Raw genomic sequence first — 144,179 nt, forward strand, 5'->3', positions numbered from 1 at the left:
GAGAGTATAAATCAAAATTGGCCACTGGAGACGTTAACTCTTAAAATGAAGTTACGTTCTTCCGAAAAGTACGGGAAAATTTTCCGCCAGAACATTTATACTTTAACCAGTCATACATATTTCATGATATACTGTTTTTTTTTATGACGTAACAACAAATGTATTTGAACAGACCCATACTTAAAATAAACGTTACGTTAAAGCAAACTGAGTTGTTTTATTGAATAAGATGGATTAAGAATTTTTCGTCTCCATTTGTCTATTAAATTAGTTTAAGGAGTTATTGAGTTTTTACAACGGAAATACGAAATTATGAACGTTTAAGATTGTCAATCCATTGAAGTGGGTCTATTTAAGTGGTAGTTTTTTTAATTATGCAAATTCTGGAATATGTGTTACATCTCATTAAAGGCAGCACATTTTAATTTTTGCAAAAAGTTGTTGTGTGTGTCTATACGATGAAATGCGTACTCATTCCAATATGTCTGCACTTACAAGATAATTCATGTTGAAATTTCAATAGTTTCCATTGTGTTTCAGTGTCATTTACAGTGTTATTTCCCTTAATTTTGATTTTATAGTATATCATTTATAATGCATATCTCCTATGAACAGGGGTTATATGAAAAGGCATATGTTAATTTCTGTTCATTATAACATTTTAAGCAAAATATTAAAAATAAAAATGTGTAAGCTTTCCAATCATGAGTCTCATTTTGCATGATTCTTAAATGGAAAGGAAATATTTAATACACTTTACCCATTATTAGTAGCACTTGTTCTTGTAGGCCATTTGGATTTAAGAACCAGTCCACATAAAATCCAGACACTGCCAATAGTAATTAAGGATCCTCATTACCTTTTGACAAAATATGGGCTCAATTTCAAAATAATTTTACCGATGATGTATATCTAGACAAAATATTCAGGCTAAGCACGACATATATATAAGAAAGAATTACTTTTGTGTAAAATTAAATGAAACTTACATGACTTTTACTGTGCATTTTTTCCAACCTGCAGAAGATGTAAAAAAGGAAACTTTAACTCATTTACACTTTTTAAATCACCTAGTGTGTCTATCCTTTTACTGACAAGCACATTACTTTGTATAGATTTCATCTTTATTAAGTTGGAAACATCTCAAAATATTAACCTTAACTAAATTTTTTCGCACCCTTTAAAGAATTGATAAAAATTCACAGCAAAATTTTGTGAAGATTTTCATGTCTTAAAACAGAAAATGAATTTCAATTTCAACTATCTATGTCCTATCATGCTTTAAATTATTCCAAACAGGTTTATGTACATTCAGGGGGAAAGCTGTGGTAAATTAGAGCCCCTACTTGTTTAAAGGTGATAATAACCTTATGGAATGTCTCTGATTTGTGAACATCATACTATATCAAATTATCTGGTATGTAGCAGTTTACATTTATAATATTGTAAAGTATAAACCAGTCCAAACCAGTTTATTTCGAATAGTCTATTGATTTCTTTTCTCTCGAATTAAAGTCCAAAAGTGTTCATAACAGATTCTTCTGTTTTTGGATTATTGAATTGCTGAGTGCGGACCAATCGACGCTACTGACGTCACAGTACCAAAACAAGCCAGGCTTTACAATATAGCTTGGTTTGGTCAAGCAGAACAAAACAATCAGAAAGCTTGTTCCTCATCAAGTTAAGCTTTTGATTTTATTAAAAAGAAGCAAAAAATGGTAGAAAAAGAAAATAACTGTATATTGACTAGAAATAAAAACAATATACGGATGATGCTTGAAATCGGTGTATAACGCGAGGCTATCCGAGCGTTTTTTTCCCGATTCGTATATATTTTTTTTAAATTTCTAGTCGATATACAGTTATTTTCTTTATAATGCAATCCTTATCATTTTTAATCCAGTTATATTATTACATGATGTGTTTTTGACATTTCTTTCCTATTTGTGACCCACGATAGTGGCGCTACGATAAACACGTAGTTAATGCAAGTTTAGGAAATTAGTTATATGCTCACAGTGACCTTATATCACCAACAAATATACAGTCAACACATTTTGGCTGCTCAAATATAACGATTGCCGTATAAAAGCTTTCATAGCTCCCTTAACCACTCCCTGAACTCACAGTTAACAAAGTTGCAGTTGTTAGCAGTTGGAGTGTCTGGAGTGAATGGGATATGTGCAGTGTATCCTGCAGAAATGGAACCCGGAAAAGAAACAGGACATGCGAATGCGCTTTGATAGTAAATTGTAGTGACGTGGAAGAAAATTATTGCTTCGGATCAGAATGTGCAGGTATTTTATTATTCATGCACATATTTTAAAATTGCAGAAGAGCTCTGATTTTTCTGTAAATAAAAAAAATACATTTACTCTGCATTTCATTAAAATACGCTAATCTCATTGGATAATCGGCTTTACACGTGATGTTTCATGAGTTGAGGAAACAAATCTTCGAACTATTTATAAAGACCATGTCATCAATCAAGTGGGCTACTTTTATTGATCACTGTGTGTTGCCTATTTCTATGTATAACTAAAATATTAAAGACATATTAGAGATATATGTGAATTTAATGTTTCATTTTGATGTTTCATAGGCGTGTAAAAGCTTGCTTTATTGAAAATGTGTTACGTTAGGCGCTTTTCCACACTGTAGAAATATAAAAAAAATATGAAACATTCAATCCTTAATGGAATTTTATCCGAAAAAAGTGATACTTCAATATTTTTTGTAATAAGTCTACACACACCCACAAGGATTCATTCATCTAATTTGTATATTTTTGGTACTACTTAAGATATCATATTTTCGTGTTAATCATATCAAATATTTTTCACTCTATATCAAATCTAGTATTTGTTTCCAGTGGCATCAAAGTGCATAGAAAGCAGCATTTCCGCAGTAGCTATTGGATCAGTCATTGGAGTAATAGGAATCATATGCTTAATTGTTTCCGTAGCGATAACAATCGTTCAAAGGTAGAACAATAACCAAATCTTTTATTAATAATTAATCTTTTCGTTTAATGCTTCGACAATAGTCACAAAAATACAATTGTCTGGGTGTTTTGTCAAACAAAAAAAAGAAAGAAATATAAATGCATAATCAACTGAAACATGGAATTATTTCACATAAAGTGCATTTTGTGAATAATCAAATAAAATAAAAAAGTAAAGGACATAAAGTCATGCATATCATGACATATTACAGCCGCTCTTTTTATTTTTACATTTGAGAATATTCCATCAGTAATACAGGTATATTCATGTATTTTTATCGGTCACTTTACATTTAACTTCACAATGAAAGAGTAATCAAGGGAAACTAGGTTATAGCGGTAATGAAAAGAATGCAATCCAGGGACAAAGACCAGACATGGAAAACAGACATACACAACAAAGAACATAAAATCATACATACAAAGTAACAAAAGTAAATGAGCTACTCGGACTCCACTAAAAACTGGGAGCATGGACCGGGTTCACCGGTAGGGAAGTGTCCTCTGCTGTTCTAGAAACACCCGCCGAGTTGCTCATAAAAAGTCAAGTCCGGGGTAGACACACGAGGAAAGGAAAACTATGACCCGTTGAATAAATCAGTTTTCATGGTGCAGAAGCAACGCCAATCAGATTAATATTCACATAGCAATACATTTTGTAGGGCACATGTAGTTAAAAACAAAAAACAAAACCAAAGAAAACTCATATGAGCAAAATGTCTTCTCAGGAGGTATGTATTTTATTTACCATCTAAAGGTATCTACTTGTAGTCAAAGCTGTTTTTGTTCTTATATGTTTGTTTTAGTGGTCTTGTCTTTATTCCAAGATTTGATCGTTGTGTTATTATAATCGTGACCTTGATTTATATCAAGTTGATAAAAATGATCCTATAGACTAAAATTCTACATTCAACAACTGCAATAACCAAGAAAAAAAAACCCTTAGAATAAATCTCTGTTCTTTCTGACATCATAATGAGTTCAGCAATATATTCGATAACACAAGTTTACGAATTAATTTTATTCTTTGCAACCCATTTCATAGGATTTACCTGAATTCTACATGAACAGTATCCGAAATAAAATGATTTCGTCTTAAAATATTTCGTCTTTGTTATTATTCAAAGCCGTTTTAGAAAAATACAACTGTTACACGTGTGTGCTTTTTCTCAATAGAAGTTTGGTGCATTTTGACTTCCGGCAGTAATGTCACTTTCAGTTTCATTTCATTTTTAGCGACTTATCTTGGACAAACGCAACGTTTGTGACGTTTTTTACATTATTCCTCTATAAAACATAGACAGCATCAACTGACTTTTGCAAAACTTTCTGAGGGGTTGCAATGTAAAGAGGTCACATATTTCGAGGAAATCAGTTTAAAGAAAGAATTTAATACCTCATAAAATTTAAATATCGCTTCAATTCAACATTATATTACACTAGTCGAATCTCATTGTTGCTCATAACGCGTATTGTATCTATTTCTTGTGCTGTTAAGTTATCAAAATAACGGTACGATAGCTGATAGGGGGGAACATAAAATAGGAAAATGATTGTCGTTTTGAAATATAATCCATTGTAATGGATCTAGATAATGTCAATACACATTATTGATTTTATCTTTTTTTATTAACTGCATATTTCAACATATAATTTAAATTTACATGATTTAAGGTCGTCTTTCACTGTAAGTATTAACTTGCCTGAGCCAATTCTGAAGGCCTGTCTAATTCAATGTTTGGACGTGTCATCTTACCGTTGGTCGCGCATGAAATGTTCGTTTGTATAACTTTCTTTGCAAATTCACTTTGTTGATCGAGCAGTCTTTTTGTAGAACAACTAAGGATGGACATTTTGTTTGTTGTTTTTTTTTCTTTTATTTTATCAAAAAGGCAAAAAGAAGGGAGACACTTGCCATTATGACGCTCTAACAAATGGAGAAAATGTCAATGAAGTAGAAGAAGACATATATGGCAACGAAGTTCTACAATGGGGAAACACTTAATGACTGTAAGTTTCAGCAAATTCCAATCTTTACATATAAGCATGAAACTATTTATATTGAAACTGTATAAAAATGTACAGAATTCTGTACGTGCGTTTGATGGTTTATCTATAGCAGATTTATTGCATTGCAGAATGAATTAGCGATTAAAGATTAACACTTTTTTCTACATTAATACTTGATCCATATTTGTCACCTTAAATAAAGAAAACTAGTACTACATAATGATACTACATATTGGAGATCACTAGAGCATCACTGTATATATTTTACTATATATATGATAATGTCAGTGCTTTAAATGATACATTAATTAAAGTACCATACTGTGGAAGAATCAGCCAATGGATGGCACATTATTTTTCCCAATTTATTCATTTTTGCCTGAAATATATTCAGTACATCAAAAAACTATTTAAGTTTATCCTGAAGCATCTGTGATGTAGATATTTGTTGATTGCTTATATAAGGAAAGAGTGCAGGAAAATTTCCCCGCTATATTTCCGTAGTGCATTTCGACTTTGAGCGATTAATATCTTAATGAGACAAATTTCACAAGCACTTTGTTATTTCTGGTGGTTATCAGATATAATTAATTGGTTAATGCAATAAATTTTTTCTGCGCTTTTTTTCCTTCATGTGCCACACCTTATACAACTTTGCCCGATTCTTAGAAGGAGAAGTATTTAATTATTACACTCGCACTTTGGAAAAATGTGTTGTTAAGTGGTAGTCACTGTAATAATCAGACAGTAGGTGAAACATTGTAGGAACAAACCCATCATTTTGATAGTGAAATTTGACTATTTGCACCATTGGAATACCTCATACCCCAAGATTTTATTGAACATTTTCTGAGTAATCCAACGATGCAGAGATCAAATAAGTCTACCGATGCACCTGGTCCATGCTCCCAGTTTTTAGTGGAGTCCTAATTGTTCATATGCTTTTGTTACTTTGTATGTATGATTTTATTTACTTTATGATCTTTGTTCGGTATGTCGGTTTTCCATGTCTGGTCTTTGTCCCTGGATTACATTCTTTTGATTTCCGCTATAACCTTGGTTCCCTTGATTACTCATTCAAATACATAAAGCACCCTTGAGTGATATCTTATTGTCAGATTAGTGGGGTTTGACATGCATGTTTCTGATATTTCTCATTTCGCCTGATCTTACAAACACTTATACTACATCGTATCTTAAACAGATTAGCTATATCGTTTCAGAGAAGAACGTAACAGCTGTTACAGTGTTGATAACATTACATTTATATTTTGTAAACATTGAAATATTTATCCACATGATTCACACAACTTCATGAAAGTCGTTGCACGTATATAAAGAGTATTTATTTATTGTAGTATAAATTTTTGTTCATGCATATTTTAAAATAAAAAGAAAAACTACAAAAATGTAGGCTTTAATTGTTTATTATGTATGTATTTGATTTATTTAATCACATCAATTTTAGCAGCGTGCAATTTCATCTCTAATTAAGTCTTAAAAAAGACAACGTGCTATTTTGGGATTTCACTAATTAACTACTCGTTTAAACAACTGTATATCTAAAAATATGATGTTTAAAATAGTGATGCACATAAACAAATGTGTTTTTGTTCATATTTTCAATCAACGCCTTTATCGATGTTATCAGAAAATATATTTTTTAAAGACAGGAGAACTACCATCACTTCTGTTGTTCGTCTTGTTTATAACAGTGGTGAAAAATAATAAACAACGCTTTCTTTAAAAAAAATAAACGAGATAAAGCTATGCATCACATCGACAGATAACATGATCTAGAGTTTGGCTTGTTAGACTGCATTCAATCTGATTATTTCCGTTCATTAGAATCAACAGTGTATAATATTGAGCATTTCAATAAGAAGCTGAGGTTAATAAACATTTTTTTTCAACAAATAGCAAACATTTTAATATGGTATGCGAGTCTTGTCAAGTGACTCCGTAGTTTCACGAGAATGGGTCCTAATCTACCTTTCAAATACATGGAAACTTTGTCATCTACAGGGTGGTTAATTTAGTACTAAAGGTATAAACCATGTTAAATATATAGATAAAAAATGCAAAATATATATTTCTACATAATAACATATAAGATATAATGAGAGATCCTGAAAAAAAAACCAATAAAATACAGAGCAGTGTTCGGATTTCAATACAATCCACATAAAAAATTCCGGTAAGAAAAATGAAACCAGTACGAGACTTACAAACCCTTTTAACTTCGAACTAGAAGGAACGAAATTGATTATTAGAGCTATTTTGTAACTAAGCTGACTTTTTACCATTATTGTGCAGCAATAAACCAGCTGCAACAATTTCATAAAGTAGATCAAATAATATCAGAAATATTTTCACTACAGCTGTCGTTATAAGACAGAGTTGACCAATTTTAACAATTGTACACAACAGAAACCTACACCTGAAGTATGATGGTCACTATATAAGCCGGATGATTGGTCAGCCATACAATCGGGTTCTGAAATTCCTGTACTAAATCAAGAACATAATGGCCCATTTTTTTTGGTTTATTTTTTACTTTGTCATTTTATTTATTATATATATCCCTCTCCTTTGTGATCACAAACGGAAATTTTGTTATAAATTTTAACATATGCATTGACCTATAATGTACTTAATCTTGAAAAAACTCATCAATCACCATCTACATAATTATCGTTATAACGTTAATTCCTTAGCTGCCTAGGTCAACAAAATATCCATACTCGTCACCGACCAGAATTATTGTACAATTAAACTTTGATCATGCTTTTTATCTGTAGTTACGTTGTAGTTACACGGAGTGTGACATACTGTTTATCTTTACTCCGACATTAAAGTAAATCTTGTTATACAATCATTTCTTTTATGAGACCAGAAAGCGTCTAAATATATTACTTGGAAAGTTCAAGGATAACTGTCTTGACGACAGTTTAAGTAGCAGTCTTTATAAAAATCAGACAGAAGATGTTTCATCCATGTCAAAAACCCACCAAATTCACTTTTATTTCTTATTCAGAAACCGTTATAGATCACATTATTAGTCTTTGTTTTTTTTCAATTGTGGGTTGCACTTTTGAGATAAAATTCGTATGAATTGTACATGAAATTAGCACTCTGCAAGGGTTATCGCTCTTGATTTGGTTTAATTTGGTTGATTTTCGTGGGAGGTTACAGTGTAGTTTTCTCAAAAGTGCAGATCTTAATACAGGAAGAACTATTGTCATATAAAAACATATCATATGTTGACCACAAAAGCATCGTCTAACCTATGGGTATTTCTACAGCATGAATCGCCTTGCCACAGGCAGTGTCGGTCTTTTATATGGACTGGTACTTAAGTTCTATAGTATTTAATATCCATTTAAAGCTGATCGATAAAACTGGTATCTTTAATGAATTGCCTCTGTCCCGTTTGCCCATTTCATTTGTTTATAAGTGTGTGCTATTTTGGTAATTTCTCGTTATTTGTATTGTTTGTCTATTTTCATTGTCCTAGGATTGTGCTCTTTTCAATTACTTAGTTTCCTTTATTTTTTCCCACCAACTTAATCAAGATCCTTCCTTAAATGTGCAGTTATCATTTTTTTTTCTCAAAAATATACATGTATATATAATGAACTCATTCATTTCCCTAACAATTACAAATATGTTTTAAAGTAAAGACCAGAGCTGGAATTACTTCTTCTTTGGCACAACCCCCTCCCCCCAAAACACACACACACACACACACACACCCAAAAACAAAACAAAACAAAAAACAAACAAACAAAAACACAAAAAGAAAAACAAAACCAAAACCAAAAAAAACAAAATAACAACAAAAATTACATTTGTATAAGCAATAGTTACAGTTTGGAATACTGGCCAAAATAAGCAGTATGTAAGTAAAAGTTACACATCTGTATGTTTGTTAAAAATGACACAAAGCTAAAATTTAGGTTACTTTGTAAATATTGAGAAATGAAAATATTTGCTTGAAAAGATTAAAAAATGTTTCGTTGTCATCTTAAATTAATTTTTCTTCAAACGCATCGTACAGAAACGACAAATATTTTTTTACCAGATTTAGCCCCGCTATAATAAACAAAGCATGTCGGTTAACCTATTCCAGTTTTAACTGAAATAAGCACTGCTGAAATGTTCATTGTTTGTATATCTTGCAATTTTTTCGGGTAAAATGTGATTGCATTATTAATTTGCTCTGTCATCCTACATATCAAACTAGATAAACTATCGTTCATCGTGACCCAAGATAAAAACTACGAAGACGAATCACCCGGTCAGCAAAAAAACAAATCATATATATCTTTAAACATTTGTTATCCAGGTAGTCAAAAACTATTTTTGTCTTATAAGTGAATTTTTCTCAAAGCTTAGTTCAAAATTAAAGATGTCAAGAAACCTGTGTCATCATTAATTGACATTAATATATCTACACTTACAACTGTTTTTGTTTATCTATGAATGATATAAAGCTAGGATAGGTTAATCCTATAATGGATTACAAAAATAATGCAGAGTTAAATAAATCAGACAAATGTATTAATTATGTAATCGACTGGTTAATAATTTTAAATAACGATTATATATATTTTAGGTGACAGTCTATGTAAGAATCAGACAATGGGTGAAACATTGTATTTAAAAAATACATCATTTTAAAACTTTAAGTTGTGTATTCGCACATCAGAATCGAAGAAAAAACGTGAATTTTAAAATTATGATAAATTGAGTTAGGATTTCATTAAAATACACTTGAAATGAACAATTCAAGGGCAGACAACTCTTTCAAAACCTCATTTTTCTACTGAAAAAATTTTCAGCAAGTGATGCAGAGATTAGATAATAGACTTTTCAAATAGGGAAACATCATTGAGTGAAATTTATTGTCAGATCGACGGAGTTTTCAAATTCATGTTTTTGATTTTTCCCATTTTGCCTGATTCTTACAAAAACTTACACTTAAAGTGGTTATATCAGCTGTTAATGTACTGTGTAAGCAATGACCTTGTCGAAGGCCATTTACATGTTCGACTTGCAAAGTACTGCTTTCTTGGTATGATAGCGTGTAGAACAGACTAGAGTATAATGTTTATCACTGTAGGGGTTATCAAGTTCATGGCATGACGTAGCCAATACAATAAATAGCTCAGTCTAAAACCACACAGAAGCTTATAATAAAATATTCATGCATATTTTAATTTCTCTCCCCTGCCCCCTCAAAAAAAAAAAAAAAAAAAATTTTGATTTGAAATCCTTCAGTGAGTCTCTTAAAATTGTATTTGACAATAAGAACACACATGAAATATTGTTACTGAAGATATCAACAACCTATGTTTCGTAACGTTTTACCATAATAAAAGTAAGGGAAAATTCTCCTCAAAATATTTTCAACTATCAGTGAAAGAATGGTTTCGTTGATTACCTTGAGATGCAAATGCATAACGCACCATAAAATGCCTGTTTTAATACAGACTCATACTTAAGCTGAAGAACTGTTTTAGACTGATTACGTTTTTGTTTATTGTCGGAACAGAGAAGCTTCAGAATTCGAGCCCCTGACGAGAACAATCCTGAATTACACAGAAGAATTGTCTTAACGGAACCATGAATAATCCAGAACTTGTCTAAACGGGACATTATATACCCCCTTAATACTAATTTAAACACATTTTGTACCTTGAATCGAACACCTAAAACAGTTTTTTTTCCTTGTATGTGAATATGTGAATGTGATCCTACGATCTTGTCATACCAATCGTTATCCGACATTATTGTAGAATGAAAATGTTTTTTCTCGATGTTTAGATAGAGCAATTAACTGCAAGAATAATAAGGTTTATTCTAGCACGTATAAAGCGATTTAATAAAAGGGAACAAAGGTTGTATTCCGGACACTCTATTGTGTCACTTCCGGATGTGACTTTTAATTTATTCTCTTCACCTATCAGTTGCAAAACCGCTTTTCATTTGAGATTTAAAAAGATGTATCATGCTCAATCTACGGCGTTAAGTACAACAGAAAGAAAGAAAACCTGGAAAAAGAAATTGGAGCTCCAACCCCAAGCAGGCAGATGGTATAGTTTCATCCCCTTTCCCACGAGAAAGAGGAAGGAATATACATTACTGTCAAAACTGACCACAAAATTCCTAAGTAATCCGAAACCTCTTCTAAACCAAACACCTTTTTAAAGACCCTCAGTATTAGTTCAAATGTATTGTAAATCTTGTTTAACTAAACAACTATCTAAATCGAACAAATTGTAAAGTTTCTCCAAGGGGTTTGCTTGGACAGATTTCGCTGCACATGTGTACCTATAGATGAATAGCAAAGGCCTGTAAAACATTGAACAAAAAACAACCGATCTTTTCTCTGGAAATCCTTCATTAGGCCTCATAGTTACTGTATTCGACAATGAGAGTATAAATCAAAATTGGCCACTGGAGACGTTAACTCTTAAAATTAAGTTACGTTCTTCCGAAAAGTACGGGAAAATTTGCCGCCAGAAAATTTATACTTTAACCAGTCATACATATTTCATGATATAATGTTTTTTTATGACGTAACAAATGTATTTGAACAGACCCATACTTAAAATAAACGTTACGTTAAAGCAAACTGAGTTATTTTATTGAATAAGATGGATTAAGAATTTTTCGTCTCCATTTGTCTATTAAATTAGTTTAAGGAGTTTTTGAGTTTTCACAACGGAAATACGAAATTATGAAAGTTTAAGATTGTCAATCCATTGAAGTGGGTCTATTTAAGTGGTAGTTTTTTTAATTATGCAAATTCTGGAATATGTGTTACATCTCATTAAAGGCTGCACATTTTAATTTTTGCAAAAAGTTGTTGTGTGGGTCTATACGATGAAATGCGTACTCATTCCAATATGTCTGCACTTACAAGATAATTCATGTTGAAATTTTAATAGTTTCCATTGTGTTTCAGTGTCATTTACAGTGTTATTTCCCTTAATTTTGATTTTATAGTATATCATTTATAATGCATATCTCCTATGAACAGGGGTTATATGAAAAGGCATATGTTAATTTCTGTTCATTATAACATTTTAAGCAAAATATTAAAAATAAAAATGTGTAAGCTTTCCAATCATGAGTCTCATTTTGCATGATTCTTAAATGGAAAGGAAATATTTAATACACTTTACCCATTACTAGTAGCACTTGTTCTTGTAGGCCATTTGGATTTAAGAACCAGTCCACATAAAATCCAGACACTGCCAATAGTAAAGTGATTCATGAGGTAGAAAAACCCACTGAACAAACAACTCTTTTTCTATCTACATAAACAATATATTTATATAACAATAATTATTTCTATTTCTGCACTTTTGACAAAAATCTTACATTTATCTCCCCCTAAAATCAACCAAATCAAACAAAATCAAGAATGGTAACTCTTGCAATGTGCCAATTTCATGTACAATCTATATCTCAAAAACGCAACAAGCAAATGAAAAGATTAAGGCTGGTTATGTGATCAGGACCTGTTTATGAACAAGAAATAAAATTGAATTTGATGGGATTTGACATGCATGAATCACCTTCTGTCTAAATTCTATGACTGCTACTTAAAGTAGTAGACCTGAGGTAAGGGAGGTAATCCAAATTGAAAGGATTTAAGTCACTACAAATTTTGAATGACTCCTAATTTGCAAACTTCAGTGATACTGATGTAAAAGGGAAATAATTCTAAGCAAGGGTTCAACTTTTAGAACAAAGGTGTCTGATTCTGCTCTTTGTAAACAAGGCAATTGAAGTAATGATTAACAATTTCAAATGGGTACATTGAGGTAGATATCTTTAATAAGGTGGTGAAATGTTTTGAAATGAAAACATCGTTCCTTTCCTTTCGATTTTAGATAAAATATTCAAATTCAAATACGAAATATGCTCTGCAGTGCGACAGAAGGGCTAACCAAAAATATTGCCAGTTTTATAACTCATTAACCTTTTAGAATCATCAATACAAGCCATTACAATTTGAAATTTGGTAGCCTTATTGAATATTTACATAATTTTAGACATTAATTTGAATGATTGAATGAGAAAAAAATTAGTTGAACTTTCTGAAACTTTGTTTATAGATTTGTATTTGATTAGTTCACACAATATCGGTTTGGTATGGAAATTAGAGGTTTTGATTTTGGCAAATAGTTGAAAATTGCCCTTTCTTGTCAGTTTAATAATGTAAATCCTAAGTAACTGTTCAAAAAATAAATAGAATATAAAATTCATGTTAAAAATAATTCTTTTGTAGTGAATTGGGCTTGATATTCAGTTGCTTATTTAAATAATTTGTAAAAAGGACCCTTAAATGCCAAATGTGGTTCAGTTTGGCCAGTGACTCAAATTATGGGAAAATTTTGTGGGTACCCCAGGTCTACTACCTTGAAAAGTCAGACATTATCTTTTATTACTAGTAGTAAAATGAAGAATTCTCTACATGCATTATCTGAAATGATAAAGCAATTTCATATTTACTACTTGTAAAACCATCTTAATATATATATATCCTTATTGCCTGCGGAAGCAACATAATGTCGGTTTCCATTTAATGAATGTCCGTACTTAAAATGTTCAATTCATGACAGTTTTTTTTTTAAATGTTTGTCCTTCCCCTTCTACTTAAAATGTTTGGCATTTAAAGGATTTTTCCACAATTTTATGTTTTATTTTCAAACATTGCCTGTTACCTGAATCTACTTAACCAATATCGGACTTGAGAAATGCACTCAACTTTTTTATGTCAGTTGGTTTCGATTTGCTCAACCAGGTGCTACGTGTTAGTCCCTATAAGAATCAGGCAGTAGGTGAAACATCATTTTGATAGTGTAATTTGACTATTTAAACCATCAGAATCAAGAAAAACAGACAAGATTTCCCATATCATGCTGGACCATTGAGTTACAATTTCATTGAAATGCACTGAAAATGAACATTTCAATGGCAGATAACTCTGTTAAAAACATCATTTTTCAAAGATTCTATTTAACAATTTCTGCACAAATCCAATGAAGCAGAGTTAAAATAATGTTCTTTTCATGTAGAGAAAGTATCTTTGAGTAATATTACATTGCCAGATCGGTGGAGTTTTGACATAAACGTTTGAGATTTTTCTCATTTTGCCTGATACTTACAAGGACTGACACTTAACTATACAATGAAACCTGTCTAAAACAACCCCTTCTGGATTTTGAAGAGTTTTCTCGGTTTAGATATATGTTCGGTTCACCCAAGTTTGGAAAATATTGAATCTTAAAAAAGGTGTCTAGTGAAGACAGATTTCGATTTATTTGGGGTTTGTTTTGGACAGGTCTTATTGTCTTTTACCCAATTACTGATAAAATCATTTTCCGATAATTAACCAGTTTGTTTTTTTCAACTTACGACTAAATTCCATGAATTACGCCGAAATTACTTGTAAATTATATGTTAGTGAGAACACGTTATCGAGGGTAAATATGAAATCAATAATAGTATTACGATGATACCACGACAATATCGAATATTACTGAGGATAATACATAAAATACCATATGATAATAATCAGCAATCATTTTGTATACTGTGAAACCTGTGTATAGTGAGCCCTGAATATTACGCAACTGCATAAACAAGACAGATTGGGATAACCCTTATCAATATAGATGTTGTGTGAGACGATAGAAAACTTATGCTTTCAATCAAAATGCGTGTTACTTCTGAAATTTAATAATTTGCGAATAATGCCGACTAGGCAGGCATTTACAAGGTTATTATATTACCGGTAGATTTTCACTATATATTGGTCACTGTTAATTAGCTGCAGTATAATATGAAATGTATGAATCATACAAATATTGGACTCGGCTAATAAAAACTTTTTGTAAAGGCGTCAAATATATGAATCATATGAATTTACGTCTCAGATAATACAAATCGTACTGTATAACACGTCACGGAAGTTCCTTATTTCACTGTAGATCTGTAGGCGTTTTAACAAAAAACCGATAAACATACATTCCTGAGATGACTGCAGATGATAACTTGCAGATGTTCGTGATGAGAAAATTAAAAACAAGATGGTGACATATGGATAACTTTGAATTAGTAATTTCTCCACAGTATGGCATAAATGAATCACTTAGAAATAGGGAAGGTGTAACAAACACGTTATTTCACCATTTGTGAATTAACATGTGCTTGGGTGTGTATAAGAATTTTTTTTTCTCTTGTTTGTGCTTTTAAGAACACCGAGGGTTGTGACGTCACTTTTAGACAAGTAACGCCATATTTATGATAAATGTCTGTGCAAACGGCTAAAATATAATGGAATTAACTGTCAGGAAACAAATTTCCAAAACAAAAATGTATAAATAAATACTTTCGTAAAATCACAAAAAAGGAAAATTCAAAAACAGTATAAACAAACAAACAAAACAAAACAAATATATGAGGAACGACAGCTCATTTAAACTAAAATTAATTCACTTTTAAATCTTTATTATAACTACATTGAATTCATATCAATATGTATTAATATCACAATTCACACTTAATTTGTACATCAAGACCATATTTTAACAAAAGCTAATCATTTCCTCGTCAGGACGTGCCCTTTACAATGTATAAAGGTTACTGCGATAACATTGATTAAATGTTGTAGACTTCCTCCCAGCCGGTTGTGACTCATCGGCCTTGTAAGGTAATCACGCAGCTAGAGAATGCCGACAACGTGACGCATTGATCCGTGCAAAAATCAAGGAGTGTTTATCGTATCATGTTATTTAAATCCACATGCAAACAATAAATCAGAAACTTGGCGGCAAGCCGCGAGCATACGTAAACAATGGAATGTAAAATACGTATGTCCTTGTTTTATAGTAGGAGAAGGAGTTGGTTGTAAATTTTTAAATAAAAAATACCTGTTATATTGAATAATTTAGCTGTAATGGAAAATTACTTGCCAGATAAATGTTAGACATAATTATTGATTATATGTCGTTTCAAGTCCGGCACACATGTCACTGTACTTATGCAATAGTTAAAAATAAACTGAGCGGCTTCAGCCGGTTTCAACCAGATTTCGCCACTTCATTGCGCATGTCTACTGATACATTTACATAGAGTATTTGCGCTCTATTATAAAGAGAAGTTATTGTAGGTACGTACCATTTTTGATATATCATTATAACTTGTTGTGTATGACATGTTTTTTAATATTGGCTTGATTTGTTTTTTGTGAATGTTTTGATTAAGGAACGTCTGATTGGTTTTTGATATATGAATTAATGATGACGTCATAGGGATAATTACTGACGTCATCAAAGTATTCGTCTTACATTTTGAAATAAATGAGTCAATTATTTATGTAAAGTAAGATGCTTTGTAACATTTTACAGCAATCATTATTCTTCTCTAGTTTACATTCGTCTCGGCAACTGTGTTTAACTTGTGGTGCGTCAAAAATCTTTCTTAATGTAATGAGTTTAGCAAAATACACCGGCTGATAAGGAATCGTGAACAATGTTAATAATATTATAAATGGTAAAATGGGTGAATAGTATTGAAAATCCTTTTTTTTTTTCTGATGATGTTTTCATACATGTATGACTTTAAGCATCGTGTTTAAAACGTCTGCAATGTTAATCCATTTGGCGATGAACGACAAGTGTTAAGAAAACGTGCTGAGGGTTATATGGCAATATATGGACCATTTGGTTACCCCAAAAATTATCTAGATCGAACGATAGTTGATGTAAAGATTTTTTTGTTTTTGTTTTTGATAGGGGGTTAACCAACGGGTCTATATATTGCTATTTGAACTGAAGTGTAATGAACCAGGGACAGATCCATGATTTTAGATTAGAGGGGGGAGGGGTGCATGGTTAAATTTTTTTTAGGTTAAATGTTTGAAAAATTCTTCTAAGGTGGTGCAATGTAGATATTTTTCGTGGTAAAATTAGCGAGAAATTAAAGTTTCAACCTAAAACCGCCTACATCTGACAACCCATGCTTTGCAAATTTGGGGGGGGGCGCACGCCCGCCACGCCCCGCCTGAATCCTCACATGTGAACCATTTTGCTATTTGATAGTTTTCGTAGTTTATAAGTTTATATTTACAGGCAGATATATCGAAAAAGTAATCAAATGCAGATCTTACAGTTACATGTATAATATATATCAGTTGTTAGATAGTTTGATTCTTTTTTTGATTATTACGCTTACAATCGATTTATTTGTCAGTGCATGAAGGTGTTGTTCCAAATCAAAACAGCTCATGATTGTATAATCGTTTACAGCTTTGTGTGTATAGTTTGACCGACATTATTTGTAAGAAATTATGTCCAAGTCACGCATGCTTGGAAGTACAATAAGATACAAAATATGATAGGCAAGGTTGGCATTGGTTTACCCAACGTCTGTTTTTTACACAATTTATCAATTACTGATTGTAGAATTATTACTGCAATGGTATTTGATGAATTTCATTAGCTATATTAAGATGATGCAGGTATAACATGTAACTAGGACGAAATTAAATATATTGATATCTCTTTACAGATTTTCATCAATTAGGATTTATTTTTTTTCTTCATATTATCAAAACTTTAAAATGCGAGCCATAAACATTTAATGTTGTTAAAGTTACGAAATTTACCATCATTACATTACATTAGTACTTAGTATTACAAGTTAACTTTCTGTTATACTGAAATCAGGCTCTCAGTTCTTCTAAGGTCATAAGTTAAATTCGCATTGCCAATCATTATGAGGCCCTGATCCTCTATGAAATCAAGACGGATGAATATCAAACTAAAAGTCAAATTATAACTAACAACTTTCTGACATTATGAAGTTTTAGTCAACAGAAAAACAATACAAAACACAAATGATTAAGTAGCGCTCAAGCTAAGAATCACGCAAAATGTGATACATAGTTGGAAAGCCTACATATTTTTATTTTTGATATTTAATTTAAAACGCTTAACTACACTGAATATATTATGTGGCTTTTCAAAGAAATCGTGTTCTTAGGAGACAAAAATTATATAGAATGCACTATATAATTAAAAATTAAGGGATATAGCTTTGTAAATGACACTAAATTACAAAAGAAACTGTTTGATTTTCAACGTGGAGTATCTCCTAAGAGCAGATAGATTGGAATTAGTGATTATACATTTCATCATATAAACCTATAGAGCAACCTAATATAACAAAAATAAAAATATGTAGCTTTTTTGCTGTATCACATATTACCGAATTTGCATGATTTTTACAAAGACTGCTACTTAAATACAAATAAACAAACCATAGTGAAACCCATCTTAACCGAACATTGAATAAATCTATAACCTGAATAATCGAGACTACGTCCGAAGTACCTTATATCAGATGCAGTGCTTTTGAACCTTTCATTTTATTTTATTATATGAAACCTTTGTTAACCAGACACTCGCCTTATCCGGCAATATCGCCATCCAAAAGGGTTTTGATTTAGACTGGTTTCAATTGCAGATTGATATTAAAATTGATCGAGTGATAATTCAGTTCCCGTTGTGATCCAATTTAATGATTATATTAATATCAGAGCGAAAAGTTGAAAAGCCCGAATGCTCAGTTTAGATGTCCGACAGTTTTCTAATATATTTGCTAGATAATATTGCTAGAGACAGTAGTTGTTTGTAAGAGGGTGAATTCAAACATAAAAGCTTTAAAAATCATTAAAGAATTCAACAAGGTGCTATACTTCTAAAGGAGATTAGGTTTGTAACTGTGATAGAATTAGGGACTACAAAGTGGCAATGTCAATTCTGGTAAAATGTGTTCAAGATTAATATAACGTATGCGGTGAAACATTTTGTTAATTTTCTCAACTATCAAAATGTGAAACTTCTTACGAACTAACAGAGTTCGTATGACGTTGTTTTCGGCTCTTTACGTAACGTCTCTAGCTAACAGCTCTTTGCTAGAGGTCATCAGTCTAGCAGGTTTCTAGCTTTCCGCATTACCGGACTAGTCATTCCGCATATGTACAGAATATTTTGTTTTATGTCCTGTCAAAAAGTACTTAAAATTACCTAATATGGATTGCATCAGTTCAACTTTTTGTTGTCATACAATGTTTTGTATTTGGTCTATAGTTGAACGATAGGTAGAGATCATGACAGATCTTGCCTTTGCAAATTCATTCAATAATGCCACTCAGTAGACGAGTCATAGGTGGCTTACCACCTAACGTACGTCTAACCCGAAAAATTGGGAAACGATTTACATGAAATCGAGATTTTACTTACAAACTTAACCAAGTCTTCCTGCACGTTGTATTCCTTATTGAAGTCGGCTTAATAACATTGCAACGGTAGCTTTGTCGTATTATTTTAGGCGTGGCGTATTTATTGACCTTATTGCAAGTTAGCTGGTACAAGTACAAATATTATGTTTGTTTTACATCATGTCTTCCAATAAAAAGTACTCACCTCGGTCATAAAAATCTAGATTGGTAAACCAAAAAGTGTTTCTAGTTATATGACTTGCGGTCCATTCTATATGACCAAAGAAATATTTGCGGTCCGTAAATTAAATTTTCCTGTAAGCACTTAAATATTCAGTAGTTGAACTGTATTGTGATAGGATCTGTATGAAATTGAACAATTGGATTCCCCACCATTAAAGGATAATTTTGAAAATTGTTTTAGTGAATACCAATTTAAGTTTATGAAAAGTGGTGAAAAACGACAAAAAGCAGTAGTTTTATCAGTGGAAGGAACTTGCAATATTGTATAACAATAATGTCATAGTTAGTATTTAAGAAATCACATTAAAAATGATTGAATTGAGTATGAAATTTCCGCCATGCTTTGTTTTTAAGAAATCACATTAAAAAATGACTGAATCGATATGAAAGTTATGTCATTCTTAGTTTTAACATATTGTATTGCAACTGAATGTATTCCAAATTACATTTTTCATATTTATGAAAACTGTTCAGGGTCCGAAATCAGCAGACGTATCTTGTTGAATCCTGCGAACGCCTTATTTTATTGTGAAGATCAGTCGACTTTTTCGAAATGGCTCTATTTGTTATGATTGTTTCCTATATATCTCTCTTTCTTGCATTTGCGCTTAAACGTAACTCTCTAAAGAAGCTTGAAATTGCAACTTGTAAAATTCACCCAACTTTTTCGAACGTGCTGTTTCGTACTTCTTAATTTTTTCTACCTTTTCTGCATATTCTTCCATTAAATTTAACATTAGAAAATTTAATACAGTTTGAGTCAAATATCAGTTGAGTAATCAAGGTTATAGCGGTAATCAAAAGAATGTAATCCAGGGACAAAGACTTAATACAGTTTGAGTCAAATATCAGTTGAGTAATCAAGGTTATAGCGGTAATCAAAAGAATGTAATCCAGGGACAAAGACCAGACATGGAAAACAGACATACACAACAAAGCAACTAAATCACACATACAAAGCAACAAAAGCAAATGAGTTGCTTATAAAAAAAGTCAAGTCCGCGGCAGACGAAAGAGGAAAAGGAAAACTATGTTACGTTGAACAAATCAGTTTTCATGGCGCAGATGAATACACCGTAACGATCCACGAGTTCATGATGATGACCATAAAACTTCTGTAGTGATGAGTTCAATCTTGTAGCAACATAACCCTGTTCCAGAAGTCTATTTATTAGATTTCTAGCTCGATACAAAAAAGTCTGCGTAGTTTGGACAAGCTGTTCTGTTAAATTGATATTATTAGAGAAATTAAATGGTGGTATTTATCCACTATGAGTTACGAGTGTATTGAGTTATCATTTGTTTCAAACGTTCATGTATGAAATATTCATATCTGATTAAGAATCCTTCATTTACATGTATATTCCCCAGGAACATAATTAAACACGTCTCATCTTCGATGTGACCTTAATGTTTTATCGAGGCTAATTGCTTTTTAACATACATTAATTTGACAGTATGAATAATTTTTATGTTAATTTGAACTGATGATATAACTTTTAGAATATAGTTATAATTAATTAGATATGGCATTTGATTTTTTTTAATTGCTTACTTAGCCTTTTAGGGATGGGGCTATTTGTACTTAGATAACATGAAGTACCATTATGTTATAATGTCGCTGATGCTAAACGATTGATATACGAGACTTCTAATGAGAAATGATGTGCGTCTACGTTAAAAGTTTGAATAATCACATCCTAGCTGCATTACCACTTCCGACAGAAATATTTTGAGTCATCCGTGTTTTGAAAGAGGATATATACGCTCAATCCCTAATAACGAAAATATGACCACTCCGCTCGATAACACTTGTGGGTTCCACTCGTTAACTGACAAAACAAATTGGGCTAGATCAACACATTCTACTGCAGTCTTAGCCATGCTTTGGATATGTATTGTCCTTAATAAATTATTCAATGTGACAAAAATTGCATAAATTGGACATTAAAACAATAATATCAAGTTAGTTCAACAACATTACCATATATAGCAGGTGTATATCAAAATATGTACATAGTTAAGCCAAACAAATCGTTTTTGACGCTCACCGTACTTTCTAATGGGAATCAAACTATTAAATTGGTAATCAGTTGTCATGTCTAAAATATCCAACTCAAACTATATATACGTGAGGCGGCATTTTATGTCAGTAACTCATACTAAAACACACATTAAACTTGTGGAGTAAACAACGGACTTAATATTAACTAATTTAAGTTGCTCATTTGCTTTTGTTACTTTGTATGTATTATTTTAGTTACTTCATGTTCTTTGTTATGTATCTTTGTTTTCCATGTCTGGTCTTTGTCTCTGGGTTACATTTTATAATCACCGCTAGAACCTTGGTTCCCTTGATTACTCTTGAATACAAACGGTCTCAAACTTGTCTGGAGCTGGCATGTCAGATAACTTCTAGTAGGCCTTTGCTTGTGCCTTTGTGTGACGTTTCATCAGTTTCTTTATTTATGTTTTAATAAGGGATCCAGACCTTTCTGAACTGAATTTTAGGTATGTTTAACTGTGTAATACTTTTGTCACTGTCCAATTAAAATAAAACTGGGAGGGTTATGATTATGTACTTAAACCCTGTTGTATGTTTTGCGCCTGACCCAATATTAGGAATGCCTGACCTCTGTATGCTTTGTATCGTTTTCCTTTTCAGTTTTCTTTATATTGCTGAAGTATATAGAAGCAACCATTTCGGTGTACCTGTGTATACTGTTGTGTTGGGGCCATTTGCAGCCTGCCCGGTGGTGTGAGGGTGTTTTGTAGTTCATTGAAGACCAATGAGTAGCCCTCAGTTGACATTTGTCTTCCCGGTGGGATTGTTATCTCTTTGGCATATTCACCATATTCATTATTATTATATTTGATATTTAAAATATTGACTGAACTCTCTCATCGGAAATGGTGATTGTATTAAAAAATAAGACAATACTTTCTACTGAAGACCACAAATCGTTTTGCTAGCAAATTACATACTGGACTTAACAATACAAAAATGCAATCATTTTCTAGAAGACTTGTGTTGCAAAATCCAAACCTAGACCGATGTGGTATGTTTTAAAAGATTATTTACATGTACTATATAGTAGATACCACTAATCAAGCTTTCTAGAAAATTCAATACTTATTTCACAATATTCAATTGCTTCCATGAACTACGCGTTAACTTTGATCAATAGAAAAATAAATGTCTGCTTGGTTCTCCACATGTCAGCTCACAATCCTCAGGAAGGCATATGGGGTTTGCAGATTGGATTGTAGCACTAGTCACTGGCAGAGAAGGGTATATAAACACATGGGAAATCCAAGATATGCGTTTATATAGAAATCATTATGAACAATGCGCTTATAAAATGTACAGAAATGTTTTCCTTTCATAAACAGTTTTGATTTTTGAAATAAAATGAGAGCTTATTTCAGAGATCTTTCAGGAACAGGAGGTAATGTCTGTGTAGTATCATTTTTGCGTACGTACCAATGCCCATTGTTTAAATCAATTACATCAAGCAAAAAAGTTACACATAAGACGTGTTCCATCGTCATCTATTTTGTAAGTCTTTAAACGTTTGTTGCCTTATACGAATCGAGGATGCTTATAATTTGAAAGTTCCTTAATATTTGGACGCCTCAAAACGAAACTTGTTCATGAAGTACTACATGTTGTTTGTTTGTTGGGGTTTAACGTCCGAGCAGCAATATTTCAGCTATATATTCAGGCGAAGAAGTACTACATAAAAACAAAATTGTTTTCAGTTCGGTCCTGCTTTCATCATATTGCTCGTTTCCAAGAAATATATCAATCGTGTCAAGTTCATTTTTGTTTTGCGAAGACGAGATCTCTTTAGTGCATATAAATATTAAATATCGTATTTATTCAATGATAGGTATAAACTCAAAACGTGTTTTTAAATAAACAAATTATCTACGTCAATAAGGGTAACAATGAAATTTTACCAAACAATAATCCGATCCCAGTATCTTTGTAAAGGGTAAAATGTTAACGCTTAACAATTAATTAAAAAGGACGCTTTGTAATTTAAACATTAACGTTGTTTGATTTGTAATTTGATATTGATTTTTTGTTCAACGACATTCAGTATTTTTGTTTTATGACGTCATTGTTACGTGAATTAAAACGTCACTATTCATACTGTGAAATATAAGAAAATGAAGTTAACGGTTCACTTTAAACATATTGTCATACGACAGAATAGATATATTGAGAACACATCATCCTTTAAATTATGGTGATATATTGCATGAGATATCATACTTTATATTGCATATTTTATAATGATTTAGACGGAAGTCAACGGTTGTCGATATCTTCTATTGACTATGTACTAAATTGTATACTAAATAATATAACTATTTGGAAATAGTAACCTGTAAGAGGACGAAGTTGTATATACTGGCATTTTGAAGAATAGTTGTTCCTTCTACAGGTTTTTAAATTAACTATGGTATGTTTTTCTTCATAATATTATAAAACCATGAGGAGTGATCTATAAACATTTTGTTTTTGTTAAAGATACGAAACTAGTAATTTACTCCGTATTATACTAGTTGCCATCCGGGAACTTACTACATATATTAATGTTTTCCATTTAAGTTACCAGGTCACACGCTCAGGTTAATTACAACTTCCTGTAAGGCTGATTCCAGGTTTCCAGTGCTGTTTAGGTCAAAGGTTGACCTTGTATTTATTACCAGTATGAGCCTCTATTTCAGATGTATTAATGGAAGGTGTGACTTATTTCAATTTTGTATATTGGGCATTCTATTTCATTGTTTTTTTAAGGCTATGTATAATGAGGAGGATATATTGATGTGTTCGTACGTGATAATCTTTGATATCGAACTATATACCTTATCATCCTTTAAATATACAATTTGTGACAGATACTATATACTTATTGGTGATTTGCATATGCTTAATTTGTGTATGAGATAAATAGATTAGTATTATTATTGACGAAAACATATAATAGAAAAATATTTTAATTACTTTTCTTGTTTCTGAATATTAGCCGAAACTCAAGACAAAATGTGATTATCAATAAGAGTGTCCGCGTTTATTATTTAAACTTAATCAAGTAATTGCACAAATGTTATTGGCTAGCAATGAATTAACCATTCAAGTAAAGGTCAAAACTAATGTGATTACAATTTACTAACTTAATTGATTTTTATATGCAAATAATTAACCGAAACCGTAAAGCGTGTTCACTGGAAGTACCTGTACTAAGTCAGACTCGATATTTTAATCTGTGATATGGAAATTTCTTCTTGACTTTTCTTTTAAACTTGTTGGCAAGAGATGCTGTTACTACTCTAAAAATTATTTGAACATAGGGTTATTTCTACTTCGTCTAGCATTGAAATATAACAATATGACACAAATAATACCGAAGAAAATTATTCTCAACTTGCTCTTGCATGTAAAGTTAATACCGATGTAGGCTATAACCAACAACTTTCATAAGTTCACATTTCAAAGAAATATGTCTTTTACCGAAAAATAAAGTTACTTTGTAAGAGGTGAAATAAGTTTGCATACAAATTTTTCAGATATTTTTTTATTTGATAAACAATCTTTTTGAATGTGATCCCGTTCCTCTTGTGTTATTTTATATAACGGTAACTGTTTTGATGGTTTCAACAGACATCGAAGCTAGACCGAAAAAAGCATTAATGCTATGATGTGTAGTACTTTCTGTGAAACGATAAATCGCAACTTTTATTTTTTCGGTTTACGGTCGTTCATCTTACTCAGTGGATTATTATATATATATATATAAAGTCAGCAATTGCTTTTTTATCAAAATATTGTTCAAAATAGAATGAATATTCACATATCATAAAGTAAACAATACCTAAAAAAGTACATTGTGTCAGGAATTTGATTCTGCTTGTTCACCCACACCATCATAGCGAGAATGCACATACGTAAGAAATGCAATCTTTCAGCGGTATACCGCAAAATCCGCTCCTAAAGGAAGTCCATGGATCCCTCCCGTACGTTGAAACGGATACGGTTCGACCATATTCACGTTATCATAGTTTTACAATTGATACAAAAACTTCTGTTTTAATAACAATACTTGTATTTTAAAGTGCAACATTTGTTTGCTGATGTAAAGAAAAACAACTAAAAACAAACAAACACAAATAAAAGCAAAACAAAGAAATGTCAACAGTAGAAATAAAACAAGTATGTCACAGTCATTAAATCAAAAATTGCAGTCACTTCCGGCCGTTTTTAAGTATTTTTGGCTTCGCATTGATTTCGGATTGAACGATAATACATATTTGATTAACTTTAAATTTGCAATGTATGCTGCTATATGAAGAAGCCATTATGATTCAATTTGAAATGAAAGATTTAGGATAAAACAAAGAACTTATATAAACGCGCGTACTCCGTTATCACGTCATAACATAACGAACAGACAGTTACATTCATGTTTAATCAAGCATAACATACGATTTCAAGTTATCGTTGTATTTTTTTTTTGTATTTTTTTTTTGTATTTTTTGTTTTTTTGTTTTTTGTTTTTGTTTTTTTTGTTTTTGTATAAATTGTATGTATATCACATAGATTGCTCTGTTTTATATCAACATTCTTTTGTAATTCATGTTATAGCAGAACAATATATAAAGTAGACAAACAGCTAGGCTAATCGGAGATTATATTGTATACTTAAATAATGATGAATGATAGTACTTGATGCTTGACGCACTTTTAAATTGTAAACATTAACATAACCTTGACAATCAAAGCTTTACAGTGTGTTGTGCTCTCGACACATAAAGAAACCTAATATCTATTTTTATACATCGTGTGCGTTGTGTGTACATAAATATATACCTAGCTGTGACGTGGGAACGACTACTTTTTGCATTTATTTGAGTTAACTGTTCTGTTTTGAAATGCCGCAGTGTAAAGTTAAGTATTGTACCGTTACACGTGGACGTGGCTTTTCGACCTTTGCTATCCCTGACCCTAAGAAGGAGTACGAAAGATGTGCCTTATGGTTGAAAAATATTGGAAATCCAAAACTTGACATTCAAACGTATGAATATTCAAAAGAGAAAGTAGTTTGTGAGAAACATTTCGAAAGCCGATATTTCAAGGAAGATATTCGGGTAAATTGTTTTCATTTATTACTTAAATGTTTGATGCGACTAGTTCATATATACATGTATATAGAAATATTATTTGTGTTAACGGCGTCAATTGAAAGAATTATTTGGTGACATAATGGGGAAAATTATGGGTAATTCATGAACTTCATGAAATGAAAATGTTTAGGTGAATGTGTTTAATTAACTTTAAAAGATACATAATATGTAAATTTTGTAATACGTTAGGGGACGTTTGCAGTCTTCAGCTTAATTTATGCGTCATTTTTGCGATGATACTTATCAATCATATATTATATAACATGACTTTCAGTTTAATGGCAAAACACCGATTCCTTCCTCCAACTCCGTTTTTTACCCGGGTCACCTACCGTGAATTTGTCGGTCAGTCTGTCATACTTAGGGGCAACTACTTGCTGTATTCTGTAACTGAAAAATATTATTCAATCCTTGCACGTTGTTTATACATGTATATTGATGATATGTATCACCGATTATGGAGATTTGGATGTTTTTTTTTCTTATATCAAATTCTATCCACGAACTCTGATAAGCAAGGATTTTGCATGTAAGCATTCTTACTTTAATGCACATATATGATAAAAGTACACTACTAATTCTTTGTGTTAACATAAAATAAATGCTTGAAATAAGTGTAGTCGTTATTTTTTTACTTTTACTTTTTATCACTGTAATAAACAAATGTCTGATCCCTTCAATTATGACTTTATAGTATGTTTTTTCTATTATTTGCTATGATGTTCGATTTGGTTGTTAGGCAAAAGTTATGGGCTACAAACCTAAAAGGAAGGTCTTGACAGAAGATGCAGTTCCTACAATAATTCCAAGAAAGAAAACGAAGAAAAAATACCTCCCAAAGTTTAGGCAAAAACCACATCTAAAAAAGCTGGAGAGTAAAGCGAAGGTATATAGAATTAGAAGTAGTATTGTTTAAAAAAACATTGAATCATTGATTATTCTACTAATCATAGCCAATTACAATAATATTTTAACTAAAGTCGCCGAATACTTTAGTACCATTCTGTGAAAGAATCAGACAATTCTCAATTTGGTCTATTTTGCCTGAAATATATCAATACATCTAAAATACAACCATTTTTTTTAAATTATCCTAAAGAATCTGTGATGAAGATATTTTTTTACTGCTTATATAGGGAAAATTGGACCTATGTTAATATCTTAAAAAAGCAAATTACATTTGGTTGCATGAAAATCGAAGATTGAAAATGCCTTACAAGTTGCAATAGTCGGAATTGTTTATGATTGTTACTTTCTGTCATTGCAATCGCGGTATGCCTCTTTTGGATTAGTTGAATCTGTTACATATTAGGATCTTCAGAGGTTATATGCTTCATTTCTTTTCAATTCATTTAAGTAGCTGTCTTTGTAAGAATCATTTGAAATCTGAAAAAATGTGATACACCCCCAAAAAGGCTACATATTTTTATTTTTGTAATTAAGTTGTTTTATGGGTTTTTATTATGAAATGTGTAATTATTCATTCAAATCTGCCTGCTCTTAGGAGATAATCAACACTGAAAATCCAATAGATTGTATTGTATTTGAGTGTCATTTACAGATTTATATCCCTTAATTTTGAAATCTACAGTGCATTCTATATAATTTTAATTTCCTAAGAACACAGGTTATATGAAAAACTGAATGTTAATTTCTGTTTACTATGCCAATTCAAACAAAATATCAAAAATTAAAATATGTAGGCTTTTTACCCATGGATCACATTTTGCATGATTCTTAGCTGGAGTGCTACTTAAATGTTATATAAAACTCTTGATGTCTAAGCTACACGATACGATGCGACAAGGAATGAGCTGTCATTCTTATATCTCATGTGTTAGCCGGATGTAAACTTAATTGTTCCAGTCCGCTTATGGTTTTACGTCTAATCGTACCAGTCTAGAATCGTACCCACGTGTATTTTGACTACTTGTTGCAGTTGCTACACTTTTTTTTATTTCCCATTCGACTGAAGCTGATATACGAGAACATACTTAGATATTGAATATCTGTTGCTGTAAAATTTACGAAGGAATTTTAAAATAGTCAAACGTTAAATTTCAAATCATAAATTCTAATCGATCGGTAGTTTTATTGGAATAGAAAATGTACCATTTAAATTGCTGTTTAAAATGCTGTTGTGATTTTGTGCAAATGCAATAAAAGTTTTACGAGAATTATTTACACAGTAACTTGGTAATATTTAACTAGTTTGTATAGTCATCTTGCTTTGTAATATTTCATGTCAGTTTACAAGTACTATATCATGATATGGTTAGCTGTAATGAATGCTGTCTGTTTGTATTGCAATATAGCGGAAACAATTAACGGAAATAGAAACCGGAATTTACCATGCACCATTTCCATCGGAAATGTCTGTACCAAGTCTGGACCATTGCGGTTGTTTCCAACTTCTCTAATTTCTCTTAATTATTTATGATATGAACATAATGTCCTTCTTTTGCTTCTCCCCTCTGACTTTTGCCTAGAATTTTGGATTTCAGTTTGGTAATTTACTCTTACTCATAATTGGTCATTTCAAGTCACAGTATTGAGCATACATGAATTTGTAAATAAAATAAACTTATCATAAAATTATGATCCAATTCTAGATCCGAGAGCCGAGTCTGTCCTATATGGACTTACAGACTTCGCAATGAAGAATACATGTGGCAATCTATGTTTGGCAAATAAACGATTTTTTGTTGTCCTGATTTTTGTCTCAACCCATTGTAAACACTCGAGTTTATGTTCTGATATTTTGTAACTTTGCATTTTTGTAGCTTCTGCTATTAATGAATGAAGGAATGAAGCCTCGGTATTTTAGGGGTTCATTATCTTACAACTATGAAATTACTATAGAGGACTTAATTTATGTTTACTTGCTTTGTTTTGACGTCATCAATATTGTACCGATGTCAAACATCATTTTTCTGTTTGCTATCATGGGCCAATATTTGCACTATCCTATTTTACATGCTTCATTAACGGTAAGGCAACTCAACAGAACGCTTCTCATATCACTGAGAAAATTGATAAATTTTAATAATACGTATATAGGTATGGCACCGTCGTAGTCCGTTTTATCGTCGTGTCAGTGTTGTCGGCGGCGTTCGTAAACACTTGGTTTTATCATGATAAAATAGTTATTGGTTTAAATTTAAAAACAAATACCACGAGTTTTCTAAAATACTAAAGGAAGGTTGGTATTGAATTTGGGAATTATGACCCCATGCAATCATTTTGGAATTAACGGCAGAAAAGAGGCCAAGAAAATTAAGACAACTTAAGTAATAGCGTGTGAGTGTCTACGAGATACTTCTATACCACTTTGATCAAACTATGATTGAATCTGGAGAATGGAGTAAGATTTGAACCGTTTAATTATTAGGGACCTTAAAGAGGCCAGACTGATAATAGTGACAATAACGTGACTGTAAGTAAATAGATCTCTTTCAAAATGTGCTACACGCAAGATACCACAGAAAGAAGTATGGGATTGATTTTGAAGGTTGCTATTGGAGTCATTAAAGATTTAGAGGTCCGAAACAAGCCTTTTTTCTTATTTCTGGATGATAATTTGAGTAAAAGGGAACGATATCTTTGAAGTTGTCCTACAAAGTACTTCACTCACAAAGGAAGGTTAGGGTTAATTTCAAGGGATGTGACTGGAATCAGGGACCAAAAGGGCCTTTGATTCTATTAATACTCCTGTCTTGTGTCAAATATTTAATCGCAATCAAATTTTAAGCATCAAGTTTGAATGATGTGTCCCATACTTGCCCAAACTATTCAGGATTCGACTTTTGTGGTCGTATTAGGCTGTGTCATGCGTTGCATTTTTATTCTACATATTTAGCATATGTAGTACTTCTACTATGGATAAAGTTGGACAATTTATTTCCAAATTGTTTTTACCAGACGGAGACTGGGCAAGGTCAGTCATGTCCTTCTTTAAAGAACAATCCAAACCTGACATTTATCCAAAATGTAAATAGTGTAGCGTGTAAAAACTGTAATAAGGACGGAGTCGTCATAATGGTAATCAATGCGAATTTAAATTTGATCGTAGAAGCACGGAGAGTCTGATTTCAGTATGACAGGAAGTTAACCTGTAAAATCATGGGTAATACTATGCAACTGAAGGATCGTTTTTAGTTTCGTACCTTTAACAACATTAATTGTTTATAGCTCGCGTATTAAGGTATTGTTTACGAAGAAAATAAACCCTAGTTGTAAAACAGTAAAAGGCATTATGTATTTTTAAATATCAAAATAATTATTAAAGATTTGTTCACGTGCACCTTCATCAAGTTCCAGATTGTTGTTCAATACCTAGTACCGCTTTTGAATTTTTAAGAGCCCCCCCCCACCCCCCGAAAAAAAAAACGGTTCAATCTTACCGATGCCCGATGCGTGCTCTAGATCCTAGGTATTTAAGTAAACAATTTTGTCACCCCCGCTTTTTGAGACCCAACAGGGTAGTCAAAGACGTTAAAAACCCCCCTCACTCACTCACCCCCAAACTTTTCGATATCGATATATAATTTTTTTCCCCATGGAGTGATTAAGTGAGTTAAGATGTTTCTCAAGCCAGAACATCATCAATAATTTCAGAAAGTAGTTGAGTCTTTTTAAATTTGTTATACTGCAAATTTTGATCGATAAAAAAGTAAGATATCGTATATTTTAGGGTCAGACAAGTCTAACTACTCGGTTGGTAAATACCCTTGGGGACCTATGGTCCATCAGCAGTGGCATCGACCCAGTGGTTATAAATTTAAATACAAAAATACCAAATATATATGGCAAATTTAGATATGATATACACGTGTTTCAAGAAGATGCGTCTCATCTCCATCAATAGAATCAAATATTATAGAGTAATCAAGAGAATTAAGGTCATAGCGGTAAAAAAAAAAGAATGTAATCCAGGGACAAAGACCAGACATGGAAAACAGACATACACAACAAAGAACATAAAGTAACTAAAATTATACGTACAAAGTAACAAAAGCAAACGAGCAACTCGAACTCCACTGAAAACTGGGAGCATGGACCAGGTGCACCGGTAGGGTAAGCGTCCTCTGCTTTTCTAGAAACACACGCGGAGTTGTTCATAAAAAGTCATGTCCGGGGTAGACGAAAGAGGAAAAGAAAACTATGATACGTTGAACAAATCAGTTTTCATGGCGCAGATGGATACACCGTGGCGATCCACGAATTCATGATGACGACCGTAAAACTTCTGTAGTGATGACTTCAATCTTGTAGCAACATAACTCTGTTCCAGAAGCCTATTTGTTAGAAGTTTTGCGCGATACAAAAAGTCTGCGCAGTTTCGGCAGGCTCTGGCATAACGTAATACGTAATACATTATGCCAGAGCTTGTCGAAACTACGCAGACTATGAGTTGTGATATGAACACTCCATACGCAGGTGCTGAAGGGATGTTGCCACAGATGAAAGGAAAGTTGACAATTCTGAATGAAAAGTCATCATGTTTGTCGTAAAATTTGGTCAATAGTTTTCCTTTACCATCGATTTCTAAGTGTAGGTCAAGATATGAGGCTGACCTCACAGTGTCTGTAACTTACCTTTATCTCAAGTTCTTTGAGGTAGATTCGATGTATCAAATCCCCGAAGTTAGGATTCTTTAAAGATAATACGTCATCTATACAGCGGAAACTGAGATTAAAAGATCTAGCTAAACGATACTCTTTCTTTCGGATCAGATCAGCTATAAAGTCAGCCTCAATCCAAACATTAATTGTATACAAGTACTCAAAACAACAACAATCGATATAGAAAGACGAAATCCATACCTGAGAGGTTCTACCATATGCAATACAAGGAATGAAGCTTTGTGCAGTGTTTTGGGGTATTTTGAAATCTGTAATACTGCAGATTTTGATAAATATGATAAATATAATCTGATAAAGTTCGGGGTTAGACATTGAGTGGACAAAAATCTCCAAGAAATTCAATGTGAAACATTAACACGTATCATTGTTTTCAATACTATATTATAAACACGTGTAAATGTAAACATGCATGCCTTACAGTCTAATACACAACATATATACAACAGGTGTCCTAATACATATTTCTCCAAACAGTTTGTAACCAGCTGTTATGTAGCAGTCTTTGTAAGAATCATGCAAATTCTGTAAAATGTGATACCCCGAGAAAAAGGCTACATGTTTTTATTTTTTGTTATAAGTTGTTTTATGGGTCTATATGATGGAATGTATTTATACCATTCATTCCAATCTGTCTATCCTTAGGAGATAACTCGCATCCAATGTATTGAATAGTTTCTATTGTATTTCAGTGTCATTTACAGTGTTATCTCCTTAATTTTGAATTATATCGTACATTCTTTTAATTTATATCTCCTAAGAATAATAGGATTATTATTTGGAAAGAGTGAACATAACCGAAATATTATCACGAGTACCGAAGAACGCCTAGATTTAACGAGTGTGCGGAACTTGCTCCGCGAACGAGTTAGATCCTCCAGCGTTCTTGGCTCGAGTGATAATATTTTGGATATTCACGATAACCAATTGATTATCCTATTTATTATATAGAATGTCTTCATAATTTATCGATATTTTCAATATGAATTTGAAATTCTGTGATTGGCGGATTGATATCAAAGTTGTGACGTTTGGGCGGGACAATGCGCGAGAGTGAAATTACCGAATTTATTTCACAGTGTGAATTATCGAAATTTATTACACTGGGAACATTCGATTAAAAAAACTGCTATGTAATAACGTGGTTATTTGAAAAGTCACGTATTAATTTCTGTTTACTGTAACGTTTTAAACAAAATATTGAAAATAAGAATATGAAGGCTCACCAATCATGTATCACATTTTGCATGATTCTTAGCTAGACAGCTACTTAACAAGAATATCCAACATTGACAAAGTTGTCTCTAATATGAGGGTGAAGAAAACCTCCAAAATATCATGGCGCAAAAAAAAAACAAAACAAAACAAAAAAAAACACAATACAAGTGCAAGCTTATCTTATGGTACAGACCGTTAAAATTAACTATATAATACATTGTTTTTAGACACTTTAATGTAGGAAAAATGTTTCCAACTGTTCTGTCAGTTGCGTTTAAATTGGATTCTACAAGTAATGCTATTAATTCCATATTTAGATAGCTGTCCCAGTACAACGACGCAGGGAAAGGTACAAGGGTCAGAGTTCAAATAATAATGTTTGTTGTTAAGAATTCTGCTTAATGCGTATAGATGTTCGACAAGAATAAATAAACATCTGTAGTTTTATGGATTATAAGTTTTCGGAATATCAATCGTGCAATTTTCAAACTTATACAACCTTGGTTATGTGCACACAATATGATACAATTATTTGACTAAAAAGTAGAAGAGGTTAATATTTCTTTGTAAATGGAAACATAAATGTCTATTTTTTACCGGAGATATAAGGCTAGTACTGGCCTGTTGGAGAGGAAACTCATGGGCTTGAATTGATTGGCACCGTTAAATGTGAAACCTATTATTGAGGTGGAACTTGATATTCTTAAGACCAATGTAAGTCTGACTTTATGTATTTTCACATCCAAACTAATATTTATTGGATTGTGGACATAGCAGGAAATATCTATGCAAATAGTACAATTTAATCGGAATCATTTATGATCTAATTACATTGGCGATCACCGATGAATTGCAGTGTACGCCGATTGGTATTTTACTGTCTTGACTACCCTTACGGATCTCGCACGACCGCCTCTCACGGGTTTTGTGTTAGTAGATGTCTGTTAGTAGTTGGGGGTAGCGAAACACAGCCTTCGGGGTACCTGACCGAAGATCTCAATCAGAGTATGTCCTACTAGCGGCTGGGCTGCTCTGTTGACGCTCTGGACTACTCCCAGACCCCAGGGTCCGAGAGCGTTTCCCCATTCCAACTGTTTGGGAGTACGTCAACGTGAAGAGTGTACTATACACCGAATTATATCTTATTTTTATACTGTGATCGCTTAAAGAAAATTCCGCAAAAACAATTGCGGTCGGTCGTTAAAATGGTATCATGCTGCCGTAATTGTGGTATCAGATTTACAATTTCTAGTAAGTGTAAGTGAGTTTCAATGCATTAAGATAAAGAACCTGTCGACAATCTGCTGTATAGTGAATCGACGCGCGGTTGTATCAGTTTTTATATGAACACTCCATACGCAGGTGCTGAAGGGATGTTGCCACAGATGAAAGGAAAGTTGACAATTCTGAATGAAAAGTCATCACGTTTGTCGTAAAGTTTGGTCAATAGTTTTCCTTTCCCATCGATTTCTAAGTGTAAGTCAAGATATGAGGCTGACCTTGACAGTGTCTGCAGTATCCTTTATCTCAAGTTCTTTGAGGTAGATGCAAATCCAGAATTTTCTGGACATCAAATTTTGGTCGAATTAGGAGGATAAGTTTTCCAATAGACCATTAGAATAAAAATGCCAAGGATGAAACCAAAACTATCGAAGAAGGAAGCCAAATCTATCACCGAGAAGTTCTACAGTATGCACTACAAATAATGAAGCCTGTGTGTTTGAGGTATTTTGAAATTTGCAATACTACACATTTTGATAAATATGGTAAATATTGACCGATATGAAATTTCTATCACACATAAAAGACATTATACTGGATTGACAATAACCGAACTTACCGGGTTGGGTTTGCGGTCGTATTGTGGTATCTAGTTGTCATCGTCGTCCGTATATAATTTGATTTTCAGACATTAATTTGAGAGCGTGTATGGATCTTTACGAAATTATACCACAAGGTTTCACTCAATGGAATGAAAGCCTGTGACTTAGACCGTAAGGAATTAGTGACCAAAAGTGAGCCAGAAACAAGCATTTGCCGGAAGTTAAATTCGGACAATAATTTGTAAATGGTTCGCTTTACAAGGAGGCATGTATAGATATTTGGCTTGTGATTAGAACCATTCACAGTGGCGGATCCAGAGGGGGCGGGGGCGCCCCTTAGAAAATTGCTATATTTAAAAATTGTTGAAAAGTTGTTCAAGATACCCTCAGAATGCAGAATTTGAGGTTTAATATTTCAAAATTTTCTTTGGGGGGGGGGAGGGCATGCACCAAAACTCCTAGCAAATTCGGATTACCTCGTGATCCTCACCGGTTATCCTGTCAAAAAAAATGCTTTGCCCCCACCCCCTTACCTAAAACTCTGGATCCACAATTGATTCAGGATTTCGGAGCAAAAAGGCACCAGAAACAAACATTTATCTCATATCCATTATATTGATGAAAAATTGGATCTAAAAGCTGTTATGGATTTAGGAGAATATGATTTAACTGTTTAGGCATGGGGCCAATAATGAGCCAGAAACAAACACAAGAATTTACCTGATATTCGGACAAAATTTTGAGTACAAGTGAATTAAAACTATTAAAAGATACCATAAAAAGAAATGCCAGGATGTAAGGGGTTGTGACTTGAACCGGTTGAGAATAAGTGGTAAAAAAGGGTCAGAAACTAGCATTTTCCTAATGCCCGCACCACAAAACATCCGAACTATAACTTGAGAATAGTTGCATGCATGGATCTCTTTGAAATAATTGTACCACATAGTCATACGTATACGACAAAATGGAATTTAAACTAACTGTATTGATATTTGGGGGTTGTAGCTTTGAACCGTTAGGGAATTAGAGGCGAAGGGCCAGAAACAAGCATTGCTAGTGGTGAAGGTGTACAATGTTGGAATTTTAATTTAAAATTGGAATGCCATTTACATTTCCCCACGTTACACGAGGAAGTACATTTTAATCAAACCCTCAAACAAAATATGTTTTCATGTAATATGTAATCTCTCTTCCGGGTAGACAGAAGTGTAGCATGGGAGTCGGGGAAACATTTTAAAAGTATATTAAATAGTTACAATATATATATATATATCTATATATGTTTATGTCATACCGCGGGGATCAACATTAGTATAGTCGCTCAGTAGCCCATGGTTGCTAGATTTTTAACTGGGCTACCAACACTTGGGTAAAATGTACTTAAACATATAGAAAATATCAACCAAAAATATGATCAGGGCTATCATTTTTACCCTTGAGTTATCATGGACAAGTATTATACCAATAATTAATATCAGTACCGAAAAAAAACACGAATTTGCTCCTACACTGATTAAATAACAAATTGTCGATTGGCACTTCGACTTTCGTCGTAAAATGTTTACATGTATATCTTCCAGGAAGTTGTCAAAGTTTTCACGACAAATGTACCGAAACTTCCGTATGGAACGAGTGCACGATGGTGCAAAAACGGCATCAATTAACCATAAAGGCAACATATATTGTATATGAAAAAAAAAATTAAATTTATAAATTAAAGTATCTTTTAAGCTATCGACGATAACGTACAATCCCAAGTACAATGTTGTTTTCTGCGTCACAATCGGTGAAAGCAAGCCTAGTAGCTGCTCGACTGCGTCCGTCCGTCTGTCACGTTTATGGGTACCTTCTTGTGTAATCAGTGACTCAAAATTTAGTCAAACTTTGCAAAGTATTTATATGCACACTGAAGATGTGCCTATTATGGAGAATCTCAAATAGTTTTCATGTGGAACTAAGCCACTAAATTGTCACATTTTCTTGTTGGAGGTACTATCTATTATGTTGTGGACGGTACCAATTTTTGTGTAATATGTAACTCAAAAAGTGTGGAACAAATAATATTCACATACTTAATACATTGTTGATATACTTATTGAAGATGTGCACCTGCTGTTTTGGAGAATTTTTTAAAATGTTTTCCTACACCTGTAGCATCCTGAATACAACTATTTTTCCACACTTTATATTGTGGGCGGTACCAATAACATATACTTTCATAAAAAGTTTATTGTGATTATATATTATCTCTTGATTTTGACTATTTTAAAATTGTTAAATAGTATGTGTTATACTACGTACATACTTTAGGTAATTTGTAACCCTCTGTAGTTACATTAGTGATTATGTGTCAGTTTACGTATTTAGTTAAAGTTTTCGTAAGAATCAGGAAAAATCACCCTCCTAAATCAGGGTTTTGAGTTCTCTGTCGAAGGTGGACTCAAAACCCTGACTTGGGAGGATAGGCAAAAAGGAAAAATCAGAAACATCCATGACAAAATCCCACCAATATGACAATATAATATATATTATTATATATATTATATATATATATATAATATAATAATGCTTTCTCCATTAGAAAAGATCATTATTAAATGGTCATTATTAAATGCGTTGTGCATGATATTTTTAAGTACACCCATGGAAGTTCATGAGCTGCATGACTATCACTTCAGTATCATTATTATATGCTCTGTGTATTATATTTCACGGAAGTACAAATTCTACGTTAATGGTATAAGATACATTGTAGTGGTGGCATTGAAATTTTGGTTATTTCGCACAGAATTTGGGCAAATAGCCTAGAATCCCCGTTTCCGGAACCCCGCCACTTTTAAAAATTTATTAATCCGCCCCTGCATATGACATACATTTTTCTACTTACGATAAAAGTGGGAATTAAAGTTTATCTTATACTTCATCTTATAATGGATGACAGCTGAGTTGTTTCCCTAATACCCAGTCTATATACTGGTATAGACACGAAACAGCTTTGCTTAATACCAATCAGACCTCAGGATTTTTCGTTACACGAGATATTTAAAATTTAAGGTCTGCCGGTAAAGGCCTATAGATAAAGACAATCGTCCCATTTGATATTTACCAGGAATTACCTAGTCAAGTCTGACAGAATTCTAGTGAGACCATAGTCTCGTGTATTTCGAAGCATTTGATAGCTGTAGGTATAGGCTTCATCTTGGTCTATCGAGTTCTCTCCTGTGTATGATCACTACGACAGTCCGAGATACTCACAGTTGTTACGTCATGTATCTAAAACGTATTTTGACATTGCATTTAAAATCGATATTGTGGAACTGTTAAGTAGCTGTCCTTGTAAGTATCATGCAAAATCTGAAAAAAAAGTGACACATATCCCAAAAAAGGCTACAGCTTTTTTTTTTATTTTTGTAAGTAAGTTGTTTTATGGGTCTATATTATGAAATGTGTAATTATTGATTCAAATCAGTGTGCTCTTAGGAGTTAATCAACATTGAAAATCCAATAGATTCTGTTGTATTTGAGTGTCGTATACAGAGTTATCTCCCATAATTTTGAAATCTACAGTGCATTCTATATAATGTTTATCTCCTAAGAACACGGGTAATATGAAAAGCCATATGTTAATTTCTGTTAGCTATAATATTTTAAATAAAATATCAAAAATAAAAATATGTAGGCTTTCCCGTCAACCATGAATCGCATTGTGCATGATTCTTAGCTGAAGTGTTACTTAATGCTTCAGGAAAGGAAGGAGGTAAAACAACTGAAATCAATTTACAGTTATATGTAGACACAACTTTGACATATCATTTTTTGAATAACAAGTCTTAAGTTGTAATATACCAGAAAATAAATTTGCACAACTGTGAAAAAAAATAAAGAAATGAAATAATAATAATAATAATAATAATAATAATAATAAAAACCACACATACAATTTGTTATGGTCTTTAATTACTGTAAAACACTTAGTGTTGCTCTTCTAAAGTTATAAATTATAGGTCTCAGAATCATCTTAACCACATTTATGCAATTTGACTGCTGAAATGTTTTTTTTATTGAATCTCTCATAGGTAATACATTGTATTACCTCATAGACGATTTTAGACTAATCATAAAAAAAAACAAAACAAAAAAACAAAAACAAAAAAACATGCAGAGAGTTCTTCGCGATGTCATCACTTACCTATGATTTAGTTTTGGTTGGCAAAAAAATATTGAGTGGCATGGGGCATCAACTTAAAATCATCATAACTTTTTTGTTTTGTTTTTTTTTTTAAGATAAGTGAAAAATTCTTTGGGTTCCCTTTACTGCCAATAAAACTCATTCTATCTACAGAATTTTTTAAATAAATATTCAATAATTAGACTATATAAGCATAAAATTTTATAACAATTTTTATATGAAAATAAAGGTTTACACACAAATATCGTTTCAGATTTATTATTCAAGTAAATGTGACCCAGTTATAAATTCACATACAAAATTTGAATTCTTTTATCTAAATGAAACATTGTACAGAACCAAATTTGGATATAGAATAACAAAGTTATAAAGTTTTAGAAATTTTGATTCTAATCATGAAATTATTAATTGTTTTTTTCTTTCAGTTGTTTATTTGCCAACCAATTTGACACACAATGATATGCAAATCAGTGAATATAACATCACCATTGAGATTGGGGAACTCTCCTGTAAACTCGTTCATTAAGACAGATTTTGCGTTCCATATTGTGTGTGTTTCCGTGCTTGTACTAAAACCATGTATTCTTTTTTTAACATTTTATAAAATGAGTTAAACGACCCTTATCTATTCAATCTACAAGTGTAGAGGTACCAGTACCGTATTGCATATCCCTGAGCGGGTGTAAAACATGGATGCTTTAAAAATATAGTGCATTTTCTTTTTGTCTCTCTACAAATTAATGTTTTGTCAAAAGATATGAACAATGACTTATAAAATAGAGCAAAGATCACACTGTAAGATGAAGAACTTTTTAAAAGAAAATCTAACATAATATAAAAATGTTCCACTGAAAAGGTTGGTTTGGTGAGTGCAAAACGAAAGTGAAAGTAGGGAAAATGGCTATTTATAGTTCAAGACTATTTTTCTGTCCGATCTTCGTGGACTCACCCTATTTTCTTTGCGGGAAATTATTTTTTCACATGTCCTTAGAAATGCTACATAAGTGAAAGTTTTATTGAATCAATTTACATATTTTATTAAAAATCCTAAAAATATGCACTTCACTATAGAAGTCTATGGGAAAATTAATAGGTACCAGTATCGTATTGCATATCCCTGAGTGGGTGTACGTCAAAACATGGATGCTATAAAAATATAGTGCATTTTCTTTTTGCCTCTCTACAAACTAATATTTTGTCAAAAGATATGAACAATGACTTATAAAATAGAGCAAACATCACACTGTAAGATGAAGAACTTTTTTAAAAGAAAATCTAACATAATATCATAAAAATGTTCCACTGAAAAGGTTGGTTTGGTGAGTGCAAAACGAAAGTGAAAGTAGGGAAAATGGCTATTTATAGTTCGAGACTACTTTTCTGTCCGATCTTCGTGGACTCACCCTATTTTCTTTGCGGGAAATTATTTTTTCACATGTCCTTAGAAATGCTACATAAGTGAAAGTTTTATTGAATCAATTTACATATTTTTTAAAAAATCCTAAAAATATGCACTTCACTATAGAAGTCTATGGGAAAATTAATACGATACTGAGACCTAATACGATACTAAGACCTAGAGTAGTCACCCCTTTCCCGGACATAAACAATACTGGTTGACCCGGAAGTTGGTCAATAATTTAAACGAAGGTCATGGTAAAATGGCGGCGAAGCGTTCAAACTGAGTACTGAAATCCATGCTTTCCTGTTTTACAGGCGAAGTCCAGGACGAAAATGGCAGAAGAAACAGTTTCACTGAATGGAGATGACGAAGCAACTAGCCAGTTATCATTATGTGTATTGTGCACCACAGATTTGAAAGACAAATCACCGAAATTGCTTTCATGTTTACATTCATTGTGTGAAAACTGTCTCAATAGTTTATTTCAGCTGCAAGTGCAACAAACAAACGAATCAGAAAACGTAGAACAAAATAACGAGAAGAATGGTGAGATATAGCTTGCTATTAAATGAATTTTAGACAATTAGAATGACAAAAGGGGATACTTTACAGGTCCTTGCTCAGTGATTTTCCTAGTATTGTTTTTGGGAAGGGGCCTTGCCTTGGGCCCATGCAATTGGGAAAACAGCGTATAAAATCGCTAATTTGGGAAATGATAAATAAATGAGAAAGACTACAGTTCCCTCAGTATTGAATAATGCAGATCTCCTTTGGAAGACAATTTGGATACAACAGACTGAAGAAAAGCTTGTACATGTACATCTCTCATAAAAAATTCATCTTAATAATGCATTTTGTTTTCCTTTTTCATTAGTTTCAAACATTAATAAAACATTTGTCGTTTGAATCATTTAATAGTATATTGAAATGTAAGTTTTCTTTCATGTTGACTTATAAGCCAAATGAATCTAATTTCTGACATTTCGCGCTATCAGCTGAGCTCAGTTTGTTTAATAGAACTTGGAATTATGAGACATCGCCACGCCAGCAAATAAATTGCCCAGTCAGAAATATTCTATTGACGTATTGTATGGTTCATTTTTCGGCTTGTCTGTACTGTTTAACTTTTTTTAGTTCCCTTCAAGCGCAACGATGACATAGAATTGAATAGATTGCAATGCAATCATAATGGCATTGATAGTATAAGGAAAACTAATGAAACACCCTGAAAGACGATCCAAATGTAAATAAACAAAGTATGATACGGAAGAAAAAAAACAACGTAATCTCGAGGCGACCGGGCGTCTATTGACAATTGGGAATTTTACAACCAAGAATTGGGATTTTTAGAGCCTTTTTCTAATTGGGAATGGGGCTGAAATTCGAACCTAAAATAAGGGTTGGAAAATCACTGATACTACAATGCTAGGTAGCCAATACAGCAATAGGGCTTTTTGTACAACTGCTGAAATATGTTGCAGTATAGATATACACACGACTTGCCAAAGAAAAAATGTTGTTCTCTCGAATCTAGAGTTTAGAATGTCAGAAGGAAAATATTTTGTATGGACTGGTTTGATGATTACTTTTCTTTCTATGTAGCACACAGGATTTGTTGTGCAATGGTACGATTACATGTGCATGTATCATGCTGTTTTCTTCATATAGGTGTACACATGTATATCTATATGAATTTTTTAGGGTTGTGACTTGAACCATTTAGAAATAAGGAAAGAAAAACAAGCATTTTACTTACATCCGGGCAATACTTGACTATTTATATTGTATATGTGTAAGTATTAGTAAATGGATCTCTAAAGGTACATGTATTGTACCACAAGGCACCATACTGTGTAATTTTTCTAGGGCTCGTCATTTTCGCCAATGACGAAAATAATCTAGTCTCATTTCGTCATCTGAAATCTTTGAAAGTACTAAAAACATTAAGAACTGTAAGCCCAACATTGGTTCAAGTGGCAAAAGTGACAATTTTATTATCCCAACCTAATTACAACTCTCAACAGGTGTCAAAATTTTATGTAAACAAACACCTATATTTTATTTTTTTTCACAATTCATCAGTAACACTTATCAGACACGTGGAGTAGATGTCGATCTCTTGACCACTGAAGCGTGAAAGTTCAAATGCTGATAACTATTCATTACTGCTGGGAAAATTCCTTTACTTCTCATTTACTTTGTATCAGAGTGACATAAAATTTATTTATCATTTATTTTTGTATATCAGACTTGAGTGTAAACCAAATGTGGGTAATTTGGTCATGGACCCCGGTGTCAATACATTTTGTAGTTGCAGGTCAGTAATATTTACAATCTTGAAAATATATGCTATCAGTGAATTCCTCAGGACCAATACTAAATATAACTGAAAACTAATGACATAAATTTGTCATTAACTCGGTCTGGATCCCCAAAGCACAGTTGAAAATTGTGCTAAAAATAGAATCTCATGAGGCAACAATAGGGAAATTCTTATTTGAAAATATTTATATCTGGCCAATGTACATATGTAGCACTGTTGCATGTTAAGGCAATTGTATATCTACACTGTGCTAGATGTATTTTTGTGTTTCTACAAAGGGTGGCAATGTGGAAAACAGCATTTTTTTTTTACATTTAAATTATGCCAGGGATGTATGTCCCTGATTAATGTACAAGAGTCTAAAGGGATTTCTATTTTTGATTATTCTTATAAGCTGGGTAATTTCTTTTTTTAATTGAATCAAATTGCTATTTTGATTATCTGGAAAAAATGCTTGCATGGTAGTGGAAAAAATATGTGCTTTATTCATATGCAGTGTACTTATACATTTCCATTTAAGTTTTATTTCATTTCTTAAAACAGTGCTGTAAATGACAGATGATTCTGAAATATCTTATGTCAGATGCAAGTACAAAATGTACTACCATATTTTACTACCATTTTTCTCACACGATAGTGACTAAAGCTTTCAAAATCCTGGAAAAAAACCTGCACAACACAAACATAACCAAAGATGAAAAGGAAGGCTTGGATCAAATTCAATATTGGGGGCAGTGATATGATCCATTTGGAATTAAGGGTCAGAAATAAGGACTTTCTTGATGTTCTGACAATCTTTTGAGTAAAAGTGACCTTATATTGTACATTTGTTTATACAGTTCAGGGGTCAAGATTAACTTTTTGAAGCCAATAGCCTCCTGGGGTACTAAACTATAAAATCAATTAGCCCAAAAAAAAAGGTTGGTAGTCCATACTTTTTCTGACAAAATTTTGGTCTGTAAAAATACTTGTTTGAGGGTATGAACTATTTGTTCATTGTTGAAGACCCTCATAAAATTCAACATTTTACGAAATACTGGATGCGGAAACTAATTAGCAATTCTAAAGAAGAAACCAACATCGGTTGTGAAGGATTTCTGTATTATTAGAACTAATTACAGATAAAATTTAACTAGGGATGCTACATTTCCAATCAAATTGAAACCAGTTAAAACCCCGACTGCAACTTCTGTTTTTTTGCAATTTGCCAGCTGGGCTACTAAAATAGAAAATATGGTTGCCCAGGCACATTTCTGGTTGCCATTGGCGATTGTGCAACCGTTAATCTTTTCCCTTGCAGTACTCTAACTCACTCAGAGACATTTGGGCATCACTGGCCTCCAAAAATTCTTTAGGGCCCGGAAAATCACAACAGGGGAGTCCAGGGGACTAGTGAAAATTCCCAGTCCAATTGCCAAATCTAGTGATACGAGTCAAAAGTTAATTTGTCGAGCTTAAATCCAAGCCATTGGCACAAGAAAACTGTTGTTGAACTTGAGATGGTTAGCATGTGGTAATAACGATTGAATTATACAACGTGAAAATCGTAAATAAGATATTTATCTTTGATACATGTACATACTTCATAACTGTCCAGTATTGAATTATAATTAAGTGCAGTCCATTTGATGACCTGACACACAACATTTAAATTCTAAAAATAGACTACATGTACTACAGTACAACTCGCAGCATAGTCTGATAAATACCAGGCATCCAAGGCCAGGTATTTATTGTTTATTGTTCCTTAATTTACAGGACCCCATTCCACAGCATCACCTAAAATCTAAAATTCAGATTCAATCTTTTGATTGTAATTAACTCGTACATCCAGGGTTATGTAATTGATAATTTAGAGCCAGGTTGACAGAATGTGGAAAAGGTCATAGAAGGTGATCTTTAACACAGTCACTGATTACACAGAATGGATTCAAAGGCATGATAGGTGCTATTACTTATTAAATCTATAAATTGGTTTTACTTTGTAATGTATCCATTTGAAATTATTTTATAACATGGCATTTTAATTTTTTAAAAAAAATGAAAAAATGGCTTTAAGTCTTGACTCCTGAGAAGAAAATGACATTATAACATTTGTTACACTGACTGATTATAGAGTGTAACTTATTTTCAATTTTCAATAATTTTTGAAAAAAAATTTGAGTCAAAATTCTTTTTATTTCAAACCTTTTACTGATGTATGCCTATATGTGCATTTTATTTAGGTCTTTATTAATTTACTGCTCTATTATTTTCATTTCCATCTTGAGTACAAAATTGAAAACCACTTGAATTTGTAACTTTTAACTTTCCCCTTTTCAATTGAAAATGAAAGCATTTATCTACATTGGAAGAAAAGCCAAAAAATCCAACTTTTTGTGATTTTTAGTACATGTATTTTTAATGACTATCCAGTATCCAGTATCCTGATATGTTCTTAAAAGCCATAACAACAGGATTAACAAAGTCAATAATCTATTTCTTATCACTCTTTTTATGATAAACCATTGAAATAATTTCTTCACATGTTTTTGTGTTATAATATTTTAATTGTAACTTGATAAAATTTCATTAATCACCTATTTAATTTGGCTACTAGTGCCTGTTCAGGTGAACAGGTAAAAACTACCTTGCATACTACAACTATCTTTCAATTAATTGATGAGCTGTATATTAAAAATTACAGAGGTAAATTTCTAAGAGTTGTGTCAGTTGCGCCAGGTATTGGAGGTATACCATGCATTTATCAGACTATGCTGCGAGCTGTATTGTGCATGTATGTGCCAGGTTAGTCAAGGGATTATTTTTATATGTCGGTAGGCATCAATTAAATTTCAAACTTGTTTGACAAAACTTGTAATTAAAATAAAGATATATGTAGGTTATATTTGAAATGTACATTAAACAAGACATGTCTCAGAGTTAACTTGACACATTTTTAGTGGTCCTTTTCGACCAGCTGAGGTCACCGTCTTGTTCTCGGTTAGACAACATATTGTCACTTACAACTATTACTGACAATGTTCGCAGTTCTGATTTAAACAGCTTCTACTATGCAATTCTTACATGTATGTACACATTATCTACAAAAATGTAGATGGCTTGGGACCTGTAATCAGTTTCTTTTATTTATGAAAAAGTCGTTCAATTATTTAAACTAACAACAAACAAAAGGCTTCAGCAGACTGTTTTACAAGTTCACCACTCGAATTGCAACAATTAATATATTCAAAGTCTTCTATTTATAACTATTGTAGTAATTATTGATTTTAAAGTGCAAAATCAAAATATCAGAAGATTACATTATTACTTGATAAAGATAAGAAATAATATTTCTACATAGTATCTTTTTACTCAAAAATAACACATCAGTAAATGATAAAACATGTACAAAATAAGAAAATATTGAATGTATCAAATTTTCAGTGAATGACTGAATTACCTGAGAAACAGAAACATAATATACATCGAATCTTACAATGAATTTCCCAATATGCCTCATTTAATTTTTTGAATATTACAATATACAAACAATTGGTGTTGGCTTGCTGGAATCTGGGTGTTATACATTCAATATATCAGTGTAACACCAAGTGTTACTCAGGTCAGACTTAAGTGTTAGAGAACTGTTCAACCATTGCACTCTGAGTGTAGTGTACATGAGAATGGTTCAAATGTTCCACTTTGAGTGTAGTGTACATGAGAACAGTTCAGCCATTCCACTCAGAGTAGTGTAGTGTACATGAGTACGGTTCAACCATTCCACTCTGAGTGTATTGTACATGAGAAGGGTTCAGCCATTCCACTTTGAGTGTAGTGTACATAAGAACGGTTCAACCATTCCACTCTTGAGTGTAGTGTACATGACACATCTCATGAAATTTTACCACAGGTTGCCAAACCTCACAATGATGGCTGCAATTGATTTTTGAGATTGTGACTTTAACTTTTTGTGAAATAGGGGCAAAAAGAGAAAAACTTGTGTGGGAGTACTTGGTTCATAACATTTACATTGTAGATGAATCTAACTGTGTTTTTGGATTTTAGACCAGGTGTTTAAATCAATTATATAGAAAATAACAGTATACTGACATGGCATACATGTATATGTAAAACTGATATACGGATGAGGTTAAGAGCTGGGGAAAATAGGAGACTGTGCCAAGCATTATTACCAGTGCCAGCCGAAAAAATATATGTACAAATGTATACACTTATAATAAAGTTTTTGTCAAGTCCGTGTACTGTCAATGTCTTTATACTGCAACAAAATTTTATAGGAAAAATGTAAGCAAGACAAATAGCATGTTTTATTCAAAACTAACTTCAAAGCAATTTAATGTTTTTGATGTAACAACGGAAAATTATGTTCAGTCAGTGACCGAATGTCACTTGTAATTACACTGTTAATTCATTTTGACTGCTCAGTTAAAATGGTTGCTGTATGAATTATAATAACTTTCCATAAGATTGGATACAGTGAAATATTATTTGGTAGGAATTACACATCGCATAAAAATTACTACAGTAATCTACAAATGTATGTTTAGGTCTTATTCAGTAAAGTCACATAAATGTTCAATGGCTGAAAAATGTGTCCAAAAACAAACTGTTTATTTGTTGGGTTTTATGATTGATTGATTGTTGGGGTTTAACATCTGAGCAGCAATATTTCAGTCGATTGTTGGGTTTTAATTGGTACAATGAATCACCTCTACCATGTAGACAGTGTTTGATTTTTATATGGTTTGGTACTTTGGCTGTAATGTATTGAGTTTAAATGTGATATGTTGTCATAAAATGGTTAACTTATTCTTTTTTGTAGACCCAAAACCAAGTACCATTATATGTCCTGCCTGCAACTGTACAGTTGAAAAGTCTACAGTTATAGATAACCGTTTCATTGCCATAGAAACGCCAACTGTTATTGAAGAGGATGAGGAAGAAAAAGAGGAGATTGAGCAAATCTGCACCGGCTGCGAAGAAAGTCAAAATGCAAAGGCTACATCATTTTGCAACGATTGCCACGAATATCTGTGTGATGAATGTGTCTTTGCACATAAACGTGTTCGCATGACGAAAGATCATACAATTGTACCAAAAGATGATGTGAAAAAAGATGAAGACATTCCTGACACCTCCAAACAAAAAATGATGTATTGTACAACGCACAAGCAAGAAGCATTAAAACTTTTTTGTGAAACATGTGACAAGCTGACTTGTAGAGACTGCCAGCTTCTAGAACACAAGGATCACAAGTATCAATTCTTACAAGAAGCTATTAGCAAGCAACGAGAAAACTTACAAAATGCTGTTGTTGGACTGAAAAACAAATTAGGAAATTATAAACAAGCAAATGAAATTCTTAAAAATAAACATTCTGAGTTACGAAGAAGGATGACAGAGGAGAGTGACAAAATGTTACAAGCTTATGAAGGTATTGTAGCTCATTTTAAGAAATATATTGACTCTTTGGTGAGTCATTTAGAGAAGTATGTGACAAACAAAACAACAATTATATCAGAAAAACAGAGACTAGTAGCTGAGGCTTTGCTGAAAATGCAGCATTCTGTAGATTTTGTAGAAAATGCATTGACAGTTGGTGATGATGTGTCTCTCTTATATTCTAAAGGAAACATGATTAAGAACTTAAAATTGTTATCAGAAAGTGGAATTCCATTTCAACCTAGTTTCTTGAATTACAGTATAAGCTATGATAATGACATTGATTCTCTTATGAAGCATCATCATAAATTGGGATGTTTGAATATTGACGGATCTTCTTTCCCACCGAAGCCTGCAGGGTCTCCTAATCTTCCTCAGGTAATTCAGACCCCAACAGCTATACAGCATCAAAATAGAGCTAGGGTGCCAGTCAATTCACAGACACTTGATGCAATTAATGCACAGATTCGTGAAAGAATTCGACATCTTCCACCTGAGCAGCAACCTATCTATGAGGCTAAACTAAGGCAGCGGTATCAATTACAACAGCAGGCTCAGATAAAAGCACAGCAAGCTGCTCAGCAAAGTAGAAATCATAATAATCAAGTTCCACATATGCAAATGAACAACCATATGTCAAGTCGTCCAAGTATTCTTAATAGAAACCCACCTGTTCCACAACAGCTAATGAAGAACAATCAATATGCGATGAGTGCTGCCGGTAACCTGGCTGCATTAGCTCAGCAAAGACATGGTATTCCTCCACCGTATCGTAATATTGCTCCAGCCCCAGGTATGAAACCTAACATACCAAATCAACCACAATTCCACCATAATAGTATCCATACATCAATGGGAGGGGCCCAGAATGGGATTCCTAAAATCTCACTATGTGCTCAAAACAATGATAGAGCATGGACCCAATGTCGCTTGAGGTCATCAGAAACTACAAGTTCACCAGGTAAAATATGCTCTGGACCTCTGGTCAGCTGGTTGTGGTTGCATGACGTGTAACCTTTTTTAGTGTTCTCCATTTTAATTCTCATTGTAATCATTAAAATCTCCTACTTTCCTCATACATTTACATGTACATGTACAGTGTGTTTATTCTCAACTTTATTCTGTAATCCCTAAGTTTTAATCTTAACATATAAGGTGTACATGTACATGTATATGAAGTATTTGATGTTCCACATTGTATTTAGATTGTAGTAAACTTCTATACCACAGTTCTTCAGCAGAGCTAAAACAAAAATTACAGTTCAGTGATCATAGTTCATTCTTACAAAATTAGTTTCGAATTGCACAGTAGCATGTATTGACATTGTTGCAGTGTTTGTACATTGTACATGCCATCAGGGTTTTCCCTAATTTTTGCTGGAACTGGCCAAAAAACAGCTACATGTATGAACAGGTCAAAACTTAATGTTGCATACAGTTGGAAAGAAACTTAAGTTTCAACAGCCCAAAACTGTGCTTGAACCATGTTACTTCTTAGGGGAAACCCTGCCTGTCATGTACACCAGTAGGTCTGAAGGAGAACACTGCTATTACCTCACATTCCCTTTTCACTTTTTGTTCTAGTCGTGAACTTATTGGATCATTTTTCTGCATTTTTTTTTCACATGACTTTTACAGTATTCTCTTATCACCTAAAGCTAGGGACAGATTAATGGTGGCAATACATTGTACTTTTTGACAGATTCTATTTTATCCTTAAGCCAAAACATTTTTAATTTATTAATTGAATTTTGTAAATGGTGGATGGTTTATAATATATAAAATGCCATTGCTAACCTGATTAATATGCATCTAATGACTCAAAAATCATAATGTGAGTTAAATAATTCAAGTTGGTACATGTATGTTAGTTTTGTAACCATTATGAAATACTTTTTGATTTACAAACACAAATTCCTTTTAAATCTTGATTTGATGAGAATACTTTGACCTACAATGTACATTTTGTACAAATGCTTCAATATCATTGACTAAATCAAGTTTATTTCAAGTGTCCCTTGAACTTCAAGATATTATGTCATTCTGATGCCAGTATGGCAGTCATCAAGGTCATTATAAAATACCGTATGATTGACAGACATGTCTGACAAAAATTCAGTCGATCAGGCAGAAATTTTGGAAGTTTTTGACTGCTTTAAAGGAGAAAAAGGTTTCATTTGGGTATCAGTCGGAACTTTTTCGTAAAATGACTAATATGGTCCCACTTTCTGAAGAAAAACTTTTTTTGCCATTACATGTAAATGTTTTAAAAATTTTCATGGGATCAGGTTCATTGTGCTGTTTACTTAATGCCTAAACTTTCCTTCATTTTTTATGTACATGTATGTACAACATGGACATACATGTATACATGCATATTGTACTTTCTGTTGTTGGTTTCATTTTTCTGTCTATGTTTTAATTAATTTTTATATATACATTTGTATATGTACACACACACGCACACATATGTATGTACTTACTTTCCTTTCCCTAAATGAGGTACATGTAAACTATACATACAAAATGCACATCTGTACATACAGTATGCACAGAGCTCTTGAATTGTGAAAAAAAAATTATTTAAGTTTCATCAATGAAAACCTGTGCCAACCATGTTGTTTCATAAAAAATGTATTATCATGCCACTGTTTCTTAATCCAATTGCACTTCTGAACATCCTTATCTGCACAGTTTTTGAAATATGCATATTATTACAGGTCCACACCAAATTTTTGCACTAGATTTCATGAAAAAAATTCAGTACAGTGTTCTAGGGGTCCTATTTCCCGTTACTCGGGGCAAGTGAAATTTGGGTCAGGGAAAGTCAGGTACTTTCCCGTGGCAAGTTGAATAATTTACATGCTGTAAAGATTTGTTTTGTTAGGAAAGCAGTCATTGACTGTGGGAAGGTTGATCTTATATGGATTTTTCCCGAGGAAACCTCAATTTTGGAAAATTCCTAGAACACTGCAGTATATAAAATTTGTTGAAGTAGTGTTGTAACCGAAAATACAATTTACAAACTGTAGCATGATGATACATGTACCATGACCAGATGACATGTACATGTAGGTACATATCTAATGGGAGGGGTTCTACATCAGTAGGACTTGGAAATTAATGATCTGGCTGTATTTCTACATGTACATGTACATTAATATTTTGTACTGTGTACTGTGTATGGGATGTCATCTCATTTGAGAGGTGGCCATTTTCAGTAGCTCTGTTCATGCATGTACATGTATGTTTTGTATATAATACAAATCTTTATCAGACATTTCATAGAAATCAGTAGTTTTCAATCACCTCAACCAACCAGAAAATTGAACATTTTTGTAAAAGCATTTTAGAAAATTGAACTTTATATTGCTTTATATGACAAACATTTTCTCTGATTTTGAAATTATGGGCTATTTTCTAAATGTTGTGTTTTGTGTTTTTCTTTTGAGAATTGATGTTGAATATACAAACTATACATATATTTAGGATAATTATTGTAGTTTCGATATATTTAGTGTCTTCATGTTCAGGTGCCCAAGCAGCAGCCTATGCCAACAAGACACCCAGTCCTGCAGGAGCAGGCTTTGATCATCAATCAGCTGGAGCTGCCAGTCAACCAAGTAATGTGGACCAATTGCAGGCATGGGCCTCACAGACAGTCCAAAAGTAAGATTTACAGTACATCTCATTCATGTAGGTAGAGTTTGCAAAATTTATCTGACCTGACAAGTAACATTGGGACCAGTCCTGCTTCCTGAGGATTAGTGCAGTGCCCATGTCTATCAGAATTAAGATTTCTGTAACATTGCTGTAATATAATGGACTTACAAAATATTTTCTGCTTAGATGGAAATTTTATTACATGGTTGAAGTCAAATTATTGTAGGTTTTGATCATTTCCCATGCTTTTGCATTTGAAAAAGAAGTTATTAGACAAAAAAAAAGAAAGTCATGTTTCCTGCTTCCTGACCAACCCTACTATTTTGCTGTCAAACCTGAAGTTTTTCTCTGAATCGTTAAAAAATCTAATTTTCCAAACATCAATTTTCCTGATTTTTTTTTATGACAAAAAAAGTTTTTTTAGACCTCGATTGTGGTAGAATTTTGTAAAGCAAAATGTTGATATTTTGCTCTTGATCAGTCAATTTATTTACCTTGATGCAGTAGGACGCTACCCCTACTGGTGCACCTGGTTTATGCTCCCAGTTTTTAGTGGAGTCCGCATTGCTCATTTACTTTTGTTGCATTGTATGTACTGTTTTGGTTATTTTAAGTTCTTTGATGAGATTGTTTGTTTTCCATATCTGGTCTTTGTTCCTGGATTACATTCGCTAGAATCTTGGCTTCCTTGATTACTCTTTCCTACTAAAATGTGAAGGAAAGAAACTTTTATTCACACTGAAACATCATGTAGAGATCTGTAGCTACATAAATTTTATTTTCAAAACATGATAAAATTGCCACAGGATGTATGAAATGGCTGATAAAAAAGTTCATGCTGTTGGCTATTTGTCCAAGACCGACACTTTCATCAAGGGTCAAATAATCAGGATGTATTCAAACACATCTTGAAGATCTTTCCATGCGAAAAGCTGGGAAATAGTAAAGTACAAAAATGTATATTTATAACTAACGGCGCATATTTTGTGTTCCTGTATTTTATTTTGACGGAGGAACAGAACATAAGAACTTATCCTCGTTGGGCCAAGATTCTTGGTAATTTAATAAAATTAAAGTCTTAATCAAAAGGTCTGAAATTTTGATTTAAGGGCAGCAGTTATGAAAAATTATAAAAGCAATATTTATATTTCTATATATCTCTAAAGTTACGTGTTTATGAATGACAGTGTAGAAAATTAAATACTTTCGTGTATTATTAGTCATTCTTCTTATTGTCTACGCAAATAAGGCACGTTGTTTGTCCATTGATAATTGTTGCCGTGTCAACGAAATGTTAATTAACCTCATACCATGCTAAAAAAAAAGGGACACACCTATTGATGAAACATGAAAAGCTATTGATTGGACGACGATATTACAAAGGCCGTTATCAAATTTGCATAAGAAATTGATGAACTTGAAGCATTTTTGTTGTTGCTGATTTAAGTAGCGCTCCAGCTAAGAATCATGCAAAATGTGATTCATGGGTGAAATTCCTACATATTTTTATTTTTGATATTTTGTTTGAATTGCCATATTAAACAGAAATAAACATTTGGTTTTTCATTAAACCTGTGTTCTTTGGAGATAAAAATTATACAGAATGCACTGTAGATTTCAAAATTAAGGGAGATAACTCTGTAAATGACACTCAAATACAAGAGAATCTGTTACATTTTCAATGATGATTATCTCCTAAGAGCAGAGAGATTTGAATGAATAATTGTGCATTTCATCATATAGACCTATAAAGCAACTTAATATCAAAAATAAAAATATGTAGCCTTTTTTGTAGCCTTTTTTGAGGTGTATCATTTTTTGCATAATTGGCATGATTCTTACAAAGACTGCTACTTAAAATCGAAAGTATATAAAAACCACTGTAAGAATTATTAGGTAAGAAACCTGTCAGTAAAATAAATAGTTCGCAAATACTCAATTTTCTTTTATTGTAATATGTAATTGTTTTATATAATAACAGAACTAATTGTAGTCAAAATTGTTGAACTAAGTGAAGGGAAAAAAATGGAAGAAATAATTCGTTCAACTGTCTTTCATGCGCCAAATCTTAAAGAACTAACTGCATATTCAACTTAAGAAGGGAAATTTTCACCCATCACTATATTTTGCTACATGTGCTCGGATGATATGTGGTTAAATCCATTGCCATTTTAAAACTCATTGACTACGTGGTTCAGTATTTCTGGATCATATATTATCTTCCCACTTTAAAATTTTCTTGAAATGGTACGATACTGAAATTGGTTAATTATAGACCGTAAGTTAAAGTTGCACACATTTGCTTCAAACCCATTCTTTCACTAAGAAAATACAACTGCGTTAAATAGGTAGTCATTTAAAGAAGGAGGTCGCAAATACTCGATTTTCTTGAACATCATAATTTACAATTTGTAACATTCTGGTCAGATGTACCATATTACTACATGATACATGTAGCAGCTGGAAATGTTTAAAGCAAGGCCTTATGAATTTCTTTAAAAATTATCTCAACTTTGGTTTCCCATTAGTCCACGTTTACATTTCAATTATACCAAATAATGATAGACTTAAGTACGATGTCGACCTTAAAAAAAAAAAAAACTAAGAGTACAAAACATTTAATTCGTATAAAAACCTAATTATCTTAATTCCTAGGTAAACACCTGTTGGCCTCACAATTTTGGCTTGAGGCCAATTATACGTGAAAGAATATTGATTCACACGGTCAAGGTAATGATTGACACATTGTTCTTTTATTTGTCAACTGTTTGAACATTGTAATAAAATTGTCGATCATGGATTAAATCCAACCAACAGGTTATCACACATCCACTGGATTCCGTTGGCGTGGACACTATTCTTGTCCACCAGACACGGTGGGTACGTGGATGTCTGTCCACCAGGGGCATTAAGGGTGGGCAAAGCATGGACAACTTGATTTGTCTACGGTGAGGGAGTGGAATCGTCAAAATAGTCGTTAGCTCTAGTGTATGTGATATAGTTCTACATATGTGATAAAGGTCTAGGGGTGTGATATATGGTATGCGATAAAGGTCTAGGGGTGTGATATAAGGTATGCGATATAGGGTTTAAACAAACACTTATAATGAATTTACAAAAAAGTTATATTTTAATCTGAACCTATGATATATTTATATTTTCTTTTCTGTAGTGAGAACCAAAAATTCAAATTAGAAGAAAGATCATCTTGTGCATTCAGCAGTTCACAGGACAACAAAAAATCAACGCCTCCCCCTCTTATCCAGCCAAGCAAATCTCAATCTCCCATTGAAACGTCAAATCCACCCTCATCGTCTCCAGCTCAGGCAATGCCCATTCATCCTCCTTCTACAGGGAAGTCTATGCCACAGTCCAAAGAAGAAGACCCAAATGAAGATTGGTGTGCCGTCTGTCAGAATGGTGGAGATTTATTGTGTTGTGATAAATGTCCTAAAGTTTACCATCTGAAATGCCATGTTCCTGAACTTAGTCAGTTCCCATGGTAAGTTTAACTGTAAATAACAATTTTTTTATTACAAGGTTAAAATCTTTCTTGGTGCATTTTTAGGGTTTTTTTTGTGTTTTAATGGTGCATGTACAAATGCAGCTTAGAAATTAACGCTGACATACATTTGTATTTGAAATCAAAAGTATAGACTCTGACTAAATTATGGAAAAGTAGATTTTTGCATCAAAAATTCAAAATATGCTTACTGTAATTTTTGAGGTGATACACTTGTCACCTCTGAATCAAGATTATTTTTGGGCATAGGAGATAACCTTTTCTTCTGAAAATGGGCATTTTTTATTTAGGATGACCATCTAAGACATAGACAGACATTCTCATCTTTATTCATTGTACATGTATAATTCAATAAAAACCAACAGCTTTTCGATGTCACAGGTCATTTGCAACTTGACATCACAATGGGAGATAAGATGGATGTATTATCCATGACTATAGATAGATTGCCTTAAACTACAGCATTTTACTGATAAAATAGACACTTTAACTTATAAATCTAAAAAAAGTCCTAGATTTCTTACCCTCAATAGAGAAATGATCTTTTCACTCATTCTGCTGTACTTCTCTCTTGCAAAAGAGAGAATATATCATCTTTCAGGTTAGAAATTCCAGATCTTTAAATCTCTCTCATGTGTGAGATAAAACAGTGAATTTTAGTGATGTCACATTATGCTTTATGGGATGATAATCAAAGGAGCAGTGGCAAGCAAGGAATTCTGATTTGGGATATTTGTCATAAAACTTATTTTGAAAGTAAGAACCACCAGATTTTGTAGATTTCAAATGGAAAGTCCACCTGATGTAAATCAAATGTCCTCATTAGCAATTAATTGTAGTGTAATGAAGGTCTCGTGTTTATGAGATAAATGTGTAAAAAAGTCTTGGGTCAGAAATTTAGGACCTACACCAATTTGATCCCCTGCTACTTTTTTGTATAAACTGGTAATATAGACTATATGCATATTGACAATTAAAACAGTATATATATATGGCTTAGTTTCACAGTCTTTCTGAAGGTACGTTGGACCATCAGATATCACTGGTAAAAATGTGAAAGGACCGGTAAAAAAATCTGGAACGCCAGACCAGAAATGACTTCAAGTGTGGAAAATTTCCGATACAAGTCATTCTTGATTCAGGTCAAAATGGACAGTAAAACTTGGTTTGGTCCTGAAAATAGTATGTCATCACACGACTGAATGTCCTAGAAAAAAAAATGAACCTTTTGAAAGACTGGTATCTTGTCATTTTTTTGTGGAGTATGTTTTCTGATTTACGCCTAATTAGTTTATTGTTTATATTTCTGTTCATATACTGTTGTCTTTATGTTGCAATTATAATATTTTTTTTAATCAAGTTTAATTATGGTGTTGGTGTGGTGCAATTTCAATGAGCATACTCAAATGCTGCATTCAAACACAGCACTTGTAATTATATTTGTAGCAAGATAAAAATGATGAATGACTTGTATTCCAGTGGGGAGTGGCAGTGTACACTCTGTCGAGGAGAGGAGGAGATTGTACTGAAGGAAAGGGAAAGCAAAGAAGTTGGCTACATACCTGGAACTAAGAGAAAGGCGCCAACTGGTCTGACAGATCACGAGAAAAAGGTATTGTAGAGATCTGCATCTTAAGAAAAGCTTTAATTCTTAGATACTGTGGTCCTTTTCACAAATAATAGCAAGTATAAAATCAGTCGTTAGTTATGACGTCATAGTAGATCATAGTATAATGAGGTTATAACTTACGACTTATTTTACTCTAACAATTTTTGTGAAAAGGACTGCTAGTCTTTCCAGATGTCATACATTTAAAGAAAAAAAAACAATTTGAAAAGCTTTTGATAAAACTGACTTTGATTTATCACATAGACGAGAACTGTGTATCACTTTAAAGTAAAATCAATAAGAACAAATCTTAGTATCAGGGTAAAAATTTAGGCTTAAGCAGATATTTTATTATTTTTTTTCCAGTACATTTGTATACAAGTACATGTATGTGCAAAAAAAAAGAAAATCTCTCCATATCAATTTTAGTACTTTTTGAACCAATTTAAACTAAACATCTGCTTTAACCGGGGAACCATCCTTGTTTAAGTCTAACTAACTGCATTTTATATCAGTCCAAAAGCTGAGACAATTTTCACTGTATACATGTATGTATGTAACACCAATATGTAAGCACCCATTCTGTATTTTCTACAGAGTTTGACTGTAAATTACGCATTATGGATTGTGAATATCTACATAGTACTAAATAGTTAAAATTTCAAAAAGTTAAGGATTTTACGGATCATTTCCATAGAATGCTGTTTAAATTACCATTAAATAGTATAAACAGGTCTGCCATTCTTTGACTTTATTCCTTCCTTTTGTTTCCTTGGCCCTTGAAAGTTAAGTAGCACTCCAGCTAAGGATCATGCAAAATGTGATTCATGGGTAAAAAGCCTACATGTTTTTATTTTTGATATTTTGTTTGAAATGTCATAGTAAACAGAAATGAACATGTGGTTTTTCATATAACCCGTGCTCTTAGGATATAAAAAAATATATAGAATGCACTGTAGAGTTCAAAATCAAGGGAGATTACTCTGTAAATGACGCTCAAATACAATAAAATCTACTGGATTTTCATTGTTGATTATCTCCTAAGAGCAGGCAGATTTGAATGAATAATTACACATTATATAGTATGGACCCATAAAACAACTTAATTACAAAAATAAAAATATGTAGCCTTTGTTGGGGTGTATCACATTTTGCAGATTTTGCATGATTCTTACAAAGACAGCTACTTAATTTCTCTTTCTCACATCATTTTTCATGTCAGAGAACACATGAGGGAGTGAGGTGTTTCTTTTTATTTTTTTTATTGTCTCCAAAACAGTGATGAGGGTGGTTTTACTTTATTCAAATACAGAATAAAAATGATGAATTGGATGATTTTTTTTTAATTTTATTTTATTGATAAGGCTATGAATGAGAAATGAGGCACCCTAAAAAGAGACAAGGGAGGGCCTGAGATGCAAATAATTAACTTTGTGAGGCCCTAGTGATACTATTTTACTTGATAGTGATCTGATCTGCAATGAAGTTTGATAAAAGAATGAATAATGTAGTACTTCAATGTTCTAACATGTTTGAAAGATTTAGGTTTCAATGGGAAATGTCAAATGAAAATTAACTTTACCATGAATGAAGTCAAAATTAAAAAATAAATTGTTTTCTGAAATTCAAATTCTCTACTTAAGCATCATGTGATGAAAAAGTGGGATCATAGAGTATGTAAAACCCTGAATATATGACTTCAAATATAGTACTTGGACAAACATTTCACAGTTAGTCATACATGTACATGAATATTCTGTCAATATCAATTTTCCTTCTAATTATTTCCCTTCATTTTTCAGACTTGTGAAAGAATATTGTTAGAGTTGTATATTCATGAGAAGAGCACTGTCTTTCATGAGCCTGTCAGTAAAGCAGTAAGTATATAGTTTAAAAAGTATGTCCACTCACAGTGAATTACTTGGTTTTGCACACTAAAAGGGGAGAGGTGCTAGCTTTCTATTTTTTTCATTTATTTTATTTATAGATTCTCCTTCTTGAAGAAGTGATTTAAATAATTTTACAATGGAGGTGGTATAATTAAAATTTTCAACATGCAAGGTTTAGTGAGCATGTTAAAATTTCAATTTTTCCAAAGAGAGTAGAGATATAATTAAATCAAGGAGGATATGCTGCAGGAGAATCAGTTTCTTCTATGAAATTTGTAAAAAGTAAGAAAAAAGTTAAGTAGGGGGGGGGGGAGGGGGGTGGGGGGGAATTTGGTAGAAATTTAATCACTGTCAAGTAGTTAAAAAAGTCATGTGCATTTGTAATCATCAGCTGAAAATGAAAGAGAAAAGGTTACACAATTTACATTGATATAAAAACATATTTTTTTTTTAAGTTGACTGTTCAGCAGGATGCATTTAAAAGGAGAATTTGTTCTTTGTATTATCAGAACATTTAGATCTTGTTCAATTCTTTATTATGAATATGATACCCCCTGCAAAGCATTAGGTTTATAGTGATCGTGCTGTCTGTTTGTTTTTTTTTCCTTTGTTAGGGATGAAATGATACTCTGAGGTACTGAAAAACGATGGCTTTTCTTTTTTCATTTTTGGTACACATACAACTTGGCTGCATTTCCAATTTGGTACATGCTTGGGACCAGAAGTTTTTAATTTTTCAATTGGAAGTTAATATTAAGTTCATAAACAGAATGGTGGTGTCGGATGGAAGTTCTTTATTTGAAATAAATAAATTTTTAAGTTTCAATATGTAGGTAGTCTTCTCCAGAGAAATCTACAAAAAAAGCCTGAAATAATTCATTGAAAATCCATAAGTATAGTTAAAATCACAAAATGTAAAACTGTATCATATAGTATGAAAAGTAATAGGATCCTTTTGAAATAAACCGATATGAATCATATTGTGAGGTTACGTTTCAGCCCTACCTTTCATCCTTTGTTCATCTGTTGACAATTGTAATCTGCAGATATGTGAAACAACTGAATAAAATTTACAAAAATGTTCACAAATTCTTTATCACCAAAACTCATTGTACACCTCCTATTTTGTTTTTCCAGGGGTTTTCAGGGGGAGGGGAGCAGGGGTTATCTTATATTTTGATTTTCTCACAGTTTTTCTAGTTTAGATTTTTATGCCTTAGGATTCAGGCAGGCAGCCAAACAGGCCTTAAAAAGAGTATGTGTGTTTAGATTTTTTATCCATCGAAAAACATGGCCACCGTTACTAAAAATAGAACACATGTTATGCCATGTTGTTGTTGTTGTCCTTTTTCAACATTGTTTTGCTATTTTTAATGTTATTTCCAGGGGCTGCTCTGGCTTCCAAAATTCTGTCGCCAGAAAAATCGCCAGCTGCCATTTTTTGTTGCCAATTTTCAGAAATTAGAGCCAAAGGGTGCCAAAAATATGATAGTATTAAGTCTACTGATGAATTATCTTTTCCAATTCATCAAAATAACTTCTCAATATTCATAACATACATGCATGTATCAAGATTCACTCTTGATGCATGTATAAAGCAGATTTTTAGCTTAAGTCTATCACTTTCATATGCATAAAATAATAAAGTATTACTCCAGAAACAGGTATTTTATTTCTGTCAAGGACTTTATATAACTATTCTCATATAGTCCCTGATTTTATAACATGTTCACCTTTGTCCTTTATGGTCTAATTTATCTTACAATATAATTTGATTTTTTTTTATTTTTAACAAACTTGATTCTTTTTTTCCAATGATAAAATTTCTAGCAAACTGCATTTTGTACCATGGACCATTAATTGTGTCCCTTTTTAATTATTTTGATATCTGAGTTAGATTTTGGGAATCCCCATTCTATTTGTTTACAGATTTTCCCGCCAAAAAAGTCACATGGCATAAGTGTCAACAAATGTCATCCATTTTCCTTTATCAGTTCTTTCATTTCGAAGTATTTAGACACTTCCTGATGGGATAATCATTGTTAATTGGATTTTACTTATTCTGTTATTAGGTAAGTCTGTTTCTGAATGTATCACGGGGCTGTGAAGCTTGTACATATATGTAGCCATGTGTACATGGCCATAATTGTGTTTACCTTTGACCAGATGATGAGTTTTGATTGGCTCAATAATACATCTCCCATGAGGATATTGTCAGTCACAGTCGCCTGGTCTGATTATCTTTAATTGCCTTCAGACGTAAATTGGTCGTGGTCAATTAACTCTAACCAGGTGTCAACACAATTGTTTAATTATAGAGAATATCCGTTGCTGTTAAACTTCTTGTCAATTTTAATATACAAAACCTAGGCGCCAAGAAAATCGCCAACTGGTTATATTTGTCGCCAGATAAAATAAAAAATTGCGAATTGAGACATATATCTCCAAAACCGTTTAGGTTTAGCCAATTCTGACTGGGGTTAAAGTGTTCTGCATGATGAGATCTATCTGATCTAATTTTCATATTAATCTTTTAAGCCATGTTGGAGTTATTGCCCTTTTGCAATGTTTTGTTTTGCTATTTTTAATGTTATTTCTTTCAAAAATCTTCTCCTCTGACACTACTAGTCAGATTGGAACTTGATATGAATGATCCTTGGGTTGTCTGTCACAAATATGATGTATAGATTTTTGATCTGTTGAAAACATTGCTGCTGTTACTAAAAATAGAACATAGGGGTCAGATAGTAGTTGTTTGCACATTTCATCTCCAAAAATGTTTGGTTTAGCCAAATTCTTTCAGTTGCTGAAATGTTCCTTAAAATAAGTCCTACTTGAGTCAGAATTGTTAGACAACTTCTTAGTTTAATTTATTGCCATTGAAAGACAAAATTTAACAGGTGAGTAAATCAGGCTCCAGGGAGTCTCTTGTTTGTTAAAAAAAATCTTATGACAACAATATGACATTGTAAAATTGTATTTCAGGTACCTAACTACTATAAGATCATTACAAATCCTATAGATTTCTCAAAGATTAGAGCTAAACTTCAGAGAGTGAACTTTGATCATTACCGGACGGTAGAGGACTTTATTGCAGATGTCAAGCTTGTGTTCAAGAACTGTGCAATATATAACGCTGTAAGTTTAATTAAGTGACAGTTCCTTTAAGAGTCAGGCAGTAGTAGAGTAGGTGAAACATGGTATGAAAAAAGCCATCATTTTGTTAGTGTAATTTGACTATTTGCACCATCAGAATCAAGGGAAACAAGATTTTCTATATCATGCTGACCACTGAGTCACAATTCCATTGAAATGCACTGAAAATGAACATTTCAAGGGTGGATAACTCTGTCAAAAACCACATTTTTCTAATATTCTATTGAAAAGTATCTGAGCAAATCCAATTATGCTGAGGTCAAATAATGTTTTTTTTTCAAATAAAGAAAGCATCCTTGAGTGATTTTTTATTGTCAGATCAGTGGGTTTTGTCATGTATGTTTCTGATTTTTCCCATTTTGCCTGATTCTTACAAACACTTATACTGAAGCGTAATAGTTAAATTACTGGTCAAAAGGAATAGTCAAAAGAAAAGAATTCCATATAACAGGTGCCAATCAAGGCAGAACCTGAAAGTTTGAAATCACTGCAATTGTCCATCTTCGTACTGATGGAAATGGTTAGGAATAAACTCAGGATTTACAACTTGCTTTGCCTTCAGCTTCCATACAGTTGATCAGTTGTTCCTGTATAATGCAATACAAACAGGCAGCACAAAATTGCCATCAGGCAAAGTCTGTGAAATCAGTTGAAACATTACAGAAGATATATTGATGATATGAGTCTCCATCTTGTATAAATCTTCATAATTTTTTTGTAAAAAATATTGGAAACATTTTTTGTTTTATCTATTATGGTGTTAAATAATGCTTTGGTTTGTGTTTTAACAGTAAACAAATTGGTTGAAATTTTGAGATTTTTAAGATTTCTCTATTTTGTTTCGTTCTTTGGTCTACTAATTATCGATGAGTATCCTGGCATTAGAATTGTTTGCCATTTTTATAACTGATTTGAAAATTTTTCTTAATGCATCGTAAAATTTCTAGCCCTTGCATTAACTTTGGAATAGTAGTGATTCATAACAAAGATAACATTTCTCCTCGGATTTGTTTGTTGGGGGTATGTTCAGTAATGATCAACATCATCCTTCCCGTAATAAAGTTTTTTAGTTCAATTTAAAAATTAAATTGTTCACTGTGTAAACATATTAAAGAGTACTTCTTTTAAATGAAGTTCATACCTGTATTGCATGGGAAGAGAAGATGAAAATTATATTTAAACAAATTCAACTGATATTTTTTGTATTTTTATTACTTTTTCATAGCTGGAAATAAATAAAAAAGAAAAAAGAACAATGTTTAAATTATCTTAAAGTACAGCCTGTATATTTACTTTGAACTGGACATGTGAAATGCTAAGCAAAGTCTCACATTTTAATCCATCCTGAGGAATCATACACATCCAGGCTATATTTTTGACAGTACTATATCGATATGTATTGAAAACGCTCACTTAAATCTCCCAACTTCTATACAAACTCTTACAAAACTTAAAACATGTTAAAAGGGGAATGTGAATTATTTTTACAGAGTTTAGAAATGATTTTAACCTCATTAAAGATATGGCCTTTATTATGTAGGTTGTAATTTTCACAAATCAGTAGACCTGAAACCAGTGTTAATGAATGTATCCCTTTGAAAATTTGAATGATCATCTCAAAATGATAACCCAGAAAAACATTTTTTACAATATTTACAATTTGAATGTCACAAATATTTTCCCCTCATCACCTCAAAATATTCAAAACCCAGAAAACCATGCATCTTTTGGCAATATTTTAATCTGAATGTTGTCTCATTGACCTTTTCACCAGTAATTTATAGGAGTTTGAATTTGCAGAAAGTAGCCTTCAACATCAATTACATGGTGTCTGTAAGATAAAGAACAACAACAATGTACACATTTGAATATTGTCTCGCAAACATTCAATTTCATCTGTGTTAAAGTGCAAGACTTGTTGAAGAGTGCGCCAGTATGCAGTATTGAGTAAAATAAAAACAATAAAGAGTTAACAATATTATCGAATAACAATCAAATGTAACAATTATGTGTTTTTAAAGTTATAACTAGTTACTTTTGAACATTAAAATTAACTGTCGAATTGTTAATTGTTATGCCAGATGGAAATCCACCAAAATTACATGGCTGTGTGTTTGTAAAGTTTTGAAAGTTATTTTGAATTGGTAACTGATTATTATTTGCCTCGAAATTAGTTATATTATTCAAAGCGTTTACTAGCTCATAATCATCAAATAAAGGAGGCAAACCTTGCCGTTTGTGATTCAGTAGACAAAACGAGCAGAAGTGATAATTTCGGGGTTTTCATTAAGAGAGGGTGAAGTCCGAGCGTTCCGAATAAATATAAAACTTTTGTCCAATCCGGTGACGGAACTAAAAATCCGTGGAAGCTGTGACATTGCCGGTCAATAGTCTAAAAACTATGGACTGCTCAATAGTTAAACACTGAAAAAGGAGAAAAATAGCAATTTTACTGTAGAAAATTTTGTATTGATGTTTTTATACTGAGGTATAATAATATAGAATAAAGGCTTGACTTTTATGACGAATGTATTATCTCATAATAACTGGCAGTTTTTGTCATTTATTCAATTCACAGATGGGTGATAAATACAAGTATGACTTAAAAATTGATTATGTATGCTATTTTGGGATGAGCGAGGATAATTTTTAGGCTTTTTGATAGATCTGGTTAACAATGACTAATATTTGCATGAAAAAAAAATCACAAAAAAAATGTAAACTGTTTTAATTTGACTCATGAGGACTTATATTGTACTAAATGATTTTCTACAGGCAACATCGGAAATTGGTATAGCGGGGAAAACATTAGAGGAAGAGTTTGAAAGACTAGTTCAAAAATATTTACCTTGTTACATGGATTCCTATGATGAAATAGAGCATCGGCAAACCAGCCCTTCCAGTGACACAGATACTTCAAAAGCAAAGAAGTCAAAACATCATGAGCATGACATTCCAGTTACTGTGCATCTACATTAGTTATATCTATTGAGAAATTCAATGTTTTTTTTTTGTTTTTTTTATGTACTTGTAAATTTTGTGCCAATTTGAATATTGTAATTAGTTGTGTGCATTACCAAGAGTACAAACTAATGTATGCAGTAAATCCTGTCTAAATCAAACCCCTTTTGGACTGGAGAATTTGTTTGATTACTGAGGTTCAAATTACATTTAAACTGATTTAAAAGAACTACAAAATCTGTCCGATTTAGACTGGCTCTCAAAAATATCTGAAAGGGGTTCAAATTAGGACCTTCTTTTCCCTTAAAAATATCTGGTACTCCTGGACCTGCTATATTTTTGCTTATTCTTATTTGAGGACCTTTTGCTTTCTTTCAGGGGACCTTTGATTTAAGATGCAGAAAATCCAGGATTTGTCATTCTTTAGAGAAAGTTATAAGTCCTGTGTCAATTATTTAGGGTTCGGTTTAGACTGGTTTCAGTGTGTTTTGTATTCACACATGAAAATTAACTTATTACAAGAGTGTATAAATGAATTATTTTTTAAATTAATGAATAAGTAATAAGGTAATTAGTTGAGTGATCTAAAAATGATTTTGTTTTCTTGTTTTAAGTAGCAGTCTTTCTAAAAATCAGTCAGAAGGTGATTCATGCATGTAAAAAAAAACCCACCGAATTAAGTTTCATTTCTTTTTCAGAAACAGTTACTGATCACATCACAAGTCTCAGTTTTTCATTTAGTTGTTGCGCTTTTGAGATAAAAATTATGTAGATTGTACATGAAATTGACATTTTGCAAGAGTTATCGTTCTTGATTTGGTTTGATTTGGTTGATTTTAGTGGGAGATGAATGTATGGTTTTCTAAAAAGTGCAGATCTGAATGTAGAAATGTTTATTTTTAAGTGAAAGTATAGCATATGTAGCCTAAAAAAAACATTGTTTTGTTTTGTGGGATTTTATTCACCATGAATCACTTCACCATTGGCAATGTCTGAATTTTATGTGGATTGATATTTAATACAAAAAGCAGTTCAGACTCTTCATTCCAATGCCAAATTATTTTTCACAAAAGCATTCAAAATAGACAAAGATTTAGATTCTTGAAGATGCTTAATTGAAACACATTTGTGTGAATATAGGTATTATTTTCTGGATTATATGTGAGTTTTAAACCTTAAAATTGATGCTTGAAAATATGTTTTGTAGAATGTGTATTAAAAATAGGAAGTAGCAATTACTGGATTACCATGAATGAATTTCACTTAATCTCTTTTCTGTCTTCCGCGGAAGTTTTTGTGAAGATAATGGGAAAGATAAATTGTAATGTCATTTGAATAACAAAGACAAAAATATTTTGCCTGTTTTTCTTGTATTTGGTTCAGTTCATATTTCTGTCCAAATATGTGTATTTCATTGTTTAAAATTACTTTTACAGCCTTTTACTTAATCTAATATATATATAGATTCATCACTTAATATATTGCACAGTGTATTTTGTGGCATGGTAAGACACTTTTACCATGTCAAGTCTTTTATTTGTCTTTGCTCTCCCTTGTAGAAAAAAATTTCATAACATTAAAATCATTAAAAAAATAAATATTTGCAAGGTGGCACTGTAAGACACTTTTACCATGTCAAATCATATATCTGTCTGCTCTCCCTCATAGAAAAAAAAATCATAAGATTAAGGAGGTAGACCTAGGGTAAGGGACACAGCTCTTACAAATCATTGAAACGTTTGTATTCACCTTTTTACATCAATCTCATGTAAGCATCAAAGTAACATGGACTGATTTCATGCTGATTCAAAGGAAAGCTTGAAAGGCTTTGGTGAAATTGAATATGATACAAATATATCACTGATTTCAAGAGTGATGTCCCTTACCCTAGGTCTACCTTAAAATCATGAAAAAACTAATTGTAAGAGTTAGTCATGAGAATTGAATTGAAATGTCAGGTGTTAGTTGAGAAGGTTGTTTACACGGTCATTCCATTTTATATGGTTGTTCTCATTAATGATATTCATCTTAAAAAAAAAACAGCATTATTTTTCATAATGATTAATACATATATTTTATCAAATTACTTGTTTGAAGTCATCACTGACATATTTACCTCCATATAATACAAATTTGGTGCAAGATACATTGTTTGTAAAAATATTTCACAATGAGTTAATAATACATTTTCACTCAAATTTTGTACATAGAATGAAAATAAAATATTTTTATTGTGTTTTATTATGTATATTAATTCCTTTAATTTGTGGTGATATCAGGCATTATATGATGGTTTCATGCTGTAATCATTTTTGTTGTAATTATCTGGTGTCACAATGCACTTTGGTTTCCAGACAAGAACTTGTCAGAATATAAGTGTATTGATTTTTTTGTTATTATCCCACAACGTATCATACCACAAAAGAATGGCTTTGGTTGAATTTAGGTGTTGTGGCATGAACCAGTCGGGAGTAAGCGGCAGTTCAATCCTCGTGAAATACTTATTCTATGTCAAATATTTGATTTTGTTGAAAATTAAAACTTTTTCAAGCTTTGATGGTGTGTCAGTGCTTCCTCTGCTGGTTCAGGGCAAGACTTCAGCAGTCATTTCCTACTACACCTTCAAGCTCCACGAAGCGGGAGACATTTTTTTCCTCTTATAACTAACTGCTTGAGACTGACCTTTCGAAATTCTCCATTATATGTTGTATGGTAGAATAATCAAGGAAACCAAGATTTTAGTGATAGTGATACTTGAATATTAGTTGGTACTTCTAGACCCTTGAAGTTCAAGGTCCAAAAATGAATTGCAATAAGAAGTACTTAAGTGTCAGTCTCTGTAAGAATCAGGCAGTGGGTGAAACATTATATGAGAAAAAACATTTTCATAATGTAATTTTACTGTTTTTGAAACATCAAAGGGCAGATATCTGTCAAAAACCTCATTTTTTAGCATTCTATTGAACATTTAAAGGGCAGATATCTGTCAAAAACCTCATTTTTTAACATTCTTTTGAAAAATTTTTGAGCAAAGCTAGAGATGCAGAGATTACATAACCGTCTTTTTTAAAAAGAGAAAATATCCTTGAGTTATATTACCTTGTCAGATCGGTGGATTTTGACATGCATGCTTCTGATTTTTCCTATTTTGCCTTATTCTTACGAACATTTACACTTAAGTATGGTTCTGCCTAAAAACCAGGCGGGGGTGATTTATCAGATCTTAACATAGTCGATACATTTGTTAGGTCCTAAAAGCTAATTTTACTATGTTGATATCATTGAATATGCTACTAATCATGATATTTTTTTTTGTCTGGTTATAGTGTTAAATTTCTAGTGGGAAGTTTTCCTGTACTTTTCCTGTAGTAGCATTTTGAAATACGTTTTGAAAGTTGAAAAATAGTTGATTAGTGACAAAAACTTGTCTTAATTTACATACAGTTGACCTGAGCTGTTTTGACTATCATATCTTTGTTAATTTTAGCTACACCTCTTATTGGATTGCTTTAGAAATATATATGACTTGCTGAGAGATTTAAGGTTATAAAGACAGTTGAGAAATTAACTAAAAATCCGATATACAGCTCTTTCCTTGATTTGCATGATTTGTATAGGAATAAATATTAAGTTATAAAAATCAACTAAGATAATTTCGTGTGTCACAATGGCTAGTTTACTTTATTATTCACAACTGATCGTCAAAGGGCGAGCTACAGTATATGTCAGAAGCATGGATGGTTAGGTTGGACAGAAGCATATTTATGTTCGTTTAAATATCTTTACAGTTCTCACAAGCATATTTGATTTGTTTAAAAGCATTTAATATCATTAGAACCGTAAGGAATATTGTTTTGACTTATAGAGAATATCGACAAAATGTTAGCGAATTTCAAATTTATGCTTTCTTTAATTGTTGTCTGAATATTTAAGGAAAATGACCCTATTCCTTCAATGTATTTGACGTATGTCATTTACTTGACCTACATTTTTATAGCGCGTTCATTCACCACTAGAACGTTTCATATTTGATGATACCTGTTTTGCCGTAAGATGATTTGAGTCTAGATTTTTTTACTAGGTATCCATGCCGGTTTCTCTTTCTGCTTTCTATTATAAGACTGTTGCATTGCTTTAATTCACGCTCACAGAGACAACGCTATTGTTCAATAATTTATCTGTTTATTTGTCATTATCTAAGATTCAACCCACACTTTTTTCACATATGTAAGATTGTCCTTGATGATCACATGGTCTGTCGTTCCATCTATTCGACCACAAGAAGTGCGCACAGTCACCATCACCATTTGGTTCTCCAGGTACCCACCATGTAAACGACATGCTTGAACCGTTTGTCCATTTCCATTGACCCTCTCTGCTTTTGTCAGTGCCCCCTATAGAAGGATGTGTTAGACCCTTTGCTACAAAAAAGTATTAAGTGATAATATTTGTACTTCGTTTATAGCTCTTTCAACAGGAGTAATTTTAGTTTCAAAAACCGAACCTGAATTTTGCCAACACATTCAAAATAATTATTAGCGCAATTTGATATTAACTGCCTTAAAATCCAGTAGTTCTCCAACTTTCCTAGAAAAATGTATAACTGCACATGTGAGATTATTTTACCACCTTACACCAAAATAGGAGTAAACAAATGTATTTCACAATTACATTTCAAAGCAAGTATAACTTTAAATATGAATAAGAAAATAAACATAAAAACAAATTTCATGATAATGTTGTCGCACTGGAGCTGCCAGTTTTCATCTAGGTGGGGTTGATGTCTTTTTGACATACTAACCATATCCATTTTTTAATATTTGTACAAAATCATTTTTTAAATGGCATATAAATCAACTTATTTGCTATTTCACAACTTTACAGCAAAATTTGACTAATTACCTGTAAATCTTTTGATTAGCCACATATTTTCATCCTTGGTCTCGATAACAACGAGTTGCCCACCCTTCCTCTTGCATAGTGTCTATTTTCAAAGTAAGGTTGAGAAATTATTACGTTTTTATTCATTTCAAGCCAATAAATTGTCAATATCTATCAGACTTTATTTTCATTGTTTCTGCATTTTGGATCTGCAAAATGTACCACCAAACCTCTTTCAAAACTTAACTTCTATACTCACAACCGCCAAAGAGGGTCTGCAGTCCTACCACAACACTTGTTACTCCCATGGTGGTATTAATTCAATGTGGATCCTAAAACATTCAAAAGATCTTTTGGAGACAATCAGTTCAAGACTATTATCTGAATATAATAGCATTAAAACCTATGATTTTTCAACACTGTATACTTCTATTCCCCATACTCAGTTAAAATCCCGACTTAAAAACATTATACATCGTTGTTTTTCCAAAAAAGATGGTACACCTATATACAAATATATAGTTCTTGGTAGAGATTCCTCATACTTTGTAAGAAATAATTCCAAATCATCTTCCATATATACAGAAGATGTTTACAAAATGCTGAAATTTTTAATCGACAACATATTTGTCCAGTGTGGTGGACGTGTTTTTCAACAAACGGTCGGCATTCCAATGGGAACAAATTGTGCTCCTTTACTTGCTGACCTATTCCTTCACTCTTATGAGGCTGACTTTATAGCTGATCTGATCAGAAAGAAAGAATATAGTTTGGCTAGATCCTCCAATCTCAGTTTCCGCTATATAGATGAGGTGATATCTTTAAACAATCCTGATGTCGGGGATTTGATACATCGCATTTACCCAAAAGAACCTGAGATAAAGGATACTACAGACACTGTGAAGTCAGCCTCATATCTTGACCTACACTTAGAAATCGATGGTAATCGACACCAAAACTATTGACCAAACTTTACGACAAACGTGATGACTTTTCATTCAGAATTGTCAACTTTCCTTTCATCTGTAGCAACATCCCTTCAGCACATGCGTATGGAGTGTTCATATCACAACTCATACGTTATGCCAGAGCTTGCCGAAACTACGCAGACTTTTTGTATCGCGCTAGAATTCTAACAAATAGGTTTCTGGAACAGGGTTATGTTGCTACAAGATTGAAGTCATCACTACAGAAGTTTTATGGTCGGCATCATGAACTCGTGGATCGTTATGGTGTATCCATCTGCACCATGAAAACTGATTTATTCAACTGGTCATAGTTTTCCTTTCCTCTTTTGTCTACCCTGGACTTGACTTTTTATGAGCAATTCGGCGGCTGTTTCTAGAAAAGCAGATGACGCTTACCCTACCGGTGTACCTGGTCCATGCTCCCAGTTTTTAGTGGAGTCCGAGTTGCTCATTTGCTTTTGTTACTTTGTATGTATGATTATAGTTACTTTATTTTCTTTGTTGTGTATGTCAGTTTTCCATGTCTGGTCTTTGTCCCTGGATTACATTCTTTTGATTACCGCTATAACCTTGGTTTCCTTGATTACTCTTTCTATATTTTAAGTAATAATAAAATAAATCTGAAACTTTATACAAATTCTCAAAATTACATTCAGTACACTAGCTATGATATTTGTACTGAAAATACTCCGTAAAAAACAGCGATTCTCAAGATTTTCATGAAAAGTACAGTGTGTACATATATGTTCTGAGTGTAATATATTTTCTCTGTCAGAACTTTTCTTACGTACTTCTGCCGTGTTCCATGTGACAATTTCCTTGCCAAAATAATAACAGTGACCTTTAAATTTTTTCCCATCCGTCGCTGCAATCTTTTTGCACTGCCTTCTTGTGGTCTTGAATATAATAACATTTCCATAAAAATAAAAATGGAGGAAAGTTTATAAAGTAGGTTCTTTTAATCAATGTGAAATAGATCATTGACAAGAGATTCCGGAATACAACACAACGAATACAAAACGAGAAAACTTCAATTAGCAAATAAGTTTTATTTGAACAAATTTGTTTCAATTGAATTGGACATGCAGTATGATACTTAGTTAGAAATAAATGATTTTGTCCTAATGTCAGTGTTGGTCATTCAATTGTACTCGTGTCGTGGACTTATTACTTTTATTGCCAGGGCCTTTCAGGGTTTACTTGAAGGTGTGTTAACATTTATTGGAAACCCCTTTGTGATCTCTGTAAGTATTTACTATTTTAATACGGGTTATACGATGGCGCATTTGTTGCATTTCACCATATCTGTTCCCTTTTCAATTTAGCAAATATGATTCAACAATTAAAAAAAAATAATAACAAATCAAGTAGCTACTGTGTATATTGAAAATTCAGACACATTTTCATAAAGTTAACGACAAAATGACCTGCTAAGTTGTGAAGCAGTTATAATTGTTTTGAATAGTAGAGAACTAACAGTTCTCATTGGGTACAGTTAAAGCAATGGGCAAAATATTCACAGTTTGTTAGTTAAACACTTTATTTAGAACTTAATACACTTTAATTAACAATCCAATGCAATTTTTGTTTATTTCTGTCATTTTTCAATAAGTTAGTATTTTGAAAGTTTTGGGTTTGTATGAAAAAATAACAATGAATTCATATAAAATTAATTTTGGATTAAGATCTTTCTATACCGGTATATTTGATTCTAATGCTGCCAATGAGAGGTTTGCAACACAGGGCCGAATCCCGACACTTTGAAAAGGAGGGTCGCCAATCGAGATTTCTCAGTAAAAAGAGGTTGTTTGGGCATTATTTGCCATTTTTGGTCCATTGTACGCATGACAATTTTAAAAAATGGGAACCAACCACCTACACCCCTCTTGGTCGCCACTGTAGCATATCGAAAGTTGCAATATATATGAATGATATTGTTTGTATCTAGTCCTTATACCGACGAGATTGTTGCATTTTAAAAGTGAAGATCTGTGCTATTTCCTAAAGGGTATATCAAATACTTCTTGTTTTATATAATGTCTTCTGAAAGAATGGACTTATTTCCCGTTTAAATGTTAATTGATTTTTGTAACTGAAATTATTTAGTGCATTATTTGATGTATCGTGTAAGTATATTTGAAGCAACAATTCATACGTAATGTGAATCCAGTGCATCTAACATATTTTACTACAGTAAGTGGTGGCCTATATGACCACACCCTCCATGTTGTTTATGTAATATTAATTCAATCTCAAACACCATTAGGTTTTGAGTTATATGCATTTTAGAACTATTAAGAAGACAAATCTAATTTCTGATGTATAGAAAAATCTTAGATGTTTTAGATGCACCTTATTCATAAGAGAACTGTAGAATAAGCTTTTTATCCACTGACAATTCTAAGAAGTTTGCGATTGGGTATTTTTTAAAAAGGTATTCATTTAAATATGGTGAATATATACCAAAGACGCAAACATAGATCCATGAGCATTTACGACTTTATATAATACAAGATCAGGATATCATAATTTCCAAACACCTTTTGATTTTCTGTCGAAACATTTGTGCTTATAAAATACCAAAAAAAAAATCATATTCATTGCAAATCGATATGCTGTACACGTGTAATGTATAACGGGCATTAACATAATTGAAATATATTCAACACTGAAAGCCCATAATGACTTCGGCAATGAGGAAATAAATACATGTAAGTACTTACATTTCCTTATTGTCTGTGTGATGTTTGATATTTGTTTTGTAATTTTTAATATTTTGTCGTCATGCTTGTTTTGCTTAGAATTAATCCGATTCAACTGATGGTCTATTAATTTGATATGCTTAGCCAAAAACCACAGAAATGCATTATCCGATGTCCCACTGCTCCAACAAGTTGTTGTTGAAAACAAAATTGGTATGACTAATATTAATAGTTGCATGACTAACGAAAGCGCACAGCGAGCTGAAAGGAAAACTTGATATAGGAACGTGATATGAACAAACATTTTAAAATTTTGTAATGACAGCCTGGTCGAAATTGGATAATAACAATGAAGTCATTCATAGTTTTGAAAAATAGAAAAAAATATCTGAATTGCATTTTTATTATTGCATTAAAAATTAATCAATTAAAATTATATATATATTGAAATTATGTCAATCATTAATAGATTGTATGGAATTGAATTGAATAGAATTTTGGAATGAGTAGTTATTCTTAAATCGATTTTTTAATTCTGCCCGTTCCAAATCACCACATACCAAATCCCCATTTTTATCAGATTTTCATACTGTTTATTTAGAAAGTACAACAAAAATGGTAGCGACATATAGTTCCTAGAATAACCATCGGATACCCACTTAAATTATAACGCCTCTATTTCTTGTACTTTTAAATCATACATGTATAATTAGCCGCAAGCACAGAATTTAAATGAACGAAATAAAGAATATTCAGATGGATTAGATAAACACCTGCAAAATCCTACCAACCACACCCGTTAGTAAACAGAGGATGAGACTATGACGTACAACCGTCTCCATGGACTTATATCATTGCTTGCATTGTTCACAATGGGTTTTGAATGATCATTTATTCAGTTAAGTTGCTTAGTTTAAAATCATTCAAAAAATAAAACATAAGGGCATACTTTCGATACGAACTGTTAAACGGTTCTGTTGTCATTTGTACCATCGGATTGTCAATTGAATTAATTCCCTTAGACCGGAAGAATGATAAAGAATGCATTAATCCAAGAAATTAGAAGGTGTCTAAAAAGTATGTTCTGAACATGTGATATATTGAGCAAAAATATGTAACGCGTTAGAATGTACGTGTGCATACTCAGAAATTCATGTTTTATGCACAATTGATCTTGTTATAACATATTTGAATGAATAATCCGAAGAACACCCACCTAAACCAGACTGGTTGACATGTTCCCTTATATTAGTTTAAATATTTTGGAAACCGAAAAACCCGATTTATCCGACCCTATTCTAAAAGCGAAAAGGAGTTCGTTGTATTCAGGGTTCACTGTACCAAAATAAAAAAAAATCATTTTTTCGATTGTAGACAATTCCTAATATTTACGTTACAATATAACATATAGATAAAATAATGAAATATCTGAACTATTTAATTTTCGATTAGCTTTAAAATATAAACACACATCTTTATAAACCACAAGTTAAAATATTGGAAAATAAATTTTATCTGCTATGATATATAGAGTAATCCTTGAATTTACAATGGCAAATTCTGTTATGCATTTTTTTTCAAGTTCACACTAAATGAATATTAAAGCATAATAATACAACACCAACTTTATATAAAGTTAAATAACTGCTTGATTTAAACACAATTTGATATAAATATCATAAACAGACACAGCTTCAAATCGCTAGGAATAATTAAAAGCTAAATCTATCATTTATTTCTGGTTTGCGACTACTTTGAAACATGCAAATTGTCTCGTCTGTCCATTAGCATTTATGGTGTTTTAGAAATTAAAACAGAAACAAACAGCGGTTTTGATCAAAAGCAATTCAGAGGTAACGTATTGATTTGAACGGATTTGCAATTTTCGTTCTCGATTTATTTTTTTTATCCAGAATTCTCTCTGTTAAAAGCATTAAAACAGACAGATTTATATTTAGTTTGCCTCCCTATGTCACACACACACACATACACACACATATATATGTATGATGTATATGTCAAAGAGACAACAACCCCACCGAATGAAAATGTCAACCATATGATACATAGTTATCAGTATTTTGTATTTATTGTTATTACGAGAAATGTTAACTTATAAAACAGAAACCGCAAAGCGTCATATTTCTATCATCACACTTAAACACAGATCATTGCTGACAAGATTATAGGCTTTATTCTATACACAACCACATCTTATGATCTTGAATACGGAGCGAGAAACCCATTCCCGTGTATTGATAAAATTCAAATCAGTATTTAATAAGCGAACGTATCAAGTTATCAAGAAACTTTAATCTATTATGTAAACAATTTGGAACATTTGGAGAACAGAGAAATAATGGACATGATTACTTATAATTATTAATATTAAAGTATCATTTTTATAGAAAAACTAAACTAAAGTAAGTGCCAATTTGTCTAGAAAATAATATAAACTGTCTACGTTTCAGTATTAAAAGAAAATACCTCATACTTTCTCAAATTGTCTCGATCATATTAGAGACTTCCGTTCTACATCTGAATAAAGATACATTTTATTTCTATCATTTTTTTGTAATTCTACACGATTCCCGACTGGTGAAAGGTCACCTTATAAAAATGAATTCATCTAGATGTAACGTGTGCTTTAATGTCTTAGACTTAGACAAAAGTAACTAAAGAGAAATAAAAGGAACCATGAGTTTAGCAGAAATCAAAAGGATGTAATCAACAGATAAAGACCAGGCATGGAAAACAGACAACACAACAAAGGACATAAAATAACCAAAACAATACACACAATGCAACAAAAGCAAATGAGCTACGTGGACGCCATCAAAAACTGGGAGCTTGGACCAGGTGTACTAGTAGGGCGTCCTCTGCTTTTCTAGAAACATCCGCCGAGTTGCACATATAAAGTCAAGTCCGGGGTAGTCGAAAGAGTAAAGGAAAATTATGATAAGTTGAACAAATCAGTTGTCATGGTGCAGATGGGTACAAAGTAACTGTCCACGAGTTCATGATGACGACCTTAAAACTTCTGTAGTGTTGACTTCAATCTTGTAGCAACATAACTCCGTTCCAAAAGCCTAATTGTAAGAAGTCTGGCAAAGTACTAAACAATAGTTGCATGTATTTGTTGACTTGTAATGCAAGGTTGAAGTCTCATGGACATTACTGGTTCTGCCTGTCAGTATTGGGTAGTTATAATACTATAAATAAATGTATGAGCGTATACGTATTTATAAGAAGATAATGTCATTTAAGTTAATCTCAGAAAATGTCACATGACCCTTCACATGACAGGTGCGTCCACACTAATTATTTTACTTCTTTCTGTTACATATATATAATACATAGTAACAGAATTTTCCCTTTTTTTTATTACGAAACTTGCTATTAACTTATAATGAATAAACAAAGCGTCATATTTTTTATCATCGCACTTACACACAAGTTATCGTTGACAGGATTATAGGCTTTACTTTATTCACAAACACATCCTATGATCTTGAATACGGGGCTTAGAACCCATTCTCGTGCATTGATTAAAATACTAATCGACATATAATAAACGAAAGTATCAAGTTATCTAGAAACTTTTACCTGTTATGTATCCGATTTGGAACATTAACAGAACAGAGAAATAATGGATATGATTACTTATAATAGTATAGGTTATTTTTTGCAATTCTATATGATTTGTGACTATAGCACTGACTATTTTAATGATAGATACGAATGGAATTGTATGACGCTTATGTTTTATTAACAATTTGTTCACCATCTAATGTACTACTTAAACTATGTTTATAGAATAAAAATCTACATCTTATGCTTTCGTTCAATTTAACAACGAACTTGCAAGGATCACGACAGTTTTGTTTTATGTACCATTACATTATCACATCCCTTTTCGTGTTCAGTAGGGTATGAATTTAAAAAAAAAAAAAAACCATTCTGGTCACAAATCGATAGCTTTGTTTTGTTTTTATTTATGATTTTAATGTATTTACTTACTATCAATTCCTAAATCTAAGGACATAAATATAGGGTTCGACCAGGTAATAATTCCAGACATTTTTTATTATTCAAAGTCTCAAAGTCTTTTTTGTGTAAACTCATGTGTAAAATTACTTCATTCATATTATTGCAATAAAGGTAACCGAAAAAAATCTTATTTGAAAGGTCTTGAAAGAATAACATTTTCGAAGAACAGGAAGGGAAAAGTTATGAAAAAGTGTAGACATGAATGTTCTGATCGAATAGCAAGCATTGCCCAAAGAGAAGAATATTTCCATTATTGTTCTACGTTTTATCAAACTAATCAAATGTGTTTTTTAACTTTTTACCATTTTATAACTGAATATTATTGTAAAGTAATTTACTTTTTTGTAAAGGCCATTGGCCATGGCGGAAATTCCTGATCGAATTGTTATTACTTTAAAAGGTCCATTGTAAACCCAGACTTGATCCCTTCAGGTATCGTAATAATGACACGATTGTAGACTTTGTTTGTTATATCTCCCTTTGTATGATATCAAAGAGTCCTGTATTTGTAAGTTGCCGTTCGTATAATTAATTAAATTAATAAAATTAAAATTTAATAAAGGCGAAAAAAAGTGAACCAAGAATATGGCGGATATCATAAGAATGTAATCCAGGAACAAAGACCAGACATGGAAAACAGACAAACACAACAAAGAACATAAGATAACCACAAACATTACGCACAGAGCAACAAAAGCAAATGAGCAACTCGGACCCGGTAAATTGTCCTTTCGTTTTTTTACAAACACCCACCGAGCTGCTTATTAAAGGCGTTGACGAGAGTGGAAAGGAAAACTATGACACGTTGAACAAATCGGTTCTTATGGTGCAGATGGATCAAACGTAACGAACCACGAGTTCATGATGACGACCATAAAACCTCTGTAGTGATGACTTCAATCTTGTAACGACATATCTCTACTCCAAAAGCCTAATTGTAAGAAGTCTATCAAGGTGCTAAATAATAGTTATATGTGTTTGTTGACTTGAAATGTAAGGTAGAAGTCCCAAGGACATTGGAGTTCCGTCCTGCTATAATTGAGTACGTAATACAACATGTATAAGCGTATGCGTATATATAAGAAGAGAATGTCATATTTAAGTTGAATCTCTCAGAAATTAATATCTCAGAAAATGTTTTGAACCCTTCGCATGACATGTGGGTGCACAGTTATTATGTAGGTACACTGTTTAAAAGTGATACATCAATAAACGATTAAAAAAATATGTTTAGGCAAAAAAGGTCACCACCCACAAGAAAGTGGCATATAATGAATAGGGGTGTGTCCAAATCATCATCATTATTAGCAATCACGATTAGTCTTGATAGTTATTATCATTATCATTTTACATCATAAATGTCAATCATTGAATTTGAATGTTACTACAAAGCATTTCCAAAGTTCAGCCTTGAATCAAAATAAAATTCAATTTTACAAAAGCGATTTCCGTTACTTTTAAAACGATCATAAATACAAGATACAATTTCCATTTTTTTGTTCCATTTGATAAAATGTTTCTTTTTCAAGATCAGAGAGGACGCTTACACTACCGGTGCACCTGGTCCATGCTCCAAATCTTTAGTGGAGTCCGAGTTGCTCATTTGCTTGTTTTACTTTGAATGTATGATTTTAGTTACTTTATGTTATTTGATGTGTATGTCTGTTTTCCATGTCTGGTCTTTGTCCCTGGATTGCATTCTTTTGATTACCGCTATAACCTTGGTTCCCTTGATTACTCTTTCAAGTAAATGGATTTCTTGTCTTATACATATATTCTTTCGTATGTTTATATCACCCAGCTGATCTTTAAAACTCACGTCTTTAGCATTCTACATAGTCTTATTTAGTTCTAAAAATGTTTCCTTATGATATCCTCAATGTGAACTAAGCTTAGAATACAGGAAACAAGCAACCTTGGCTACAACAAACAAAGTGTTAACTGTAGCGTAGATCACAAGAACGTATTAATTTCTGGGATTCTGTCAGCATATTTTCGAGATTAAAAATTGACAAGTGTTATATGGTAATAAATTAATTTGAGGTAAATACTGTAATCTGATTGCTTAAAATAATTTTGTTATATCTTGATGGATAAGAAAATATTGACACACCCTTATTCAGTTAATGTCAGAGCTACTTTTCTCATGTTTAAAGATAAAAATATGTTTTAAAATTAATTTATAAGAATTGGTTATGATAACACTTTTGTCTATTGAAAAATAGCATAAATTTCCCATGTGCATATTGTTTTTTTGCGTGAAGTGCAATACACAAAATATGCACATGGAAATTTTTTTTTATCATAGCCAATTCTTAATTAAAGAATCAATCTTGCGGGTACTCTTATTCGCACTATTCAATCCACTGCGAAAATAGCAAAAATAAGTAGACAGCAAAAATATCGATATCTTCACAATGATTACATAACGAAGTACATGGTAGGAGGAAATATAATTGAAAGAAAATTATTTTCCACAGTATTAATGCTTAAAACCTTAAAAATACTGATGGCATGATCAAAATATACATAATATCATTAGGTAGTAGATACTTTAACCGTTTTTTCTTAAATGAACGGATAATTTTCCAATATTTCATTAATGAAAGGAAGTCTTAAGCAGTGATTCAATTCCAAATCTATATTAAGGAGGAGCGTCATTATCTAATGCAATCACTGTTACATGTATATAAGGATGGTACTGTAATGCGTAATTATCGATATCAATCATATCGTGTCCTTCAATGCACTTAAAAGGTTGCCCGTGCAAACACCAAGCAGTGGAAGGCACATTGTTTTCAAATATTTGTCACCTATTTCATATCCCAAATATATCCTTTCTGAATGTTGAATGCTGGTGTTTGACTAACTGCAACGGAACGGTTAAAGAGAAATAAATTACATAGAAAGAATTGAAGTTCATTTGAAAAAAGGAGATAACTCTTTAATTTATGCAAAAATTTAGTTGCTTTCTTAGGGAATTTCAAAATCATTTTCTTAGCCATTCATGATCGAGTTTAAAGAAAATATACTATTTGACATATAAACATACATATGATATAAACATGACATTTGCACAATTTAGCGGGATAAAATTTGCCATGTGTCACCCATATCATAGCAACTGCCTGATTTGTACACGGACAGCCTCTTTAATGACCATAGGGTAATGAACGCAGCTGTCTTTCAAATAAACCCATGTATTCTGTTCATATCATTGAATCCCCTGTGTCTTTTTATACTAACTCGAGTGGACTTCTCGCAATTCAACATGTTGTTTCTGTTATTGGTGTACCGATACAAACAAGCATCTTTTTTTTCAAATGTGCAATGACACAAACTAAAAGGGTATATTTAGAAATTTGATCGTACGACTGGGATGGAAATGTGAAACCATAACACCAAAAAATCACAATGACAATCATGTTTATTCACTTGCAACATGATAGGGCTGCTGGCGGGACAGGACATGCGTATCCAATGGTAGCCCCAGTCGTCAGTCCTGGTGTTTCATGGTATTTCATATTTAAAGTGCTTTAGTTGTTTTTGTTTAGTTATGTTTTGATATGTAATTATATTTCATTCCATTGTCTAGATTGTGTATGTAAATCTCTTGTTCGATTTTTCGATGTATCGGAATGCAATACTGATGTCTTTGAAAAGACCTTTTGTGAAGGTACGGCGTTTTTTTTTTTTTTTTTTGGCACCATATTATTCTTTGAATATAAAACAGGATGATTTTTCTTTCAATGTATATATCTTGTAATCGCATGATTTCAATTTTACATACATGTACATACCCTATACGTACCCTATTCAAACCACATACTGGGCCATTGAAAGACAATCGTGGCATATTAGATATATATATATATGTGAGAAAAATGCTTATAAAATAGATGACATATTTTACTCACAATCTTTAGATTGTAAAACAACTTACAGTTTATCTGTTTTTAAGTTATAAAGGACTGCACATTTAGAAATCAGGCAGTTCCTATGGTTGGGATGGCATATATTAACTTTTATTTCACAGATGGTTTTTGTTCTAATGTAATGTTTATATCATATATATGTCCAATAGCACAAGGACGTTCAAAAAATGACAATGGATGGCTAAGAAAATGATTTTAAAGTTACCTAAGAAATCAATCAAAGTTTGCACAAAATATGAAAGAGTTATTTCCCTTTTCAATGAATTTAAGTGTTTCCTATCTAATTTATTCCTCTTTGACCATTGCAGTTAAAAAAAATCAACATTTAACTTTGTGAAAAAATGTATTTGTGATATAAAATGGAGATTTGTTTTTAAATCAAAATGTGTCATGTGCCACTCACTGCTGGTTTTTGCATTGATGCAATGGAAATGCAAACCGCTTTGTGTTGACGTTTGAAAATATACATTTGATGCATGAAATTTATCATTTGCGTTACCGTCTTCCTTCCAGAAAGCAGGAGTATGCCTAAGGTTAAATATTCAAATTTTAGGCAAATATTTACGCAACACGGACTGATTTAATCAAATATATACAAAATGTTCAAGAATTTAAAGAGGTATGTGTAACATTTAGACATGCTAAAACAAGTGCTGGGAGTTTTACCTATATAATATAAATCATTTAAGAAGTAAGACAGGACCAAATGTTACAAAAAAAGATAGAAGTATGATATGCATAATAAATAAGGATAATACAAAATTACTGAACACTAACCCGATTGATAATCCAGTCAATTCCAAAATAAATCTGGCAAAATAGATATTGCACCACTGGAGCGGCTGGTACCGCAATGGTCCTGACTTGGTACAGACACCGAAGTGATGGGTTAAATCTTGGTTTTATAGCCCATAACATTATCTTGTAGGTTCTTTCTATTGAAAGAGTAATCAAGGGAACCAAGGTTATAGCGGTAATCAAAAGAATGTAATCCAGGGACAAAGACCAGACATGGAAAACAGACATACACAACAAAGAACATAAAGTAACTAAAATCATACATACAAAGTAACAAAAGTAAATGAGCAACTCGGACTCCACTAAAAACTGGGAGCATGGACCAAGTGTACCGGTAGGGTAAGCGTCCTCTGCTTTTATAGAAACACCCGCCGAGTTACTCATAAAAAGTCAAGTCCGGGGTAGACAAACATAGTACTGATGGATACACCATAACGATCCACGAGTTCATGATGACGACCATAAAACTTCTGTAGTGATGACTTCAATCTTGTAGCAACATAACCCTGTTCCAGGAGCCTATTTGTTAGAGTTCTAGCGCGATATAAAAAGTCTGCGTAGTTTCGGCAAGCTCTGGCATAACGTATGAGTGTGATATGAACACTCCATACGCAGGAGCCGAAGGGATGTTGCCACAGATGAAAGGAAAGTTGACAATTCTGAATGAAAAGTCATCACGTTTGTCGTAAAGTTTGGTCAATAGTTTTCCTTTACCATCGATTTCTAAGTGTAGGTCAAGATATGAGGCTGACTTACAGTGTCTGTAGTATCTTTTATCTCAAGTTCTTTTGGGTAGATGCGATGTATCAAATCCCCGAAATTAGGATTGTTTAAAGATAACACGTCATCTATAGAGAGGAAACTGAGATTGAAGGATCTAGCCAAACAATATTCTTTCTTTCTGATCAGATCAGCTATAAAGTCAGCCTCATAAGAGTGAAGGAATAGGTCAGCTAGTAAAGGAGCACAATTTGTTCCCATTGGAATGACGACCGTTTTGAAAGCATTTAACACGCGGTTTAATGAAGAAGTAGCATATATGAAAAAAGAACTGTTTCTGATGAAGTAATAAAATGATGAATATTGCATGTGGTTTCAAGGGTTTTTTTCACTCTTTTCCTGTCATGTGGCGGCATATCAAAAGGCATACCTTACATGGCGGGTGCACAAAATGACTATTGCAATACATATTCCAATTTTACAAATGATAATCAAAATAAAATTACTAATCTACGACCGTTGTAACTCCATGGACAAACTGATTTGTGTGGTCTCTGATTCCTTTCTCGGTGGTAAAACAGTATAGATCTATAACCACTTCGGAAGAACATTTACCCTAGCTGCAATTTCATTCATGCACCAACTCATGAGTTTGTCATTATTTTTATGTAAATAAGCAATAATTTTATAACATTAGAAAAAGAAGTAGGGTAATAATTTTTGGTCGGTCATTGAAATCTTTAATGTTTGTACGCCATAAATCGCTGTTTTATTTTGTACTCAGGTGACGAAAATCCATCAGTTATTATTTGTAAATTAGCAACATTGTAAATAAGTCAAACAAATGATAGTTGAATTCTTTAGACGACCATTATGCTTATATTGATATACAATGCACGAGATAGCTTTAAGAACAATGTTTAATTGTTTTCATATGTAAAACAGGAAAGGCAGATGAATATTGAATATTTAATATGAGTGCTTTCTAGATAGAGAAATGGAAATTGATAATTCTGTCTAACCGACTTGTTGATAACGTGCTGTAAAATATCAATTACTTCTTAGTGTAAATTTATTCTCTCTTAATAAATGGATTTCTTGGATTCCTTTTAGTCCAAGGGTAAAGGTCAGATTAGGGAAACAGACACGCACAACAAAGAACATTAAATACCCAAACAAGGGTAAAGGTCAGATTAGGGAAACAGACACGCACAACAAAAAACATTAAATACCCAAACAAGGGTAAAGGCCAGATTAGGGAAACAGACACGCACAACAAAGAACATTAAATAACCAAACTAGCACGTACAAGGAAACAAAACAAAAGCACACGAGCAACTCTGACAATTCCAAAAATTGGGACATTCCCATATGAACTCTAACAGGTTTCAACAGATTTTCTACCGCAAATTGTAGCATTTAATTCGAGAAGTTCCAAATGAGCTTGCTCAGATAAATAGAACGAAAAGTCTTTTGAAAAAAAAATAACGTATTTAGAGATCATAGGACTAATTCACATTTACAGACTTTTTTGGGGTACTTGCTATATTTTGAATTTAAGATCATCGCTGTAGGATAAATGGTGGGATTGTTTCTTGGAGCTTTCTAACACAAACCATGTGAAGTCTCAAATGGATGTAAGAGTTTTATTTGATTTCAATATTTAAGCAGCAGTCCCCTTAAAATCAGACAGGAGGTGAGTCATGCATGTCAAACTTTCATTTCTTATTCAGATTCTGTTAAAGATTACATAACCAGTACTAGTAATATTTTTTCGTTTGAGTGTTGCCCTTTTGAGATAAAATTGACATAAAGTTATGAGTTATCGTTCTTGATTTTGTTTGATTTGGTCGATTGTATTGGAAGATAAATGTATGATTTTCTTAAACATATAGAACTGAATATATAAAGGACAACTATTACCTAAAATTATAGCATATGTAAATGGAAAAAAACATTGTTTGTTCGCTGGGTGTTTTTTCAGCATCAATCACTATAATATGGGTAGTGTTTGTATTTTATCTGGATTGGTACTTCAGGTCTGATAGGATATGGAACACTGTCAGTGCATCACTAAGTAGATATATATCATGCACGGCAAGGACCAACATTTACTATTGATAAAAGTAAAACTATAAATATGAACATTTATCCAAAATATCCATATTTGCAATTCAAATATTGTTGCACCCTCAGTAGGATTCAAACCCTTTCTTTTCTCTAGTACATATGGCTACACCGCCCTTCCATTAACATTGCCCCTGAAAAAAAAACGGACACGCAAACGTCCTAAGATTATGTTTTAGTTCCTTATCAATATCCAAAAATACATTATTTATCTGCAAAATGATTGACAATTGTATCAAAATAATTTATTTTTTGTTATTTTGTTTGTCGCAATTTATTGTTGTACAGTTGTTCGTAAAATTTCATTTTTCATAAATTAGAAAAAATAACCAATGAACAAGCTATTCCTGCTTGAATTCACTCTGCCATTTTGACTCGTAATTTAAATCCGTAAGAAAAAAAATCGGTATGTGACTTTATTGAAATTACCATAAAAGGATGTATATACATTTGCATTTAATATATCTAATATTCAACTAAATGCACACAAAATACTTAATAAACAAATTTGATTTGATTATGTTCTGATATCGGGTCAGGCTTGTTTATGCAACTTTCATTTTAGTATTCTAACAAGGCTTGGAAGTGTGTCTAGAAGTAAATTATCTCCTTCATTAGTATTATAATTAAGTTAAAGGAAGAAAAATCAAACCAGAAAGAAATAAATGTTGAAAAATATAATTTTTAGTCACTTAAATTAGTAGGAAATTTATCAAATGGATGTTTCAAAAGTGTATTGTGCGTCGTTGTGATCATACTATTTCCATAAAAAAAACAAAAACAAAAAAAACAAAAAACAGAACTGCTACATTTGTAAAATAAACATTCATGCTTTTGAATGCAAGAAAAAAATATGATTGGCGTATAGGAATAAATGCATACCCATAATTCCTTCCAGAAAAACTCAAATACTCACTCTAGAAATCATATAATGTTTAATTCTATTTTGAGCTCACCTGGCCGAAGACCATGTGACCAATTGCCATCACTTGGCGTCCGTCGTCGTCCGTCGTCGTCGTCGTCGTTAACAATTTTTCGAAACCATTCTCCTCGATTATACTTTATTTCTTGTTTTTGATCTTACACTTCCTACGTGTTTAATAATTATGCTGCCGATGGCGAGAGGCTACGCATTGTAACATGCGTACAGCATACCAAATTTTTGCAATGATTTATCAATGATTTCATATCTAAAATGCTGTTTTTTAAATGTTTTCTGTTGAAACACCCGTACAGCATGACGACATATAGAACTGTGATACTTATATTAAGATGGTATACAACAGCCTTGATCGTACGTTTAATTTGACACTTAATATACTTAAGGCATTTAGTCTTTACAGCATCTTTATATCATAAAAGAATAAAAAAATAATAACAGAAATATGAACATGATATGAGATAATGATCGAGATACCTATACCTTAAGGTTTAAAGGTAATCGCTATGAAAGATTTCGCAGAATTTTACATACTAAATATATGCACTAAAATGTCAGGCCATGACTTAGATTTGAATTATTTTACAACGTAAACGGCATAAATATTACCTATTTGTATTCCCATGTCGATGAAGGCAGGAAATGATTTTACATTTAGCTTTGTTATATGAGCAACCCGTGGTTTTCGTTTCCGATGTCTGTCTAGCAAGTAAAAAATAGGGCCATCGAATTATTGGAACCTAAGGCATAATTTGACCTGATTTCTAGAAATGCTGTTTCAGTTTATTTCACATGATCGCTGTCGTTTACCATCGATTAAACCGACAATGTTGTATACCAAGGTACAGATAAACTAATTACAACCAATTTTTGAAGATTTCATGCAAGTCTCTTCATTTTGACGGGCTTGGAATTCACTTAATAAATGATTTACTCTGCCGAACGACAAACCTGGAATGTTAGCTTGTTGATTACATGCATGGATGAATATGGATATTATTATTGATAATTTGATTTAAGATATATATCATATAATATGATTAAATATATAGACGTTTCTAATTAAAATTGCATCAAAACTAGAAAAAAAATGTGAGCAAAGTTAATGTGGTCATATGACTGAAATTCATTTAAAAAGGAAAATGAATAAATAGGGTACAACAGTATCATGTGATAAATAATTTGTGCAGGTTTCATTATATTAAATTAAGTGGTTTCAGAGTAGTTGCCGATAAGATCTGGGGAAAGATGTATGACCGAACGGATAGCATGATCATTTTTAAGCAACACTTTTCAAGCTGGAATATAATATGGGTTTGTAGGTCCGTGCACAATTAAATCACATGATTAGAAAATCAAGTCGTGGACGATTGACACAAAAGAATTTAGAATACACACAGAAATAGCAAACAGGTACTGGGATACTCCAGGTGCTCTAGAATTGTAGGCACTTTCTGCATCTTGGAAATGCCCGTCCTCTTCACAATCATAATCAAAGGAAGGATATTTAAGACAGATGAATATCGTTTGTCATATACTTTCTTACGACTTAAATGTATGGCCAATGAATATTTCTTATGACCTAAGTTGAGAAACATAACACTTTTGGTAAAACAAAACAGTGAAAAATAAAGTCTAAATAAATTGCTGTATCAAGGTACTTCAGTAACTGCAATATTGAGCTCAATTAAATTGTTCTGTGCTCATTTTAGTGTAAGAGAAACTTAGAAATCCAATTACTTATTGTATAGATAATAGTGTTAAGCACTTGTAACATCCTACCGTAAGGCAGTTAAATTCATATGTATATCATACAATTGCCAAAATGTCACCAATAAACATGTAAAATAATGTATAATGTAATTATACACACTAAACAGATCACGGTGTCATTTACAATTAAGTACCAGTTCATCTAAATTTCAGACACTACCAATGGTGAAGTGATCCATGGTGTTGAAAAACCACCAAATAAACGAGGCTTTTTCAGTCTAAATATGCTATACATTCACATAACGATAATTACTTTTGCATTCAGATATGCACTTTTTAGAAAAACTTACATTTATCTCCCACTAAAATCAACCAAATCAAGCCAAATCAAGAACGATAAATCTTAGAAAATGCCCATTTCATGTACAATCTATATATTTTTTTATTTCAGAAGTGCAACGACCAAATATAAAACCTAAGGCTGGTTATGTTGTTACCAATGACTGTTTCTGAACCCCTCCAATAAAAAAAACAACAACAAACAAAAAACAAAAAGCAAAAAACAAACAAAACAAAAACAAAAACGAAAACAAAAACTTAAAATAAACATTGTCCTTCTTCAACTTGTTTTCATGTAACTGTATCAAGATAGAAATATGATATTCACCTTTAATTTGATGTTCAATGGCCCGTTCTACTTTCGATATACGAACACAATTGGTAAAAATTGTAACGGAAAAGAACAATATTTTGCACTTTCAAAATTATGTTCAGAAATAAGAAATACTTCTCAATCGCTGAATTTATGGCATTGACAACTTCAGAAAATTGGGGTTTTTTTTGTGACTAATTAAGTAAAAGATAAATCGTCAGTACATTGCATTGATCATTTCGTTTCTTTGAAATATAAATGAAAATGAACAACAATATATAATTAAATAGTAAACTTTGTGTTAACATAGTCCATTCACATTTTTTCGTTTTGAGTAAGTATTTAAGATCTATTTTGTGAAGTCAGTCATTGAAAACTTCAGAAAATTGTACTTGGAGACTAACTAAGTAAATATAAATCTTCAGTACGATGCATTAATCAATTAGTTTCTTTGAAATATAAAGTATAAATATAAATGCTAAAAACGAGGTAACAAATTTAATGATTTTTCTTCATTGCACAAAGAAAATGGCGTTAAATTATATCACATTATTTTGTTTTGAGTATTTAAAATCTATTTTGTGAAGTCAGCCTTCATTATTGCCTTATTCCTTTTTTCAATGATTATACAAATCGTTATATTTCAAAAGCACAATATGTACAATACGTAAAAAAAACAACAACATCAACACATTTTCTCAAAATATCACGAAAATCACACACGTCATAATGCGTCTAAAAACGTTTTTGCATATCAAGACAAATATTTCTACATAAAACAACAGAACAGCACTAAAACAAGTTGTTTTAACATTATTTCAAATGTTTTCTTTCACAAACAATGTTTTAGAACACAGAGAAAGTAGCTAAAACACATATCATACATGAAAATTGATATGGGATACTAAATACTTTATTCTATTTTTTTTCAGTACTGAATTACACATTATATGAATATAATATCAACTAAATGAAAAAAAAAAGACAAAACGTCAGCATGTAAAGAATGTTTATTTGCATTTTAATGTTTACTTTAAGCCGTCGTTTCATGGCTTTTTCGTGGTTACATTCTAACTTTCTACTTTCGTCGGGTAAAGGCTGCTTTTCCCGTACAAACTGTAATAGTTTTCAACCGAATTGTTACGGGAAAGTGTTTTACTTACCTCGTAAAAGTACCGAATGAGCTTGCTCCGAAAATTAGTACGACAGAGTCTATTTTATTTTTATTTAGATTGTTAAATATATTAATTGCGAGCTAGCTTCTCCTTAAATGCCACACACTCTTGAGTTCCAAGAAAAAAATTCAGAGATCAATGCCACTAGGAAATTTGTATATCATTACAAAACTGCTTCAATAAGGTTGCATTGAATTGACTTTAAATTAAAGATTCCCACGCATTTCATAGCTTAAAGCTTTAAAAGGTTTAATGCCCTGTTCTTCTGTAAGAATTCCTTTTGATTGCCATGAAGTTACTTTGACATTATGTCGTTACATTAAAATGTTTCACTACACCTTGAGATTGTAATGAATAGCAATATCAGGGAAATCTTAAACAGTTTTTGGATCATACAAAAAGTCGCAAAAACTTCAAAATTTCAGGAAGTTACATACTAATTATACAAAGAGGGCATCGAGAAATTGTATGCCCATCTGACGCGTACGCGTTATATTACCAGAAATATTATTTTTACTTCGAGTCGCAAACGAGTACTCCATCATGGTCGATGGCAATATCAAATTTGGTGAAGAATGGCTAAGCCATAGTTTCTACCCCTATATGATTCTAAATTGTAAGCTATATATTTTAAGTGCACATGATTGTAGTTGCCATTGTAATAAGTACAATGAATCTGACATTTCGCAGATAATAAAAATACCGAAGCGTCAGCAGTGAGATGATTCAAATTCGTCAAAAACCAAAACCAAGGCTTAAAGGTGAACACACGAAACAGAGACGATCCACGTACATAATGTATCGAAATCGGGAGTGCCATTAGATGCTCTGGGAGAATAAGCTTATCCCCTCTGCCTGCAGAGCCCGCCATATTGCAAGTTACTGTAATCCCATAAAAATCCTACAATAATGCAACTCCGCGACTCGTGTCAAAACTATTGACATTAGGGTTTAATTGTTCTTTTTTATATAAGTATCATATTGTAAGTGTAATAGAAAACTTAGAAAAGTGGAAACATTGAAAATGTTAGATTAAGGGTATGAAAAATCACCATAAGCATACACCATTATCAATTGGAAAATTTGATCTTGAATTTGGTTACACAAAGTAACAAATCATGCGATGAACATTAACACAGGGGCCAAAGTTGTTCTAAAAGTTGCGCTCTCGGGATTAATTGTGATAAAGGATCCTGGTGAATCCTATGACCCAGATACTTTGACTTAAGTCAAAGTAGCTACATTATTACGACTAGAAGGTGTCAAGTTATATGGTTAGTTCGAATCAGGGGCGGATCCAGGATTTCAGATGGGGGGAGGGGCGCAAAGTTAAAATTTCGGCGAGCCGAGCGAGGCGAAAAAAAAGTTTGAGGTTAATTTTTTTAAAAATTCTTCTAGAGTGGGTGCAATGTAGATATCTTTTGTGGTAAAATTAGCGAGAAATTAAAGTTTCCTAAAACTGCCTAAATCTAACCCTGACAACCCATGTTTCCACATTTTAGGGGGGGGGGCGAGACCCCGAACAAATATAAGCACCACGTGGTTAAACTGTTACATAGTACCGAGCTCAGTTTCCTTTCTATTCATATTGGCATTTCAATTTTGAGAAGAATTTTATTCATCAAATCTTTTTGAGTCTGCAGTAATTTACACTGCATATCTGACCGCTTGAAGCGTGATAAAATAACCGTTTGGATGGAACTACCGACAAACGTAATAATTAAATCAAAAGTGATAAAAGTTGACAATATGGGATGATCTTGAGCTCATGCTCATCGAATACCCCAACGTTAGCACAAAAGGATCTATTAAATTGACCCTTCGCTTACCTAGACAAACTTAAGCGATAAATCTGTCACCGGGCTTTAAGAAATACTTCGTTATATCCCTGATTTCGCTGATAACGAAATGCATTAGTTTTAAAACACTGGGACTGGAAATATGTTCTTATTCGTTATAAACCTGAATTCGTTATAAGCCTGTACGTTATAAGCGAACACTTTTGTATTTGGAAATCAAATTAATCACGTTTGTCATATAGTTTCGAACTTATCTTTTTTAAAGAAAAAGACAAATACAATGTTGCACAAAAAAGTACGAAGTCATAACACAATATTTTCATACTGAATGCATTAAATGATAATAATTACTTTTCTCGAGCGGCTTGGTGTATCAGATCAGAAACTGCAAATATATTTAGTGCGTTAACGTCCTAAACTTTTACATTTTAAATTACATTACGTTACACCTGAATCCATATCTTTTGTACATTTACTAATAACAGTGTCAAAGCTGGACTCAAGTAATAATATTCATGCTTAATTGGAACACGTTATACGGGGCTGCTGCTACTGGTGAGACGTAACCCATTGATTTACGTGAAGAGCGTATAGAAATGTGCAATATTTATATTACTGGTAGTTTATGTTTGTTTTTGTGTTGTTTTTCGTTGTTGTTTTGTTTTGTATGCTTTCAAAAGTCCGTGGATGCCTTTTTACTTGTAAAAAAGAAAGATAAGCATGTTGAGGAATATTTATAACTGAAAAATCCTCATATTTCAGGCTGTGAAATGTATTAAATAATTTCGTATTTTCTTTATCATCTATACTTCTCATTGCAATTCAAATTGTTTCTCTCAACCAACAAAGTCGCTATCTGTTAAAAGCTCGCCCTTTATGATGCTACAAAAGTTTTCTACATCAATGACACCACTGTTCCAAGTAATAATCAATCAAAAGTAAATTGATCACCATCTAATCTGACCGAAACTTGTATCAGATTTTATTTATCGTATAAATCAACATTTGCAATATTGCAAATTTCAAAATCCCTAAAACACTAAAATTTTATTATTTGTTTTGCACATGATAGAGCGTTTCGGTTATGAATTTGACTTCCTATTTCGATTATTTTCTGGTTGTAAGTACTTCTTGTATTCAATTAGTATTTGGATAAAGATTGTCCTATATATTTGATTCTGATGCTGCTGATCAAATGTTACTCCTTGAAACGCGTGTACTGCATATTGAAATTTACAACGTATATGATATTTTTTTATATTTGATATAGTTTCATTAAAACTGAAATATAGTATCCCAACATAACCACTCTTGTGTGTTATTTACTGGCCGTTGTGTTTTAAAATCCAAGCCAATGTATCTATTCAAGAATTGTGTTTAAGTACCATTCCGGGTAAGAACCGGGCAATGGGTGGCACGTCATTTTTCACAATTTGGTCCTTTGTATCTCAAACACATTCAAGACATCTAGAAAACAACCAAAAGCTATTTTTTATGACATAGACATTTTTTGACTGCTTATGTAGGGGAAAAGTGCTCGAAATTTCCCACCATTTTACCATAGTGCATTTCTACTAAATGTGACCAATCAATATTTTAATATGTTAATAAGGCATGCTTTACACATACTTTGTTGGTGATTTATGGAGGTTATGAGGTATAAAGACTTTGGATAATGCAATACAATATCTGCGTGTTTTCTTCATGCGCAACACAAATACACATTTTGCCTGATTCTTAGGAAGCGAGGTACTTTATATTGGTTGTACGTATAATTCCTGTACCATTTTACTTCCTGGATATGGTCAAGAAAGGGTTATTGCTTCTCTACTGTTAAATTGGACGATGGACTCGATTGCCGTAGTTAATGAGATTATTCCATAGAAAACATTAATCAAGAAGTCCCAATATATTTGATTACATACGTAAAACATTTAATTATAGTGCAGTCATAAAAGATCTGTGTCAAGTGTTCATGCATATACACATGTATTAATTTCTATGAAAAGCCGAATAGTTCAGTGTTATTGTGCAATATTGTCTATTTTTTAAATTTGATATTAGAATACACTTAAATATTTGGAAACATTTAAATTAAAGTTGGCTTTAATGCTCGTGCAATGATGTAGGTAATATTGATGCTTGCCTTGATTTTCTTGTTATTTCCTTAGTTTGTTGTTATGTTTTGTTTTGTGTTTTGCTTTTTTGTTTTTGTTTATTTTGTTTTGTTTTTGTTTTTGTTTTTTTTATAGCAAATTTCATTTGTCTTTAGACTGTTTGATACATGTATTAACTACATGGTGTCATATTGTGTTGTAAAGTGTTTCGGCCCAAAAAACATAAGTATCCAATATTTTACCAACATTTATATCAATCTTTAAAAGAAGAACATTTAAAGTCATTGCAATGTTCTGGAAATACGATGTATGTTAAGGGTCTAACCGACAATCGAAAGAGCTAGGGTAATTCTAGTTTATTTCGTTTAATTTTTCATTGGAAAAGGTATGTCTACTCACCTAATATAAAGATATTGAACGGATATGAGTTAATAATAACTTTTTCCAGAATAGCGAAAATGTAAGCAAGTCGTATCAAACCATTATGTTGATCATGATTACGGCATGCTGTTATTTAAGTTGAAAAAGTGAAGTTCTATTCATTTCTGATTTTATTCAAGATATGATAAACTGTGATCGAAGAAATTGAAAAAAAATCTTTTATGTTTGTTCTAAAAACTTAGATGACATATACACTATTTGAATATGACTGCTTACGTAATAATGGCTAATTTATAAATCACTATTCACTGATACATGTACCATTATTTTAGATACTCTAATGAATGGGTCGAATCAACGAAATAGACAAACCATTCTATGTTTTAATATTTTACTACAGGAGTTCTTTGATGATTGAAATCTTTTAAGACACAGTTCTTTCATATAAGTATGTTATATCATCATCAACAAACTTGGAACACAAGGGTAATTGTTTTTTTTATCTGTTAATTTTTTTATTTTTTTATTTATTTTTTTTTTGATATTTACTCTTGTTTGTATGGCGTTCATAAACAGTGTTAAAAGGGATTTCTACAATCATATGCTTTTTAATTTTGTTGACTTTTTTCCATCTTGTCTGTAAATTTTTGAATGGAGTAATTTCGTTGCGTCCTGTTTTTGAAAAATGGTGTACATTGATTGTTTCGTTTCCGTTGTCACGATTTCGCAATGTGCGATAGGACAGTGGTTAGACATTGTTGATTAAAATCATTAGTTTAGAGAAAGGAAAGAACGTGTTATAATTATTAATAGCACCCTCTTACTTGTATAAAAACCTGTACAACTCACATTTTCCTCATTTACCCTTTTCATCTTAATGTTTGTATTCTTATTTATGTATACAGGTATCTCATATGTACATGTAGCATCTTTTGGATTTGTACACGTATGTGGTTGTATTTGTTCTATTATCTGTTGTCCCCATTGAAATTTTAATATGTATTGGTAGTTATTTTATACCTGTTCTCATGTTTTTGTATAGTTGTTTTACTCCTTACAAATATTAATTTAATCAATAGTTTATATGATTAAATATCGGTTATAAAGTCTCAAAATGTACGTACACTTTTCTCCCCTTCTCAAAGAATAACATTATTTAATCAAGAATGTATAAGCACAGTCTTATCACATACGTCTTTTGATTCCAATGTATCTGCATTGTCATTCTGTTTAAGGCTTCGTGTTCTTTTTGCCGATATTAACATGAAAATCCACTTTGTGGTATTGAAGATTGTATCTGTTGTCATTGGAAACAAATAGTAATTATTGCTTTGAAAACTACAAGCAAAGAAAAAAAGCGGAAAAATAAAACACCTCTTGAATACATATTGTAGAGAATAGAATACAGAGAATGGCCTTTCAGAACGAAAATCAACTCCGTACAATAAGGTTATAAAGTAGCATTGTTTCATGTAATATAGTATGCCTATTTTTTAATGATCACATTCTATGGTCTGATTTGTGAACTTATAATATCGTGTTTAAAACATACAGAGAGCGAAACCATAAATTTTAAGTTCTGGAATATCTAATTTTATTCAAGGAAATTTTAGTTTAAATCGTGGGTATATATACGCTATAGTACTTAAGTGCAAGTTTTTGTAAGAATCAGGCAAAATGGGAAGAATCGGAAACATGCATATCAAAAACCCACCAACCTGACGATATAATTGCAATCATGGGTGATATTTCTATTTGATCTCTGAATCACTTGATTGGCTCAAATATTTGTTAATAGAATAATAGAAAAAAATGAGGTTTTCAACAGAGATATTTACCCTTGAAATGCTAATTTCCAATTATAATTAATTTACTAAAGTAATATTTAAAATCTTATTTTTTTTCTTGATTCTGATGGTGTAAATAGTCAAAATACATCTTCAAAATGGTGTTTATTATGTCATGTTTCACCCACTACCTGTTTTATACAGAGACTGACTCTTGAATTTAAAATTTTAGACATTTTAAACACCCTACAAATATATAAGTCTAATCAAATCTTTAAGCTTTAAATGTGTATCGGTGTAAAATTATTTATTTTGGATATTATTGTTTTAATCTGAAAAAAATTTAATTTCAAAAGTAACATGTCATTTGATTGGCTATGATTATCACATCATGGATAAAATTATTCTATGAGATTGTAACGATTTCATTGTTTTTGATGAATTATTAGTTGTAGTTTGATACTAGTATTAACTCATAAAAATAACCGATATTTTTTCTTCCTTTTTGAAGTAACCTCAATACTTTTGGTGCACTCGTGAAAAATTCTATGCTAAGGAGGTTATTTAGTGTGCACCACGTGATTGATGCTTATTAATGCAGACATTGAAACAGTATGAGTCATTCATTTAATCATATCATTGTGAATATGACGCGTGCACAATACTCTGGGAATTTAACTTTTTTGACTTTATCATTTAAGTAATTTTTAAACTTTTATTTGCCCTATAAAATCACAATTATACTTTAAATAGAAACTATCATGCGATAAAAACAATACAGTATATACAATTCACAGCCAACTTTAGAAATTATACAACCAGTCAGACAATTGCAGGCGAAATTGTGATTGCCATCAAGAAATGACAACGAATAAATTGGCATCGTTAATCCTTATCCTGTCATTGTCCTAGTCTGGATGTCTGTAACAGGATGACACGGGGCAATTCATTGTCGAATATTGAAAGCTCTGATGAGTATGATGGAAGTAGGAGGTTGAAAGGGGACTACGATTAATTTGTTTACGTGGTAAGGAATATAGCAATAGCAAAAGCAAAAACCAATCAACGATATTTATATATATAGGAACAGCTCTTTTATTTTTGAACGCAATTAAAATACAGTATTTCATGCAGTTCTTTTCACCGTTAATTGCTGTATGTAATGGTCAGTCAATGATTATTAAAAACCCCATTTGTAATTTTAGGGTTGATATAAGGGATGGAAGAACTGTTTTATGTTTTATGTGCCTATGTTAAGTATGAATCATGCACTTTAAAACTTCCATTTTTCTGTTTTGTCGCAATATTCTTAGCTCAAGATTCGCGTTTTGGTGCTGCTAAGATACATTTGTTTTCTGCAATTTCAGCAACCTAAATGATTGGGAGTTTTAACGTCAAAATCTGTTAGAATAGTGTCTGTTTTTTTTTTTTTTTGAAGGGGGGGGGGGTTTGGGAAGGGGAGGTATGAAATTGCTTTGTATGGAGATGTTGTTTTCTCCTCTGACACAACATATATTAAACCGTCTTGTCTATTCTGTGAAATATTTTTTTGAAAACAATAAGTATTAATCTGGTCGTTATCTCTGACTAGTACACATCGGTTTTAACATTTACTGTGAAAGTACTTTTATTCGTGGATAACAAATTTCGTTGCCAAACCTAAAAAAACCTAGAAAATTTATACCCCACGAACAATAATACTTCCACAGTATACTGATAAGTAATTAATGTATCACATTTCTTTAACTGATTTATTCTGCTTCTCAATAATTAATCATATATATTGAACATCCTTGGGGAGGTTTTTAATTTTTCATTTATCATTTCATTACAAAACAACTGTAGTATATTTCTGACCAGAACTAGTGATGCAGAGATCGAAAAATGGTCTTTTAAAATAGTGAACGCATACTTTCGTAAATTTGTATTTTCAGATCGTCGGGGTTTTTACCCTCATGTTTCTTATTCTACTCTGGACTTCACTTTTCATGAGCAACCCGGAGTTTTCATATTACAACTCATACGTTATGCCAGAGCTTGTTGTAACTACGCAGACTTTTTGTATCGCGCTAGACTTCTTACATTTAGGCTTCTGGAACAGGGTTTTATTGTTACAAGTTTGAAGTCATCACTACAGAAGTTTTATAGTCATCATCATGAACTCGTGGTTCAATTACCCCCCTCCCCACCCCATGTTTTATAACAACCTTACACTTCGTTTAAAACTAATTTGAAACTGATACACAAATAGTACAAACAGTATGATACAATCCCTCTGTTTTTGTGTTCCCAAATTAAAAAAAAGTTCAAAATAAAATTTGTCAAGGGAGATTGACTAACACCAATAAGTGTTTCCAACTCCCTATATCAAGTAATACAATATCATCTCAATTGACGAAACCATTACTTCTGATTTATAATACCGTCATAACTGCGTTCAAAACGGTGTAGTATTAATTTCTTTGTCAAGATGCATGTTATTAATGTGTTATATGATCATAATTCCATGTATTAACTGACATGTGATGAATATCAATACGTCTTAGGTTGCACGCTTTTAAACTTTAAATTATATTGAAGGTTTCAATACTAAGTGAACAATACACGAAATTCCATAATGACAATATCTGTTATAATTCCAAACAGTATGATTAGTGCATTAACTCTTTTTGAGGCATTCGCTGAAACTTTCTTGTATCAAATATCATACAATGCATCAACATGCTATTGAGAGTTTATATCTATTTAAACATAAGCGACAGCATTTCAACAACCGAGTGGGTGCCTAGGAAAAACTCGTCACCTCTCGGGAAACGCGAGTTTATTTTAGTCCGTTTGTCTACGTGGCCTGTTTAAGTTTTTGTTTATGGTGTGCAATTTTAGTTTGACAGGTTTGTTCCTTTTGTATTCCCAGTAATTTGTGTCCATAGATTTTCAACGTTATCAATTTCAATATTGCTTTTTCGACGTTAGACGTTGATATCTCACCTGACCGAAGATCATTTGAGCTATTGCCATCATTTGGCGTCCGTCGTCGTTAACAATTTTTCAAAACTCTTCTCTTCTGACACTACTTGACCAATTGGAACCAAACTTGGTGTGAATGTTTCGTTGCATAGAACAGAAGTGTGAATTGTTGATCTGTCGAAAAACATGGCCGTCGTTACTAAAAATAGAACATAGGGGTGAGATAGTAGTTTTTCGCATATATCTCCAAATCCGTTAGATTTAGCTAAATTCTGTCATGTATAAAAGTATTCATTATGAGTTATTGCTTTTCTTTCAACATTCTTTTTTGCTATTATTAATGTTATTTCTTTCCGAAACCTTCTTCTCCGACACTTCTTTAACAATTGGAACCAAACTTGGTATGAATATTCCTAGGGGTATCCTTCATAGAACTGATGTGGGTATTTTTGACATGGCTGCCATTACTAAAGCATAGGGGTCAGACTGTAGTTTTTCGCATATATCTCCAGAATCGTTACGTTCAGCCAAATTATTTCAATAGCTGAAATGATCTTTATTATTATGGCTACAAAAATATTCAGTGACAGAAGTTGTCAGACGACTCCTTGTAAGAGATATTACCCTTGAAAAGGAAAAAATGATTTTTTACAGTTTGCAACCAATATCTTGAAAACTATGATAGAAATAAATAAAATTATTTCAATTGCTGAAATGAATATTATGATATGTCCTACTAAAGTCTTCTTGAGTCAAAATTATTGCACTAATTCTTTTTAAATTTATTGCCCTTGAAAGGCGAAATTCAACCAGTTGAGCGGTTCCGGCTCATGGGAGGCTCTTATTAAGGGTAAAGATATATGTGTGGTTCTAAAAAAGAGAAAGATTTATCGGGTTTTATGTACACAACAAAACTCGTGATTCGTCTGATGGTGTATTTCTGTCTTACTAAATAAAATGAGAACAAGTTTTAAACTATTTGTCGAATATATGAGGGCACATTTTGCAAAAATGTATTTTTTTCCTTGTCTTTTGTTTTATTTAATTCCGTAATATTGTTCTGTTTTCCAATTTCATATTTATTGGCAAATCTTTTGTAAATTGTACGTCTCCTGGTTTGATCTTTGATCTTCCAGACTTCAATGGACAATTCTTAAATACTTTCTTTCAAAATCAAACCTGACTCAAATTAAACTGGTACGCTAATGTTTCCGGAATTAGTCGAAAGTGTAATAGTAAAAAAAATTACCCTCAGAGATATGTGATGGAGCGATTTTCACCATCGTATTTATCCAATTAAAATTCAGCGAATTGATATGAAGTCTAATAAATTATGGTATTCATCATTGCCTTTTTATAATACACCTCAGTTATCATTTGAAAGTTGTCTACTATCTTTAAAAAGAATAGCCGACGCATTCTCTGCATTGTTCACTCAACAAATAAGCTATTTCGAACTATTCAATATGTAATAAGATGACAGTGAAACCTTTTAACCTCCGGAAGAAACGTTAATAAAAACAAATGTTTTTGTCAGCTCTTATTTGATATGTTATACCTTCAAGTATGGTAAATTTTGCAATGATATATAGTTGCCCTAAAGCATGATATTAATTGTCATGGTCTGATGTGTCTATTGGCCGAAATGTCCGGCATTCATAAAGAATTATTGGTTTTCGTGGTCCGTCCGAAATGTCTTTGGGTTGAATTGTCCGGCACAGGTTAACAATATCGTTCTTAAAATTTGTGAAACGTCTTAAAAGATTTCTTTTATTGTATTTAGTTTCGCTGCATTCTGTTTCATTTAGTATAGATTAATTATGTTTTTATTACGATTTGATTCATTTTATCGAATTGTTTCGTTTCAATTCTTTCTTTTATCGATTATTTTCGTTTCGTTATGGTTCTTTTTCGTTCTGCAGTTTTGATGACCCGCAAATTATGGGTAATATTGATGACGTATTTTCGTAAACACCTGGGAGCCATACTGCAGACTATAAGGCCAACCCTATCATGGACAAAAACTATGATTCGATTTGTATTTAATTATCGAAACTAGCAAATATTTTCCGAGACTGGTTTGGCGCTCAATCGCACGTAAACAAGTATACGCAAATAAAGCTGTCATTATGCTGTTTTTCAGCTCCTGAAAATGCAGGTACAAACAAATATTGATGCTTTTTCTTGCCATTAGTATACAGAACCTAGTTTATAATACAACCATAAACTCTCCCTCTGGGAGCGTAAAAATGAATTCATAATAGGGTTCTGAATACTATTTAGTCGCCTTAAGCTTATCGCTGCTGCAGGCCTATTCTTTTGACAACCGGGCGTGCACGGGGCTCAAAAGAATGTAATCCAGGGACAAAGACCAGATATGGAAGAGTAATAAAGGGAACCAAAGTCATAGCGGTAATCGAAAGAATGTAATCCAGGGACAAAGACCAGACATGGAAAACAGACATACATAACAAAGAACATAAAGTAACTAAAAGCATACATACAAAGAAACAAAAGCAAATGAGAGCATGGACCAGGTGAACCGTTAGGGAAAACGTCCTCTGCTTTTCAAGAAACACCCGCAGAGTTGCTCATAAAAAAGTCAAGTCTGGGGAAGACGAAAGAGAAAAGGAAAACTATGACACGTTGAACCAATCAGTTTTCATCGCAGATGAATACACCGTAACGGTCCACGAGTTCATGATGACGACCATAAAACTTATGTAGTGATGGCTTCAATCTTGTAGCAACATCACCCTGTTTCAGAAGCCTAAAGGTTAGAATTCTAGCGCGATACAAAAAGTCTGCGTAGTTTCGGCAAGCTCTGGCATAATGTATGAGTTGTGATATGAAAACTCCATACGCAGATATTACGTCATATACATAGCGAAAACTGAGATTAAAAGATCCAGCTAAACGATATTTTTTTCCGGATCAAATCAGCTATAAAGTCAGCCTCATTAGTGTGAAGGATTAGTTCAGCAAGTAGTGGAACACAATTTATTCCCATTGGAACGCCAACCGTTTGTTGAAAAACGCGCTCACCACACTGGACAAATATGTTGTCGATGAAAAATTCTAGCATTGTGCTGCATAATTTGATGAAGATGATATGGAATTATTTTTTTACAAAGCATGAGGAATCAATACCAAGAACTATATATTTGTATATAGATGTACCATCTTTTTTGGAAAATCTACGATGTATAATGTTTTTAAGTCGGGATATTAACGAGTATGGGGAATAGAAGTATTAAGTGTTGAAATATCATAGGTTTTAATGCTATTATATTCTGATATTAATCTTATATTGAGTGTCACCAAAACATCGTTCGAATTTCGTAGGATCCACATTGAATTAATACCACTATGGGAGTAACAATTGTTGTGGTAACCCTCTTTGATAGCTGTGAGTATAGAAGTTAAAAGTTTTGAAAGAGGTTTTGTGGTACATTCTACAGATCTAGCTATGTATATTTGTATGGATTCTTGAGGAGTTTAGGAATCCAGCACATATACGGTAAAGAAAAGTATATTCACTTTTTTTCTCACTTAAAAAAATGTTTCAAATTGGCTCAATTCAGGATCACTGCTCATTGTTTATACACGGAAATTTGTGACCCATATGTTGTTTTAAGTATGACTCCATGAAAAAATACACTGCCAATGGTAGAAATGATTCATGAAACAAGACAACCAACTGAATAATAAATGATCAATTTGGTAACTAAGTAAATCATTTTTATTGACGTTAGGACTCTCCATATGCATATATGTATTTTGGAGAAACCATACACTAAACTCCCAAAAGATCAACCCAAAACAAGAACGATACAAAGATCAACAGATTTCATATGCAAATTATATAAGTATTGTGTCTCTAAAGGGGAACAACAGAATGGCAAATTAAGACTGGTTACTTGACATCAACTGTCTGTTAAAGATAACAACAACAAAAATGGTGATGTTTTGCATGAATTACCTTCTGTCTTTTATAATGTTTCATTAGTGTAGAATTAAGTTCCTGTCTTTATAAAAATCAGACAGGAGGTGATTCATATATGTCAAAAACCTGCCAAACGTAGTTTTATTTCTTGTTCAGAAACCGTTATTTAACCAGTCTTATTTTTTTATAGATAAAATTTATAAAGATTGTACATGAAATTAGCACTTTGCAAGAGTTATCGTTCTTCATTGGGTTTGATTTGGTTGATTTCAGTGAGAAGTTAAAGTGTAGTTTTCTCAAAAGTACAGATATAAATATAGACTATTGTCACAAAAATATAGCATATGTAGACCAAAAAGCATCGTCTGATCCATGGGCTTTCTACTCATTAACTTTACCATAGGAGGTGTCTGAATTTGATACGGGCTGGTACTTAAAACAAATGTTTTGTTTTTGAGGCATATCATTACCATTCATTACCATTACCATACCTGTTCGCTTTTTCATGTTTAACGTGAATGTCTAATGAATTTTGTTACGGTTTACCGCTTATTGTATTCAACATTATCCCACCGTTATCAAAAATCGAAAATATATTCGAAAAAACGAACACACTTAGTCATTCTCTGTTAAACATCGAAGTAGAACTGAAACCATTATACTTTAACCTCCAATATCCAATTCCACAAGCGGGTACAACTGTACGAGAACAAAATTACACTTATATTAATTGTATTGAAAATCCAGTAAAGCAACAGCCTTTGGTAAATAAATTTAATTCATCTAATATGTACCTAATTTCCTTTCAATTCCAATATATCGCAATACTCTAATCAAATTGAATTTGTGCTGATTACAAACATTTTAACTGTGGTATTTCCTTGTTCTCTTGACTAGTAGGGATTTTAGCTATGGACTTAATGAAAGCTATTTAGTTATTTTTATTTATCACGCGGTCTATCGTTTAGTTGAGAGTTGGTTGAAAAACAAGGAAATAATTGATTTTGGGAGAGTAACACGACTTTTGGGTACAAAATACTCGATTTAAATTTATATTTTATAAAGCAATGCTAAATAAAATGACCCCATTCGGAGACCATATATATATGTCATTCACATTCTACTGCACATAGCTAAATTTAGGTAGGTAATTATTGAGTTTTCCTTGTGTAACCATTACAGAAATATATTTTGCGGACTTGGAACGAAATTACGAGGATTATAAAAAGAAAAGAAAGATCATATGCATGTAAGAAATGAAGAACACTGCATATAACATGGTTAGCAAATAATGAGTCGTGTCAGTTCCATGAATGACCACAGAACATATGCTTTGCAATTCATATTCCAAAAAAAGAATTAAAAGGACAAATACATTGTGCATGTACCAACAGTTTGCATCTTTCTTAACTTTATTTGTACGATTGCACAACTTCCAAATTAGAAGTGTACCAAATAATATTGGCGAGAGGTTTATGTACATTAAGAACTTAATATATTTTTAAAAATCAAAGGCCAACAAGCATATAATAATCAGGGGAATCAGTAGCAATTGTGTTAAAGTATCGTCATAACCGTTCACCTAGTGCTTGACCATTTCAATTTTTACAGCTATGCAAGCTGTTCAAGAGGACGGAAACAGCTGATATCATGCCACAAACAAAAAAGCATTTCTCTTCCGAATAAACATATTGTTTACAATAACAAAAAATACACATATAAGAATCTTGCTTACTTTTTCCCATCAAATTTCCATTGTTTACGTTCAGATGTGACCGTCTCAACCAAAACAATTCATTATAATTTTGTAACTCAACCGAATATATATGTAAGACTGCATGATTATTACGCCTTACACGCTCAAGTACTAGTATCAAGACAATTTATTTTCATTAAAAACCAAGGTCCCCATTTGTTTTGGTCATTTGGTTCAAATAAAATCATTCACCACTCATGGAAGGAAAAAACGTTGCAAAAAATATTACAAAATGAAGAAAATTTTCAGTTTATATTCGGCAACAAACTGAAAATGGATTAAGGTACCTGAAAGTCACATTGGAGTATATGAATGATGGTGATGAACGTGTGTTATCTCAGTCCGCGTACTAAATACTATATTTTCAAACCGAGTTCATTTAACTATGCTTTGTCATTGTCAAATTAAAGGTTTCCCCCCCAAAAAAAGACAAAATAAATAAATAAATAATTAAAGAACGTGAAAAGCATTAACTGAAAAACAAAACAAAACAAAAGAAAAACAAAAATTAAAAAAAAAAAAATATCATCAGAAGTTTCCGTATCTCTTATTTTCGATTATATCAGAAGAACGTAGTTCCGGTTATATCAAGCCGTTACATTGTCAAGCAAGAGATATAGAATACCCCGTAACAATATCAAAAGGAGACAGAATGTGGAAAATTGTTACTTGTCCAGCCAGAAGAATATAACACACCGTCACATAACGATAGGTGGGGTATAAAATCCTTGACATTGTCAACCGATATGGATACATATTGACAAACGAAAGCAATAAAACACATTCACATTGTACTTCGAGAGTGGTTTCGTTGAGGATTCATCTTTTTCTTTATGCCTGACCAAAATACATGTTAATTGTTTTATTACATTCTAATTTTAAAACTTCATAAAAGTACTTGCTGTTTATTTGTTTATCATTGTTTTGTTGTGCGTTGAATCTGCCATGGAATATCATATCATTTCCAAATTGGAGCGCTATTTTTTTAGGGTAAACAATATCATATTCAAATTCAGCTTTATGCAATTAAATTTGGTATGTATGTAAATGGTCTGCGTCATTTGTCATAATAAATAATGTTGCATTTATATTACTATATTTAAGTTTAATGATGTTCTTTTCACATTATGTTTGTGTGATTATCATTTTTTTTTCATGACTTTCCTTATTCATTTTTTTCGGAATACACTTTTCCCTCATTATTATTTACACAAAATACGTGACAATAAAAATAATATACATGTATTTATTGTGAGAACATATAATTATCCAAGATCTGTTACGTTTAGTGACATAGTCTTTAGATAGATACATACTTTGTAATTCCTATTGTGCCTCTGTGTCATTTCCGATATGATATAATAACTGTGAATTCTGCTTTTCGCTTCTTTGGTATGAAATGATTTATCAGTTGAAGGCAGAACATCATCCTCTTTAAAACCCGACCAATCATCCCAGGATTCAGTGAATTAGTAATAAATAAGTATTTCCGTTGAAGACCTGTTTAGAAGGAAATCTTTATAATATTCCAATTTGGTAAAAATTTCAATATCAAGTTCCTTGTTGAGTTCAATTTTTTTTTCAAATTATAGAGGTCTTTTTGTCTACTAAAATAAAACAAAAGCACTGAATGCACTGAATGACGAAATATTTTCACGACAATATCTGTGCACATTCGCCATAAAGATAGACGATTTGTATAATTGCGATGTATGTGAACAAATGTGGATAAACTCATACGGAAGTACATCAAAGACAGTGGAGAGCAGAAAAGAAATCGTCACACAACCGAAATTATGCACAGAATAGAACAACACAAACCTGACTAAAACTGACAAAACATGAAGCGGTTACATGGCAGGTGCAAACGACTGGACACTATTAGACTGGAAAGACCGTCACACCAAAATAGTACTTCATGAAGAACAAACCACACAAGACAAAGGTAACACAACAGTACATATTGAAAATAAAAACAGGATTATTACAAAATTCTTAAACTTAAAAACAAAAGTCAAAAGTCCAAAGGAATAGTCAAGCGAATAAAAGATAAAGTAACAAATGGCATTTTCAAGGCAAAAACCAGAAAGTTGGAAACATATGCAATGGTCTTAATTTTATGCTTTCTATTTTTAACAGAACTAATTTCACTTAGTCTTTATTCTAACAAAATTTTATATTTCATTTGAATATCCTAACAAAGTTTTGAACACCTACAGCACATATAGAAAAAATGCAAAGCTTATATAGAGAATAAGTAAACCAATTACCGTTTAATGAAATGTGATGGATTGTTACATTTGTTAGAACCTTAAAGTCTATCAGTGGATTATAAAACTTCAGTGATAAAATACTTCTGATAAAAGGTGTCGTTTTTTTGACCTGCAGAATAGTAAAAAAGAATGCAGTATTGTAATAACACTTGGCTTCATACATGAATCTGTAATAATGGCTAAATGTCTAAATGTCAAAATACTCTATTTTACCGATAACAGTCGCTTGCTGATAGGGAAGAAAGTGAAATGTACTATTTCTATCAAATGTTTACTCTCTTTTTTTGTCCTGTGTTAACCGTTCTGATCTACTTCAGTTTACAACAACACAATGTATAGACGGCAATGTGAGCGTTTTAAGTGGAGGTTTACGACTTCAATGGCATCTTTCACCCTAATGCTGTCAATATTGTAGACTGCTTGACTCCAATGAAATTTTGTTTGGCATCAAATGTGCTAGATATCGATAATCTGAACATCGCCTTTAAAATTGGAGACAAACAGGTACCATTAAACTGTATATACCTGCACTAACACCCCCCCCCCAAAAAAAAAAAAAAAAAAACAAAAAACAAAAAACAAAAAAAAAAAAAACAAACAAACAAAACAAAAAAAACAAAAAAACAAAAAAACAAAAAACCAAACAAACCAAACCAAAAAAACAAAAAAACAAAAACATATCTGCATCAGGTCGAATTTAATTATCGAAAGAAATTCTTCCCTGTCTCGGGAAACATATACATATATACGTACGTTATATTCTTATCGATTTTGTCACGTACTTTTAAATTCTATTGGCATGCATAGTATGCACGTATGTTCTAGGGTGAATCTTGTCTTAACTGAACCGTGAATAATCCGTTCACCTTTCTTTACCAGACACGTTTGAATGTCCCGTTATATCAATTCAAATTTTCTAAACTGAACCATTTTTTAAGACCAAAGGGAATTCGGTTTACACATGTATAATGTTATGTTTGATAAGATGATACTCAGTTTCACAGAAAGAAATACTTCGAAGACAAGTGTCATTCAAGGCGCCAAGGACCATGTTTATACTAATCATTTCGTCTGCGGGTATTTACTAATTGTTTAACTAAACGTGAGATAATGGGTTATTACGCGTTCTTTGAACCCGTTATCATTATTGTCTTAATGGATTATTCGATTGTATGTAGTTTATTTTTGTTTTTTAAGTTTACAATTTGATAAACCCTGATAGTGTTCATTTGTTTTGAGACATTGTAACACATACTGTAAATGGCGATAATCCGTTAGAACAAAAGAACGTAGACAAGTTCATATGTACGCAAATGGCATTTGATTTATGCACTACAAAGTGTTATTTTTTTTAATCTATCAAGGCAAAATGATACAAATTCAACATTTTGAAATGGTTTTCCGTGTAAAAATGTTTTTTCCTTTCTTGTTATTTGTTCGTTGATTGAATGAATTATTCATGGCATATGCTGCCAGTATAAGAGATCTATTTACCGTGACGAAATTACTATGACAACATAATAGAGTATTTCTCAAAACAATAATAAAATAAACTATAAAAAGATGGAAATTGGGAAATAAGGTTGAAAGTTTCTTTGTTCATAATCACTTTCTAACAAATGCTTATGATGACAATGTTGCTAACAAAAGAAGGTGCTCATCGAACGGTTTTCAATGTGATGACGGCATGGGTTCCATTTATTAAATATTTCTGTCTATATATTCTTCTTTCAAAATTATCTGCAGCACTGTTCACAAAAATTCATAAGAGTAAAATTAGTCGTAAGTTGTGACGCAACAATACTTAACCCAGTTATGACATCATACATATGACAATGCTGAAGAAGGTTAAACGTGACAATGGCTTGTCAATGTAAATCAAATGATGTGTATAATTCAATTTACATATTAAGTAAATATCAAGAGCAATGCCAGTTCTGGAAAGTGATGACCTTAGTCACTCCAATTCTTAATGCATTTCCATAAGAAAGAAATAAATACTAAGACTTGTTCCTATCGAACCTCTGAGATTGATCCTCTCTGCTGCTGTCCATACGTGCAAAAGATTAATATCTCAATGCAACCTACGTAAAACATTTTTATTGGGACTTTAAGTACATCTTGTAGATAAGATTAGATTATGAAATTTTCGTAACTATGAACTTTTATTTTTACTTACCAAACAATCATTTTTAATTAACTGCAAAAAAGAAAAAAAGTACATTTTGGTGTACTTCTAACGCAAAAAATGATTTTACATGTTGATCATTGGCTTTACCGAAAATAATTGTAATAAGATATTTAGTAAAGAAGTAAAGAGTAATCAAGGGAACCAAGATTATAGCGGTAATCAAAAGAATGTAATCCAGGGACAAAGACCAGACATGGAAAACAGACACACACAACAAAGAACACAAAGCAACCAAAATCATACATACAAAGTAACGAAAGCAAATGAGCAACTCGGACTCCACTAAAAACTAGGGCTAGGTTTTGCCTGGATTACTGGATACACTGAAATAGACACCATTGCCCAACGGTTTCTAAGTGGACTACAAAATCATTTATCATCTCATAGACAATTTTGGTGCAATGACTGTGATTATTAAACTTTTTTTAACGATTTACTCTAATTAAATGATATGGAATAACTTTTATATTTTTTTTTTGTTATTTCAAATAACTTTAATGCCAGTGGTGCACACTTTAAAGTAACATGTTACGCACGTTATTTAGTGTGACCACGTGATTGAGATTATTTCATCACAGACCGAAAAAAAATTAGAACAGTCATTCCTTAAATATATATAAATGATATCACAGTCTAAGATGATAGTCTCTTTATGTCTCATTTAATTGTTTTTACATTTGCAATTGCTTCACTTCATGATTAAAAAAATATAAATGTGCATCATGATTAGGATTATATTTCAGAAAGAAAGGTTTTATTATATGTTCAGTTAATTGAATACTTCACTGACGTAATAACCATAAAACAGTTGCCTGTTGTATAATAGCAGCATTTATTCTTCTTCCCTAACGTTTTATGTATGTCTCAAATCTGCTCTTGTTTGTTGTGCAATATGATATATACGAAATATTTATAACTACTTAAAAGCACATTCTCCCACAAAGTTTATGTATCAAATACAAGTGTCTTGTAAGTCTTTGATGTATTTTTAGGGGAAATTAAAAATTAGAAAATTCGGTTCCTGCTTTCTTGTTTACTATTATATTCAAGGTCTTTAATGAGGATGATGGGAACGGTGTAATGGAAAGTTAGCACCATTCAAAAGCTTTCTAAGAATATTTAAGTGCAAATTCTTACAACTCTTACATGTACATTCATCCGTTCGCCTTACATTGATACCGAATACAACACTCTTTTCCATTTTTAATCTTTCAAAATCTAACATATTCATTAGAGTCTTAGCACTTTCTACCTTTCAAAAGACCATCATCAGCACAATCTTCTATTTGACACACATACTTTAAAGGCAATAAGATACAATGGAAATAATCCCTAAGTGCATTATATTACATTTGACATTCCTGTGCTGAGCAAATGTGTGGGATTCCAGACATATGAAATCGTGCTTGGACTAAGCTGATTTAAAGTTTCTTTCAGCATTCGTTATACGATTACTTAGGTACATAATGGAATAGTGATGTAAGAGTATGGAAGCCACAGGATACTTAGTACCAGGAATGAATAAGAGTATCTATACGTATGCGTTTTTTATATAGAATTCTTTGATTTGACGATTTTGTTACGTATTTGAATTTTCCCTATGCTCATATGTATCAACACGACGTCATATATTACATATTAAGATATCAATTGCAATTATGTAAATATTGCAAATTCGGTATACTGTACAAGGAGTAACCTCTAATTAGCAGTATTAGAACTAAACACTTAGAATTTGAAGATTTCAGAAAAAAATGTATACAAGAAGAAAACTCCGGAATTGCCGTGTTGGCTTGTCTTACGACCAATAATATGGTATTTATAATTTACAGGAACCCAAAGCTGTTTCTTTGAAGGTCTTCGAAAATATTAAATTCTTCAAAATATGTCACAGTTCAGTAGACAATAATGAATTGCAGATCAACGCAGGATACCCAGTCCTCTACTATATTATTCGTTCTAAACTTTGAAAGTTTGAGGAGTATTCATTTTCTTCTTTTTTGGTATGTTTATGACTAAATTATGGCATACTATGGACAACAATTGTTTAAACAAAAGGCGGTAATTACAGGCCTTGAATGATATACACTACTTATTTACACCATATACCGACATAACGAAGTTAAAACTATTGTGTTAAGGAGGTAGACCTAGGGACATACCTCTTGATACATTCCATTGATTTGTAAGAGTTGTGTCTCTTACCCTATATCTACCTCCTTAAATCAAATATAAAAATATACAGATAAAACAATATTGCCAGCAATCTCCATATTCTCCCCATTCAAAGTCCCAATCTGCCATAGAAAATTCCAATTCTCCAACGTCTTGCCTATCCTCATTTAATCCTCCATATTCCATAGAATGGGACGTTTATCTCATACAAGTACTGTACATGATTCTATGGACATTCCCTTACTTTTTATTACTCGCGTGAGGAATTCGTCATTTTTTTTTTAAATTTACTCTTCCGTTCGCAAAAAGAAAAAAAAATGCATTAAGAATTCCAAGGCATCTAAATTGAGCAAGGTAGGATATTTTAATTAAATTTACAATTATGAACATAAAAATGAATAAATTGTTGTCACAGGCAGGATACATTATTAGCAATATGAAAGTGACCTCAAACTTTTTATTGCAGAACAGTGATAAAATAGTTAGCCATTCGACTTAATACCAATATAACTTAATTTAATTTATTGAGTTTTGAATTGAGATTAACCTGCCTACTTTAATGGGAAATATAGCATGATAACGATTGGGTAACATCCTGACAGACATAACTATTATTCTGTATAACAAGATCGTCGTGTGAAAGAGTAATCAAGGGAACCAAGATTCTAGTGGCAATCAACAGAATGTATTCAACGGACAAATACCAGGCATGGAAAACAGATTAACACAACAAAGACCATAATATAAACCAAAATAATATATACTAAGTAACAAACGTAAATGAGCAACCCGGACTCCAATAAAATTAGGAGCATGAATCAGGTGCACCGTAGGGTAAGCGTCCTCTGCTTTCTAGAAACACCAGCCGAATTGCTCATGAAAGGTCACATCCGGGATAGAAGAAAGAGAAGAGGAGTTCAGTTTTCATGGTGAAAAATTACCCCATTCCAGAAGCCTTATTGTAAGATGTTTAGCGCGAAACAAAAGGTCTGCGTATTTACGGCAAGCTCTGGCATAACGCATGAGTTGTAATATGAAAACTTCATGCGCAGATGCTGAAGGGATTTTGCCACAAATGAGATGAACTTATCAATAGCCTAATAGTTGACTTATTAATCAGACTGTCAGGTGTTAATTTAGTCACAGTTGTACATACAATCGTGCAGATTAATCTCAATTAAAAGAAATGTATAAATGACTTCCTGCTATTGGAGTTGCGTTTCAATAACTTCGGTGATATGTATCGGCCATAGGGATGTCTCATAAATAAAAGATAAAAAAAGTAACGCCATTCCATATATCTGTCATTCTAATATATGCTTCTTTACCATCATTATCATTGTATCAGTTATACGATATTATGATGTTGCTTGAACAAAATGGTCGTTAGTGTAAAGTTGATCGTAAGTAATGACGTCACAACCTAAAATAGCATTGTGATGTCATAATTTACGATCAATTTTACACTTACGACTTTTTGTTAAACCGACGCTAAGAATACTTAGTTAGGTAGTTGGTTGCACAAATTAGTATACTATAACATTATTTATTTTGGTCGGCCGATTTTCCTGATCAGTATCATAAATTGTAAGTTGACTTTTATTTTTTTCGCTCTAGATTTTTGTTTTAGCTCATTTTAAAGAACAAGATTTCTGAAATAGTTAACCTGTAAACAAAGATAAACGTAATATAAACCGATTTTCTATTAAGGATGAAGGCACTTTATTTCTGATTACCTTGCGAACATTAACTCGGAATGAAGAAGTTTATTTTTTATCCATCTTCCTTGTTTTTGTTGGACCTATCAAATACATGTTCACAATTACAATTTGTATTTACTTTCATCTCGTTCTAGACATTAGATTATTTGTCGGATTTCATAACCTATTGAAATAATATCTTGTTGAATAAATCGTTTTCATTATTTCAATTTGAGGACTGAGAGATTTCATTCAGTCTATTGTTAAAAAGTTGGATATCTTCAAGCGAGTTTTTGATCCTACTTTTTGAAAGAGTAATCAAGGGAAAGAGGGAGTAAGAGAAATAATTGGTGTTTACGATTGATTGTCTTAGTTGTTTAGACATCTTCATGTACTCTTAAAAGTGTAAAGTACTTATTTCCCGTTTATTCACACGTGAAATTTATTTCCTTACTCACGCTTAGGGCGCCTACCCTACCGGTGCACCTGGTCCATGTTCCCAGATTTTAGTGGAGTCCGACTTGCTCATTTGCTTTTGTTACTATTTATGTATGATTTTAGTTACTTTGTGTTATTTGTTGTATGTGTCTGTCGTCCATGTCTTGTCTTTGTCCCTGGATTACATTCTTTTGATTACGCTATAACCTTGGTTCCTTAAATTACTCTTTCAAATTATTCCTTGCACCCAGTACATTGGTAGCAGTTTTATATACTCGTATATATTCAAAAGTCTGACACCTTCAAGCTATTTTTGGGTCATGCTTTTTTTTTACATAATCTGTGTTAGCGATCGTTTATCTTATTTTCTTAGCCATCTAAAAGCATGTGTACTCTCAAAAGTTTAAAGTACTTTTGCATCTGTTTCTCCATCCGTTAAAATCAATTTCTTTATCAAAATTACACCTTGTACCCAAATTCATGAACATCTTAACAGTATGTAAGAATCATAAAGTTGCTTTATAAGTCTCCATGATGGAATGTATATTTTTTTTCATTTCATACTTATAACTATTTTCACTCATCTTTTTATTCTGCTATTGATAATGTAATAATTTTACTGCATTTGGTTAAAAAAACAATAAATGTGCGAAGTGAATTTTACTCATGCCTCAGCTTTATTTATTTCTTAAGTAACACTGCTTGTCCAGTTAATCTTTAGTGAATAAAAGGAACTAGAGTGAGAGCCCATTAAGTTTCAATGTAAATAATTTACAACTATAACAACTTTCCAAAATACTTGTTTATTAAGACCTTCTTTTTTCGAGGTATGTAACTATCATTTGTTTTCAATCGTAGTCCAAAAGATCTTACTCTAATTTGCAACATGTATCCATTTTAAATGGTATTAGTACATTACGCTATCTTTATTTATTTTTCTACTTGCACCAAAATTGTACTTTGTAAGAAAGAGAAAAAAAAAAGTGCGTAAATAATTTAGTTTGTTTTTTTACCTGGCCAAAATGCGTGAAATCTCCTCTGTTAATTTTCATGATAACTTTAATTGCCTTTTCCAATTAACCTTCAAATCTTTTCAGCTCAGGTATTCAAAAATCAAAATTAACATGAAAACTAACGAAGACAGGTCAAACATTCAATTATGTTAAATTCTTTTTGTAAATGATCATGAATATGTATGTCATTAAATGTTTAATTGTTGAAATAATGTCATTATCTTTTTTCATAATATGATAATTTACTCCTTAGACCTGTATTCATGTTTCTTAGAAATAGGCTAGACTTTCGAGCTTTGTCCTCCTTTGTTTGTGAGTGTGTTTGAAAGTATTACTAATTATCTCCTCGAATGTCGTGTAGTAAACCCGCAGTTAGGTACATGCAATTACGACAAAAGACGTGAAAATATACAACACAGGAGAAATCTAAATGAACAGCGTTGGCAAGACTCAATGTATGAACAACCTGTAAATCAGAATAATGAATTAGTGAGTAATAGCCACGTTTAAAAGGTAAAAAGGAACTAAATACAAACAAAATATGAATACAAAGTAAACCTGTAAATCATTGCGTCGATATCTGAAGCACTCAATTGGAGAAGAAATGCCACATACACGTCGTCTTAATATCAGACTTGACTTTAAAATGATAAGGCTAGCAGAATAAAAATAATGACAGATTATTGACTAGGAACGATGTACAAATGTATCCCGATTCTTAGCCTCATCCGTTTTTATTTCAAGTCAATGCCCCGTTATTGTCTATGTAATTTACGCTGTAGGTGTCTTCACATAACCAGTATTTGTCTAGCATGTTTTGTTCTTATATGATTATATTTTATAAAATGATGACCACCAACGGTAAATAACATTGACATTCGGATTTTTTTTGTTAGGAATCTACTTCCTTAAATATCTGAACCAACCGTGCTTATCAGATTGGAACTGTCATGTTTACAAACTTTCTAACAGTGGTTTTTCCTGGTTCGATTTGCTTTAGGGAGAATAGCTATTAGTTTTGTAAGTGCCAACAAGTGTCTTTAGTTAAAAGCTTTTTTTTCCTTTTGTCTTTTTGTTTTTTTTAAAATCCTTTTGTGTACTGGTTTCTATGCTTAACATATCAACACTTCCTTGTTTTACGTTGTTTTAGTTTTATTTTATTTTAATAGACATAAAATAGACACTTTATAATTGGTTAGAAGAAAAAGAGTTAAAACTGATCGGGCATTGAAATTTTGACTCCTGTTCACAAATTCAGTTTCACACTAATGTGAGTACCTGTTATTATTGGTTCGAGGAAAATAATTACTGAGGGCAATTTATGAATCAGATATCGCTATGTAAACAAAATAAAAATATATATATATAATTTGTTTATTTTTTACTGTTTTCTCAGATTGAAGTCATCACCACAGAAGTTTTATGGTCGTCATCATGAAACTCGTGGATCATTATGGCGTATCCATCTGCACCATGAAAACTGATTTATTCAACGGGTCAAAATTTTCCTTTCCTCGTTTGTCTACCCCGGACTTGACTTTTTATGAGCTACTCGGTGGGTGTTTCTGGAAAGGCAGACGACGCCTACCCTACATTTGCACCTGGTCCATGCTCCCAGTTTTTAGTGGACTCCGTGTTGCTCATTTGCTTTTGTTACTTTGTATGTATGATTTTATTTTCCTTATGTTCTTTGTTGTGTATGTCTGTTTTCCATGTCTGGTTTTTGTCCCTGGATTAATATATACAAAGGCACAAAATTAAATGAACAACCCGGACTCCACTAACAACTTGGAGCATGGACCTGGTGCACCGGAAGTGTAAGCGTCATACTTAATAACAAAATAAAATAAAAATATCAACCAATTGACTAAATATCATTGATTGACACACGAAATGAAATAACGCAAAACTTTAGCAATCTAATTTTGGTTTTTGTCCTATTTAAGTCAAGAAATAAAAAAAAAACAAGGCTTTTTCATATCATTTTATTAAAATTAGTATAACGTTCAGTACAACTCAATGGAAATGAACATTTTTACAGGGAAATATAAATTTGTTTAAAATCAATGGTCTAACATTATAATAATACTTACCGTGATATATAAAGTTATCATAAATATAAATATAAATATAAAATAGTAGCCACGTTAATTAGGAAAGACTCCCTTGAGTGAAAGCATAATTTACCTCGGTAAGATTTATACATACATGGTATAAACCTTTCACATTTTTGCCTGACTCTTACATTGACTTAAATATCATATACGATAAATCAAGCTTTAATGTTTATTTGATAACTTAGTTATTTGATATATTTCAAATGGTGTCGTTTCTCTATTCTAAGCATATTATCGAATAAAGGGTATGAAAGGTAAAGCTTGTTCCCATGTAAATACCAAGCAAGTTGCTTTCAAATATACTCCGATTCAGTCAATCACGCATTTATGTAAAACTGTCTCATTTTAGGTACTCTGATAGTTTAGAGACGATAACCAGTTGTTCTTTTATCTTTCAGCCTCAACACATCAAAGTTGATTATTTGTAATTTTTTTCAAACAGAGCAATGGCATTTGTTTGTTTAATTGCTTCTATTATTAAAGAATTGAATGTCACATTTATGATGTATCTTCGGCGTGTAAAAGCTTAGACCGTAACATGTTTTCAGTGAAGCGCGCTAGCGCTTCATGTGTCAAAAATGTGCTACTGATCAACGCTTTACACCCTGATAAAACATAAAAACAATAAAACATTCAATTGCTTTACTATATTACATTTGGTTTGTTTTCTTATTGGAATTCTATTTCATTTAAATATATACAAAAGAAAATAGGCGATACACAGTGATCATTAACATTTGTCCAGTTAAATGTAGAGGTGGCCTTTATAAGATGAAAATGTGATTCGTCGACTCCTGACACATTATTTCTAAAACAGATTATTCAACTGAATATTTTAATGATATCTGTTATGAAAGGTTATTATAATGATGCAGTCCATCTAAAATTCAGACATCACCAGTGGTCAATCAATTTATGGTCAAGAAAAATACCATCGAACCAGCAATGCTGTTTAAGTCTCCATTTGCTATATTTTACATGATAATACCCCACTCTGTATTCAGATCATTATCATTGAAAAAAATCATACAGTCACCTCCCACACTAAAATTGACAAAATCAAACATAATGAAGAACAATATCACCCTTGCTAAGTACCCATTTTATGTCTATATGACTTTTTCTCCACAGTGCAACAATCAAAATGAAAAACTCAGATTGATCATTTACTGCTTCTAAATAAATTCTATTTAATATACACCTGGAAGGACAAACGTTAGTAGATATCATATATCTTCAATACATGACTACATCTATTATTTTTCTAAATACTTAATTGTATTTTTTGCACTTATAATATGGTAATTTAACTAACTATAAGTTGATTAGAATGTTAGTACCAATTCATATATAATTTTAAACATTGCCAATGATAGATGTTGGGCAGAAAATTCAAATGAACAAGTGTTTTATGTCTACATATGCTATATCTTTACTAAAAGGAGGTAGACCTAGGGTAAGGGACAAAACTTTTACAAATCATTAGAACATTTGTGTAAACTATTTGAAATCAATCTCATCTAAGCATCAGAGTAACTTGGATTGATTTCATTCTACTTAAAATGAAAGCTTGATAGGCTTGATGAAAATGAGTATGATGCAAACACATCACTGAGTTTAAGAGTTATGTCCCTTGCCTCAGGTCTACCTCCTAAACGTTAGTCCTATCTGTAATCAGATATGTAATATTTAAAAGAAACATACATCAATATGACTATTATCAAATGAATCATGATTAATAACTCTTGCAAAGTATCTTTTTAATTTTATCACATAATTTCAAAAACCGAATGAACAAGTGCTTATGTGGTCCTTCAGAGTTTATAAAATGAAAAAAAAAAAAAGAAATAAATTTAGTGGTTCCCGACATGCATGCATGATCATCTTTTGTTTGATATTTGAAGACAGCTTCCTCATGCGATAACATTTCCAAATCTAATTAGGTGAAACATCTTCATAAAAATGGAAAATCGTAAATGAGATTTTGATTATTGAAAAAATAACACGTTTCATAAGTCGTAAGTGTGTAATTGACCGTAAATTATGACGTCACAATGCTATTTTAGGTTGTGACGTCATTACTTACGATTAATTTTACACTCACGATATTTTGTGAAATCGACGCCTGGTCCCCTAACGAATTGAATCTCGAGAGTAAGTTCGATGACATCAGTTTCTTCCGGAAACATTGATGTCTATTTCTGTTGTGTTCGTAGATCAGATACTTCGCTTCGACTTTATTGTTACTGAAGTCAGCGAAACTTTTTCTCTGACTTAAAAGTATATGTTTTAAAATAAATGTCAACAAATTAATATACATTCGTAAAGACTTCTATGAGAAAAATATATTGTCAGATCAGTTTTATTTCATAATTCCTGATTGTCATGTTTTCTTAAATTACAAGGATCGACGCTTCAAAATGAAACCTATTACTTGCTACTGAATGAAAACGGACATTCAACAATTTATTGCAAACGTGCTTTTTTTTCTCTCCACCGTACATTGCTGATATGTTCGACTCTTATCGATTTGGACACTAGGAAGTATAAAAAAAAACACCAAAATGAATTACACTTAATGAGATTGCTTGAAGAGTTATGACGACAGCTGAACGTTCATTCAACCGGTGAATTGAAATTTGCATGAATTGATAATGTTAAGTTTTGTTACATTTGTATTCTATTATGTTGTTTAGGATTACTAGTGATCGCTACTACGTTTACTTAAATTTATACTATTTGTTCTCAAAATACAGATTTATTATTCCTGACACAACATTTAATTCACTTGCAAGAGTAATCAAGGGAACCAAGGTTATAGCGGTAATCAAAATAATGTAATCCATGGACAAATACCAAACATGGAAAACAGACATACACAACAAAAACATAAAGTAACTAAAATTATACATACAAAGTAACAAAAGTAAATGAGCAACTCGGACTCCACTAAAAACTGGGAGCATGGACCAGGTGCAACGGTAGGGTAAGCGTCCTCTGCTTTTCTAGAAACACCCGCCGAGTTGCTCATAAAAAGTCAATATTAGAAATGACGATGCTATTTTTTACATATTTTTAAAGAATGATTGAACCAGTTGGGATAATGAAATTGATTGATCACTTGTCGACATGTGATTAACCCGGTGCTGCTATTTAAACGTATAAAACAGTGATTGTAAAAACAAACCTGATGGCGTCTTAAACATTATTGAATATGAGTTTATTTTGTAAAGCTGTATATAAAAGCAACATTTCAAAATAGATACATTTATACATTATTAATGTTTACACTGCGGAAGATACAAACAAAATGGCCTCTGGAACATCTGAAACTCTGTATTTAATGTATTCTACGAAATAAATATTCTTTTTGTCTTTGCATTGACCATATAAGTAATAAACACACTTTTTTTTAAATCTATTTAATCATACAATCGTCCGTTTTTACTAGTACGTTTTTCGTAAATTCGATATTGCTTGTTCTCGCATATAAAGGGAGTGCGGTTCATCGAAATGTCCATATTCTTCATCTTTATTGTTTATATTAAATATTGTTGTAAAGTATGTTCTGAATAATTCAATTTAGATGAAACATCTCTTTTGATTGACATTCTTTTTTTTATTTTCATCTCACAGACATAATTTTACTAAGTGATTGTGACGTTTCATGACGATGTCCGTTGACTTTACTTGTTAAATGTACGTTATGAATGAAAAATAAAATTATAAGAAATAGTTGTTAGATTAACTTGATACATTTGAAATAGCCTAATGCCTAAGTTGTACATCTGAAAATAACTTTCCATGCGAGTAATGAGTGTGAAACTTTTTTCGATAGTATGTCAAAATAAACAAAAAATGTTACATTAATTCTTTAAAATACAATAATATTGACACTGACATCATTAATACATAATATGTTTAATTATAACATAAACCGATAAATGGAAAAGTATATTTGTCAAAGAGTCAAAAAACGCACCGGAATGAAAATCAGCCCAAGGCCACCAATTGGTCTTCAATGAACGCCGAGGAAATCCTCATACCACAGGGAAGGCTGCAGCTGGCACTAAAACATAATTATAATATACATAAGCAGATCGAAAAGGTTGCCCACATATACTGAAGTAGTAAAAGAATTAAATGAAGATGAAAAAACGAAAAAAGACAAACAGAGGCCTCAACTTCCTGACTTGAAACAGGCGTAAACATTACGATGGGTTACAGAACTTTGGCGTGATGACACCCCCTTTACAGAATGAAACACACTTAAAAATCAGTTCGAAAAGATCTGAGTTCTTTGTTACAACCGAAACAAAGAAACTAAAAACTCAATCCCAATTCATCCCATGCGGGGTTGAGAATCACGGTATCATACGTCACTAGAATCTTGATTCCCTTCATTACTCTTTCATATAATAAGGACACAACCCATTTAGTGTTTTAATTTCTATGTAAAGACCATATGAGCGAATCAATGGTAATGCCAAGAAAAAAATGCTATTCTTAAAGATTTGACAACAAAATAACTATATCGCCTTCGATTGAGCCTTTTCAACGGTTTAGTTAACTCATTGGGTGAATGTCGAGGCTTCCGTGCTTTGTGTAGAATATGACAATAAAAGAAAGGATGAGAGATACCCAATCTTTTACTAGTACATCTGTATTTGAGAGAGGATTCCTTGTATCGGTTAAAAAATGTGGGCGTTTTTACGAGCTTATGATATCCTAAACATTCATGTAATAATTTCTCGGTTATATAAAGGTTCCTTTCGTTAAAATCTGAAATATTGTTACAAATACGAGCAAATCAAACCAGTTGTGATATACAAACACCATATGATAATGACAATGGGACGTCACCATTTCAAAAACGGATTGTAGGCAATAATGAATGTAAATTTTTCCCTTTTATCGTACATTTGAGTATTAAATTTAGCATTATCGATATCAATACTAAGAGATCAAGAAATGGTTTTATTACAAATGTAAATAATTAAAATAGATACAAAAAAAGTAGGCAGGTACTAAGGGTTACCAAACTAGAAGGATATCAGGCTATTTTCTCATAGCTAAGACTATATTGGATCCAAGGTCAAAACAAAAAAAAAGGGAAGGAAAACAACTACAGGGTAGATATTTTCAACATCTCACGTTTTCAACAAAAAGAACAACATTTCTACCTTAAAGAGGTAGACCACGGAAAAGGGACATAACTCTTGAAATCAGTGATATGTTAGTATCATATTCAATTTCACCAAAGCCTTTCAAGCTTTTCATTGAAACAGAATAAAATCAGTCCAAGTAATTTAGATTCTTACATGAGATTGAAGTAAAATGGTGAATGCAAACGTTCCAATAATTTGTAAGAGTTGTGTCCCTTACCCTAGGTCTACCTCCTTAATGGACCATTTCCTAAATTCATATTTAAACTATTTTGTAAATACTTCAATGATTACCTCTCACATTTTAGAAACGTTAAGCTTCGACTTTCTCGGAGCTATTTTTAAACCAAGGCGGGTTAGTTCAAGAAGAAACGGTGGGCCAACAGAAAAGTTACGGAAGTACATCCATTTGTATCTCGAAAGTTTAAAAACACGGCTGTTCTATGGTGAATTGTATGAAAGAGCAGAAAAAATGGAAAGTTTAAGACAAGTTCATATGTTCAATGATCCAATGACGCTTGTCATATCTTTTGTTGATCCCGAAAAGCATCAATTAGATTTTGTCTTGCAGCGGATCTAAAATGTTATTGATGATCAAAAAACCGCATAATGAAAACTCAATAGGAACTCCTCAGCCTTTTTAGTTACACCGAAGAAAAACCTCGGAGGCACTAGGCGGAAGAATCTGTCCGGAATTTTGACCGATAAAACTATAATTTTAGATCCGATTCTAAAATTATAGTTTTACTGGTTGAAATTTTTACCATTTCTCTTTTTACTAGCTCCTCGATCGCTTCGCGCCAAAATTCTTGACTGAGTTATTGTTCTTTTTTTTTCGTGGAATATCCAACTAATTTTTTTAGCGCCAACCGATGGATAGAACTATTTTGAGTCGCGTATGACTACAAGTTCTGCAAATTTTTCAAGAAGAAATTCTCCTTTCTGCAGCCGATGTTATTGTCTAGTGTGGCGGAAATTGCCGAGTAGTCCCGATTGATAACTTTTGCTTGGGACTTTAAAAGATTGTCTCAATTGCTTGCTATTATATTTCTTACATACTAAACAAAATAAATTCAATAAAAGCAGTAGTAAACGATGTGTGTTTTAACAAAACATCGACAAGCGACAATGTACGAAGAATTGAACACGGTGCATGTAAAATCCTTCATTTACAAGATAGCATAGAAATTATTGCTGACATATGGGAAATACTATCTATCATAATTTAATATTGAGAGTTTATTAACTTGAACTTGGCCACAATGCCAATAAATTTTGCCGATAAATATGCACGGATTTAATTTAATTGATTCAAATATACCTCAATTAAGTACAGCAATATCGTCAGCAAAATGTCGTATATATTTTCTCTTTCACCATTTTTCCACATTATTTGATTCCGAATTGCAACATAATTTAATTATAGAGGCTTAATTTGAAAGCACAAAGTTTATCAACTTAACTTGTCTCTATGGTTACAAGAACAACATTGACTTATAGAATGTTGTATTTATGAAGACTTATGACCATATTTCGAACTTCAATTCTAATTTGACGTAGAATCTTCTATGATGTTATTGATTTTATCCGTATTAAATTTCGATTCACCAATGCCGGATTTTTTTCACCATTTGCTACACAACTTAGAATTAAAATGGTTAAGAATTTCAGCAGTGTCCTTTTGGGGGGAAGTGATATAATAAAGTATCATCAATGGAACCAAGATTCTAACGGGATACGAGAATGTAACCAAGAGACAAAGACCAGATATGGAAAACAGACAAACACAACATGAAACATTGAATAACCAATATTTATACGTACAAAGAAACAAAATTAAATGAGCAACGCTGACTCCACTCAAAACTAGGAGCATACACCAGGTGCACTGCTTTTCTAGAAAGATCCGCCGAGTTCGTCATAAAAAGCTAAATCCGAAACGTGAAAGGAATACTATGACACGTTGATTTATCTCATAAATGATTCACAAGGCAGTAAATCCATCCTGTTCAAGAGACTGTATATGTGCCTGCTATATGATGATTTTCCTTTTACCTGCTTAACTGCATACTAGTGTAGGAATTGTACACAGTGATTCTCAGATTGCACTTTAACTGACCGTAGACCACCCTTATCGTGTTGATCCTCAGAAACTTTTCAAGTTACGCACATATAAACAAAGAATTTTGTGCCGATATTATGTGAAAATGACATTTTTTAGATAATGAAATGTATGAACTATTTTCCAGTGTGTACGCTATCATCATTTCTGATACTCTGTACTGACATTTCATGGTTTGTTAATCGTATTTACAAGTGACAATGTATCAACCTTTGAAAAGAGATACCATACTAATAAACTGGATACGCATTAATTGTCGTCGTATCATTTTATGGCACGTACATGCATGCACCCTCTTATCAAATGAAATACATTTCTAAATTATATTTCCTGACAACAAATCTCCACGTATGAGATTGAAATTTACATCAGCCTAATCAAAAAGGATTAAGTATGTCTGAAACCCCACTCAAAACTCCAAGGTGCAGTATTGGTATAAAATGCACTACATAATAATTTTTTGATTTTTGATTGATTATGTACTAAAATGTACTAAGTAGTGATGGATACACATATGTGTTTACTTCTAAGGGGTAATTACAATGTCTGCATAGGGTAAACTACCAATTTCACGGGGAAATGAGGCATGATACAAGGGAGATGATGAATCGGTTTTTACAAGACACACAATAATAATACAATAATGTATTCTATTGAATTGAATGCATATTAATAATGAATAAACTCTTAGAGTATAATCTGTATTTATTACGTGTTGGGCGATGTTTCATATGAATGTTGGTGAGACGTGGGGTAAAAAGCACGACAAAGGGGCGATGGGGGATTGAGAATGCACTTCATTTCTGAGAGTAATCGAGGGAACTAAGGTTATAGCGGTAATCAAAAGAATGCAATCCATGGACAAAGACCAAGAATGGAAAACCGACATACACATCAAGAACGCAAAGTGACTAAAGTCATACACACAAACAACAAAAGCAAACGAGCAACTCGGACTGCACAATGTTTTTAAGTCGGGGTTTTATCTGATTATGGGGACTAGAGCATACAGTATACAGTGTTAAAAAATCATAGGTTTTAGTGCTATCATATTCAGATAATAGTCTTGAGCTGATTGTCTCAAAAAGATCTTTCAGGATCCACATTGAATTCATACCTCTACGGGAGTAACAAATGTTATAGTAAGACTGCAGACCCTCTTTGACAGCTGTGAGTATAGAAGTTGAAAGTTTCGAAAGAGGATATAATTCATTTTTTTTTTTTAATTTCACCCAAACCAAAAACAAAAGAAATGAATGCATATAAAAATCTAATCAATAGGTAAACTTGTTATAATTTTTGTTAATCTTTCTTTTTCTTTTTTCCTTTTTTTTTTTTTTTTTTGGTTTTGACTGGTAGTGCAAAATATTTTTGTAATGTTGTTTTTGTTTTGTTTCGTTTCGTTTTGTTTTGTTTTTTGTATTATGTTCCGAGTTATGTTTATTCCAATTTTATGACAAGCAGCAGTCGAAAGAAGCTATTACCAAAAGAATTATACTACATATCTGGCATTTTGATGGTCTAAATTATTAGTGAAAACTACGAAATATGGTTTGTACTCAAAGTGTTTTAAACGATGATAAAACTGATAAAACTACTGCCAATCAGGATTCAAATTTCAGGATAAATTTAGATACATTTTTAGTTGTTTTCTTGATGTACTGAATGTATTTAAGGCATTAAGAAAAATGATGTGCCACTCATTGTCTGAACAGACAAAGAATGGTACTCAATGTGTAATGTATCAAAGTACTTAAAATCAAATATATCGAAAAAGTGTGGAAATTCGTACGTTTAGAACTTCAACCAAGTGTAATATAAGGAATGAAGCCTCCGTTTTTGAGGCCTTTTGTATTATGTAATTCTGCAAAGACCATTAAAAATAATACATGTCATAAATCAAGTCTCATCAACCTGACTACTGGACTGTTGAATACCCCCAGTGACCTTTACTTTACAAGTAGTGCATCAAACAAGTGGTTGCAAAATAAAAACATACCACTCAAATAAATATTGACAATTGCGGTGTGCTGTACATGTGTTTCAAACAGTAACCTGTCATCATCAGCTTCAGGACCAAATACATATGCTGACATAAACATTTTTGTAAATCTGGTTAAGATTTATTTTGAACTAAATATCTAAAACTGAATTCTTCATCTGCTGTATACCACCTAAATAAATGCCATAAATCTCAACACAATTTGCTCCCTAATCTATTCAAATCCTAAGCTAAATTAGGTGTATGTGATTTGAATAATCAGTATAGGAATTTAAAGGTTGGAGAATTAAATATTTTCTTTCTACTTCCTTCTACTTTCTACTACTTTGTAATTAATTAATTTCTCTTATTTTTTTTATTTTTGTTTTATTTTTTTTTGTTTATGAGGTATGAAACCTAATCATATTTCATAAACCAAGAAAAACATATTTGTACAGACTTGCATTTTCACTGTATTCAATTCTACTTTAAGATTTCGTAACCGTGGGTGTACAGTGTGAAAGGTAAAATACGGAAGTACAGTCTAGGGTGAAAATACCCCATTTGTTTAGTTGATGGTGTAAAACTCAAAGTCAAATAAAATGGAAATGCATTATAGATTGTGTTCCTTATGTTTTGCTTCAAATTAAATATGTAAACATTTCTTGGCGTATAAATACGCATGTGACGTAATGGCTAGAATAGTAATTATAAATATTATTTTAGATATCCGACATTTGCTCTGAATTAATGTTACCAGTCACACCCGTGAATTTGTTATATTAAGAAGAATAGTTTAAAGGTATAACTTGGTTTTGAAGTTTATACAACACCTTTTGAACTGCATTGCGGCACAATAAGAACGAATTAAGATAAAACATAAGGCGGAAAATATAAACTTTGAGATCAAAAATACACATGGTATTAAATACGTTCGTTGTTTTCTTTTAAATAAAATTAGTCTATAACATATTATGTTTCTCAAATTGTGTCAGTCTCAGTAGGAATCCGGCAGTCTGTGAAACATGGTATGAAAAAATCTATCATTGTGATAGTGTAATTTGATTATTTGCAACAAGACAAAAAGACAATATTTTCCATATCATTTTGACCAATTGAGTTATAACTGCATTGAAATGCACTGAAAATGAAAATTTCAAGGGCAAATTTACATTCTATGGAAAATGTTCTGAGAAATCCAATAATGCAGAGATCAAATAATAATAGGGAAAGTATCCTTGAGGATATATGCATGTTTCTGATTTTTTTAGAGGATCAAATTAATAATGCATGTCACAACAAATCAATATTATACAAACGTCTCACAATGTGACGACTCTATTCGCTACACTGCTCCATTGGATCAAATTGATACAGGGAAGATATCGTAAACTTATAGAAGGGTCTGAAAAATTTCCAACAATGTTAGAAGTGTCAAATTTGCGAATTTAGGATATTTCCTCTATCCTACATAATAACACCTAGATGAACTGTCCCGTACTGCAATACGTCGTGTACTATGTTACAGCCCGAGAATAATCCTACGAGGAAGAATGACCCGGCCAGCGAAAGCTATATTTTTATAGCCTAGCTGGCGGAGTGGTCTAGGGCAGGCGGTGTTGCCATAGATGTCACAGCGGTACGAGTTACAGTGCATTTACAGAAATATTTCCCTTAATTTTGAACGCTACAATGTTTTTGCATAATTTATATCTCCTAAGACAATTTTTAAGAGAATCAAAGACTGAAGTCTTCGAAATCGCTAATTGTCACTGACTTTGGTTGCTTTCAAAATCCGAAATGGAACAAACTCAAGCGAAGTTACGATAAGCTATAAAATCGACTAAACCACCTGAATTTTCTTGATAAAAATCTCCATTCAAATATGGTCCTTACGATCACGTCGTTACGGTATATTTATCCATCATCGAAAACGAATATCTGCGTTATATTCTTTCTAAAGGTCCCAAGTACTATGAACCACGCTCCATAAATTGGAATTATAACTCTAAAATTCTCATGGGTGCCGTGGAGGACTACGCAAGAAAAAGGGTAAAACGAGTACAAGAAGACATTGATTCTCTGTCAGAGTGGTTAAAGGACGTAAGGTCTTTAAAATTGAAAGTAATGAAAGTTTTAAGTAAGTCAATGAGTGCCAATGCTACATCAGTTTTCAAAGTCCCCGCTGTAGCAAAAACAATGAATACTATACATGACAAATATGTTGTCGTACCAGCAGACAAAACCCAAAACAACATTGTTTTTGTCTTCAGAACGTTTTACATCCAATGTTAATTATCAGAAGTAGACGTAGAAAACAATAGCAGTGATAAGACCTATACCGCTACCACACTCTTCAAAACAAAGAGACTGTGGAAAACCATAAATAACTGCTATCATCTTTTGGTTTCTCTACCAAGGACGATGATTGTGATTTACCGTCTGTGTACTCCACAAGGATCCATATTTGAATGGAGAGTTTTTGCAAGAACAGTCAGATGGTTTAGCCTTGAAGTCCTCAATTTCGAGGTTCTGCAATAGCCTTTTTGTAATTGAAAATTTCGATGCAATGGGTGAAGTATAGGAATATGAAATAATTGGTATGGATTTGTATTTGAAATATGGGGGAATTTTGTTGGTAACGTTTTTGTGATGGAGGATGTTAGCTAAATTAATTGCATCTATACCTTTGCTGACAAACGGTAGTGGAAGAAATGATCGTTTTTCTTCATCTTGACTTCACACAAACTGGTTTAAAGAGTCTGTGGAAACCTACATTCAAAATGATGGCAACAAGTCTGTATAATGATGAGGTGGGGTCAGAAACAGGAGCGTCAAGACTTGTTTTGTAAAGGGAGTGTAGTAAAGTGAGAGGTATAGAATAAAGTTTGGTTCTAATGTGAATAAGTCCAAGAGGTTTTTGTATGAAAGGAAGGAGACCATCTATGGAGACATCATGTAACTTAGGTAATGTATAGTGGCGATGGCCATGACTACGTTCCCGTCTTGGATTTTTGTCAAATAAATTCATCACATTTATGCTATTGTTATATTGGCTTGAAAGGTTTCCTATACTTTTGATGTTGTCATTGCATCCGTAAGGTATTGCAGCACCTAGTCTGCGTATCCAGTAATCCTCTCTTTCCCTACGATAGTTTTTACTTAGAACTGGACTGTTCGCAGGATGGTAATTTTTTTTCTACAATACGAACTTTCATAGAGAGGATTGAATGATTTTGTTGATTAAAGTGTTGATAAACTGTCGGGTATTTGGTGGTGTTAATTCCCGAACGATGACCGCACATTCTTTTGTTTAATCGTTCTTGTGTTTCTCCGACATATACTAAACCGCATAAGTTGCAGTCTAATCCATGTATTAAGTTGATTTGTCATCGTGACATCTTGTATAGAAGGTTTTGTTTGTAAGGGAACTGGAGAAGTAAGAGTCGGTTATAAGAATGTTGCATGTTTTGGAATAATGGCGGGAACATTTTCCAAAATTTTTTTCTTATAAAAGTGGTCAAAATTATTTATGTCATAGATTTGTAGGACAAATTTAAATAGTTTTTAGTTGCTTTCTAGATATATTGAATATATCCGAGGCAAAAAAGACCAACTTAAGTAAAATGATGTGCCACGCATTACCCGATTCTTACACATAATGGTACTTATCCTCTTTTTCACGATTCGCATATCAATTCCTACAGTGAAAGTATGTTATTTTTAATTTGATATATACTTTTTAAATATTTTTAATGTAATGTTCTATGTAAAATCACACTTTAAATTTTGACTTCGTTTACTTAGAAAATCGAAGGGGTAAATTTAATTTCAGGCCTACTATTTTGCCGGAGTTTCAACTTACTATTTGAACTTTTCTATTTGCCTATTTTTTAACTAATATACTCTCTGAATACTAATATACAGAATATACTAGCTGTTGTGTCGTGATTTAGTCATAAGGAGAGCACAAAACTCTACTTCTACACAGTTTTCCAAGATTTTTCACAAACTGAGGATTAGGGGTAGATTTTAAATCCAAAAACAAAGAGCGCATGTTACAAAAAACAAAACCATTTATCAGGAGTTTTGATGGTACGGAAGTCTGGTGTTCGCTCTATATTTTTACATAAATATGTCTCTTGTCTCACATATTCAAATAGTCAATTATGGTACACTTTAGTTTAGAGACTGATTTTGATATTTTTTAACATTCTCCTTTGAAACGTTGAAAATTACGGGAGTCTCTCATACTGATCTATAAATAACTTGAATATAAATAATACTTTAAATAGGCCGGTTTAAATTTCAAAATTCTCGTAAAAAAGAGGTACTTAATTTGCGAATTCTTAACATTTTTTCTCGTCCTAAGATATATTTTGGAAATAATTGTGAAATATCAATGTTTTGTCCTGGCGAGCTTTACTATTAGCAGATTCCCAAATATCACGAATATAGAAAAAAATAGAACCTCACGAAAATTTCTTGCTATAAAGTGTTTTAATTTTTGTTAATCAAAGTAATTTTTTTAAAGGTTCAGAATTATTTAAACCTCAATGTCAAGGTAAATGAATGCATGAGTATTTAGACATCGGGGAAAGAGTAAAGGCAAGTTTAATTTCAACCATCGTCTGCATATGCCCACTTCCGTTGCTTGTTTCCACTTTAGGTCATGTCCATGAATTGTTATGTACTCTTAACATATTTATGTAAGTGAATTTGGTCGAAAACAGGTTTAATTGTCATGTTGTGCAGAGATAAATCCTTGTATGAAAATAAATAATTTTTTGTACAGCAAATAAATTATACACTGCGAATTTCCAATATTTGAAATCATTATCAATGAAATTGTTTTTGTACTTAAAGACAGCCAAGTTGTTACCAAATGTACACATGTATGAGATCAATTACATTTAAGTTTCTAGTATTATTTGGCCTTCAGAGACACCTTCGTTATACAAAGTATTCATTTGATACCAAAGATTTGATATCAAAAAATCAGGAAATATCATATAACTGACAACATTTTTCCCTAACAAAATAACAAAAATATCAATGCAATTAATCATACGATATCCATTTCACTACCATAGTTACTGAACAATAACTATAGACTCTTCAGGGAGTATAGATCGGTAATGCATAATGATATATGCTCTGTAAGATCAGGCAATGGGAAAACAAACCCAATTTGATAGCGTGCCTGGACTATTTGCTCCATCAGAAGCCATGAGGAAAGAGAGGAAATTTCCATATTTCTATTTTTCCGATTTTTTTCTGTTTCTTACAAAAACTTTCACTTATTGGAAAACTAAATGAACACTTCACGTACCATTTAATTTATAGAGATTGGAGAAATGGTTAAAATATTGAAACTTGTTTTTTTTTCTATTGTTTTCCCCTTTTTTTTACATTGTTATTGCAACCGTCATGACACATCGTCTCTGCGGATCATAATTCATAGGCAATCAATTTACTTTTTCATGATTTATTGCCAACAATGCAATAAAAATCCCAAACTTAATGTTCATTCCTTATGTTTAATTTTGTATTCGACATGCATTCGATAGAAGTTTAGATATCGCTTAAATTGTTCCTTTTATTGTATTATCGAATATGAAAAGTAAAAAAACATAAATTAAACATGTATTTAGCTGATATTTTAGGAGGTAGACCTAGGGTAAGGGACACAACCCATACAAATCATTGGAACGTTTGTATTCAGCATTTTATATCAATGTCATGTAAGCATCAAAGTAACTTAGATTAATTTCATTCTGTGTCAAATGAAAGCTTGATAGTTTTCAGTGAAATTGAATATGATACAAACATTTCAAATGTGAAGACTTCTTATAATTAGGCTTCTGGAACAGGGTTATTTTGCTACAATATTGAAGTCATCACTACAGAAGTCTATAGTTGTCATAATGAACTCGTGGATCGTTACGGTGTATTGAACTGCGCCATGAAAACTGATTTTTTCAACGTGATATAGTTTGCCTTTCCTTTTTCGTCTACACCGGACTTGACTTTTTTATGAGCAACTTGGTAGGTGTTTCTAGAAAAGCAGAGGACGCTTATCCCTCCGGTGAACCTGGTCCATGCTCCTATACTTTAGTGGAGTTCGAGTTAATTTACTTTTTGTTGCTTTGTATGTATTACTTAAGTTTCTTTATGTTCTTTAATGTGTTTTTTTTTCTGTTTTCCATGTCTGGTCTTTGTGTTTGGATTACATTCTTTTGATTTCCGCTAGAATCTTGGTACCCTTGATTTTTCTTACATATTTTTGTATATTAAATAGGACGAAAATCCAATCGAATGTAATGTACGCAAATATGATTTGTGTTAAATTTTGTAATTTTTCATTCATTTTCAAGATGGCTTGAATTATTTGTCTTTCTGCTTTTTGATCAACCTTGTATTTGCAAATGAAATTAACCATTGAAGTATATATAGACAACAATAGATTATGTAAGACAAATATATATACAGAATTTATGTACAATAATAATAATAATAATAATAATAATAAGAAGAATATGATACACAAAAATACATAAGCAGCTTTCCATAGATTATGTAATCTTAACTTGTGTATACCGTTTTTTTGTGCTTGAAAGGGAACACTACTTTTAACAATACATTATATAAAATATTCATCATCAAATCTTGTTGTGTTTATTAGTTTTTCGGTACCGTAAGCTCAAGTCGGCTGCAAATATCTGTCATATATGTAATGTTTTACTCTAATCAACACAAAACAGTTTTCTCAAAGTTTTAAATACTTCATTTAGTTACTTTACATTTCTATATTTTCTATTATCTGTTGTGACCCCTTCTAATCACATAACAATTTGTCATATTTGTATTAGAAGAACCCAGTGTATCATTAGGATATAAGTTGCTGTGGCAGTACTTTTATTCGTTGATAGCAATTTTCGTGGACACTTGACTTTTCAGAAAACACATTAATGGAATCTCCTTTTCTTTTGTAACCAAATTGCGTGGTTTGGCCTACCCACAAAAGCTACAAAATCTGGTACCCCAACAACAATAGTACTTTAACAGTACTAAATTTCGCAGAAACCGTTAATGTTAAATTGACGGTAATTTACATTAACTTTAGCATTATCATTTTTATAATAGTTTAAGCGGAGTATTGAACATCGATACGTCCTATTCATGAACATTCGATTAGTTTACAATGAACTGACTAACACAGCACTAGTGTTTATTTGCATGCTTCAGGTGATTTTTGGGAGACATTTTGTTGTTTTCGACCATGGAAACAAGATGTAGGAAATTCAACAGCAAATTGAAATTAATTATATTAACAAATATATTATGTCTTTTGATGATAAAAGCAATAGATTGAGCAGTTATCTATGCCATATATGACTATTGATAATATATTGTCTTTAACTGAAAATCTTTTCCAAAATTTAGAAAATGATTTGAACGAACCATTAATGGTGTTCACTTTTTATTTTGATTATCGTTTATAGTTGTATATTGCTTTCTCAGTCCTGTACACTAATTTCTTGTTAACCTTCTTTAAATTAATTGTTATGCCACTTTAAGTGAAAATTACTAACTTGTACCACGAGTTATAGATATAATTTGGCTATCCACTCAGGTATTTTTCGTTGAAGATACCTTTTCTATCCACTTTATCTTGGATTTAAATCGTCCTACATATATGTATTTGGTTCCAGTGCTGCATGTGAGAGGTTGATTCATGAAACACGAATGTAGAATATCCTGAAATCTGAAATTTTGATGATATTGGTATTTTGGTATTTAACAAAAGTAAACATACAAACAAAGAAATATAACTTGAAAGATTTATGTGTCAATCCATATAAAATTCAGACACTGCACATATAAAAGTGATTTATGGTGAAGAAAAACCCACCGAACAAACAATGCTTTCTCAATCTACATATGGCATATTTTAACGTTTCAATTGTCCTTTCCATATTCAGATCTGTACTTTTGAGAAAATCATACATTTATCTCCCACTGAAATCAACCAAATCGAACAAAATCAAGAACGATAACTCTTCCAAAGTACTTATTTCTTGTTCATTCTATATAATTTTATCTCAAAAGCGCAACATCAAAATAAAAACCTATGACTGGTTATGTGGTCTGTAACTGAACCTGAATAGGAAATAAAAGTAAATTGGTGGGTTTCCGACATGCCTGAATGACCTTCTGTCTGATTTTTATAAAGACTGCTACTTAAGTATTTAGAATTGTATAAACACGTACCCATGGCGTCGACTCACTTACACCAACTACAATTGAACGAAATGTTTTACTTGATTGATTCAACACAAAGAATTGTGCGATATGAGCCTTCAGTTGCTTTGTTAAGATCACCACCACACATTCAAGTGCCTTAATCTTCAGTACTGGTCTATGACCTATAGTTCCTTAGAAATGCTCTGTGCCATTAAAGTTCACGTAATTTTCGTTTCCATCCCCAACCACCACCCCCCTCCCATATATCATAGGATCGAAAGTTTTCCCCAAGCATACAGGAAATATATGCATAAATATAGACAAGATTTCCATTTCAGAATACTTCATGATCCAAATAGTTTTAGACCCCATACGTGTGTTCCCTGTAGTAAATTGGTTGGTCTGCGGTCATGATCTCCCGTGTTCTATAGATGAAAAGTTACAGACTGAAATTTGTTTGATCAGCTTTGGAAGATAAAATTAAATCATTTGGGTATTCTTGATACACAATGGCATCAATATTTAAAAAAAACATATATACACATTGGATTGTGTAATGTCAAACTGACCCTTCATTAGATGAATCACTGATGAAGCTGTTGATAAAAACACCATAGAGTGAAATGGAAAATCAGGAGGTTGATGCTTGTTCTACAATATAACTAGGAGTATGGCGCTAAATGAACTTAAGGGTCCCACGTTTGAGAATCAAGTGTATTGAATCCTTAAAGTTACTTGTAAAATAAGGTGATCAACAGCAAACTTAATTTTAACAAAATCATTTGGCCATAGTTCAAGTTTTATCAATAAATAATTCCGAGTCTGGTACCTTGAAAAATAGGTCATGTCGTGATCGGAAGCTGATATTATGCATAGTTTAATATTACTGCGTCAATGCCTATAAATGTAATTAATTCACTTTCGGAAATTGAGAACATATGCGTCCGATCAGAAGTATTAGAAGTATTGTTGCTTTTTGACAATGTAGGACTTTCGGCAAAATTAGTCGTCAAACTATTTATCTCGGTTTTAGCTCATAAAGGGTCAGATAACCTTGAGTACCCTTACTTTAAGTATTTTCCTTTTATTCTCTGAATTTTAATTTCTTTTTGATTATCTTTCAATGTATCAATATCATCATAATAACTGTTGTACATATTCTGACAAATTTTGATGAAACTTAATGAACATTAAGGACCACAAAATTGCTTTTTTAGACATCGTAAACAATGGCAAAGTTGAACGATATGTGGAATTGGTGGGTAGTCGACTTTACAAAATATTCAAATAATTTTGCAGAAAAGTAAATTGGCTGTAACTTCCCAAAATATGAAGGGGGAACAATTTTAAAAGCTTAACTATTCATTACATTCTATTTTGCAAAATAAATAAATAAATAAATAAATAAATAAATAAATAAATAAATAAATAAATAAATAAATAAATAAACAAACAAATAAAAAAAGACAAAACATTATTTTATTTTCGTACAGAAAAAGATATTACAAAACCGTAAACAGAGTTTTAGAAGAGTTCACCGTGTAGTTTATTTATTGATTAAGGTACAGCATTGGAAACATGTTTTTTCAGTCAAACTTTGAATGATACTTTCTTGGCTAAAATCACCAAAGTATTAAATAAGGTTATCTCATATCAAGTTATGATGGCTAACACAACATAATGAAATTAATTATGCAAAAAAGCGTCAAGCAAAAAATCATGTTCTGCATAAGGGGAAAAATTTATTTGATGGAAACATTTAAATATATGTGCAGAACATAGTTATATGCTTTACACAACTACATAATTAAAATAGAAAGCTTCATAATGAATTATTAAAACAGGATATATTTTCTCAACTCTCAAAATATTCAGGAGTTTTTAAACTGGTTATTGATTAGCGGTACCGTCTAATGGCAGAGCAGTTGTCCATAAATTCGACAGGAAAATTTTGATTAAATAAAGGGTAAAAACAAAATTTCCAAACTAATAAAATCTAGCTTTAAAAAATTCCTTATAACAAATTGCGATATCTGGGTAAAAACGGAAAGCTGGATATTACAACAAAGTCCGACTTGGTGCAAGCATTTTAAAATGAAAGATAATTTAACCATGTTTTATTAAACGCTTAACCTCCCGCTTTCATTACGGGCCATCATTTCCTGTACATTCCAATACAAATGGGCAACAGTTCAAAAAAAGTTCAAAATAAATCTTCAAATTTGTTGGGAAGGTGTGTCAAGTTCAGGATGAAATAATAATATACAAGTAAAGACCACAGAAATATATATTTTGTAGATGCTATGAAATCCATTATCTATATTCCGTTTGTCAGACACTAGATAGTTTTCAATGGGATATTGATATCGGATATAAAACTTTCTTAGGCAGCGTATTGAGTTATTTTCTAATAACATTGGTCTAAAAGCCTGTCTCACAGGCAACGGTGGCGTCTTCAGAAGTTAGAGTAGTCGCTTCTAGCTCTGACTTATATTAACAACTGAGCAATATAAACACCGTATACAGTTAAGTCTGGTATATTTCTGTACAAGAAATTCACAATTTTAAAATCAGACTTGTTTCGTTTGAAATAAATTGTTGTATGAAAATGACAAATGTCAATTTCGAGAGGAAGGTCAAAAGATGACGCAAAGGAAGCTGTATAAATAGCCTCTTTAATTTCTAGTTCTTGTGGATGAATAAACGGTTGCAATTCTCCGAATTAAGGATCTTTAAAGGGAAGAACATCTTTTTTATATCGAACACATATGAAATCAAAGAATCTATCCTCTTAAACATTTTGGTCTTTTATGCACAAGATTCATAAGAATAAGAAAATAACAGATCAGCTGAGAGAAGGGCACAATTAGTGCCCATTGGAATGCCGATACATTGTAGAAAAATTGTTGCTCTAAATGAGACAAATATGCTGTGGAGTAGAAACATAACATACTATTTACTGCATACTATTTACCTGTTTCTTGGGATAACAACTTGTTTTTGTAGCGGTAAAAGATGTAGAATTGTATTTGTATAAAACACATTATTTGTAATAGTGACCATTCTTGCAGTTAAATGTTTTGTGAATGATTTCTTGTAGACGGATTTACAATTAACCTTGGGGCAAGGAAGCATATTATGTTGAAAAGTCAACAGTTTAATAGAGTTAAATTCAGCGAAGGATCGTGAATTAAGATTATGTACAATATCTTAAAAGTTTTTTTTTTTCACAATCAATATATTGTAAATACTATTACGAAAATAGTGCCTTTCAATTTGGATCATCTACATTGATACAGGTCATCTACGCTAAACTCGCCAAATAGTGATAAAAAACGAAATTTACATTTTTAAGTTTCTTAATGTTGTATGCAGTTGAAAGATGATACAATGTATGACTACCCAGACAAAGTTACATTTGACTACGTTCGTCAGAGACAAATGATTTTTGTTTCATTTTCTGAGATCAAAAGTATTATCATGAACAACAAAAAATCCATCGTTTTTTCTATATATTTGTATTTTTGCGAATCAGGAATATCACCAAAGGCGTATTTACCGTTTCGATACTTTTTTAAATGTATATTTAATTCCGATTTTGCCAATTTCCGCTTTGTTGTTATTCTTATTTTCAAAAGCGCTATAAACGTTGGATTGTGATTTTCCATTATTTGAAAAGATTATATATGAAAATAAGTATTAAATTAAGTGATTTGTTTTTAATGTCTTTGTTGCATTTCTAATCTAATTTAATATAATATTACATTCAAACGTACCATATTTACCATATGACAAATGAATTATCAAAACATTAATAAATGACAAGGCATTGATAACATGTATAATTCGGACACATTTATCAAATAACGTTAGAAATATACAATTTTGATAAAAATCGTCAAGTTTCCTGTGGAAGACCTACCATAATCAATTTGTATGTTCTTAATTATCCCTAAACACACGAGGCAAATGACAATACTTGTCTACAGAAGCATTTAAAACTAGTTGTAATATTTATTTTAAAAGCTGAAGGTTTTATCTAAGATCGTTCACTATTTGTTTTGTACTAAATAAGAATAATAACAATGCATAACACACGGCATGGAAGTAGATTATTATATTATAATTTAACAAACAGGTCTAACAAATATATTTGTTGAAGTATATACTATTTGAGTGTCAGTCTCTATAAGAAGCAGACAGTGGGTGAAACGTTGTATAACAAAACCCACCATTTTGAAAGTTTAAATTGACCAATTGCACCATCAGAGTTAAGGAAACAAAACAAGATTTTCCACATCATATTCGTAAATTGAGTTATATTTTCATTGAAATTCTCTGGAAATGAACATTTCAAGGGCAGATAACTCTGTCAAAAACTTCATTTCTAACATTCTATTAAAAAAATGTGAGCAAACTCAGTGATCCAGAGAGTAAATAATGGTATTTTCAAATACAGAAAGCATCCTTGAGTAAAATCATATTGTCAGATCGGTGAGGTTTTGGCATGCATGTTTTTGATTTTTCCCATTTGGCCTGATTCTTACAAATATTTGCACTTGATAGATGAAATACAGAAAACAAGCTATTGAAAAGCGTGCACATTTTTAATGTATAAAGCTGTTGATCAGGTAATCCAACATGCAGCATAGATTTTGCACTTTAATACATTTAGAAAATTACAATATTTTTTATCCTAATGCAATAATTATACATTGGCCCGACTCAAGTGTAATATTCGTAATATACCTATCGGGCCATTCACAACCTCATTGCGTAAAAATATCATGGTAATATATACATCTAGATAATTTGCATAACAATTTAATAGGCTGACCAACTAATTGACGATTTTGAAGAGTATTTATCGCTATCAAATTATTTTTTCACCACCTAATTGGCTTATTTTCATTCATAATGAACATATATGACAAAACTTTAAGGTAATATCTTTGAATGAATAATAATTGTCCTGGCGGAAGGATTTGTAGAGCGATCAATACGGGTCAGCGTGGGCAATAATTGAATAAATGAATTTTATGTTCACTATTTATTTGGAAGAACTTCATCAGAATAAAAATAACCGTTTTGTATTTGAAGCATTGCAGACGTCCATCTGTTCTTTTACTATCGCAAATACCCGTTCAACGTATCGCTGAGGTATATTCAATTTTCGAAAGTAAAGCAAAGATGGTGGACGTCCACAGAGCTTCAAATACGAAACAGTTATCTCTTATATTGACAAGTGCAATAAATTGACTCATTGTTCTATAATTTAAGTTCTAACATGAGGTTCTTAACAGGCCTTGATTTTGGATTACTATATGAGCAACACGCGATGTATTGGGCGTGACTTGTGTGTGTGTGTTAATGAATGTTCACCAAATCATGTTAACAAACACGCAACATTCCGATGTGAATCAGCTATTTTCATCATTTCAGTAGCGTGCATGAACATCAAATTAATATCTAATTAATATAGTAAACGTTCTGTTTTGGAAAAAAATTCATTATATTCCGTAAAATTCTCTTACAAACATACTCGGTAGTATTCGCCACGTGCCACGTGCGCCATTACGTATGAAACCAAACAATAACAATCGTCAAAGAATGAAACAGTGTACCTGTCCATGTGTGAACACTGTAAACTGATAATGCAGACGACTATTGTATTCATTTAAAAAAATAAAAAAGCAAAGTTATACTAGCGACCGTTTCAACTGTGAAGTGTACATCCAAATATGGACAAATATGGCGGGTTTTAGGTTACCGTAATAGGTCACGAAAATGTCAAAAGTACCGTATTGTCCAATTAGATTTGAAATAAATCACGGAAAATTATTGTTTTACCACAGGCTGACCATTTATGCCAATATTTTAAATATAATAATGCCGCATAAATGGTCAGACCGTGGTAGAACAAAAAAATGGAGTTTGCTTGATTTATTTCTTAAATAACATTTAGTTTTCAAAGGAAATTAAAAGTACAGTCTTTTCCCTATAGCCGCAAACCCGTGGAGTAAAATTGACGAAGTCATACATCACAATTTTTTAAAGTAAATTTCTTTCTGCTATGTAACTTGTTGTCATTTCACATTGATTTGGCATATGAATACTGTCGGAATCTGTACAATTTGTCAAAGACGTCTAATGCCAAAGTGTATCTTTAACTCGAGTTACGTTATACCCTATAAATAATTAATAACGAGTAAAATGTCCATTGTCTAATACTTTTAATGATTTATTTTTAATTTGTTCAAACACATGCTTTTTCACAGAAATAGGTATATTGTCGCGCTAACAATAAAAAACAAAAGTAACTCTTCACAGTTTTTTTTTTACATTAAGTTTTCGGAACCTACGAAAAACTTACGAGATGTGTCAAAACAAATGTTCGTCAAAAAATTCAAATGCATTTAAATTTCTGTTTTATTTGACCTTTATAGGCTATAGCCGTTATTCCTACATAATATATCTTTTTGCTACCAAATACTTACTGAATAAAGTAAAAGGAATCACACAATCACGAAATGTTATATAACTGACAACTTTGTTTCCTGTTAGTGTATAAAACTCAGTATAATTAATCATACCATATCCATTTTAGTAACAGATTTACCACATATTAGTTATCGACAGTTCGCTGCATATAAACTGGTTATTTGTAATTATACATTCAATAGATGATTGAATGCATAGAAGATGTACAACATGACTCAATGGAAAACGTTACATTCACGTATAATGTTCATCTTCGATGTGAATAAAAAGACTGCAGAATTGGGGACTGTTTGGATTAAATGAAGACACAAACAATCACTTTCTATTTTTCATTATTATTGCTGGATGAAGCAAGTCAGTATGTATGTACCAAGTCTGTATATGGGAAATGTATGATTTTTTTAAGTCTGAATGTTCTTTCGTAATTATCTTATAGTTTGCACTGAGACTCAATACGTATCTTTGAATTCCCTTGTAATTTTGCTTCTTAATATTTAATGAAATAATTATGTTACATTCATCTCTTATCTAATTACCCTGTCTTTGAAGATCGTCTCAATTTTTAATGCTTTATATTTCATTAGGTTATTGATTTGCCTTGATGTTGTTTTCATGCATGCCGAAGGTGTTGTTGAAAAACATCGTATCGTGCATTCTCTTATTATGGTATAACAGTTGCAAAATGCGAAAATTTATTTCGTAATTTCACAGTATAAATCCACCGACCCTATAGTTGAATTCGCTTCTTGAACTGAGAGTGTGCATCTCGAAATCATTATAACTGAATGTTTTAGCTACTTACATGCTGCGATTGAGTCATAATGATGTCTAGATAATAATTTTTCTTGCTATTTCAAACGATTAGTACATAGTTGTTATTTTAATTAGATGCATTAAATCACACGGTTAATCCATGTTAGTGGTAGTATGTTTCATGCTCTTAAGGAGGGAGACCTAGGGTAAGGGACATCTTATGAAACGTGATATGTTTGTATTATATTCGATTTCACCAAAGCCTCTCAAGCTTTCGTTAGAAGCAGAATAAAATGAATCCAAGTTAATAACATACTTACATACGATTGATGTAAAATGCTGAATACAAACGTTCCAATAATTTTTAAGGGTTGTGTCCTTTACCCTAGGGCTACCTCGTTAAGTGCAACGAGACCGTACTTCATGCTTTATCGATATATTCAATGTCTTCATATCTAGTTACAAATACCCACGTTGTATGTGTTGTTCGTACAGTGTTATTGGTTAATTATGTCTCTTTTTTAAACATTTACATTGACAAAACCGTATACTTATATATCGTTAAGTTCAAGATAGGCATTGCAAATAGTTGGTAGTAAATGCACACAGATACTTCAACTGGTTAATTTCTAACCTAAATCATTTATGGTAAGGACTTCTAAATAACCTAGAATTTAATTACAAAACAATATATCTTTTTGTAATTAAATCCTAGGTTATTTGAAAGTCCTTACCACAGACTCTATGGATTATCAATTAGCCAATTCAAGTATCAGTGTGCATATACTACCAACCTTTTTTAGATATTCCAATAAAAGGCTATGTTACTTTGATCATACGATTTGAGGTAAGTATTTCTGTTTCAATTTAGATAGCTAGGTTGTTTGATTTTTTATCAGCCGTGTGTTTGTAAATTGAAATTAATTAACCCTAGGAAAAAGTAAAGGGTTGAGTAGATTTTTGAACAACAAATGCAGTGTATATGTAAAGACTATGATACACAAAAACATGTGCAACTTTCCAAGTATTATATAATCTTAATTTTTAGTAAAAAAAATTGTGTACTAAAAATAATAAAACTTCTGTCAACAATACTTTTGATATTAACTATGAGTACCCATCAATCTATCCGTTTTAGTACTAAATCAGCGTCGTTGATTCTTACCTTTTTACAGAAATTATATTTTGTTTAATGAAGTTAAAGCGGATGACTTTGATTGTACGGAACATTGTTGCGTCTAGTTCATGAACATTAGAATATTCTACAGTGCCCAAACTACTTTCATGGCACTTGTGTTTAATTTCATTATATGGGTTTCTGTTAGGAGACATTTTGTTGTATTATATTATCAAAAGACAAAATATAAAAAACAAGATTACAAACCTTCAACACATAATCAAAACATAACAACAAATTGACAACGTAAATATACTAGTTTACTTCGATGAAAATTACCCATAACATGTATATTCTTGTGGTATAAATGAATATTTGATACTTTGTTTTTCGTTGAATGAAAACCTGTTCGAAATATTTGAACCAAACTTTACCCAACCGGTGTACCTGGTCCATGCTCCCAGTTTGTAGTGGAGTCCGAGTTACTTATTTGCTTTTGTTACTTTGTATGTATGATTTTAATTACTTTATGTTCTTTGTTGTATATGTCTGTTTTTCATCTCTGGTCCTTGTCCCTGGATAACATTCTTTCGATTACCACTATTACCTTGGTTCCCTTACATTTAAATGCTGATCATTTTTCGTTTTTATTATTTTTCAAATTATGTACTCAGTTTTATGAACGAAATTCTCGAGGACAGCCATCAAAAATGATAACTATGTTTCCTGTTCTTTTTTTTTTTTTTTTGTAATGCATAAATTAAGAGTTAAACATTTTATGATTAGCATTGATTTGTTTTCGTGTACAAATTGAGAGATTAAGTAAAATATACCACATTGCACCTTGAAGAGAGTGAAAGAGAGAGATAGAAAGTAATGTATCACAGAAATGTTAAGCGATAACTACCATGAAGAATTAATACACATTGAGATCAAGATAAGAATCAGGCAACGGGTTGTACAGCATTTCCCCATTTTAGTCATTTTTGCCTTAAGATATATTTAGTACATTTAGAAAACAATAAAACATTGTTTACGTTTATCCAGAAGCATCTGTGACTTAGATATTTTATTGACTGCTTATATCAGGAAAGAATTTTCCCGTCATTTTTCCAAAGTGCATTTCAACTGAATTTGACCGAACAATATCTTAAAAAGGCAAATTTTACAAACACTTTGATGGTTATTGTTGGTTGTTATCAGGTATAATCAATTGGTTAATACAATGAAATTTCTGTGTTTTTTTCCTCATCTGCAACACAATATATATTTTGCCCGATTCTCAGACGGAGAAGTACTTAAAAACTGAAGATAGGGAGGTAGAGATAACATGCACTTTAGTTATCAGTGAGTAGTCCGTCCCATTACGTATA

General features: G+C 32.1%; 2 protein-coding genes across 12 annotated transcripts; one reads left to right on the plus strand and one right to left on the minus strand.

Annotated features, from left to right (window-relative positions):
- Positions 1 to 16,062: 16,062 nt before the first annotated feature.
- On the plus strand, positions 16,063 to 67,835 carry LOC148610375 (transcription intermediary factor 1-alpha-like). Of its 10 annotated transcripts, none has more exons than XM_088542919.1 (10): positions 16,084 to 16,205; positions 27,496 to 27,642; positions 41,345 to 41,576; positions 48,179 to 49,759; positions 52,317 to 52,467; positions 55,634 to 55,963; positions 57,431 to 57,596; positions 59,396 to 59,470; positions 62,468 to 62,620; positions 65,414 to 67,835. In XM_088542919.1, exons 2-10 carry the CDS (start codon positions 27,505 to 27,507, stop codon positions 65,615 to 65,617), a joined length of 3,030 nt encoding a protein of 1,009 aa, XP_088399045.1. In that variant the 5' UTR covers positions 16,084 to 16,205; positions 27,496 to 27,504; the 3' UTR covers positions 65,618 to 67,835. The 10 variants fall into 10 exon arrangements, with proteins under 10 accessions (XP_088399046.1, XP_088399047.1, XP_088399045.1 ...); XM_088542911.1 differs by lacking the exon at positions 16,084 to 16,205 and adding an exon at positions 26,344 to 26,720; XM_088542912.1 differs by lacking the exon at positions 16,084 to 16,205 and adding an exon at positions 26,345 to 26,720 and having other exon boundaries at positions 52,332 to 52,467.
- A 1,926-nt stretch (positions 67,836 to 69,761) lies between these two features.
- LOC148610376 (hepatic lectin-like) lies at positions 69,762 to 74,411 on the minus strand. Of its 2 annotated transcripts, none has more exons than XM_088542923.1 (4): positions 74,172 to 74,411; positions 72,240 to 72,344; positions 70,502 to 70,583; positions 69,762 to 70,020 (listed from the first exon to the last, which is right to left on the minus strand). In XM_088542923.1, the coding sequence occupies exons 3-4, from the start codon at positions 70,524 to 70,526 to the stop codon at positions 69,803 to 69,805; spliced, it is 243 nt and encodes an 80-aa protein (XP_088399049.1). In that variant the 5' UTR covers positions 70,527 to 70,583; positions 72,240 to 72,344; positions 74,172 to 74,411; the 3' UTR covers positions 69,762 to 69,802. The 2 variants fall into 2 exon arrangements, with proteins under 2 accessions (XP_088399049.1, XP_088399048.1); XM_088542922.1 differs by having other exon boundaries at positions 72,236 to 72,344.
- Between the last annotated feature and the right edge of the window lie 69,768 nt (positions 74,412 to 144,179).

This window comes from Perna viridis, chromosome 8 (assembly GCF_037379345.1).
Source record: "Perna viridis isolate PV_CMFRI_1.1 ecotype Kerala chromosome 8, ASM3737934v1, whole genome shotgun sequence".
NCBI lineage: Eukaryota > Metazoa > Mollusca > Bivalvia > Mytilida > Mytilidae > Perna > Perna viridis.

Excerpts from the sequence above, each read along its gene's own strand:
- LOC148610376 (XM_088542922.1), bottom strand. The coding sequence starts at position 72,307 with ATGGGAAAAAATTTAAAGGTCACTGTTATTATTTTGGCAAGGAAATTG. Across the intron at positions 70,584-72,235 it reads ATGGAACACGGCAGAAGTAC|ACACTATGCAAGAGGAAGGG; the intron begins GTAAGAAAAGTT and ends CTTTGAAAATAG. Across the intron at positions 70,021-70,501 it reads GCTAATCAAAAGATTTACAG|CAAAGGGTCTAACACATCCT; the intron begins GTAATTAGTCAA and ends ACTTTTTTGTAG.
- LOC148610375 (XM_088542911.1), top strand. The coding sequence starts at position 26,505 with ATGCCGCAGTGTAAAGTTAAGTATTGTACCGTTACACGTGGACGTGGC. Across the intron at positions 26,721-27,495 it reads ATTTCAAGGAAGATATTCGG|GCAAAAGTTATGGGCTACAA; the intron begins GTAAATTGTTTT and ends TTTGGTTGTTAG. Across the intron at positions 59,471-62,467 it reads ATGAGCCTGTCAGTAAAGCA|GTACCTAACTACTATAAGAT; the intron begins GTAAGTATATAG and ends ATTGTATTTCAG.